The 144,179-nt window shown below is 38.9% G+C and overlaps 1 protein-coding gene across 3 annotated transcripts; it reads right to left on the bottom strand.

Annotated features, from left to right (window-relative positions):
• Window positions 1-46,672: 46,672 nt before the first annotated feature.
• Window positions 46,673-139,667, bottom strand: LOC114650841 (immunoglobulin superfamily member 3-like). 3 transcript variants are annotated; one of them, XM_051926057.1, is made up of 10 exons: window positions 139,647-139,667; window positions 104,272-104,455; window positions 96,512-96,886; window positions 92,717-93,124; window positions 71,034-71,423; window positions 59,688-60,077; window positions 58,000-58,371; window positions 57,257-57,655; window positions 49,894-50,283; window positions 46,673-47,233 (listed from the first exon to the last, which is right to left on the bottom strand). In XM_051926057.1, the coding sequence occupies exons 2-10, from the start codon at window positions 104,345-104,347 to the stop codon at window positions 47,007-47,009; spliced, it is 3,027 nt and encodes a 1,008-aa protein (XP_051782017.1). In that variant the 5' UTR covers window positions 104,348-104,455; window positions 139,647-139,667; the 3' UTR covers window positions 46,673-47,006. The 3 variants fall into 3 exon arrangements, with proteins under 3 accessions (XP_051782017.1, XP_028656564.2, XP_028656563.2); XM_028800731.2 differs by lacking the exon at window positions 139,647-139,667 and adding an exon at window positions 111,985-112,329; XM_028800730.2 differs by lacking the exon at window positions 139,647-139,667 and having other exon boundaries at window positions 104,272-104,743.
• Window positions 139,668-144,179: the final 4,512 nt, after the last annotated feature.

Here is a 144,179-nt window from a genome sequence, read left to right as displayed (position 1 = left end):
TGTCTGGGATTTATGGTGCTGTTACACTCCCTTGTGGTCACAGGATGTACGTGTATGTATATAATTTCAGTCTTTAGCACTGCAGCATTTATGGCACATTCTTTATATGAAAAGAATAATATCATTTGAAAAAAGGAAAAGATCACTTTCTTACAAAGCATGTATATATGGATGATTGCTTAAAGAGCTTAAGCTGTGGCAGAGAGATTATAATTTGAAAGTGTAATACAAAAGAATAAAGTGACCATTATTGAGTTGTGATATGTTGTTAAAATGCTAGCTGGCGGCTTATCCAGAGCTCTAAAATTGATTGTAAGATTAAAACTGAAAGGGCAAGTGACATTATGAGAAACAAGCTGAGTTACTGTTTTATGGCATTGTTAGTGTGTGCTGTCTGCTGATTAAAAGGGAAAATAAGTCTGTGTCTGTTGCTTCATATCTGAGAACTACAAATAAGCAGACTCTCAAAGTCAGACTCAGGGGCTAAAGGAGTGAAAGATTGTGTCCTCTTGAGAATCACACAACATCTGACTTAATTGTTTTACTTGAAAATGTTCACCAAGTAAGAAAGAGACATATGATTAAGCAAAGAGTGGTCAGATGTGTTTATGATTCAGGCTTTTCAACCTCATTTGAGGTAGTAATGTGAAGTGCAGCGCAACATTGACTGTAGATAATATTCTTAAAAACAAGAATATTTTATGCATTTTACTTTTTCATCTTGATCTGAGTCTTTTGTCACAAGTATCTTAATATAATGAATAAAAGGGAAGAGATCTGACTCGCAGTCCTTCTGAGCGGGTTCCTGTAAGCTTCTCGGCTCACACGGAGATAAAGACAGTTGCATTCATTTATCGTCTGCCATTGTGTCTTTTAAGGTGCAAATGAAGGCATAAAGCCCCTGTCAAAACTGTATACAGGTCTTATTTCAATTTTGAATCCTGTCCACCTAATTTGCTGAGTCTCAAATGCACACCGAGCAGGCATACCCACTGAAGCAGGTGTGTACAGTGCAGCCCCTTAATGGACACTTCCCATGCAGTAAAAGCTGAGCCTTATGGCTGGCACTGTGAACCCATGCTGAGTGGAATGAGTCAAAAGAATAAGAGGCAAGACATTTTGAAAAACTAAACAGCAGTTATTAAGTCTGTGACCAAAAGGGTTTTTAGTCGAAAGCAGGTAGATGTTCATATAAAAAAGGGGAGTAAAAGGTAACAAAAACAGAGAAAACCTAAAAAACAGGCAAACAGGTCAAAATCTAAGAAAGTTCAGAAATCTTCAGATCAGTGGAGAGTAAGGCAGACAAAGTCCCTCCACCAGACTCCTTGTACCTCACTTGCTCTTCCAGTTATGACACTGGGTCCTGCAATTTGCAAGCAGAATGAGTGCATCGAAGCACTTACATTTATTTATTTGACTGACTCCTTTACCCATGGCAACTTACATTTATGATAAAATTGGTTACATTTCCTTTTGGTTGTCCAATTGGAGCACAGACAGGTCAAGTGACTTAATCATGATCACACAGTGACAGCAGCAGGATTTGAATCCACAATCTCAGGGTTTGAAGTCCAAAGCTTTAGCCGCTACACCACACTGCAAAGGCCCATGCACATCCTGACATTCACCAGTTGAACCATTTACTCTGTGTATTTTTCTACACATACAGTAATCCCTCGCTATATCGCGCTTCGCCTTTCGTGGCTTCACTCCATCGCGGATTTTATATGTCAGCATATTTAAATATATATCGCAGATTTTTTGCTGGTTCGCAGATTTCTGTGGACAATGGGTCTTTTAATTTCTGGTACATGCTTCCTCAGTTGGTTTGCCCAGTTGATTTCATACAAGGGACGCTATTGGCAGATGGCTGAGAAGCTAGATTGCTTACTTTTCTCTTTCTCTTGCGCTGACTTTCTCTGATCCTGACGTATGGGGATTGAGCAGGGGGGCTGTTCGCACACCTAGACGATACGGACGCTCGTCTAAAAATGCTGAAAGATTATCTTCACGTTGCTATCTTTTGTGCAGCTGCTTCCTGAAACGACATGCTGCACAGAAGCTCGAAGGGCACGTATTGATTTTTGACTGAAAAACAAACTCTGTCTCTCTCTATCTCTCTCTCTATCTCTCTCTCTCTCTCTCCCCCTGCTCCTGACGGAGGGGGTGTGAGCTGCCGCCTTCAACAGCTTTGTGCCGCGGTGCTTCGCATACTTAAAAGCCAAACAGCCCTATTGATTTGTTTGCTAGAGATTGTTATCTCTATCTATGTGACATTCTGTGCTCCTGACACGCACTCCTTTGAAGAGGAAGATATGTTTGCATTCTTTTAATTGTGAGACAGAACTGTCATCTCTGTCTTGTCATGGAGCACAGTTTAAACTTTTGAAAAAGAGACAAATGTTTGTTTGCAGTGTTTGAATAACGTTCCTGTCTCTCTACAACCTCCTGTGTTTCTGCGCAAATCTGTGACCCAAGCATGACAATATAAAAATAACGATATAAACATATGGTTTCTACTTCGCGGATTTTCTTATTTCGCGGGTGGCTCTGGAATGCAACCCCCGCGATGGAGGAGGGATTACTGTACACTCAGTGCATTTTTACTGCTCAAACCAATAAGCGATTCCCAAGGTTCCCATATGCTGTAAGTGGAATTAAGGAGATGCTAGCCAGAGTACCACCAAGGGGGCAAAAGTAAGATGAAACTCTCAACAAAAACATCCCTAGTAGAGAGAACAAACCACCAGCATTTACGGTACACATCTTCACAACATCTTGAAAAGACAGGAGCCTCTAGGAGGAGACAGACCCTAATAACAGGAAGTGTACCCTCCAAGTAAAATCTTTGTAGACACCCCAAAGTTAGTCAAGTCATGGAGGGCTGGCAGGAGTATCTCCATGTCACTAGGACAGATCACTTGGTCCTCAGCCAAGGAAGGTGTGAATAGTTTGAAATGCCCCCTGAAATGGTGGAGAGTGAAGAACTGAAAAAAATGTGAAAAGAAGAGAAGATGAAGTCATTTTAAGGAGCAACAAAAATCAAGTTAGGAAGCAGGCATAGGAAATGAAGCCAATTGTCAAAACTCAAAAAAGAACAAAATTGGGTAAATATCAAACATACGTCAGAACTTATTCCATTAGTGAAGTAACATTTCTCGCCAAAAATGAATCAGTTGTTTGTATGACAAGGTGCAGGTAAATGTCTAATAGTAAGTGTTTTTACAGTTTAAAGCAAGATTTCATTTTCAATTCCGTGCTGCACACAACTAAAGCCATGTCAGCTGCCAATTTGGCATGGCACATATGCTCTGATGGTATTGATCGTGAAAATAATGCAGCAGTTGAATGTCTGCCACATGTCTGACACCGTCGAATAAAACCACAGTTCTTGGAGAAATGAGTTGTCCCGATGAACACGGATTTTCCAATGAATCTCAGCACAGCTGCTTCCAGTTTAGTTTAAATCCATAACTGATCCAAGGTAACAGGCTGAATACACAGAATTGTTTTTTCAGGACTGTAAAGTAGTACTAGGGTGTTGTACCGTGTTAGCCATTATGAATGTAGTGAGAAGTCAAGCAAAATGACACCTTTTATTGGCTAACTAAAAAGATTACAATATGCAAGCTTTCGAGGCAACTTGTTACTACAGGACTGTAAAGTAAATACTTTATTGTTAAATTTAAGGATATATTAAGGTTGTGGCAAGCAGCTGGGGGTGGTACCCAGCCGGGATGCCCAGAAGGACCGGAGGAGGGATTACACCTCCTCCAGACCACAAGGGGGCAATCGCCCTGGTGGCTTTGGGGACCACGGGAACAGAGCTTAGAAGCTCAACCCTATAGGGGCCCGTGGTCACCGCCAGGGGGCACCCCAATGCCTGAGGAGCCCTCGCCATCAGCACTTCCACTACACCCGGAAGTGCTGGGGGGAAGAAGACCAGGGACACCCGGAGTGCTTCCGGGTGCACAGCTGGCACTTCTGCCACACTGGGGAGTGCCAGCAGGTACTCACTGAGAGGCACCTGGAGCACATCTGGGTGGGTATAAAAGGGACCACCTCCCTCCATTCGATGGCTGGAGTCAGGAGGAGAGGAGTGGAGGTGGACCTGAGGAAAGGCATTGAGGAAGAAGGCCTGAACTTTGGGGGAGTATTGGGTTGTGTGCTGTCTTCACTTTGTAAATAATGAATAAACATGTGTTGGTGCTTGAACCATCGGTGTCCACCTGTCTGTGTCTGGGCTTTTCCCCACAAAGTGTTATTGAAAACACATTCCAATTATTTCACAAGCAAAACCAATCACATGATTAATTTATTGTCTTGGTATTATTTTGTGTGCCATCCTTTTATAGTAGTTCTACTTTTTGAATTAAAATACAATCTCTTTGCACTGTTTCAAACCTCCAGAGTTCTGGCCAAAGAGTTCTTTCTGTGGAGTTTGCACATTCTGTCTGTGACTTGCATTGCTTTGTCACCAGCTGCTTTTCCTTTGATAGTCCAAAGACTTGCAGGTTAGGTGAACTGGTTACCCTAAACTGGCCCTGCAGAACTTACTATACCCTGGGAGGCACCGGCACATCATCCAGGACTGGGTCCTCCTTAGCTCCCAGTGCTGTCGAATAGGATTTGCAGATGCTAACTGGATTAAAAGAGTTTGTTAAATAATGGATCAACAGCGCTTTACTAATATATCTTTTTAGGTTCTTATATCTGCAAAATGTTCAGTTTATCAGAGCAAAATACTTATAAAGTACTTACATTAAATTTGACTTTTGTTCATAAATGATCTTTGCTTTCTCTGCCTTGTAAATCAAAGGAAAAACATGTAAGAAGCTTTCCATAATTCACCAAATTATTTCAATGCAACATTCAAACTTATTCATGTGTTATTAAAAATATAGAGTATAGCACAAACATAAAAAACAACAATGCAGACTCACAGGACAGATAATACAGCTAATCAGTCAATTGATCAATAAATAAATAAATAAAAATACATTTAACAAGTACATGGATTGAAACAATTTAATTGAATTGCAACTTAGCATGCCATGGTGGAATGAGGCTAAAACAGCTCCAAGAGAGCTCGAAGGAATGGTTAGGATTTTTCATGATGGCGTCCAATTTTGCCATCATCCTCTTTTCCACAACAGCTGCCTGTGTGTCCAGGGCTTGCCCTGTGACGGAGACGGCTTTACTGTTTAGTTTATTCAGGCATTGTGCTTCTTCTGTGCTCAAGTTGCTTCCCCCAGGAGACCACAGTACAGAACATCACAATGGCTGCTATGGACTTGATGCCCCCTTTTCCCATCTCAAGGAGACTGGATTTAAATCCAAGCTCAGTTGTTATCTATGTTGAGTTCACACATTTTACCAGTGTTGACATTGCTCTTTTTTATTTCAAGGACGTGGACATGAAGTTATTAAACAACCTAGAACAGCCCGGTAAGATTGTGCATTGTTGCATGTGCTTTGCTATAAAGGAAGAGCAGAAACTGGGGGCACTGGCAGGGCATGCCATCCAATCTGGGCCCTGCTTTGTACCTGGTTGTGCTCTATTTATGAAGTAACAAGTTTCAAAACGCAACTTCCATGTACTGTATGTATGGTCCATCTGTCTGGATGTGCTTTGACTCTCCACAATCCTTTATTCATGGTATTGGTTTTGGATATGGACACATGCATCAAGAAAAATGTTTTTCTAAGAAGAACTAAACGTGTGCCTTAATGAGGTCTTTAGGGAGACAGAAACACTAACTCTTGCCTTCCAATTTTCTTCCAAAAAAACATCTTTTAATCAAGTAATCTGTCTGTATTTTGTATAGCCTCATTAACAGGATGTTTGATTACAATGAGTGGATTAATCAATATCCGTTGTCATACATGTGTGTTTCCGGAGTGTTTTATGAGCTCTGTCCATTTTTGAATATGAGGAAAGGTAGACAGAGACAGTAAGTACTGCACACGAGTGGGCCACCAATAATCACCACATCACCTCTGCCCGACACTTTGAAGTCCTGCTATTTCTGGTCTGACTGCTAATTAAACAAACAGTTGCCGTTCATTAATAGGCCTCCTTCAGAGGAGGATGGATCTCAGTAATTTTAAATTAGTCTTCATCAATGAGAAAACCTTACATATCTCAGACTTTACTGTCCTGTTGGCTTTTTCTTTTGTGCAGTTATCTGTTTTATATTAAATGGGGATCTCACCCTTGAGTCCAGCACTTCATTTCTTCTGTCTTCATTTTTTTAACGCCATACTATATAGCATCTTTGATTGCTAGCTCAATGAGAAACTGACATAAAAGCAATTCAAATCATTATTATGCATGGTTAATCAGACAATCTATTACATGCAAATTTCTGCAGCATAATGAAAAAGGGGAGGTCAGCAAAGCAGAAACATGAGTGTAAAGCACTTTAGAATGTACATTTTTAGTACCACAGATCAATGTAAGAGCAGGAAGGACAGTCTTTACCAAAGCAGTGAAATATAGCTTTTGGTTTCCATGACGTGGTGCCGAGGTCAGTGAGTTCAAAAATGGACAGAAGCACATTCAGTGTATTTCATCCTGTTTAGGTTGGTCTCTGCCTGTGAATGGTGTTGTCCTGATGAGATAAACTGTGCATCTGTGTCTCGCCCTTGTCTTGGCTGTGTTTTTAATTTTGCGTTTGACCCAGTCCCTTACTTACAAATATGTCCCTTAGATTCCAAACTAGAAGGAAGGATTCCTCTTAGTTCCCGGCTTTTTCCGTTTTTCCCTCTTTTTTCTGGAAAAAACAACTTTTGTCTCTATCTTTCATATTTTTGGTTGATTTGTCATTACATTAAGTTTAATTGCTTTGTCAATTGTTAATCTATGATTATAAATTCATTATGATTTACTTTGTAGTCATTCATATTGTTGGTTGATTTGTTGTTACATTAAGTTTAATTGCTTTATCAATTGTTAATCTATAATTGTAAATTCATTATTACTTTACTCTGTAATCATTCATATTGTTGGTTGATTTGTTGTTACATTAAGTTTAATTGCTTTATCGATTATAACCTATGATTGTAAATTTATTAGTTATCACATCTTTTCACTTGTGGCAATCACATTTTGTTACCTGTCCTGCTACTCTTGCTGAACCAACAGACCCTAGCCTAATGTTACTCGATTATGTTTACCTCTTTTGTAAGTCACTTTGGACAAAAGAGTCTGACAAGAAAATAAATGTAAATATGAATATAAAAACAAACGAAATTTTCATAAGTACAACATGTACATAATGGGTGAAACATTAGTTTTGGAGTTTAATACCCTATATATGTAGTATTCACATGCTGTTCCTTTTCCATTTTTGAGTGTTCCATACCTCTTAGGAGATTCACAGGCCACAAATGTGCACAGTGTAAGTCACATATGTCTAGTTAAATGCTCCCACTGTCAAGGAAGTCGCATTGATTCTAAAAACTGCATATCATCTAGCACGACAGCAGGGTGGGCTTTGGTTTTAACCACAGCCACTAGTTTGATACATGTTAAACTTACAGTATACAGTATAATACTGTAAGATGTGAAGTCAAAATGAATGACGTTTGATATAATGCCCCAAAGAATAGAGAGATCCGTTGAAATAAATCAGACATGCGGCTTTTTTTTTGTTGAAGTATAGAAAACAGAGCACCTACTTAAATTAAACTTTAACTGAAGGGAGATCTTTTGTTATAAGAGCACATTGTAACATTGCAGTGTTAGTTTTGATATTTCCACCAAAAGAACTTTGATTAGTTTAAGGTACCTGGACCCCCATATCCAGACCTTCCAGAATTCTACATAGCTAGGTACCAACATTGAAGTATTGAAGTTGAAGTACGCAAAAAGAACACATTTCACTTTGTAATACATGTTTAGGAATACAAATAATACAATAAAAAGGAGAGTGAAAGCTTGACAAGGTCAAATGAATCATACATCATGAGCAGAAAAATAAATGATTGTAGCCTTTCCCAGGAAATCGGCTCATCTTCTTTCATTACCCTGATGGAAAGCATCTGCACTCAGTCTTCTCTAGCTGTCAGTGGTGAGGATTAATAGGTCTATTAGCCATAACTTTGCTAAATGACAGTTTATGGTTCAGTTAATACAAGAATGAGTGCCCTGTGATCTACGTTGTCCAAAGCCTGAATCTTATATTTTTCCTCCCAAGAGCTCTTCCACCTGGTGTGTCCTGGCATGATTGGCCTATATAATTTCCAATTCATGTGTTCAATAACCATAGTGGTAAGTGATACAAGTTTAAGGGTGGTGGATATGAGAGGGTTGAGGGGCCTGTTCTTAGTTACTTTATACCTTTCACTTGTTGACATTTTGGCCTTTACTATTAATATTTATTTCTGCTAATGTGGATTTTTTCTTACTAAACTTCAATAATATTGTGGTTACTAAAAGAAAAACAGTAAAGAAAAGCCATGTAGGCCTAAGCAGCTAAATTAGTGCACTCAACACTGGAGCATTCTTTTGTTTCCATAATGTTGTGGTATGTCTTGGGTGCATTAATCTATTTCAAGTCTGTATTTAGTGAGAATTAACCCGATTCTCAAGGTTTCTGCATTTCTTTCCTTTCCTTGGAGGAGTATTATTCTGAAATGACCAAGGCCCTATCCGCAGTTAATAAGTAGTATGGTAACTAAAATGATTAAGTTATCTGTATACAGTGGTGGTCTCAGTCATGAGATCTAGTTTCATTCAAGCATTTATGGGAAACACTGAATTTATACATTTATACACCTTTATCAGGAATTCATGAGCAGACTAATTATAATGTGGTACATGGAGCCACATTCCTCACGCAGAACTTGACATGCTGTAGAATGCTGCATACAAGCTGTTCAGTTGCCTTGCAGTGTTTCCAAATTTTATGATACCATCATATAGAATAACTACAGGGCACTTGCTAAAGTCTGTACATACAGTACATTGTGATTAGACAGTTCAAAATTGATCATTTATCCATTAAATTGTCAGTGTAAATAGACAAAATATGAACACAAGGAGAGGAAGAGCAGTATTGAATCAATACAACATTCACTTACTTGCTGGTTATTGATAACTAACCATCTCATATTTTCATCTCATCTACAACTTTTTTGTAATGTGCAAAATAATGGTAAACTTTATTCTGGTGCAGAGAAAAGAGGGACAAGGCTAAAATGCAGTCACTTTAGCTGGAAGAATTAACACTGTCAAGATGAATATCCTTCCTAAGCTTCTTTTTCTATTTCAAAACATTCCAATATACATCAGTAAATATTTTTTAAGAAATTAGATTCCACCATAACCTAATTTATTTGAAATTCAAAACGTCCATGTATCCAAAAGGCAACCCTACAAAGATCTAAGGCAGAAGGTGGCATGGCTCAACCTAACTTTCAGTTTTATTACTGGGCGGCAAATATACAAGCTATAAAAACCTGGACATTGACACAAATGGATGAACATACTGTACACTTGCTGGGTCCGCAATAGATACAGTATTTTGGAGTGCAGCTGAGGAAACAAACAATGATTTTGGTGGTAGAAAAGACCCTCAGGGAGCAATATTCCTTGATTTTGTCTTAACACCGTAACAGAAAAAAAAACAAGAAACAAAAGTGATATTAGTTCAGAATGTGAAACTGCATGCACAATGAATTTTGCAAAAATGTATATGAAATGAAACTTTGCTGTTTACCTCATTGCTAGTTTTCAGGAACTAGCTGTTTGTCCCAATGGACCATGCTGTCTTACCACAAACTGTGAGACCAGGCTAGAAAGAGAAAGGAGTGTCATGACTGGCCCACAATGCGTTCTTAGTGCACCTCTCTGATATCATGATCCTAGTAACTCTTGGGTGTTACGCAGATAGCTGTGTCCTGTGAATTTGGTGCCCCTTTTGGTTTAGCCCAGGCACATCAATGCTTGTTTCCATTTTTTCTATCCCTAATTTCACACATGCTCCATACTAAACATTGTCATACTGGTCGGTAATGACTGTGGGCAGCCACTTGCTCTGCTTTGTGAGCTCACACAATGCCCTAAGCTAAAAGCTTCATTGAAGCAAAACAGATCAAAGCAGAAGACACAGATGAGAGGAAAGACAATGATCGCCATTTATGGGTCAGGATGTTCAAACAGGAGCCTCATTGTCTTTGTCTTGCCTCCTGTTAAAGCTGAAGCATCGTCAGCTTGGAGCATCGTCATCAACAACTGTGATACACTATTAAACCACAACCTGCACTATACAGCATACATAGATGACGTAGACATCCTTTGAAGATACCTAAAAGTGCTCAAAGAGAGCTTTGTCCAACAGAAGAAAGAGTTTCAATGAGAGTGCAAGACCAAATATACAGTCATGACATAAGGCGGAGGTACCCACAGTAAGCTACTGGCAGTGAAGCACTACAATTCTGGGAAGGTGGAGATGTTCAAGGACCTAAGGCTCTTTAATCACTGAGGACATTGAGGCATGCTTTGAGGTCATGGCAATGATAAGCTTGGGAAACCACTGCTATTTCAGCCTGCAGCATCTCATGAGATCTCGCTTACTGTTGAAGAAGACCAAGATGGTTATTCAACCTGTTTTCATGTATGGCTGTGAGACCTGAGTGCTGACAGCTATGGACAAAAAGATGCGGAACATGTGGGAGCACAAGATCCTTCTCCCATTTACAGACCCATTCAGCATGGGAGAGTGTGGAGAATTAGGATGACCACCAAGGTCTACGAGCTGTATGATGAGCCATCTGTCCTGGAGATGGTAGAAATGGCAAAGCTGCATTGAGTTGACTATCTCTAACCTGACTTCAGGTAAGCAGTGGAAAATGAACAGATGAATGAATAAAACCTAATTTTGTCCATGTGTTATATTCTCAAAATTTTTCTCACAAAATTCTCACAATACAGCATCAGCAAAGCGAAAGAGTGTAGTTGGTGAGAGAAAGAAGGACAATGAAACTGCAAGAATATCAGAGATTTGGAGGGCAGTGGAGTCTCTGCACAATCTGTGTTTTTATATCCTCCAGTGTACCCTGGTAGTTTACTTACAGGTCAATAAGGAATTGTAGGTGGATCTATTCTGAAATGAGCTGGCAGGGGAAAGGACAGCAGGTGTCCAGCCTTAATGAAAGTCCATGGCCTTTTTTTTGACCCCAGTCTATCACTGCTATAGTCTGATTATCCAAAATGTTTACTGTATAAATAAAAGAGTGCAGCCCCAAAATATTGTAAAATATCCTCATGTAATATAGGAAAGTTTTTTGGACATAAAGTGTCTAGTTAAACATACAGTAAAATCGCATCTCCTGCTTTTTGTCAGGCAAAGTAAATTTGAAATGGAAAAAAAGAAAACGATTGTCATCCCTTATTTGTGAATTCATACTCCAACAAATTAGTGCTGCCTGAGCCCAGCAGGAGAGATACTTTAATAAATTTGTTTCAATGACAGAAAGCAGATGTCTTTGGAATACTCAGCCACAGTCTTTTGCATATGAATGGCGTGGTCCTTTTTGCACCTTTTGATTATCCTTAAATGCTGTAATGTACATGAAAATGTAGTAGCAAATTGTCATTAAGGCAGCTGGATGTCGGCAAATCCTAGCGAGAATAACATTCATTACTGGATTACAAGGCCGCTTTGTTGTCTGGGTGACTTTAGATAAGACAACAATTAGATTTCAGAAGCGAGAAAACTAGCACTACATTCACATAGGAGGCATCTGTAAATATTCCAGCTACTTGTTTTCAATAAACCTTTTTAATTAAACCATTAAAACTGTTTTTTTAAATACAAGATGTGCAGAGTGGTGATTTTAGTCGATAGAATTACTCACGGGCTGAATTGGCATGGTTCAGCAAAACTAGGAATGCAATTTCAAAATTAAAACAAAATCTACAGATACAATGCTTCTGTTATTTAATTTCCATATGAACATTTAGATATGCTTGCTCTTCTCAAGTTATTGATAGCTCAGTTAGTAACTGTGCTGTACTGTTAGGGAAGACAATGGTATTCAAAGCAGTAAAGCAGAGGTCACTGGAGCAGTGGTTGAATTGGTGCCCTTTAGAGCACTACATGGGTTGGACGGATGTTTTCCCCTATTGTTCATAGTGGGTAGTTGGTATTATTATACATGGAAGACCTGTGTTGGTCCCCCTCAGTGTACAGAGCAAATACCCTTTCAGTAACAAAAATGGTGCCCCTTTGTGTATATACTGTAATGTAGACTTGGTGTACGAAGCACGCACACTTAATAAATGGCATCCAGTAGGTAACAATGCTCACTCAGTATCTTCAGAGTTCAACACCTGGGAGGTCCTCCTAGGTGTCCATAGCGTGCAGCTTAACTTTAATAAATTGCGCTCCTCAGATGACAACGACCTGGACAGCTGCCATTGTTGCCTAATAGATTGACAGGCTCTGCATTGGAGTGTGTGTGTGTGTGTGTGTTTAAAGTAGTGGGCAAAGCTAAATATATAAGTGACATGAGTATGTCAGGACTTTCATTCATTAAAGTGTTATGTGAATTGATCATCAACCAAAATAACATTCAGTCAGTGGTGATCTCATAGCTGGAAAGAAATTGTGAATGGGAACAATTGACACCAAAATTGTTTAAGCAGAATAATATTCAGGCTGCAGCTGAGTATAAATGTCATGCCAAAATAGGGAGAGCGTAACACACAATTTGTCATTCATCATTCTGGGTGAGCTGCTTCAACGAGTAACCCAACTAAGTTCTGCTCAGAAATAACCAAGATGGTTATGGAACATACTTTCTTGACACTGGAATATTGTAAGACTGCTATCTGATATAATGAAGGACAAATTCATGATAATGGCAAGACTGAAATAAAAGAAAAAAATATTTATTAATGAAACTATCTAGCCTGGATATCAACAACAAACTCAGGCATTTGTGGGATGAGGAGCTGCAAGACGTCTGGAGCAGTGATGCACCTCCACAGAACACACTGGGGATGACATTTAGCAGCCCTGTGTTTAATACCTACGACATGATCTCCTCTCATTTTGAACTAGATGGTCGTGTTTGGATTGTCATCCATCTCTTTATTTTAAAATTTAATTTTAGTTTTATTATTTTGGTCCAGTAAGTGCTTAAATTGGACAACATAACCTTTTTCTCCTTAGTTGTGAAACAGAATTTCTCTTATCATTATGGTAAACCCTTTAGTTAACAAAATAAATCTTTTTATTGTTATTTGTGATTATGTCTTTTATTTAATTTTTGAGTTAAATTTCTGGAAGAAAGACTCTCTGTGGTAGCTCTTCTCCAAATATCCTGCTGTGCTTTAAGAAACTGAGTAGTACATGCATTCACCACAAGGATCCATAAAGACCAATGTGACAATACATTAAATGTAATTATCAAACCCTACTCAAAAGAATATGAAACATAAACAAAAATAAAATAATTCAAGTTAGAAAATATATGTGTGGTGTATCATTCAGGTGCATTCAATGGCTAAATTAACTGATATGAAAGTTGGAGCATTTCACTTTTTTTTTTGTTTCATCAATTATCATGTTTTTATTTATTAAATATTTTTGTGAAAATGAGTCATATTCAAAAACGATGAAAATTGTGACAAATTACATGTGTTAGTAGACTACATTAAATCCATGTTTTAACAGTACATTACAATGTCAGGTAGTTAAAAATGTAGCCTAAATAGACTTGTGTTGGCTCAATAGTTTTCATACATAGCATTCAAGTAATATAAAAATGGCATTGATTGACGTGTGTTAGTAAAGAAGGGTCTGTGACTAACTTAAGTTCAATTTTTTTAAACATAACGTTTTTGCAAGTATACCCAAAAGATTATTACCAAGAGAAAAATAACCTAATACAAAATGACCAATGCTAGCATTAAATCATTATGTTACCCTATGAAAGGAAAGAACAAAAAATCTAACTGAAATAATTTTCCCATCTAGCTATTTATATTCATTAAAGCCCAGTATTTCATTAAATTTATATGAATTATTAAAACTTTGGGAGGTAACTGATTTCTTAAATAATGGGAACACTAAAGGTGATAATTATTTTAAAGATCTGATAATGTTGGTGGTTTACAATAATAATCTGCAAATAATATAGTTCAACCAATTCAGCCATATGCTTACAGAATTGTTTTCCTCTTCAATTAATTTACAGAGAAATGTATTTTTTTGGTAGCTTTATGGTTAACATACCTTAAGCAGAAGGACAAGGGTGCTGCTGGATGAGCTGCTTGCACATGTGCCCTCTCCTTGGCATTGCATTGAGGATCCAAATTGCTGCTGACAATTAAAAGAAGAAAATCTACAAAATGTGAAAGCTAGTGTATCCACTGTCAAGATAAAGTTAAAAAAAATAATTAATTTGCAGTTTTTGTAGTTGCACTTATACAGAATGTTTGTCTTTTATAAGGGAAATGAGTTTGTAGATTCACAAATGCTCTTGAATGGGAAATTCTGAAATTTCAGAACGTTGTACAGCTCATTCTGTTCAACATATCTCAATGAAAATTGAACTGTCAACAAATTTAGATGAAAAATAAGCACACCAAATTTCAACCAAAATTTGTCCACTAGGAGCCAAGTTGTTTCAAATGTACAGACATACAGACATAATATGACAGTAGGTGCTTCTCGTATTATATGCAAACACACTTGAAAAAACAGGCAAATAATAAATTCAATTGCACTTCAAACTACTACCAAATGAAGAGAAATCATGACAGTCTGACACAAAGTCCACAACATAAGAAATTTAGGGTATTCAGGAGGACAGCTTGATATCATAAGGACTGTGGACCCTTGTAGATGAGACTGTTTTTTCTGGGAATTCTGTTAGGTAGTGATTTTCTTTACCTTTGCTGCATTTTCAACTGACAAAGATTTTATTATGAATTGTTAATCCTCGACTCATTTCCTGCATTGTCTGATTATTTGTCCTGCTGGTACATGTTTTTAAGTGGAAGAAAGGGCATCAGACAGCTACAAGGCAAGACAAAGGATAACCTACAGGCTTTACTGATCTGAAACCAGCCTGCACAAGATGGTTCTGCAAAGGGCAGCAGGTTAAAGGAGGTGCCTTGACAGGTAAATCACTACTTCTGTTTCTGCTACCCCTGAGATGGCGTGAGAGAGCCCTCATGGAGAGATATTGGGACTCTACACCTTTATGATTCTATGAAGGTATACCCAGGGCAGTTATAAATAAAGGTCATTAGATTAGTACTGATAACTTTATAATGGCCAAAGTAATAGTGACTTCAGCTAAACACAAGGTGTGGCATAATTCTTCATAAACAGAGGAAGTGAGAAAGATGGAGTGTTCTACGTATGTATGCTTAGATATGCCACTTGAAGGAATTTCTCATGGAGCAAATCTGAGGGGACATGTTAGGCCAGTGAGGCCTTTTGGATATTTGATTGTAATGTGTTTTTGTACTGCATTTGTAAATTAATGTTTTTTTTTTAGATGTTTTGGCTTCTTTCCAATAAATGCAGGCAGTGGGATTGTTATTATGATAGTGTTTTAAGTACAGTACATAAAAAGAGCAAAAATAAAATCTTGCCCATTTCTCCTGACATGCCTCTAATTACAGTGTGCTTGCGGAAAAATAACTGTCATTATGGACAATTCGTGATGTGCAAAATCCCTGATGCTTAGGAGCTTTTTTTCTAATCAAATCATAAAGTGTCGACAAGGTAGGGATTCAATGGAAATTTTCATTTTCGGTTAGGTTCAATCTGTATATTCCAGAAGAAGGAAAAATGTCTATTGTATCATTTTTAAATTGCATTGGTTTTTGAAATATGCAATGAAGCAATATGTTGGGAATGCAGTTATTAAAAAGTCAAATATCTGAATAATATTGATATAGTCAAAAATAGAATATAAAATGCTATAAGCATAATTTATTGGAAACAGAATTCACGGTGAAAATGTTCAAATGGCTTTTTAAAATTCAAATGTGGAAATCTGTCAAAATTTCCACTCCGTTAGATTACATTTTCTGGATGTTCAATCCACCATTATAGATTTTTGCAAAGTGGGAGATGGATTGATTGTTCAAGCCATTATGCACCTCTGCCTTTTCTGATAAAAAAAAAAAGTAAAACATATAATTTAATTCGCAATTAATATCCTTATGCAAGGATGCAATTATCTCTAGAAGCCTGTTTTTACCATATTATTGTTCTTTGATGTCAATGAAAAATGGAGATTTTGCTTTCTTAACACTTTGAGGTGAATGTTGTAGATGGTTATAGTTATACAATTTCATTTGGGATACCTTTTTGTTTTCCTTTCATATTGTAGATATACTGCACATAAACAAGGAGAACAGTTACAACTGGAGCGTCTCTAGAAATCTAAAAATAGTGGTACTGCTACTAGATAGATAGATAGATAGATAGATAGATAGATAGATAGATAGATAGATAGATAGATAGATAGATAGATAGATAGATAGATAGATAGATACTTTATTAATCCCAAGGGGAAATTCACATATACCAGCAGCAGCATATTGATAAAAAACAATATTAAATTAAAGAGTGATAAAAATGCAGGTATAATAGACAATAACTTTGTATAATGTTAATGTTTACCCACCAACCCCATCCCCCGAGTGGAATTGAGGAGTCACATAGTGTGGGGGAGGAACGATCTCCTCAGTCTGTCAGTGGAGCAGGACAGTGACAGCAGTCTGTCGCTGAAGCTGCTCCTCTGTCTGGAGATGATACTGTTCAGTGGATGCAGTGGATTCTCCAGGATTGACAGGAGCCTGCTCAGGAATGCAGCTTAGATATGCCAAGTACTCTTTCATTTGTGAATGAGACAGCAGTGCTAAAGAGTCTCATTACAACAAAAAGAACTGACTGCACCAGAAGCATTTGGTTACATGGCATAATAATAATAATAATAATAATAATAATAATAATAATAATAATAATAGAGAAAGAGAAGTAGTAGAAGACACTTTATTTATATAGCAGTGGCACATAAACCACTTGTCAACAAAACAAGGATATTTTGCTTCATCTTTATACAAAACTTACGCTGATAAAATATTTCATAAAAGTCACAAACAAGGAAGCTGAAGAATTTTGATATTTCAGACAGATGTTTCCATTAGTTACTAATGCCAAGACTAAGGAAGGAATTTCTTTTTATTCAACAAATCAGACATTTCATTAATGACAAACAGTTTGAAGATTTGCTAATATGGCCAAAAGAAATTGCATGGATAGTGTTCAAGGATGTTGTTGAGATTTTTCTTGGCAACTGCAGAGTACCAAGCTACATGCAGCTGGTGGACAACAAGCTTTAAAACCTACAAAACCAAGAAGTCCAACACGTCATAAAGATTTGTTTCATCAGCCACTGATGATAAGCAGAAAGAAGTGGAGACCATTCTTCTTATCAACAAAAGAGTAACAATTGTGGAAATTCCTTCACAATTAAGTATGTGACATTATTCAGCAAACTCATTATTGCTTGATATTTCATTGCTTGACATGTCAAGGTTTCATAAAGAAGCAGTGTTTAGCTTCCCTCTCACTCATCAAAAAAATTAAAAGCAGTCAGAAATATATAGATTACTGGTAAAAGTGTAATGAGAAGTAGAGAGACTATTTTGAGAAGTAATACATTTAAAGTGTCTTTACTGTAAAAAAATATGAATTAGCATAAGCTTCCCTAATTCAAAGCTCTTATTAGAAATGTAACGATTTACTTCATGAGGTTGAAGCACATAATAAATAAGAACCAATGTGTCAGACACTTGAAATATTAAAATGTGTACTTCAAATTAAATGTTTAAAGTCTAAATATTCTTGATTGTATTAGAAAGATGTCATTTTCACTCTGTGATGGTTGCATAGAGTACTAGATTCCTAGTAAAGAATCAAAAATAATATATTTGGAGTCAGTGACCTTAAACATATTCTGAAGCAATACCTCACATGTTTATGTTTGAACCTTATCATTTTTAATCTTCTGGGAGTGGCTCTCAGAGGGCTAGGATTATTGGTAAAGAATCAAATGTCAAGAAACATTATCATATTTGTGATCAGCAACTTAAAAATAGCATAAAATGACACTCTACATGCCCATATTATAAATCCCCAAAGCTTTGTGAAAAGGAGTAACTTTGACACCTCGTGTCTCATTAGAGAGTGAACCCCTTGGGTTGATTGATGTGACATGCACATTTCCAAGCCCTTCTGACCATTTCCTCTGAAGACACTTATTGGTTTATTCTTCATCATAAGAGTGGCTTTGGGTTTAGTGGGCCGAAAATAGGGGGAACCTTAAAAAGCTTGACATCTTGCATAACTAGGCATCAAGACACATAAAACAGTATGTGGAAGTTTTCTTGTACTGGAGAGTCAGGAAGCACTGGAAAAAAAACTGAAATGATTTATAAGTGTTCATAAGTAATTTTTATGGACACAAAAACAAAATGTAAAAAAAATAATTTTAGCAGCATGGTGAGGTAGTGGTTGGTGGTGCTGACCCACAGCTCAAGTATCCTGGATTGGAGTCTTAAAATGTGTGCAAAGATGACATATAATAAATGTTCTTCAGTTTTCATCCACAGAGACATGCATGTCAGATTAACTGGCAATTCCAAATTGATCAAAGGAAGTGTAGATATCATGTGACAGATGAGCTCCATGTCCAGGACTGGCTCCCGCCTTGGACTTCATGTTGCCAGGATGTGCTCTGATTTCCCACCACTCTGAACAGGATAAGTTAAAAAAGTGTGGATAGATACTTCTTATACAGTATATATAAAACAAAGAGCATATTCTCAGGTATGTGTACCTGTCTATAACAAAAGAGAAGACAAATTAACTCCTTTGATGTAAGGTTCTCCTCACAGCACTATACGTCCAGAATGTGAATGGGCCTCAGGAGTATACTGCATCAGTCATCTGACAATTGATCAGAGAACAGCAACAGCACCGATTTAGTGATGACCTGACACTTTCTTTGTTCAATAAACTTGTTCTTTAAATTGCAATTGTGTTAGATCCCGTGACATTTCTTTGTTCTTTAGTTTGTTTCAAACTTTTTCTTACTTCTTGTATCTGAAGGAGTGAAATTAAAAATCAAGAAGATTTAATATGAAAGGCAGTTTCTTCAAGGGCGCCTTTGTTAACAGATTGAACGAGTCTGTGTGGGACAGGGAGCACATTAATATGTTCACACATTTGCATCCAATTCAACCAGAACTATTTTAAAATCACATGTGTGATAAGTTACATAGTATTGCAGATATTAAAGTATGAAATGATGTATTTGTGACTCCTTTATTGACATTTGTGAAAGAATAGATCACCTCACATATTGTTGCGATAAGTGACAATAGAGTTTCCCAATAAATGCATGTTGTGAATCTCTTTAACTTAATCACAGTATCTCAGAGCCTAATTTCTATGGGAATGGACTATGAATAATTATATGCTGTGTGTTTCCTATATCATATGCATGTATTGATTATATACATAATGGAATAGTGATAAAATACTAGAAAAACATAGGAAAGTTTAGAGTTAATTGTACTTGTCAAGCAAGAGCAACACAGAGAGTTGATGTGCTATTTTGCTTGCCACATGTCTGGCTAGAACCAGTAAGAAGGGTCATTTGAGGTCAGCATGAGCCTAAGGCCAGGTTTATACTTCACGTGATGTGACGCATGCTCCAGCGGACACTCGTGCTATGCAAGCATTTCACTGTTTATACTTGTGCGTATACTTTATGTAAATCTGGAAGAATCCACCAGGTGGCGGTACGAGATATTATGACAGTGAGAACATGTTCGGCTTCACTGTGTTGTGAATTGCCTGGAACATCCATTAAATTCCAAGGAAACCTTACCGCAGTATTTCTGAGAAGGATGTTTAATAATTAAATCCATCAATCCAGGGATGTGTCCATTCCAGCAAGCATTTGGCACGAGGCAGAAACAAACCCTAGACAGGGCATCAGCTCATCACAAGGTGAATACAAGCACTCACTCACGTACACTAGCGTCATTTTAGTGTCACCAAATCTGCATATCTTTGGAAGGAAACCGGAGCACACTGTGGAAACCCAGCAGGAAAACATGTAAACTCCAGGCAGGGAATACCAGCGACGTGACTCCCTGTGAGACAGCAGCGCTACCACTCCACTACCGTGTCACCCCCATGTGTGTAATTATTAATATTATTCATTATTTAAACGAAATTAACAATTTATCTGTAAAATGTAACATACACACTTTAATGCATTTCATCATGAAAGTGATATCAAGTATAAATCTAAGGACCTTAATTGTGCAGAGAGTTGGAATATCATACATTTAATATATTTTGTGTGGTGATCTATTGTTGTTTGCCGCTGCTGTCAGGTCCGTTCAGGAGAACTTTTTTCTTTTAAATTGTCTGTTTTCAAAGCCAGGAGTGCACCTGGATGACAGTAGCCTTTGATACCGTTGTACATGAACACTCCTGCTTGATTACTGCTCCATAACACATTGTCTTCATACATGAGGCTGTCATAATAGTACTCCATAATACTGAGTAGAAAGGGGCTAGAGAAAAATCAGAAGGAGGAAAAAGACAAGATTAGTAATGTTAAAGTGGGTAAAAGAAGGGCAAATAAAAGATGAAGAACTAGAAAAGGATAAAGGAAAAGCAGTAAAGGTATTGGAGAGTCATACAAGAAGATACAACAAAGAATTAACGAAAAAGGAGGGAAAAATCAAAGACAATTTAATAAGTAGTGAAGAAGGAAACAAGGAAGAGGACGACAGTGAAAGCAGTGCTGAGATGGAATCTGAAAAAGAGCTGAGAATCAAATTATTACGACAGAAGATTAAACAAATTAAAGGGATAGGGTATAGACCGATGTAAACCTTTAAATTATGCGGCTGACATTTGCAGAAGTGCAAATGTAATAAATCATGTGGAAAAAATTAATGAAAGGTTCAAGATGTAGTTTGAAAATGTATTTGAGTAAGGGATTCTTCACATAATTTCACTTTATATCGTTCAGAAAAACAGATTTGATTACTATTCTGGGTATAAAGGTTACTTTTTGTAATTACTAAATCTGGTGATCCAGCTATTCATTTGAATGAATATGACATGCAGGTGATAGATAGATAGATAGATAGATAGATAGATAGATAGATAGATAGATAGATAGATAGATAGATAGATAGATAGATAGATAGATAGATAGATAGATAGATAGAGTGCATCCGGAAAGTATTCACAGCGCATCACTTTTTCCACATTTTGTTATGTTACAGTCTTATTCCAAAATGGATTAAATTCATTTTTTTCCTCAGAATTCTACACACAACACCCCATAATGACAACGTGAAAAAAGTTTACTTGAGGTTTTTGCAAATTTATTAAAAATAAAAAAATTGAGAAAGCACATGTACATAAGTATTCATAACCTTTGCTGTGAAGCTCGAAATTGAGCTCAGGTGCATCCTGTTTCCCCTGATCATCCTTGAGATGTTTCTGCAGCTTAATTGGAGTCCACCTGTGGTAAATTCAGTTGATTGGACATGATTTGGAAAGGCACACACCTGTCTATATAAGGTCCCACAGTTGACAGTTCATGTCAGAGCACAAACCAAGCATGAAGTCAAAGGAATTGTCTGTAGACCTATGAGACAGGATTGTCTCGAGGCACATATCTGGGGAAGGTTACAGAAAAATTTCTGCTGCTTTGAAGGTCCCAATGAACACAGTGGCCTCCATCATCCGTAAGTGGAAGAAGTTCGAAACCACCAGGACTCTTCCTAGAGCTGGCCGGCCATCTAAACTGAGCGATCGGGGGAGAAGGGCCTTAGTCAGGGAGGTGACCAAGAACCGATGGTCACTCTGTCAGAGCTCCAGAGGTCCTCTGTGGAGAGAGGAGAACCTTTCAGAAGGACAGCCATCTCTGCAGCAATCCACCAATCAGGCCTGTATGGTAGAGTGGCCAGATGGAAGCCACTCCTTAGTAAAAGTCACATGGCAGCCCACCTGGAGTTTGCCAAAAAGCACCTGAAGGACTCTCAGACCATGTGAAAGAAAATTCTCTGGTCTGATGAGACAAAGATTGAACTCTTTAGTGTGAATGCCAGGCGTCACGTTTGGAGGAAACCTGGCACAATCCCTACAGTGAAGCATGGTGTTGGCAGCATCATGCTGTGGGGATGTTTTTCAGCGGCAGGAACTGGGAGACTAGTTAGGATAAAGGGAAAGATGACTGCAGCAATGTACAGAGACATCCTGGATGAAAACCTGCTCCAGAGCACTCTTGACCTCAGACCGGGGCGACAGTTCATCTTTCAGCAGGACAACGACCCTAAGCACACAGCCAAGATATCAAAGGAGTGGCTTCAGGACAACTCTGTGAATGTCCTTGAGTGGCCCAGCCAGAGCCCAGACGTCAATCCGATTGAACATCTCTGGAGAGATCTTAAAATGGCTGTGCACTGACGCTTCCCATCCAACCTGATGGAGCTTGAGAAGTGCTGCAAAGAGGAATGGGCAAAACTAGCCAAGGATAGGTGTGCCAAGCTTGTGGCATCATATTCAAAAAGACTTGAGGCTGTAATTGCTGCCAAAGGTGCATCGACAAAGTATTGAGCAAAGGCTGTGAATACTTACGTACATGTGATTTCTCTGTTTTTTTATTTTTAATAAATTTTCAAAAATCTCAAGTAAACTTTTTTCACGTTGTCATTATGGGGTGTTGTGTGCAGAATTTTGAGGAAACAAATGAATTTAATTCATTTTGGAATAAGGCTGTAACATAACAAAATGTGGAAAAAGTGATGCGCTGTGAATACTTTCTGAATGCACTGTAGATAGATAGATAGATAGATAGATAGATAGATAGATAGATAGATAGATAGATAGATAGATAGATAGATAGATAGATTGGTAGTACTATATCCTCACAATTAAACTGACTATGGAGTATAAAATAGTGAAAAAAAACACAAAAAACCCATAAACCATTACACGAATGGAAAGCCAATAACTCATAATATAACAACGATATGTCGATATATAGAAACATTGCTTCCCTAATCATAATGTGTGTTTTAAAACTGGCTAGGATGAAGACAGACGTAAAGCAAGCAGGCCTCTTAGCACATCGTTGTGGTGGAATGAGCCAATGGCTAAAGGTGCTCCAGTATCACATGTTATGGTGAGATATGGTAGCATTCTTCATAAATGCCTCCAATGAAACAGAAATAACTTTGGAATACCTGATTGATCAAAATGATGCAAATATTTTTAAACATGCACAATGGTTATGGGGGACTGCAGAATTGTGCTAGAACTGATGTGGAAATCTGGTGAAACAAACCTTTAAGTATAAAGTGAGGCACGTAGCGTCTTGCAAGCTCCAAAACAGAATTAAAAACTCTGTCACTCAACAGCCTCTTACCTTAACAATAAAAAAGTAGAGAAAGTTACCAGTTTGTTTTGAGATCATACAACCCAAGCATTGTTCATTATAACCAAGGAAAGGATTTTGAGTAATGTTTAAAGGGAGGCTAGTAAAAATGCTAACAAGAAAATGTCTACATTACCGAAAAGTTGACAGCAGAAATTAGAATATCTACAGTAAATGGAGCCTATTGATCCATATTCATATCCCATGAGCAACAATCTGATTGGGGAATTCAGGACGCCTGCCAATTATGCATTACATATAAACACGCTCCTGTGTGAGATTGAGCCCTGCTGAGAGCCATCTCCAGTCAGTTTTTCATTTATTTTTACTATATTAATTAATTCACTGGACTGCAAAGTATACAATAGTGTACATTTCTTGTGAAGTGATTTTTTTAGTTATTTCACACTCACTCGCCTCACTTGCCACTTGTGTTGAGGTTTGTAATAATAATACGCTGAGCATTTCACATCAGACTGACCTATTGCCAGCAACAGAATTGCCAAACCCCATATGGGCCATCCTGCTGGTGCCTAATTTACCACAAATTTTTAGGAATTCATTAAAACAGTTTTTGTTTTGTTGGGTTTAATGTGCAATGTGTACTGTAACTTCATTGCAGTCACAGAGAGGAAGCCACCCAGTATATCCCAGGACTTAAGGACATGTCCTACTCTGACAGACTCCAAGAATTAAACCTGTTTAGTCTCGAACAGAGAAAACTGGGTGGGGAACTAATCCAGGTATTTAAAATCCTCAAAGGCATTGATAAAGTAGATCTAGCAACATTCTTCCAGCTTAAGGGTGAATCACGTAAATCAGTACATCAGTGGAAATTAATGGGAAGTGCATTTAAAACTGGAGCCAGGAAGCACTTCTTTATGCAAAGATTTGTGGGGAACTGGAACAAACTACCAAGACATGTAGTTGATGGAGAAACCTTGACAAACTTTAAGAAGAATCTGAATGAGATTTTGAGACAGCTTAGCTATTAACCAAACAAACAGGCTTGATGGACTGAAAGGTCTCCTGTCATTTGTTAAATTTGTGTTCTTATGTTCATCCATCCATCCATCTAAACCTACTTATCCAGCTCGCTACCATCATTGAAACTATGATTTGTAAAATGGCCAATACTTTTAAGCAAATGGTAAAACGTTAAGAAGACTTAAACACACAATAAAAATCAATTTAGGAAGATATTTTTGTTTTGACTTATGATCTGCAGGGGGGGAACTTAGAGGGGTGGGGCCCCCTGTGGCTTGGACCATTGTTTGGGCCCCACCTAGCCATTCTATGGGAATGGCCGAACAACTAGCATGTAATTACAAAGCTTAGGACTCACCTAGACTGGGATAAGCACTACACAAGAATAGCAAGTAGTATGTGAGTATGTAAAAGGTGTGTAGATAACTACAAACACTGTAAAAGCAGCATCTGAGGTTATGAGTCGGAACCTTTGATTATTGATTTTGAGAATGAAAGGAAAGGAGAGAAAGAGGTAAAAATATTTGAACAACATTATTCTGGCACCAATTTATTTTCACAATGTCAATTTTAACATGTTATGCTCAAATTATTAAAAAATTAAAAAATTCAACTACAGTAATCCCTCGCTACTTCGCGGTTCACTTTTCGCGGATTCACGACTTCGCGGATTTTATATGTAAGCATATTTAAATACATAACGTGGATTTTTCGCTGCTTTGCGGGTTTCTGCGGACAATGGGTCTTTTTACTTGCTTCCTCAGTTGGTTTGCCCAGTTGATTTCATACAAGAGATACTATTGGCGGATGGCTGAGAAGCTACCCAATCAGAGCACGCAGTTAAGTTCCTGTGTGCTGCTGATTGGCTCAGCGACAGAGTGTTGCATTAACCAGGAAGTCTCATCTCACTCATTCATCATTAACGTGCTAATGCTTCAGGGGCCGTGTCCAAGCACCAACAGAAGATGCAAATGATTGCAGAAAAGGTAAAAGTTTTGGATATGTTGAAGGAAGGGAACAGCTACACCGCTGCAGGACATCGATTCTTTTTATTTAAAAAGGAGGAAAAGCATATAAGATCTACGGCCGCAGTGTCCTTTAACCAGGGTGCAAAACGAGTTGCAAGCGGACGTGATAAGGCAGTAGTCTGGATGGAATCTGCTTTAGGAATCTTTGCAACAAGGTCGACGACGTCATGACCGCCTACAAGCTGCTACGTGTACTTTGCTATACAGTAAGTGTAAACTTATCTACCGATTTCATATTGCTTAGCAGTTGTCCCTGTTTTTAATAGAGTAAATGGTGGGTTGTAAACAATACAGGGAGGGTTTAAAAACGTCCAAATACACATTAAATAATTAAATAAATATAGTGTCCCTACTTCGCGAAAATTCAGTTATCGCGGTCGGCCTTGGAACCTATCTCCCGCGATAAGTGAGGGATTACTGTACATTAAAAAAAGGAAACATAACACATCAGCAGGTTTAGTTTCATTCACAATATTACAGACTACAAGCCCACTCCACACAGCAGTAAAAATGATAGTTCCATTCCAGACAAACTAGACAAGTTCCTTGTTTGATGTGATGCACAGAACAGGGAGTCTGTGAGAAAAACCATACCTCTCTGAAATAAACAGGTCTTTTGTCTGACCACAGGTGATGTGAGGAGGACTCTATCCAGAGTCAAGCCACACAAGGCCACCAAACCAGGCAACGTATCCAGTTGTGTATTGAGGGAATGTGCCAAGGAACTGGCTGATGACCTCAAAGATATGTTTAATTCATCTTTAAGCTGGGGTGCCTCAAATCCACTACTATCATCCCAGTACCTTAGAAACCATCAGTGATGCACCTGATAACTCCCAGTAGAACTGACTTCTGTCATCAAGTGTTTTGAAAGGCTGGTTATGGCACACATAAACTCCAGTTTTCCTACCTCTATGGATCTTTTGCAATTTGCATATCGGACCAACAGGTCCACTTATTTTGCTATTTCTTCTGTTCTCCACCTCTCCTTAACACTATTGGATAAAAGAGATTCATATGTCAGAATGCTGTTCATAGATTTTAGCATTTAATACAATTGTTGCCCAGAAGCTGATTGTGAAACTGAGTGGGTTACGGCTGAACAGCTCCCTCTCTAATAGGATCTTGAATTTTCTGACCAAGAGGCCCCAGTCATTTTGAATTGGCCAAGCAGGGTGTGCAAGACACTCTTCCAAATACTCCCAGATTGCTGGAATGTGGATGACTATCAGTGTCCATACATCTCAAGTTTTTTTTTTCTAACCAAGACCCCCTTAGAATATCCAATACCTTCAGATTACTTACCTGGATGTCATCTTCCCCTACAGTCTTAGCAGATTGGCTATCTCAACCTACTGCAGTGATATCAGTCAAAGGGATAGACCCACTCCTATTCCAGCATTAACTTTAGGAGTTCCTCACAATGCTCTGTACACCTCAATCACATCATCTTTAGTTAAGATCAGCTTTTCATGATCCTTGCTGAGAACAGTTTGGGGAGTGTTTTGCATACCCTGCTTGAGTAATTTAGTACAAAACAAACTCTTTGAGATTGCATAAAAGTCACTATCAAACATCACACACACACACCTTTAATTTGCCTGCCAATGCTTCCTTCTTGTACAGATCTTAGAGACCTTGATATGTCTTGAAAGGCATTTTTCTTTCACATGACAGAACCTTTGACTACTTATATCGACAAATAGATCCCCCATTTTCCAGAATCATGTAACTCAAAAATAGAATACTATTTAGTAGTGGTCACCAGAATGAAAGGGCCACTAGGTTATCTACTTCCAGACTTGGTTCCTATTGCCAAGATCCAGCCCATTCAAATGCACCTTACAAGCAACTCACCACAGAGTTTCATGAAGGAGTCCATAAATCAGAGTTAAATTGATCAGCTGGCCACTTGGCACACACTAGTAAACATCACACCATCATCTAGCTCTGGGTTTGTACATGTTCTGTGTGAGATACTCTTCATCTTCTTTCCAACCATTGTGCGAGTCCACATTTATTTCACTCTCCATAGACCAACTTAACGAATGTAACTCTCTGAGAAAGACAGAGTCCATACAGCCTGCCTTATTAAAAAAGAAATTTGTGATTTCAAGCATTCCCACCTAAAACTTTGCATAGACTAAAATGTCTTGCCACTTTTTGTTTTTTTTAACTTACCTATGGTGGCTGGAGAAGCACTTATTTTTATAGGGCACTGTTGTTGAATCATGGAAGGGTGACTATTCTAACTTTGCTATGTAGATCTGCAGATATGCTGTCCATCCCAACTTTTGTTTGTACTCACCTAGCTAGGAAGGAGACAACTTACACCAGGACTCCAGTCAGAAATCACCCAGAGCTGATAGCTACTATAACTCCATGTACCCCTCTCTCCTAATCTCTTGACCTCAGGAGACAAGACAGAACAGGAGGGAGGAAAACAGGGAGTAATTATAGATACTTTATTCAGTCAGGACAACAGGGAGCAATTATAGATACTTTATTCAGTCATAATTTAACATTCTTGATGTGACTAAAGTAGAAGCAAAGCAAATGGATGTGACACCATACAATCTGGATATTGCAGCAGCTGCCAAAGACAATGCTGGCCAACACGCAATGGATGTCAGCATTCAATCTCTTTAGAGTAAGTTTCTGCATCTGCGATGTCTCTAGGCATGAATCTTCATGGTGACTGTGTTCTGCTTGAAGCTGTTGATTTTTTAAAACTGTTCTGGGCCAAGGTGATCATGCATAGTCCCTCACTATCATAGACCACATCAGTACATATTTTTTAATTAAAGGTATCCAATATTTCAAGGATGATGTCGTTAATGCATGTGGAATGTAAAGGAAATGACCACTTTACTGTAGTTTTTTATAGTTTTGACTGTTCTTAAAATATTAGCATGCTAGACTGCCCTTTTTTAGCAGATGTTTTTTCTTTGCAAGCAGGTCTTCTGTGGAAATTTCCCTGTCTACCAATATTCCTGTTTTGTGAGGTTTGAACCAGGGGCGTGTGGTCAGGGGAGGCAGGCGAGTTATCATGAAAAGTAAAAAAAAATGATAATGATATAAAATAAATTTGTCCACTGGTCTGTGCTATAAATTTGTTTTCTGTATGATTCCAATAATTTTGATCATTTTTATAGCCAAAATCACTGAATTGTTGCATTTCCTGTTCAAATACTGGGGAGAAACAAAAGGTGCGACAAGACAAGCCTCACCTCGGACTGCGCTCTCCCTCACACACTGGGTTGATGCATGCAATTGGTGCGTGCCTGCTGCTGTCTCACTGTATGTCATCAATATAATGTTTTCAGACACGTTTATTATACACCCTGACTTTCCATAGTCTGGCTAATATCTTTAATGAATGTGTGTGACATGTTTAGTCTTACTGATCGGACATAAAAGCACACTGAAAGGCACAAAATGAGGCAGACAATACCATGCCACACTGAAGGGGGTGCATGTGAGCCAAACAGGTGCTCATTGCTGCTGTTCTTCTATGCAGAGGCTCAGGGCACCAATAAGTTAGAGATATCAGAAAGTCAAGTGCACTGCAGTGGTCCATTTATTTTTTTATTTTTAGTTCCGACTGACTGCCAAAATGGTAGATTAAGACTTTTAAAACTAAAGGAAAATAAGGAGGACTTTTTGCAAGAAAGTGATGGAGATTTTCGTGGAGAAGGATAGGCGCTTGGACTTCATTTACAAATAAAGGTAAGACCATAAACAGTTTTCAATTTCATAAAAAAATGGGATCAGGCTAAGAAAAAAACAATGCAATATTTAAAAACTAAACTTTGACCTTAAATAAAATATTGTTTTGTTTTTCTTGTTATCCTTTTGTAGAACAGTCTGTACTGAAATTGATTAAAGCATCAGAATTAAAAACTTTTAAAAACAACTAAATATTTAAAGAAATGTCAAAATTGAAATCCACTGTTTTTGTACACCACTCTATACTTTCATTTGTATTGAATGAGTATGAAGTGTGGAATTGCAATGGCAAATTTAGAACACATGGAGGGTGCAGAGCAAATGCGCCCTCTCCGCTCTCTCTCGCTGCTATAAATGTAACATTCATTTTTAGCACAATATGTACCTTAGCTATGTGTGTATAAAGAATGCTGATGAGATATTAAACATAACCAGTAGTCAATGTGCATGCTGCCAATTGAATTGTGAATAAGCTACTCTTTTGGATTCATATATTTGTAAATCTGACTCTGAAGAAGTCAGTGCTTCACAAGCCATGAACCTCACCGCACGTCACTGGTTTGAACAGGCTGCTATTGCAGAGATAAAAGAAAAACATTCTTACCTTCTAATTGTTTTTAAATACTTTTTAACGACTTGAACCTATTACTTTAATAAATCATTATCTTTCATTCAACTTCATCATTGTCACCAATCATTAACTGCCAGCTTCTGTTTTCAGTCCTGCATACTGGCATTCATCTACTGCTTCAGCACAGAGACAACACTTGATTGTGCTTTACGGAGAGAAAAACATACAAGATTGAATTCAAATGTAAGTGGTACTACAGAAAGTATTTCCAATCAAAGACTGCAGACAAAATGCTGAGAAGTTGTGCCTGTCACAGGAGGCACAGATCAGACCAAAACCATATGTGACAAGACCCTGCTGCAAGCGTAATCAAATAAATAGACTGAATCAACAGCTGAACACAGGAACCTTTTAACTTCATTCTATCAAAAGCCAAGATTTTAGTTATTTTAGCATCCTAGCTGAGATCCAAACCTATTATCCTCCAGGCGATGCACAGAGACAATTAAAAAGAAATTATAGCATTCTGTCGTTACTGTAAAAACAGTCAAATATAAATCAAGAGACATTACGCTCAAACTGTGTAATGAACTAGTGAGAAGGCATCTGGACCTGTTCTGCACAGTTTTAGTCAGCCTAATACCAAAATAAAAAAAGCAGGACAAGAAATTGTGCAAAGAGCAAAGAAGGTACACTACATAGACAGAAATATGTGAACACCTGAACATCACATCAAAACCAGGAGCGTCTGAAGGACTTGTAAGGATCAGGGTGTTAGCCCCCTCTGTGATTGTCATGCACAGTTACTCACGGCTCATACATGTATGTAAAACTGAAGGAGGTGGAGTTTCCTCTGTACATCTCACACAGGTCATACGTGTATGTGAAATCAAAGAGTGGGGGGGGGGCCCTCTTTGAGGTTTTTAAGCGAGTCGCGTGCATATATTAAATATGAAATTGTTTACCACTGATCAAGGGCTATTTTGTATACAATGCGCAAGAAGATCAGGGTTTTGCTGCCAATGATTGTGTTTATCTGGGACTGGAAGATCAGGGGCTGGGGACCAGATATTAGGGGCGTAAGCCCCTGAAGCTCCGTCTCTCATTAAAACTGACCAAGGTGCTTGTTCAACATCTAATTCAAAAACTGTGTGCGGTAAAATGGAGTTGTCCATACCTTTGCTGACTATAGAAGATGGCTACAGTGATTTGCATTTATTCAGGAAAAAAAAAAGCATTGGCGAGGTTAGGCACAAATGTGGGACAATAAGGCCTGGCTTCCAATTAGCCCATAATCATGAGGTCAGAGCTTTGTGTATGTTAGTCAAGTTCATCTTCACCATCACACACAAACCATTTCTATACGGACTTACTGTACACTGTCGTGCTGAAACAGGAAAAGGCTTTGGAAGGAAGAAAATAATCCTCTAGAATGTAATTGTATGCTTCAAGATTAAGATTTCCCTTCCCTGGAATTAAGGAGGAAGTCCTTCCCAGTGGCGGCACGGTGGCGCAGTGGGTAGCAGTGCCGCCTCACAGTTAGGAGACCCGGGTTCGCTTCCCGGGTCCTCCCTGCATGGAGTTTGTATGTTCTCCCCGTGTCTGCGTGGGTTTCCTCCGGGCGCTCCGGTTTCCTTCCACAGTCCAAAGACATGCAGGTTAGGTGGATTGGCGATTCTAAATTGGCCCTAGTGTGTGCTTGGTGTGTGGGTGTGTTTGTGTGTGTCCTGCGGTGGGTTGGCACCCTGCCCAGGATTGGTTCCTGCCTTGTGCCCTATGTTGGCTGGGATTGGCTCTGGCAGACCCCCGTGACCCTGTGTTTGGATTCAGCGGGTTGGAAAATGGATGGATGGTCCTTCCCAGTGCTGATATCGGATTTGATCATCAGTTAATGCTGATGAATTTACGGCTGAAACTCAAGGCTCAAGGAAGAGAGAAGTCTGCCAGAAAATGGGATATTAATAAGCTTCAGCACTCACAAACAGCAACTGCCCATCGATTAACAATTGGAGGCCACTTTGCACCACTTCTGCTTGGCTTTGCTAACAGCAGTTCTTCAGATGCTGAGGAGATGTGGAATAGTGTCAAGCAAGTAGTTGCTGAGACCAAAGAAGAAATCCTAGGAGGAAACTAAGCAGTGCCAGCAAAGAAGTGACACTCATCAATATTAACCAAACTGGCAGAAGAATGAAAGCAGTTAAAGCCTCACAAGAAGGCCCCAGGGAACAGGAAACATTACATCTACTTGTGCCAAGAGATAAAGAGGCAGCATACATTTGAGAAAGAAAGTTAAATACTGGAGGTTTGCAAAAGAGTTGGAAGGTCACACAAGCAAAGCAAAACCAAAGAAGTCTACAAAGTCATTTGACAGCTGGCAGGAATAAGATCCAGTACCATCAGGAAGGTAAAGGACAAAGAAGGCAAGATTCTCACAGAACAAGACAAGGTGCTAAAGAGATGGAAATAATACTTTTAGGTACTGTACAATCTAGCCATGCATGCCAACAATTCCATACTGCAGGAATCATCTCCATCTGCCACTAATCCAGATATGCCTGGAATCTTAAGATCTGCGATTGAACATGCAATCAACAAAGCCAAAAGAAAAAATGCACCAGGCTATGATAATTTAACAACGGAGGAATTAGTGGCCACTGGAGACTCTGGCTTGGATGTTATGACAACTTTGTTAAATAAAATCTGGATGACAGAAAAGATTCCCAGCAGCTGGAAGAAAGTAGTTATTGTTCCAGTGTTCAAGAAAAAAGAACAGCTAGATTGTAACAATTACAGAGGCATGTGAAAAGATCTTTGAGTCTCTGAGAAGGATTCAGACGTGAACTGATAAGCTGGTTTTCGAGCTGGCAGAAGCACAACTGATCATAGTATGATCATATAGTATGAGAAGACTCAGATGTACCTGGAACATGACAAAGATGTTTGTTAAGTGGACTTCAAGAAGGTTTTTAACAGTATGTGGAGGAAAGGACTGAGGCAAGTTACAAGACACTTTGGATTTGAGGAAAAAATTGTAAGGCTATTAGAAGAACTACAGTATATAGAGACACTATTAGCACCGTTAGGTTCAACGGTGAATTGCCTGAATGGTTCAGCACACTAGTGGGAGATTTACAGGGAGGTGTTTTGCCGCCATTATTCTTCAATATACTCCTTGAAATGGTGATGCTAATGCCTCTGGATGAAAATTGGCATGGGGTACTTGTATCGGGCTTCTCTAACCAGCTTCAGAACAGAGGATGACATCGCTCTCCTTGCACAAAGCAACAACAACTGTATTTGACATATCTTTGAAGACATCAACTTTGTGCAGGGCAAAAGTCATTTTTCCAACAATATTCACAGTCAAGATTATTAAACATTTTATTGAGTATATCACAATTCCAGTGGGTCACAAGTTTACAAATACTGTTAATATTTGGTAGCATTGCCTTTAAATTGTTTTAACTGATATCCTGGCTGATATTACCCTCTCCCATGACAAAGTATTTATTGTTGGCAATTTTAACATACACGTTTGTTGTCAATCGAAAACTTTGGTTAATGACTTTTTATCACTATTGGACTCATTTGATTCTATCCAGCATATTAATACGCCAACTCACTCTCTCGGTCACATCCTTGATCTCGTTCTTACACGTGATATTTCAGTTAATAATATTGATTTATACAATGTTTCTTTTACTGATCACTTTTACATAATGATGGATTTGAATATAACTGTTGATGTTCCTATTTCTAGTTGTGCTCCATGCTGTTCTCGCTTTTTAAATTCTTCTATTATATCTGATTTTGAAACCATATTCTCTAGTCTTGATGTACATATTCAATATGATGGTATCGATGATTCTGTTTTAGAATTTAATTCTTCCTGTAAAACGGTTTTAGACTCAATTGCTCTGCTCAAGATACTCTGTAATAAGGGAAGACCTGGGGCCTCATGCATAACGCCGTGCGTAACATGATGTAAGCACAAAAGCGGAAATGTGCTTATGCACAAAAAAATCCAAATGCATAAATCTGTGCGAACGCCAACTTCCATGTTCTTCCGCTCCATAAATCCTGGTAAGCGTGAAAAGTAACGCACGTGCACGCGCCTTCTGTCCCGCCCCAACTCCTCCCAGAATTACGCCTCTGAATATGCAAATCAATATAAATAGCCCTTATGCTCAGCCTTCTGTGAAAAGGCAATGGCAAAAGGGAAAATAGAAGAATTTCAGTGAATACCAAGTGGAAGCAAGGAAAAACTATTTGTTGGTTTAAACAGTGGTATAAACAACAAAAGGAAGTTGATCAAGTGACATAGCGTGTCGGACAAACTCAAAAGCTCATGTTCACAAAGTTGCACAGTGCCCGAAATTAAAAAGAAGTTGTCACATATCAAAGTCGCCGTGAAAAGGCGAGGCGTAGCCCACCGTCTGAGTGTCATATGAAAGCTTATTAGGGTACAGACAAAAAAAAAAGGCACATACTGGGGAAAAAGCATGAAATGTCAACTTTAATCTCTAAATTTCCACTTTAATCATGTAGTTTATTTTGTCATTAAAGTAGGACATCATAAACTTCATCTTAAAATTGTTTAATTTATTAGTTTCTCAAATCCCATCGTAACTAAAGTAGCACATTAAATGCTCTGTTTTGTATTTGATCTTCTATGTGCTCTATGTGTGTGAATCACTACGTGCTTCTGGGCTTTCTCTTCCTCTGACAGGACACAGAATCCATTACATTCATGATATTACAGCTCTCTGAATAATTTAAATACTGAGATTTACATGTGATATCATTTTCATGATGATAGGAGTTAAAGCATGTTATTAAACATGGTGTCCTGCCCGGGATTGGTTCCTGCCTTGTGCCCTGTGTTGGCTGGGATTGGCTCCAGCAGACCCCCGTGACACTGTGTTCGGATTCAGCATGTTGGATAATGGATGGATATTAAACATGGGAACACGGTGGCGCAGTGATTGTTCATGTCTCACACAAGATGCTTGCTGCGCCATGCGTGACCTTCGATGAAATAATTTACTGCAGCAGTACTGTCTCTTTCAAACGTACTAACCTCCAATTCCTGTCCTTACTTTTCTTTCTCCAAATACCCAATCACCACACATTCAGCTCTGTAATAGACGTTAAGCCATCTGTAAGCTTAGAATGCCGGTTCTTCCAAACTTTTAAGGAACATTGAAATATCTTCGCAGTACGTGTTTAATTATTCTATCCATCTATCCTTCCAGTGTCGCGCCAGCACCATCAAGAATACAGCGCGAGACAGGAACAATTCATGAACTACCTAGTGCTGCGGCACCGTGTAGTTAAAGTTAAAGTTTTATCTGTATAATATAATAAACATATTTTGCTGCATTTCATCTTAAAAATGATATTGTCATCATATGTAAATACGCGCTTTATAAAGTGGCTCAGGTTGTGTAATATTATAACTGTATCGCAAGTTTACAGTGAGGTAATTGTACTTATAAGTACAAACAGTTCTACAAGGAGCACTTGATGGACTGATTGAGTACATTTATAGTTCTTGGGATGAAAATGTTTGTGAACCGCGAAGTCAGTACAGGAAAGGCTCTGAAGCGTTTGTCTTATGAGAGCAGTTCAACAGACAGCATGGCTGAGGCAGTGTGTGCTTGATGCTGTATACCGATAATTCTCTTTCTGATCAGCTGCTGTACAGCTGTGATTCACACTCAGATACAGTGATATAAATACTCCGAGTGGTGCAGTGAGAGTAATATGGAAAAAGATGATCCGATGTAGCAACACCTAACGGGAGCAGCTGAAAGAAGAAGAAGAAGAAGAAGGTGCAGTGAGAGTAACAACACTAAAGCAGTTATGGTATTTGGAATAGTTTGACCATTCTGTGGACCATTATATTGTTACAGGTTAATTACAATCAGATGCATTAAACTAATAAACAATATGCGGTTAATTTCAGTGTATTTATAAAGCCGCATCAGGGATGTGGATCTAAAAAAGAAAGGATAACCACACAGGAACAGTAACACTGCTTTGAGACTGGGTGACCAAAGTCTGCAAAACTGAGCAAAGAACTTGCGTACGACAGGGTATGAGCTACCGTGGAAATGTGCATGGCTTTACACCAAGTTTAGATTTTATACAATGCGATTTGAACGTGGAAACGTTCTTATGCAACATTTTTGTGTGTACGCACCGTTTATACATGTTATTCAAACACTGCAAACAAACATTTGTCTCTTTTTCAAAAGTTTAAACTGTGCTCCATGACAAGACAGAGATGACAGTTCTGTCTCACAATTAAAAGAATGCAAACATATCTTCCTTTTCAAAGGAGTGCGCGTCAGGAGAGAGAGAGAGAACAAAGCAAGCAGTCAAAAAAAAAAATCAATAGGGCTGTTTGGCTTTTAAGTATGCGAAGCACCGCTGGTACAAAGCTGTTGAAGGCGGCAGCTCACACCCCCTCCGTCAGGAGCAGGGAGAGAGAGAGAGCCAGAGAAAAACAAAGTCAAAAATCAATACGTGCCCTTTGAGCTTTTAAGTATGCGAAGCACCGTGCAGCATGTCCTTCAGGAAGCAGCTGCACACAGAAGGTAGCAACGTCCCTATCGTCTAGGTGTGCGAACAGCCCCCCTGCTCACACCCCCCTACGTCAGCGCAAGAGAGAGAGAGAGAGAAAGTAAGTTGGGTAGCTTCTCAGCCATCTGCCAATAGCGTCCCTTGTATGAAATCAACTGGGCAAACCAACTGAGGAAGCATGTCCCAGAAATTAAAAGACCCATTGTCCGCAGAAACCCGTGAAGCAGCGAAAAATCCGCGATATATATTTAAATATGCTTACATATAAAATCCGCGATGGAGTGAAGCCGCGAAAGGCGAAGCGCGATATAGCGAGGGATCACTGTATTTCATTCTTTGTCAGTAAAATGGATACAATCCGCTATGGTATTGTTCCAACTTGCTATGAACTTCCTACTGTTAATCATGGCATTGTCTTGGAATTTTTGACCTTGTCTCACTTTCACAGTTAAAAAGTACTTTTGACACCCTTAAACCTACTCTCAGTCCTTTTGATATTGTACCACCATGCCTCTTAGTGGAAGCCTTTGATGTTTTGGGTCCACCTTTACTAGCCATTATCAGTAGTTCTATTAATGAGGGGGTTGTGCCCTCATTTTTTAAACATGCTGCGGTGCGTCCCTGTCTAAAAAAGGCAGAATTAGATCCTAGAGTTTTAGCCCATTTTCCACCAATTTCCCAATTGCCATTTCTGGCTAAAATATTAGAAAGAATTATTTATAATCAATTGGTTGATCACCTTAACTCCAATAATTTATTTGAGATCTACCAATCTGGCTTTAGGCATTATCATGGTGTTGAGACAGCCCTCCTGGAAGTATTCAATGACATCTCTATTATTACTGACTCAGGTGGCACTGCAGTCCTTATCCTACTCGACCTGTCCGCTGCCTTTGACACTATTGACCATGAGATATTTCTGTTGTGGCTTGAACATCTTGTTGGGCTTAAAGGGGCTGCTCTTAACTGGTTCAGGTCATATCTAATTGGTAGACACTTTTCAGTGACTTTAAATTCGTCTTTTTCGTCTAACCCTCTTAAATGTGGTGTTCCTCAGGGATCCATTTTGGGTCCTATTTTATTCTCTATATACCTTCACCCTATTTAACATTTCTTTTTGCTGCTATGCTGATGATACTCAGGTTTATATTCCCATCTGCAACTCTGTAATGAATCAACTACACAACTGTCTTTTTGAACTAACATCCTGGATGGCTAATAATTTTCTTGATCTGAATCAAAATAAAATGGAGGTGCTTATAGTGGGTCCATCAGCTAAAGCCCAAATTGGTCTTGGACTTCTTGGCTCTTTCTTTGTCTTTTGCAAACCTCAAATCTGCAATCTTGGTGTTATCTTTGACAGTAACCTCACTTTTGAGAAGCAGATTAATTCTGTAGTCAAGAGTTGCTTTTTCCAGCTTTGTCTTTTAGGTAAGATCAAGCCTTTTTTATCTTCTAGGGATCTTGAGAAAGCTACTCATGCTTTTATCTTTTCTCACCTTGATTAATGCAGCTCACTGTATTCTGGGATTAGCAAATCCCTGAAACGTAGGTTACAGCTGGTCCAGAATGCTGCCGCTTGCTTTCTGGTTAGGGCGAGAAAGTCTGATTCTGATTCTCTAATATTAGCTTCTTTACACTGGCTGCCTGTCAGTTTTCGAATTGATTTTAAAATCTTGCTACTAATTTTTAAATCTTTACATGGGCTTGCTCCTCCCTATTTATCTGAATTGTGTGCTTTACACCAGCCATCTAGAGTGATTAGATCTTCTGGTCATTTATCTCTTGTTGTCCCTCATATCAAGTATAAAACTAAGGGAGACAGGGCTTTTGAAGCAACTGCTTCTTGCCTGTGGAACTCTTTACCTCATTACATAAAGGAGTCGTCTACAATTGAACTGTTCAAAACAAGATTAAAGACTCATTTCTATTCATCTTCCTTGCTGAGCTCTTGAGATGTTGCTGCAGTATACCTACAGTACGTATAATTTTCGTTCCTCATGATGCCATCTATTTTAGGATGTGCACCAATCCCTCCTACAGCAAAGCACCTCCACAATATGCTTGATGGTTGGGATGGTATTCTTTGGCTTGCAAGCCTCACCCTTTACCCTTAAAAACAAAACGATGGCCATTATGGCCTAACAGTTTGATCTTGGATTCATCAGACCAGCAAACATTTCTCCAGAAGGTAAGATCTTTATCCTCATATGCCATTGCAAACTTTTTTATGGGGTTCTGGAGCAGTGGATTCCTTGCTGAGGAGCCTTTCAGGCTATGTCGATACAGAACTTGTTTTATTGTGGATATAGATATTTGTCTACCTGTTTCCTCCAGTATCTTCACAAGGTAATTTTGCTGTTATTCTGGGATTGATTTGCACTTTTCGTGCCAAAGTACATTCTTCTCTTGGAGGCAGAATGCACCACCTTCCTGAGCAGTACGGTCCCCTGGTGTTTATACTTGTGTACTACTGTTTGTACAGATGAACATGAAACCTTTAGACATTGTTCCCAAGGATGATCCACATTTGTGGAGGATCGCAATTTTTTTTCTGAGGTCTTGGCTGATTTTGTTCTGATTTTCACATTAGGTCAAGCAAAGAGTCAGTGATGTTGATGGTAGGCCTTAGCATACATCCACGTGTTGACTGCATCAGGGCTAATTGGCTATCAGAAGCTAATTGTCGTAATTATCCAAAGGCTTGACATCATTTTCTGGAATTGTCCAAGCTGCTTAATGGCACAGTTAACCAAATGTATGTAAAGTTGTGACCCACTGGAATTGTGATATAGTCATTAAAAAGTAAAATAATCTGACTGTGAACACTTCTTGGATCGAGGCCTTGCCGTGGCAGAAGGGCTTGCGTGGTCTAGTGATCCTTGGTGCTATGTTGTCGGGAGCTACATGCTCCTGGTAGGGCTTCCTAAGGCAAACAGGTCTGAGGTGAAGATCCAGTCTAACTCGATCCTGAGACCCCATATGGCTTTAAACCAAGGATCGGCATTTCCCTTGCCCGGGAAAGGGTTACTGGGGCCCCATCCTGGAGCCAGGCCCGGGGGTGGGGCTCGCTGGCGAGCGCCTGGTGGCTGGACCATGGGACCCAGTCTGGCTCAGCCCGAAGGAGCAACATTGTTCCGCTCTCTTGTGAGCTCACCACCTGCAAGAGAGGCCATAGGGGTCGGATGCAATGCGATATGGGTGGTGGCCGAAGGCAGGAACTCTGGCATTCCTACCCTTGGTTGCCGAAACTGGCTCTTGGGACATGGAATGTTACCTCTCTGGTGGGGAAGGAGCCCGAACTGGTGCGTGAGGTTGAGAGGTACCGGCTAGACATAGTTGGGCTCACCTCTACTTACGGTCTGGGCTCTGGAACCATTCCTCTTGAGAGAGGCTGGACTTTGCTCCACTCTGGAGTTGCTATGTGTGAAAGGCGGTGGGCAGGGGTCGGCTTGCTTATGGCCCCCCAGCTCGAGGCCTGTCCGTTGGGATTCTCCCCGTTGGACGAGAGGGTTGCTTCCCTGAGCCTTTGAGTTGGGGGAAGGACTCTGACTGTTGTTTTCGCTTGTGTGCTGAACGACAGTTCGGAGTACCCAGCCTTCTTGGAGTCCCTGGAAGATGGTCAAATCTCAGATTCAAGAGGAACAATGCAGATTCCGTCCCGGCCATGGAACACTGGACCAGCTCTACACCCTGACCAGGATCCTGGAGGGGGCATGGGAGTTTGCCCAACCAGTCCACATGTGTTTTGTGGATTTGGAGAAGGCATTCGACCGTGTCCCTCGAAGCATCCTGTGTTGTCACAAGCCATTCAGTCCCTGTTCAGGAGGAGCAGGAACTTGGTCCACATTGCCGGTAATAAGTCGGACTCGTTTCCTGTTGAGGTTGGACTCCGCCCGGGGCTGCCCTTTGTCACCGATTCTGTTCATAAGTTTTATGGACAGAATTTCTAGGCACAGCCAAGGAGCAGAGGGGGTATGGTTCGGTGACCTCAGAATCTCGTCTCTGCTATTACGGATGATGTGGTTCTGTTAGCTTCATCGGACAGTGACCTCCAGCTCTCACTGGAGCAGTTCGCAGCCAAGTGTGAAGCAGCGGGGATGAGAGTCAGCACCTCTAAATCTGAGGCCATGGTTCTCAGCCGGAAAAGGGTGGAATGCTCTCTCCGGGTTGGGAACACATTACTGCCTCAAGTGGAGGAGTTCAAGTATCTCGGTATCTTGTTCACGAGTGAGGGAAGAATGGAGAGGTCGACAGATGGATCGGTGCGTCATCCGCAGTAATGCGTGCTCTGCAATGGTCTGTCGTGGTGAAGAGAGAGTTAAGCCAAAAGCAGAGGCTGTCGATTTACCAGTCGATCTACGTTCCTACCCTCACCTATGGCCACGAGCTTTGGGTAGTGACCGAAAGAGCAAGATCGCGGATACAAGCGTCCGAAACATGTTTTCTCCTCAGGGTGGCTGGACTTTCCCTTAGAGATAGGGTGAGGAGTTCAGTTATCTGGGGGAGACTCGGAGTAGAGTTGCTGCTCCTCCTCATTGAGAGGAGTCAGTTGAGGTGGTTGGGGAATCTGGTCAGGATGCCCCCTGGACGCCTCCCTGGGTGGGTGTTCCGGGGATGTTCCACTGGGAGAAGGCCACGGGGCAGACCCAGGACACGCTGGAGGGATTATACAGTTAGGTCCATAAATATTTGGACAGAGACAACTTTTTTCTAATTTTGGTTCTGTACATTACCACAATGAATTTTAAATGAAACAACTCAGATGCAGTTGAAGTGCAGACTTTCAGCTTTAATTCAGTGGGGTGAACAAAACGATTGCATACAAATGTGAGGCAACTAAAGCATTTTTTTAACACAATCCCTTCATTTCAGGGACTCAAAAGTAATTGGACAATTGACTCAAAGGCTATTTCATGGGCAGATGTGAGCAAGTCCATCGTTATGTCATTATCAATTAAGCGGATAAAAGGCCTGGAGTTGATTTGAGGTGTGGTGCTTGCATGTGGAAGATTTTGCTGTGAACAGACAACATGCGGTCAAAGGAGCTCTGAATGCAGGTGAAAGAAGCCATCCTTAAGCTGCGAAAACAGAAAAAACCCATCCGAGAAATTGCTACAATATTACGAGTGGCAAAATCTACAGTTTGGTACATCCTGAGAAAGAAAGCAAGCACTGGTGAACTCAGCAACGCAAAAAGACCTGAACGTCCACGGAAGACAACATTGGTGGATGATCGCAGAATCATTTCCATGATGAAGAGAAACCCCTTCACAACAGCCAACCAAGTGAACAACACTCTCCAGACAGTAGGCGTATCGATATCCAAGTCTGCCATAAAGAGAAGACTGCATGAAAGTAAATACAGAGGGTTCACTGCAAGGTGCAAGCCACTCATAAGCCTCAAGAATAGAAAGGCTAGATTGGACTTTGCTAAAGAACATCTAAAAAAGCCAGCACAGTTCTGGAAAAACATTCTTTGGACAGATGAAACCAAGATCAATCTCTACCAGAATGATGGCAAGAAAAAAGTATGGAGAAGGCGTGGAACAGCTCATTATCCAAAGCATACCACATCATCTGTAAAACACGGTGGAGGCAGTATGATGGCTTGAGCGTGCATGGCTGCCAGTGGCACTGGGACACTAGTGTTTATTGATGATGTGACACAGGACAGAAGCAGCCAAATGAATTCTGAGGTGTTCAGAGACATATTGTCTGCTCAAATCCAGCTAAATGCAGTCAAATTGATTGGGCAGCGTTTCATGATACAGATGGACAATGACCCAAAACATACAGCCAAAACAACACAGGAGTTTATTAAAGCAAAGTAGTGGAAAATTCTTGAATGGCCAAGTCAGTCACCTGATCGTAACCCAATTGAGCATGCATTTCACTTGTTGAAGACTAAAACTTCAGACAGAAAGGCCCACAAACAAACATCAACTGAAAGCCGCTGCAGTAAAGGCCTGGCAGAGCATTAAAAAGGAGGAAACCCAGCATCTGGTGATGTCCAGGAGTTCAAGACTTCAGACTGTCATTGCCAGCAAAGGGTTTTCAACCAAGTATTAGAAATGAACATTTTATTTCCAGTTATTTAATTTGTCCAATTACTTTTGAGCCCCTGTAATGAAGGGATTGTGTTAAAAAAATGCTTTAGTTGCCTCACATTTTTATGCAATCGTTTTGTTCACCCCACTGAATTAAAGCTGAAAGTCTGCACTTCAACTGCATCTGAGTTGTTTCATTTAAAATTCATTGTGGTAATGTACAGAACCAAAATTAGAAAAAAGTTGTCTCTGTCCAAATATTTATGGACCTAACTGTATCTCCCGGCTGGCCTGGGAACACCTCGGGGTCCTCCCAGAGGAGCTGGAGGAGGTGGCCAGGGAGAGGGAGGTCTGGGCTGAGGAGGTTACTGCTTAGGCTGCTGCCCCCGCAACCTGACTTCGGATAAGCAGTGGATAATGGATGGATGGACTGTGAACATTGTTGGAAAATAATCATTTTTGCCCTACATAAAGAAGATGTCCTTAAAGATATGTCAAATGTATAGTTTATTAGTATAAAATTTATGGAGGGGTTATAAAGTGACTTTAAAAGAATTCACCCTAACTGTATGGAAACTTCTGACTTCAACTGTATGTGCCTCTGCACTGCAGCATCCCAACATAAAATAGCAAACAGGTTTTTTAAAATAAATAGGTGACTACTTCCACCCACTTGTACGCGTCTGTTTTCATTTATTTAACATTTTACAAATTATATTAAAATTTCATATGACGGAAAGATGCAGACAGAAGAGTTGCAGGCTACCCAGGCACAGGTACCCACATTGGATATAAGAAATGTTTGATGTGAGAGACAGGGCATGTTGTATAATTTAAAAGAACAACTCTTTATTAAAGAATTTATAATTTACATATTGAATTTGTAACAGTTGAACCAAAAACATCTTAAATTTACAGAAAATATTAAAAATGCCATACACAACTCCAAATACTCAAACTTCAATATCATTCAATTACAACTGTTAACAATGGCAGGGAAGCAAAATTGATATTTTGTTTTGAATACAGTAAGTCAAAAAAGCTAATACTTTGATTGTATTCTCCCCAAAAAAATAAATAAATTGGCAGTGAATGCTACAAGTGATAAATGGTCATTGCCCTCCACTGCCTTCTTTATGAAACAAAAATATTCTCCAGGTTTTGCTTGCAATCCAATGCACAAGACAGTGAATATATTACATGTGAAATTATTTTAAACTAAATAAAAATAATTATTTACTTCTTCTGTTCTTCAATATTTACAGTCTGAGATATAATTTGAAACACTCTCTCTTTGCAAAAACATGGCAAAGCCACTTGGACTACAGTGAAAGTTTTATTTTATTAAGATAGTGGACATGAAGTGGTCCTTTGTAAACCCCCCTTGTATGGTTTAAAGTGCACTGCAGGGGGTTCAAGTATGCTATGCCTTATTAAGCAGTGTATTAATACGATAAACATGGTTATGTTATGATATCAAACCATAATGCGAACATGTCCACAATGTGGAGTGCACATACAACATCAAGTACTGCATTCATAATAAATGACAAATCTTGCTTACAGTAGGTAAAACAAGCCAAAAATAAGCATTTCTTTTTTATTAGACATTTTTTATATTTTTCTGATTTTGTTATTTCATAAAAATAATCTGCTAGAAATTCAAATGCAGAGCACTGAACATTTAAATGCTTTACAAAGCCGTAAGCAGCCACATCATGCTGGCAGTCTAGTCATGATCCTAACTGTATGGAGTGCGTAATGCCTGAGTGGACTTTGACATTCCTAGATGAGAAATCAATAATGGGTACTGACAGCAACAGAATATGACTGCTGAAGGTCAAAGTCAAATGCTGTTGTTGCAGGTGTTTTGTATTGTTTCAGAATCCTTGAAACAGTTTTTAGTAAATCATGTTTACATAATCCAGTTATAATAAAAGGCAGTCTGTCAAGTGTTAGCAGAAAGAAGTGGCCAAACATTATTTATTACTGTCAACAGCAGGGCTAATCTCAGCCATGTGATTTAGGAATTAAACCCTAAATTATGAAGTGGTGTTAATTACGTTGATGAACAATCTAGTTAAAGAGATTTTGAATGTTACATTACAACAAGCTGAAAACTAGCATGCATCGGCTAAGGTTTAAACAGGTGGAGTAAGCTTTCATTTTATCACAAACCCAATGAGAACATTTGCATTCAAAACTGGGGTTAACCAAAATGTACAGTAGCTGCTTCATTTAATAATACAAGAGACTGAAGGTACCATGCTTGGAACAAAGAGCCTCTGAGGAGCCCTTTTGTGTTTGTCACATTGGTTTTGCCTTTTGCTGTTTAAAGTGATACCAAATCAGCTTGAGGATCTGGACAGCTATAAATCGTCCATCCAGCTAGAAGTTCATTCTTACACAGTGCTTACAGAAAACTTCTTTTGGCCAAACAAGTTCTTCTATTGTATCTTCTGCTAACTACTGCATGGACTATCCAGTCACAGTGCTTCATTAGAAAGAGAAACTATGTATGTATATATATATATATATATATTATATATATATATAGATATATATATATATATATATATATATATATATATATATATATATATATATATTATATACAGTGGTGTGAAAAACTATTTGCCCCCTCCTGATTTCTTATTCTTTTGCATGTTTGTCACACAAAATGTTTCTGATCATCAAACACATTTAACCATTAGTCAAATATAACACAAGTAAACACAAAATGCAGTTTTTAAATGATGGTTTTTATTATTTAGGGAGAAAAAAAATCCAAACCTACATGGCCCTGTGTGAAAAAGTAATTGCCCCCTTGTTAAAAAATAACCTAACTGTGGTGTATCACACCTGAGTTCAATTTCCGTAGCCACCCCCAGGCCTGATTACTGCCATACCTGTTTCAATCAAGAAATCACTTAAATAGGAGCTGCCTGACACAGAGAAGTAGACCAAAAGCACCTCAAAAGCTAGACATCATGCCAAGATCAAAGAAATTCAGGAACAAATGAGAACAGAAGTAATTGAGATCTATCAGTCTGGTAAAGGTTATAAAGCCATTTCTAAAGCTTTGGGACTCCAGCGAACCACAGTGAGAGCCATTATCCACAAATGGCAAAAACATGGAACAGTGGTGAACCTTCCCAGGAGTGGCCGGCCGACCAAAATTACCCCAAGAGCGCAGAGACGACTCATCGAGAGGTCACAAAAGACCCCAGGACAACGTCTAAAGAACTGCAGGCCTCACTTGCCTCAATTAAGGTCAGTGTTCACGACTCCACCATAAGAAAGAGACTGGGCAAAAACGGCCTGCATGGCGGATTTCCAAGACGCAAACCACTGTTAAGCAAAAAGAACATTAGGGCTCGTCTCAATTTTGCTAAGAAACATCTCAATGATTGCCAAGACTTTTGGGAAAATACCTTGTGGACTGATGAGACAAAAGTTGAACTTTTTGGAAGGCAAATGTCCCGTTACATCTGGCGTAAAAGGAACACAGCATTTCAGAAAAAGAACATCATACCAACAGTAAAATATGGTGGTGGTAGTGTGATGGTCTGGGGTTGTTTTGTTGCTTCAGGACCTGGAAGGCTTGCTGTGATAGATGGAACCATGAATTCTACTGTCTACCAAAAAATCCTGAAGGAGAATGTCCGGCCATCTGTTCGTCAACTCAAGCTGAAGCGATCTTGGGTGCTGCAACAGGACAATGACCCAAAACACACCAGCAAATCCACCTCTGAATGGCTGAAGAAAAACAAAATGAAGACTTTGGAGTGGCCTAGTCAAAGTCCTGACCTGAATCCAATTGAGATGCTATGGCATGACCTTAAAAAGGCGGTTCATGCTAGAAAACCCTCAAATAAAGCTGAATTACAACAATTTTGCAAAGATGAGTGGGCCAAAATTCCTCCAGAGTGCTGGTAAAGACTCATTGCAAGTTATCGCAAACGCTTGATTGCAGTTATTGCTGCTAAGGGTGGCCCAACCAGTTATTAGGTTCAGGGGGCAATTACATTTTCACACAGGGCCATGTAGGTTTGGATTTTTTTTTCTCCCTAAATAATAAAAACCACCATTTACAAACTGCATTTTGTGTTTACTTGTGTTATATTTGACTAATGGTTAAATGTGTTTGATGATCAGAAACATTTTGTGTGACAAACATGCAAAAGAATAAGAAATCAGGAAGGGGGCAAATAGTTTTTCACACCACTGTATATACGTATAATATGCAGAAGGCAAACCTGAAGTCAATTCTTTTATATCAGTATGATCAATTAGAACCAACTCTATCAGGCGTACAGTACATTGATGCCAACAGGCTAGTGAGCTTTCTGTAGATCTTGCTGTTTATGGGCAATCATTACCAAAGGATTTTTGCTTAAAAAGCAGCACTGGACACACCAATTTATAATCATGCACAAAACCAAATATGCTCAAGGAAGACTGCCTGAAAAAAGTAAACAATCTATATTCATTCCCCTTGCTGCTGAGTTAAGTGTTCAGATTTTTGTTCTCCATTCATCAGTCGTTTTCCTCACCATTGACAGCAAAGAACTTGACAGGATCCATCTCCTTCCACAGAGGTGTCCCATTACTCTTTTTGGAGGATTCATTAGTCTTCTTTGTGCGTAATTTAAAAAGCAGATAGGTTACCAAAATAAGTAGCAATGTAATGACAATAAATGGATAGATGAACACAAATGTGAAGAGATACTTGGATGAGCAGACTACGGAAAAGGTGGTTTGTTCTGAAAAGGAACAGAAAGTAACATGCATCAGTCAGGGAATTCATTTTCTAAATGTACTCAGTTAGGTTCATTTCTAACAATAAAAAAGGTGTAAATATATGAATACAATACTACAAATATACAAGTGTGGGTTCAGGAAAAAAAGCCAAATACTGTTTTCCTGGATCTCAGTATCTTGTCAATGTCAATGATGGCTAAAAAGCAATCTGTTTTATGTGGAACCACAGAAAGTACATCAAAACCATGACAAAGCTCTTTATAAAGAAAAGAATCATTCAATGGAAATGAAATACCACAGAAATGAAACATCCTTCCTCTTTTGTTAGGTTTGTGACAATACAAAGATAATCATGATCTAAATGCTTTTGTCTGATGCACTATTAAACAGAACTACACTTGCTCCTCTATACAGCCTGGTGCTTCCTTTTTCATTTCTAACATCTGGAGTCTAATCAAAATGAAGATTCTCCATGGGTGAACATTAGCCACTTATTTACATTTGACCAAAAAAGAGAACTGTAACCACAGGATAAGCAGGAGTCAATCAATCAGCCCTACTTTTACATTTTGGGCAAAGACCGAAATTATAATCAGGAGAGCTGCCTTGTGACCTTGTAATTAACTGTTTCTTTTTACCATTTTATTTTTAGGTTTTATCTCAAGACTCGTCATCAATTTATGCATGTGGAATGGTGCTGTAGCAATTGAGCCTGCACTGCACTGGCCATGTTGGACAGGAAAGGCACTGTGACATGACCACACTGAACTCTGCTAAGCACATTGCACAGTTTGTACTGCAGCGCCATCTGTTGAACACCAGTGACACATGCATCAATTGAGACATGGGCATAACAAACACTGACAGCTTCCTATACAAATATACATTCCTACCACAAAAGAAAGTCTCACACACCGTTTGGTCACAAAACCAACATGATCCATGACTTCAGTACAGCAGCAGGCCTAAAGCTGTAGCCGTTTCAATAAAAAACATACAGTGAGACAGCAGGACACTGACGCACATACAAAAGCAACAGATCAGCCTCAACTTCCACAGGAAGTGCAAAAATAAAATACATAGCATCCACCACTCCTTGTCGTTTACATCCATGGGAGTCGCTATTCATAATTCTTCAGGACACATTGCCTACGTATTCAGTATTCATAATCAGGTTTATCATTATATCAATGCACTACATCTCTGCAAAGACCAACCTCCAGCCTACGCCAATCTTTACTTTATCGATCCTGATGAAGTGCTAAGACAAAGACTTTCAAGGTCTGAAAATGCAGACAACTCTCCTCATTTGCTTACAAAACTACAAGATTTAATTGATGCTAACAGTGCTTATGCTCAAGTGTTTGAAAACAAGAGACAAATAAGAGGAAAAACAAAAACCACAGTGGGAGGAGACAGGTTTAACAAGTACAAATGTACATCCTAACCAATTTTGCACAGGTCCAACAATGCTATAATATTCCATTACAAGTCCAACAAAGCTATGATATTCCAACATCAAATGATATTGCATGTGCACCAAAAACAACAGGAAACCGACATCCCGTTCCGTTTTATTTGAGGATGGAAGATCCATGTCTTCCACTAATTGAGTAAAACACACAGGTTTCTAAAGAGTAACCATTTTGTTTTTCAAATATGAACACCCATTAGAGCTTGGAGCCAGTCTTCCTTATCTGTAACTGCCTAAAAGGAACACTTCAAGGCTGACTTATACTTTGTGCAGAGGCAATATTTTAAGTGATCTGTATTAACAGCAGGCAAAAAATATGTCAAACTGTTAAACATGTTTCAATGGGTGATTTTACATTACGCTGGTTTTACAGTCTGTTTTGTTGAAATTATCTTTTGCCTCTTGATTGAGCAGATAGACAGCTCTAATGCCACTGAATTTTTGCTTTTAAAGATCAATCATCTAGTTTAAAATGTAACATACAGTCAGTGTACACCTTGTCTGTCTAGGTATCAGTTCAGCATTGGACTGAGTTTCATATCTTGGTGCTAAAATGTCCCTTCCTGTTCTTTTGATGTTACTGAGCTGCTTTATAATCAGTACTCTTGAAGTTCTGCAGCTGATATATATATATATATATATATATAATATATATAATATATATATATATATATATATACTATATATATATATATATACAGTATATATTAAATGAATAAGTGTGTTTGAGAATTTGTGCGCTATACATATATGTGGTACCCAAAGGAGAGCAGCAAAGAGCAGAACACCAAAGAAGAACAGTGAGCTGTTGAATTCTTTTTATGAGCTGAAGATATACCAGGGGACACAATGGGTGTGGATGGTCATCTAGCTCCTTCTTCATGGTTAACACTTTTGGAACTTATTAATTCATTTGTAAACACAAGTCCATAATAAAACTGTCTCCATGTTGTGCATTAAGCCTTATATGGATTTCAGCCCCTGGTACGCCTACAGCCCAAAAAAGCAGATTGCTGCTTGCTACTCTTCTTCTTTAGCAAACTGACAGTTTAGCAGACATGTTTACTCCTAGAAAATAACAAAAGACATTGACTGATCATGATCAATACTTTATACTATGACCACAAACACATTACGTTTCCACCTATACTAAATAGCATGAATAACAAAGAAATGTCAAATCTGTACCTTGCTCTGTAACATAAACTGCTGATATTCCAGATCTGCCCTCTGCAATTTTGTGCCATGCAGTTCTGTGTGTCAGTAGCCACTCTTCCACATGGCAGACATATCTCCCGCTGTCCTGCACCTCAGCATTTTGCATTGTTAGGCTATATAGCCCCTGTTCTGGATTTTCAAAGACCAATATCCTGTCTTTAACAACCGTGGAGAGAGAGGTTGAAAAACGTTGAGCTTTGAAGATATCTTGCTCCTGTCCTGCTTCACTCATTCTTGACCATGTGACATCAAACCGGGATTCATTGCTGGAATGTGAAGTAATGTGGCAGTTCAGCTGAAAGCTCTTCATGGCTTCTGTGGAGATGTTCTCATGAGTTATCATAACATGCACTTTGTTTCCTGTACATGAGAAAAAAAAAAAAAACGCAACTTGTTTTAGTTGACTGTACATTCAAATTAAATAACACAGTTCAAATTTGTATTTATTTAATGTGGCTCTGCAAACAATATTAAGATAATGAAAATATACTGCTATGCAAATGTTTTAATAATTACTTTTAATTTACAGATCATTGTAAGAGTATTATAATAAATAGTACACACAGAGTAAAATTCAAATAAATTATTTTGCCATTAACAGTTACTTTTCTTTCCAAATCAAGATACAAAACACAAAACAATTCCATTGAAAGTGGAGCAGTGACCCACTAACTATATGTCTCACATTCACACACTTAGTCTATTGGGGGGTATTGTGCTGACAGCCATCTGGATTACAAGTAACCAGGGTGCAGTTTGCACAGTTGATTTTTTCAAAGAATTATATTTAAAACATAATGCAAAATGCAATAAAATTTCACCATTCATTGACATGATTAAAACTGAAAGCATTTCTTGATAACAAGAAAAAGCAACATTTAGAAATACCGTATTTACGCGTGTACCACACACACATTTTTTCCCGAAAATTAGCATTAGAAAATCAGGTGAGTGTCATACACAAGGAAATTTTTTTCTGTAATGTTTACTTCTTCTGCTTGGGCTCGCTCGTGCGCTCTCTCGCTCTCTTTCGCTTATTCGCTCCCGTGCGTGCACGCTCTCTCTCTCTCTCTCGCTTGCTCTTTCGTCATGCAACAAAAACAGAAGTGCATATCGCGGAAAACATGCCCTAAACGCTTCCTATACAATCACAACACACGTCGTACACGGGGCAAATTTTTTTCACTATTTTCTTTGTAAAAATTAGGGTGCGCATCTTACACGAGGGCTCGTGGTACACAAGTAAATACGGTAGTTGCCTCAAAGAGCACAGAGTAGGTTCTATCTTGTGTTCCATTACATTTAAATACACAAGACCTGTTGTTAAATCTGATTACAACAGCAGCCTAGAATTTCCTTTAACAGCCATGAGTAAAAAATGAAAAAGAACCCAGTTATTAGATCAGAATCAGATCTGTTTCTTCTTGGCGTAACAGAGTGGTCAATCAGTGTGTTTAAACACATAACCGGATTAAGATGAATAACCCGTTTAAGGCAGAGACCTGGTTTCGTAAACATCCATATTTGAGACCGTGTTGCCAGGTTTAGCATTGTGCCAACGTACGTGCTCAGACTACAAAACCTTGGTTTACATGGTCACATAATCAGGTTATTCATAAAGAAATCTACTCCTGTTGACCAGGTTTCTCAGAGGCAAATAACACAAATTCTCTAACCAGAATAAGTGTTTACATGGCATTTTAGAAACCACGTTTCTTTGTATAACAGGATAATTCATATGCATGCAAACACACCTAATGTTTCCTTGGATGCTCTATGCCTTCTCTACAGGACAAACGTATACTACTTTCAAAGAGAGAAGGAGAACAAAGGGAAGCAAAGCAAAGAGGAGCAACATACACTTATTTTTCTGCTTCAAAAATAAACCTAAGAAAAAGAATTCCTTAAAAAAAGTCAGGGAACCCACAGAGGCAATGAAGTCTTCTGTTTTTTAAAATAAGCTTATGGTATTGCCATATGACTGTTCAATGCTGATTTAGCTCAAAACAAAAGACATTTCTCTGCAGAGGACAAGAGAGTTGTTGCAATGCAGCTGCAAAATCATTGAGAGGAAAACTCTTGGCTGTTGTTTGTGTGCATGGACCAAAGAGCTGTTTAGAGTATTCAGCCTTGTTAGATATGATGGGTGAGGGGCTTGAAAGTTGCCCGCCAGCTGACCCAGTAGGTCTACTGGGTGACTTCACTCTACTGGGTGACTTCAATGCTCATGTTGAAAATGATGGAGATACCTTGAAGGGTGTGATTGGGAGAAACAGCCTGCCAAATTTGAACCAGAATGGTGTGTTTTTTTTTTTTTTGATTTTTGTGCTAGTCATGAATTGTCCATCATAAACACCATAATCGAATACAATATTGCTTGTAAGTGCATGTGATACTAGAGCACCCACGATGATGATAGACTTTATATTTGTGTCATCCGGCCCAAGATCATATGTTTTGGACACTTGGTTGAAGAGAGGAGAGGCAGAGCTATCAACTGATCACCACTTGACAGTGAGCTGGATTGGAATGAACGGTTTAGGCCAGATAGAAACGTGAAGCCTAGAAAAGCAGTTAGGGTATCCTGGGAACAACTGGCTGAGGCATCCTTTCTTGAAAAAGTTTAACTTCTGCCATGGAAAGAACTTCTCCCATGTGCTAAGTGAGGTCAGGGATGTTGAGTCCAAATTAACCCCGTTCAAAAACCCAGTTGAGGAATCAGCTGCTAAAAGCTATGCTCATAATGAGGTCAGGGCATTTCAAAGATACAACCCTAGGACCCGATGATGGATAACAGTGGTGATGGAAGCAGTCAAACTAAAGAAGGTAGCCTTTAGAGAAGTGCTCTTAGTGGGATCTCCTGAGGTACTGACAGAGTAAAAGTACTGTTGCAGAAGTGGTTGTAGATGCAAAAGCTCAAGCATGGGAGGAGTCTGAAGAGGCCATGGAGAAAGACTATCAGATGGAGGAGTCTGAAGAGGCCATGGAGAAAGACTATCAGATGGAGGAGTCTGAAGAGGCCATGGAGAAAGACTATCAGATAGGTTCGAGGTAGTCCTGGCAAACTGTTTGATGCTTCAGGAGAGGAAGGCGTGACCTTGTTTAGATTGTGCAAAAAAGGGGTGGGGAAGTGCTGACTTCTTCAAAGGAAGTGGTTGAGTGGTGAAAGGAACTCTTTGGAACTCCTTAACCCTTCCTATCGTGATGCAGCATTGGATAAGTCCAGTGGGAAGGAATCCCATCACTGTTGGTGAAGTCAATATGGTGGTCCAAGATCTCTGTAGTTATAAGGCTGTTGGGTGGTTGAAATAGCATGGAAGGAGGGTAAAGCACCCTTGGAATGGCAGACTGGTATGGTGGTACCCATATTTAACAAAGGGTACCAGCGGTTATGTTCTAACTACAGATGGATCACACTCCTCAGCCTCCCAGATAAGGTGCAAGAGTACTGGAAGGAAGAATCCGCTGAGAATGGTTGAGCCAAAGATACAGGAAGCAAATGTGGATTTCGTCCTGGCCGTAGAAAAGTAGACCAGCTCTTCACCCTGGCACGGTTTGGAGGATGCATGGGAAAATTATAATTCAGTCTACATGTATGTGACCATGTCCTTTGACATATGTTGTGGGGAGGTGCTTTAGTAATATGGGGTGTCACTATGAGTGTCAAACTCTTGTTATGGCCGTGTCTTGTCACCACTCCTAATTGTGGTTTTCAGGATGTCAATACACATGCAAAAACATATGCACAATATTTTATGATTTTGAGAGTATAATCCATATTGATTACATTACTCAAAAAGGTCACATAACTAGTCAATATTATACTGATTTGCTTCAACATTTGCAGTAGTCAAGCGAGGAGAAATGCACAAGGAAAGCTGTCAGCTTTCCTCCTCCTGTTTCATTTCTGCTAAACCATGGATTCAAAGGTATGTCTGGCCCTTTGAGACACACACACTTGTTCCAAACTCTGAAGACCCATCTCCATGGGATGTGTTATGCCAATAATGAAAATATCAAGTCAGCTACAGAGGAGGATTATTATAAACCAGAAGGAAATGGTTTTATTTAAGTTACAGTGATTGATGTTTCTTTAAACTGGTCAGGCTAAATACATTTTTAGTCACTCCCTCATACTGTATGTAGCTGAAAAACTTGCAGGAACTCAAAAAAAACTATCAAGTGGGAATGGTCTAAAATCACAATGGAATATTTACAGGTGCTTATTTAATATTTTCTTTAAGGAACTCAAGCTGTACCAGAAGCCAAGTGTAGTCATACCTAGTACTAGATTGGTGCACCTAATAAATGTCTGCTTAGTCTGAAAACTGTTTCTAGGAGCTTGGTGGCATCTAATGTAACTTTTATATACACATATGGAGGTAAATTGTTAAACCAAATGAAATACTCCGAATTGCAACTATGTGTTCTGATTGCTTTTCCTGAAATGCAGCTATACCACATGCACTTCAGAATAAGTAATCCACCTGAAGCTAAGCATGTTTATGCCCGACCAGCATTGGGATGGGAGACCATCTAGGAAAAAGCTTGAGCTGATGCTGGAAAATGTGTTAGTGAGGCCATCTGGGCTCTTATCCGGTGGTCTGTGTGTGGATCCCAATGCAACAAGTATAGTGATAAGGAAATTGTGCCGCAGTGTCCTTCAAATAGGATGTGAAACTAAAGTCCTGACTCTCTGTGGTCATAAAAGATCCCAGGAAATCTATCAAAAAGAGTAGTATATCCTAACTACAGGGTCACTGGGGTCTGCTGGAGCCAATCCCAGGGCACAAGGCAGGAAACAAACCCCAGGCAAGGCGCCAGCCTACCGCAGGGTGTGTATACACACACACTAGAGACAATTTAGGATCGCCAATTCACCTAACCTGCATGTCTTTGGATGGAAACCGGAGCAAACCCACACAGACACAGGGAGAACATGCAAACTCCACGCAGGGAGGACCTAGGAAGCAAACCCGGGTCTCCTAACTGCAAGGCAACAGCACTACCACTGCGCCACCGTGCCACCCATAATGAACTTTTGCTTCACACAAATATTCCTTATCCTGATTCACACAAGTTTCAACATTATAGTCTATTTCCCAAAATACAGTGTGTGTGTTAGGAAGTTACCTCCAAAGGCTACTGAACTGATTGCTATTTTGTGTTTCTACCCTTGGTTCATTTTTGCTGACATGTGCCCTTGAAACTCAGAGGTCTGTTAAAAAAGTGCATTCTGCTGCAGATGGAATGAAAGTGAACCTGTTTTCTGGAGTTATTATTAAGTCTCCTATGAACCACAATATTTACTTATAAGAAATGTAAAAACAATCTGGTTGTACTGCTGAAATGCATTTCATTCTAATAAACAGTAAACATTTACAAAAAATGGATGAGTAATGAATCTTTAGTATTCCGTTTACTCAAAATGCAAGTGGAATATTCTTCCAGTTTATGATGCATTTAACAGGTAATGTATTTTTAATTTAAGAAAGCTAGACCAAAATGTATAGTCACATTCAACTGGTCTATGGTGTAGAGAGAATGCAGTTTTTACTGTTAAAGATATTTGTAAATACTTGAACTTTTACCTAGTCTTCATGAAATCATGGAGAAAAAAACATTTTCTTTTCAAAACAAACAAAATTCTACTTTGTCATTAATGTGAAAAAAGCACACCCAATGACTGAAGCTAACCATTGACTTTCTGAAACACATTTATCCAAGAAAGGGTCACAGAAGCCAAAGCTGACCAGAGTAGCCACAGATACAAGGCAGGGTCAGTCCGGAATGGGATGTCAGTGTTTCTTCCATGACAGGATACGTATGACACACATCTGGCCAAGTTAGAAATGACAAATAAACAAGCAAACACAAACATCTTTGGGAGATAAGAAGAAAATTGAAATATCTTGTAGAAATCCACATGAACATTACAAAAAAAGCCAATTTCTCTGGCTGGAAATTGAATCTAGTTGTGACACAGCAGTGCTAATCACTGCACACCTTATTATACATCCATCCATCCATCCATTTTCCAACCCGCTGAATCCGAACACAGGGTCACGGGGGTCTGCTGGAGCCAAGCCCAGCCAACACAGGGCACAAGTTTGTCTAATAATCAGCACCACTCTGTGAAAAAGTGTCTTTAGCATACTTTGATTTAAGTAACATGCAAAATATTCTAAAGTAAATGTTTAAGTTTTGTAAATTGTCCCGAGGAAAAAAACAAATTCAAATTCTGGATTTGTCAAACGTACCTTTTCGGCCTGAACAATATAAAAATGTTGGATTCAAGCCTGAATTTTAACTTTGGTATTTAATTCTTCAGGCAAATGGAAATGTTTTTTTTAACATGCAACTCCAACATGTTGCCAGCTGGAAGATCCCAGCATGTTACTTTGGGCACTTTCAAAATATTCAGGAGCCTCTCACTTCCAGGTTTTGGATTGAATCCAGCTTGAATCTTCTGAATTAATACAAAACAATATTGTCCTTTATTACTGTTGAATGGTTGTTTTCCTTAATGAGTAATAGAGAGATCTTTTAAACTGGGCATTAAGTGTTGCCACAAAGCCACTTGCTTAAGTGAGGACCCAGCTGACAACATCTGATTTTACACAAGGATCACTACTCTAATCATGTGCACGTTTTCTTGCACAGCATTTAACCACCTTCGTAAATCAGATGATGGAACTAACAGCAAGACAGCAGCATAGTGGCACAGACGTTAACTACTACTTTATTAACTCCAGCATTCAGGGTTTAAATCTCATTTGAGATACTGTATGAGTGATGTTTGCATATCGGCCGCGTGTTATTGTGGTTTCCCCCACTGGTACTCCAGTTTCGTCCTACATTCCAAAGACTTGCAGGTTGGCTCTATTAGTGTTGCTCAACTGGTATGGTTTAGTGGTTGATGGTATCTCTTACTGGAGCGTATCCTGTGATGGATTAAACCAAATCTTATACTGGGAGAGGCTCAGGAATTCTGTGATTCTGTATTGGAGTATGTGGGTTAGGAAACTGAAAGGATGCATAAATCAATGATAGAAGCATTTGCATAAAAGCATAATAATTGCCGTTTTACTTTCATTGCAAAATGCATAAAGACAAAGTAGAATTTTTGCTGTTTTTCAAAAGCTGTCTACAGTTTAGCCTTACAGGACCACATTAAAATCCTACAAATTAAAAATGTATAAAAACCTTTCACACCACACTCTATTTATAGTTAATTCTAATTCACTTGCTCAGCACTATTAGCTCAAATGTTAATGTGGATTTCTATTCATAGTCAAGTATGGTAAAACACAGAGAAAAGTAAGATTCTTACCAGCAGAAGAAACTGTAACATCTGTTTTTGTTGATTTTTGGTCCAATAAATACCATTCACGATTGCCATCTTGTAACCACTCTTCAACTACACAGTAGTGCATTCCAGTATCATTGACATCTGCCTGCATTATACTCAGAATGTATAAATCTTTGGAAGCTCTTTTGATTTGGTACTTGAATGGTGGTGAAGATAGCTCTACCGCATGTAACATGTTCTCCCGGTCTGTCTTTAAAATGGTTGCATTCATTAATCCATTTGTCACCTGGCTGAAATACCAGGATACTGCAAATTGTGAGCTGTCAAAAGTGCGCGTGTTGATCTTACATTTGATCTCAATATCAGCCCCTGGTGCAGCTTTAAGTGAAGGAGGCATACTGACGACAGAGAGCTTGCTGGCTGAAACATATAAAAGTGAGGCTCCTGCTTTAAAAATATTCATACAAACAATTAGCAAGTCGACCACATTTTTGAAGCTATAGTCTCTGCAAATGCCTTACGTAAGAAGTAATTTTTTTATTTAAAAAACTACATGCATTTTATATGCTTAGGTTCAGAAACAATTTAACTCTTTCATGATTTAGCTAGAAAAGCTGAAATAATCTTATAAAAAGATATGGGAACAACATTTGCACAATGCTTTACTTTCAAAATTCAAGCATGAACAGCAGTTTAAGAAAGATGCATGTCCATTCAAACAGAAAATGAATAAGAAAGAAAAAAACATGAGAAACGTCACATACCTGGCTTATTTACATCTACCTTCATCTGGTTGGAACTTTTTTGGGCCCTCTTGATTCCTGCTATCCAGGCTTCTATATGACACTGATATTTTCCACTTTCACTTGCGCTTACCATTGCAATACTTAGTTTAGAAATCCCCTCAGCGTTCTCTACTTTGGTCCGAGTTTGAAAGTGTTTTCCGATTTCACTCCATTTAACATTTCCATTATAGTTTATGCTCACTATAGTCTCTTCTGTTAATTCGTTGGGTTGGAACGTCCATGTAACTGACAATGGAACTCTCGGGCCTTTTGTTGTGCAAATAAAACTGATGTTTCCATTCTCCTGGACTGACACTATGCGACTTTTCAAAGACAGACTTAGGCTTGTTGCTAAAAAGCAAAGATAAATATGGAAACTGTTAGTAAATAGTGTAAATAAATAAAAGCACAATTTTTAATCAATGATTTCAATGTGCATATAATGATTAAAGAATAACTCTGGTTGAGATTTGAGTAAATGGTCCAATATAAACGTCTGCTGGAGGCGGGGGTGGTAGTGATATATACTTCAGGCAGGTAATGCGACACTGAAATTATAAACCATAGGGACCCATTTACACTTCAGCATTTTTCTAGTATTTTAGCACTAGACCAGAATTTTCCAAAAACCACCTAAAAAGTTATTTCCCATTACTTTCAATGGTAACTTTTCACACCTAAGCATTTTAGCAGGAACAGCGTATTGAAACTAAAAAAAGAAAAGAAAAAAAGAAAAATAAATGATGCTGTTATCCTGCATGTGTGTTCTCCGGTCATCTAGTGATAGCTATTGATGGAGAGATCAAGTACGCATGACCATGGAATCACAGACAAGAATTTAATAAAAGTTATAAATATTAAAGGTCAGTGGAGATGTTTTAATATAGGCAGAGTAGCATTCCTTCCTTACAGTGTCAGCTATATGGGGTTTACATGTTTATTTATGTATTGATTGCTATTAGTGAGCGTGTTTCATTGAATAGTATTGCCCATTTTAGCACTGAATACTGGAAATGTGTCTGTAATACTTTTCATTTAGGAAAATACATTTAGAAGAAAAAAATACTAAAATTTAAAAATAAATTGATGCAAGCAAGACATTAGGGATACATTGTATCAAGCAGATATAATTACTATAAATGCTGACAGTCACATTTGAAAAGTATTAATTCTAGCATAATACAGGATATTCAGAGTGAGTGCTGGGTAATGGATAATTTAAAATTTCAAAGAGTGATTAACATCCATGTTTCTGATTAAATGCTTAACACCCAGCATTAATGAATCTATATCCCTTTTAAAGATGAACACCAATTTTCTCTCTGTATATAGTCGCCTTTTCACACCCTTAGCTCACAGTTTCAACATTCAAGTTAGGGGCCAAATTTTGCATTTGACCTGAAATCTAGAGAGTAACTAACATATTAATGTTTAATTGTCTACGCCACGGTATGGTGCAAGATATGTCAAATGCCAGAATGTTCTACTCGGGTACATGATCAAGAGGCACAGAAATGATTATGAAGTGCATCTTTTGTAATACTGACACCATAGTCCCATTTTAGTAAAAGGCACATGGTTAGACAAACAGCAAAAGTACATAAATACCCCGGACTTTAGGGAATAATAATCATCATGATCCCCGATATCATTTAAAATCGACTTACCCAGTGACGTTATTGCAACCCTAACTTCTTTGGATTTCCGCTCTCCTTGCTTCCATTTCTCAGCAGCATCAGGGACCCACTGGGTTAAAGTGCACATGTACTTGCCCTCATCTGAAGGCAGTGAGTTAGAAACTTGAAGCATGAAGGATTCCTGGCTTGCTCTATAAGCTTTTATGTCACCACTCTGAAAGCGTTTCTTGTATTTTTCACCTAGTTCCACCATGCCACTCTGAGAAATACTGAGGATGTCTCTCACTTCATTGTTGTTTGTTTTCAAGATCCAGCTTACTGAGAGTTGGTCATCAGTACCAGTGACATTGCAAGAAATATAAACTGTGTCTCCTTCGGTGATAGTTAAATCAGATGAAATAGCAATGTTGAGCTGACTCTCTGTGAAGAAATAAATAAGGAAATGAATGACAAGTTGACTACCTTTAGAACTGAACACTGTGCTCAAGGTTCTCATTTACACATTTTCAACTTACAGTAGATCTACCACATTATTTTAAAAGTAAATAGACATTTCAGCAACACCATGCTTAATTCTACTGCCTTACAGATTAAGAGAGCGGGGTTCCAGGTCCCGTCAGTGTTGACTCTTTGTGTCTGTGTATAGTTTTCCTCACATGCTGTGGCTTTCCTTTCAAATCATATGGACTGCATTTTAGGTTAACTGATTTTAAATTGGTGACTTTAAATAGTCCTTCGTAAGGCTATTAACTGTAAATGTGCCCTGTAAGTGATTAATCCCATGTCCAGGGCTGTTTCTTGCCTGGCCACTAAAAAACTAGATAAACAGGGTTTGGAAATAGATGAAACATAAGTAGATGGGAATATGCTGGAATCTAAATTGAGCGGGTATGAGTGAGCCTTTTCTGTGTCCCAGTATGTTTTTTTTTAATATCTAGGTTTGGTTTCTGCTATGTGCCTGCACTGCTTGTTGGATACCCTGCTGGTTTCTTCAATTCTGCAATGGGTTATGAAAAGAGATGAAACAAAGGAAGCAGAAAAGCACTGCACAGGGGATTAAGTGAACAATTAGAGCTTGACATCAGACTACAATTCTATGGCTTAAAATATTTTATGCTGGGATGACAGTTACATTTACCTGAGTTTCTTCCAACTAACAGCCTAAAGACATACTGTCAAGGTGGACTAGAATTTATGAACCGTCCCAGTTTGAGTGTATATAGTGAACTATTAACTGTCATATAGTAATTTCTACTGAACTAGTCTCTAACTAACCATTTGGGCTTATGGATGGACAGCATAGAAAATCAAAATTACAGCTCAAGCAGTATAAATTGAGCTCAATTATCCATCCATCCATCCATCCATTGTCTCCCGCTTATCCGAGGTCGGGTCGCGGGGGCAGCAGCTTGAGCAGAGATGCCCAGACTTCCCTCTCCCCGGCCACTTCTTCTAGCTCTTCCGGGAGAATCCCAAGGCGTTCCCAGGCCAGTCGAGAGACATAGTCCCTCCAACGTGTCCTGGGTCTTCCCTGGGGCCTCCTCCCGGTTGGACGTGCCCGGAACACCTCACCAGGGAGGCGTCCAGGAGGCATCCTGATCAGATGCCCGAGCCACCTCATCTTACTCCTCTCGATGCGGAGGAGCAGCGGCTCTACTCTGAGCCCCTCCCGGATGACTGAGCTTCTCACCCTATCTTTAAGGGAAAGCCCAGACACCCTGCGGAGGAAACTCATTTCAGCCGCTTGTATTCGCGATCTCGTTCTTTCGGTCACTACCCATAGTTCATGACCATAGGTGAGGGTAGGAACATAGATCGACTGGTAAATTGAGAGCTTCGCCTTGCGGCTCAGCTCCTTTTTCACCACGACAGACCGATGCAGCGCCCGCATTACTGTGGATGCCGCACCGATCCGCCTGTCGATCTCACGCTCCATTCTTCCCTCACTCGTGAACAAGACCCCGAGATACTTGAACTCCTCCACTTGAGGCAGGATCTCGCTACCAACCCTGAGAGGGCACTCCACCCTTTTCCGGCTGAGGACCATGGTCTCGGATTTGGAGGTGCTGATTCTCATCCCATTCCGCTTCACACTCGGCTGCAAACCGATCCAGAGAGAGCTGAAGATCACGGCCTGATGAAGCAAACAGGACAACATCATCTGCAAAAAGCAGTGACCCAATCTGAGCCCACCAAACCGGACCCCCTCAATGCCCTGGCTGCGCCTAGAAATTCTGTCCATAAAAGTTATGAACAGAATCGGTGACAAAGGGCAGCCCTGGCGGAGTCCAACTCTCACTGGAAACGGGTTCGACTTACTGCCGGCAATGCGGACCAAGCTCTGGCACCGATCGTACAGGGACCGAACAGCCCTTATCAGGGGGGCCGGTACCCCCATACTCTCAGAGTACCCCCCCACAGGATTCCCCGAGGGACACGGTCGAATGCCTTTTCCAAGTCCACAAAACACATGTAGACTGGTTGGGCAAACTCCCATGCACCCTCCAGGACCCTGCTAAGGGTATAGAGCTGGTCCACTGTTCCGCGACCAGGACGAAAACCACACTGTTCCTCCTGAATCCGAGGCTCGACTATCCGACGGACCCTCCTCTCCAGGACCCCTGCACAGACTTTTCCAGGGAGGCTGAGGAGTGTGATCCCTCTGTAGTTGGAACACACCCCTCCGATCCCCCTTCTTAAAGAGGGGGATCACCACCCCCGGTCTGCCAATCCAGAGGCACTGTCCCTGATGTCCATGCGATGTTGCAGAGGCGTGTCAACCAAGACAGTCCTACAACATCCAGAGCCTTGAGGAACTCCGGGCGTATCTCATCCACCCCCCGGGGCCCTGCCACCAAGGAGTTTTTTTGACCACCTCGGTGACCTCAGTCCCAGAGATGGGGGAGCCCACCTCTGAGTCCCCAGGCTCTGCTTCCTCATTGGAAGGCATGTTAATGGGATTGAGGAGGTCTTCGAAGTACTCCCCCCCACCGACCCACAACGTCCCGAGTCGAGGTCAGCAGCGCACCATCCCCACCATATACAGTGTTGACACTGCACTGCTTCCCCTTCCTGAGACGCCGGATGGTGGACCAGAATCTCCTCGAAGCCGTCCGAAAGTCGTTCTCCATGGCCTCCCCAAACTCCTCCCACGCCCGAGTTTTTGCCTCAGCAACCACCAAAGCCGCATTCCGCTTGGCCTGCCGGTACCTATCAGCTGCCCTCCAGGGTCCCACAGGACAAAAGGGTCCTGTAGGGCTCCTTCTTCAGCTTGACGGCATCCTTCACCACCGGTGTCCACCAACGGGTTCGGGGATTGCCGCCACGACAGGCACCGACCACCTTACGGCCACAGCTCGGTCAGCCGCCTCAACAATAGAGCTCAATGAAAGAAACCTAATTAAACCTATCCTTCATTGGCCCTTGTCTGGGAAATGTTCACCTCTTCAGAAGCAGCAAATAAATGAGCAGCATATATTTCACCGAATGAGTACTGATCATATGGCAATTACACCCATCATTCAATTAAGTAATTCCTTCAGGTTAACAGCGGATGAAGTGGAGACAACTACTTTTAACTTAAAAAAGTCACAATTAAACATGATAATAGGGGAAATTCAACAAACGTCAATGTGATCTTGTTGAGTGCACGCTTGAAGGACTTCAATTTTAGTTTCGCTCTCTTGGTTTAATTTCTCCTAGGTGTGCATTGGCTTAACTGTCCACTTTAAACTGGCCTAGTTTAAGTGAGGGTGCTCAGTGATGGGCTGGACGCCCACCCAGGGTTGGAATCTACCTGGGATTCTGTGACTATATTCATGAGAATACTCATGAAGTTGTACTAAATAAGAAAGTAAAAAATAAATTATTTTTAATTTACTCACAGATGAGTCTGTTTTTATCTTGAGCTTTATTGCTTATATTGGTCTATTAATTAGTCCTCATATGATTTCATTAAGGCATGCTTTTTCTGCTTTAGTAAATTTGGAAAATAAAAATAATATCTCACTGAGGCTACCAAAAATTAGTTTTTCATTATCTCTAGCAAGTTTGGTTACTGCAATGTTTTACTCTCTGGCTTTTCAAATGTTTCTGTCTACATCCTGCAATTAATTCTAAACACTCATGTGACTATTATAATTTGAACTAGGGGGCTTCGCCCCCTGCTCACTTTGCTCGCCAACCCCCCTGCCTGTGCTACGAGACAGCAACTTCGCGTCTCTGCCGCTCACAAACAACAAAACTTTTAATTCTCGTGGATAGGCATCTTCATTGGAAAGAAACACTACTTTTCTCTGATGGCAACACGAATTAGACGATCTACAAGTCTCCGACTTAAAGTTTAAAGCCAAACAATATCTACATACTTCTGTCATATCACCTATGTCCATATATTCAATCTCTTATCGCTTTTACCTTTTCGGCAATATCGCATTGAATTTTGATTCCGTGTTTGGAATTACATCGTGACAACGCAACATATTAATGCCCGTGAGTGAATATCGTTTCTTTCTCTCTACACAAACTGTGTCTGACAATAGCATTCACACAAATGACAAATGATTGAACCGTTTGCATGGTTGTAAATGTTTTAGATGTGAGCAGGACTTTTCCAAATCTCTTTGCATAAAGTCTTGTCTCACGGGGCTTGAAATTTTCTCTTATGGGATTTCACTTTCACCAACAACCAATCTTTTAATTCTCACGGAAACGCCTCTTCATTGGGAAGAAACAATACATTTCCCTGATGGCAACACGAATTAAATGATCTACAAGTCTCCGACTTAAAGTTTAAATCCGAACAATTTATTCGATCTCTTTTCGCTCTTCCATTATTTCACCGAGTAATAATTTCCGTTTGAATTTTCGTACTTGCATTATCTCTAACCTGCTCTGCCTGTGTATTGCGCCAACATTTTTGAATTCTTTACGACGTTCTACCTTGTCATCTACTCTTTGTCTTTTATTTCTGGCCCCGGGCGTGGTTAAATCTCTTGGCACAAAGTCTCGTCTTGCGGGACGTGAAAGTGTCTCTCTGAAAAAGATCACGTCTCGTTGCAGGATGAAAAGTCTTGTCTCCCACGATTTTTTTATTATAACAGAGAAATTTTAAATTAAAAATATTTAGCCTCTTTTTTAAAATCTCTGTATTGGCTAATGTTTAGGTTTAGAGATAGTTTCTAGGTTTCTTATAAAAAGAAGTTGCGCACTCCCATTAGTATTCTGTTGTGGGTCAAACAATAAAATATCAGTAACAACAGTGAATACAGTTAAGGTCCAGCCATGGAGAATACGATCAGTTACAAATATGTATGTCTTGAGTTGACAATAAATTAATGTCTGAATACAAAATCTGCAAACAAAAACTACAACATCTTATATGAGTGGCCAGCATCACGCAGAAAAGACACTTTTCATAACACATGCACACTTAGATGCTATGTGTTAAAAACTAAGACAAGCTACTTAATTATACGGATTATAGTAATTGCATGCTGTAAGCCGTAATTGTGTGCTGTAACCCAATTTTCTACCCTACCCCAACCTGTGCTTCATCTCCAGAGTAGGTCATTTCAAGTATAAAGCACTGTTCCCCCTGCAACATGAATTCTGTCGGTATCACAGTATCAGCAATCTCCATCACTTTCTGTCACACTCTTCCGAGACAAAAGAAAGCACTATCAGTTGTGGGGACTCCTATTTTTAGTTTTTCCTCTGAAGGTTTTCTTCCCTCTTTATCAAATCTTCTCGAGGCTTGTCAGAGAACACCCTTCGTTTCCTTGATGGACTGGCTGCTGCAAGCATCTAACCCTGGCCAGATTATGAAGTACCCTCAAAGAGCTGCCTTCCCACCGTACCTGTAAAGGACTGTCAGTTGTCTGTAACAATGTTTTCTTGCAAACCTAGTAACAGGCACTGAACAATTTATCAGGTCTACTGATGTTATACATATTTTAATACATTTTAAAAAATCATTTCGAGAGGACCCCAGGCAATTTATATTTTCAGTCTTTCAGGAAATCCAAAAAGTAAATTAGGGGGTCTCAGTGCCCCATAATTCATACCTTAGCTTCACCCCTTATATTTTACAAATCTTATTAAAGTAAGTACTCCACGGCATGTTTGAGGATCTCAAGTCAAAGGCTTTCTTTAAGCTCTCCTGGGATACTTTAAAGTACTGTAAGGGCAGAAGCTTTAGGCACATGGCACCCAATATTTCAAGTGCTCTACATACCACTGTAAACGATGCTCCACTAGCATAGCAGATTCTTGTTTGAGCTGCTAGTGTGCTCTCCATAATGTATTAATGACTAGTTTTCTGTCTAGACCATCATCAAGACGGCCTTATTCACATGCTCCACTGACGCTGCTCCCTGGTAGTAAATTGCTGAAAATGGGCTGGTTTAAGCTACTTTGTTAACTTTAAATAGGCCCCTTGAAGGTGAGTGGGCCCTGTAATGGACTTGAGGACTGCCCCAGGAACGGTTTTCGTCTTGCACCAAATACCACTGTAGTAGTCTTAGCTCTGAATTGGACTGGGAACATAAATTGATTTTTTATACTTTAAACTATATGCAGAACACTACCCAGTTAGTTAGGGAACTAGAATATGGAAGGAGGAAGCAAGACTGCATCACATGAGAAAATCTTTCAGCTCTCTAAAGAGCAAGGAAGTGGAACTGTTACAATGTTTAGCCCAAGCTGATAAGAAATATGTTAACTCTCTTGTTATTGAAATGATGGCTAAAGTAGATACACAGTAACTTGGTCACAGAGTCATTGGGATTTAACACTTAAAACTAAACCTAGAATACAATGAAAAACATCAATATCCGAAAGACTGAAAAATCAGGATTAGTTTTAGATATTCTCAGACTAGTGCAGAAGAATACATAATGAGGAAGTATTTGTTAATTCTAATACAACACATGTATCTAACATTTCATTTTTGTGTTGATAAAACAGTATTTATCAACACCATGTTCAGTAACCTTTGTACAGGAACAGGCTGAAGGTAGAAGCAGAACTGGGCAGCCAGTAAGTAGCTCACACTTTATATTCACTTTTTTTGTTAAAGTAAAGGTTTTTTTTTTCTCCTGCTTTATCTGGATTCACAGTAACTGTATACTTTTAGGAAATATATTGAAAGACCTTTATCACTCCATATCAAAACACAACACTGTCTTTAAATTAAAATAAATAAATAAAAAGCATTGAGTATATATAGAAAAATTTAAAACACCGATCCACACAAAAAACTTTCAATGATCTCTTATTAAAATTCTCAAATGCAATATTAAATAAATAGTTGGTGTCTAGTAAGAGTTCAATACTAAATTTAAGATAAAGAAACGGTGGTCTTTCAACATATACCAATTCCTGGAGGTGGTATGCCAAGAAAAAAGGTTGATATTGTGTGGTATTTGATGACATATTGATTAACAGTCTGTTTTACTTAATCATTTACTTTGAATAATCAGTCTTCTATTGTCCACAATCATACTTTGGTGCTGCTGTTAGCAGAAACCATAATCCAGGGTCATGTCCTGCTTTGCAGCATTGGGTTCATATTAATTGTGGGGTCCTTGACTAGGTGGTAAATCATTTTGGGTGCCTTGACTTCAAAAAGTTTGGAAACTCTGCTCTAGTGTACAACATATTAGAATAATGTTGTAGGATCCTGGGACAGAATGAAGGAAATATCCCGAAACAACTGTGGACTATTCAATTGACAATGGGATTCTTGGATGCAATTTTCTCTTGACCGGATCTGCCAGAAGTAAGAGTTTGCATTTCTGAGAAATTACCTCCACAGAGTTTTATCAAATTTAGATAGACTTAAATGATGAGGACTGATATCTCTCTCACCTATGAGACACCCTTGTCAGTGCCATAAAAGACCCTTAACAGGTTTACTCTTTCTCATATCGGTATTAGACAGCATTCTGCTGCAGTAGTTAATGTGCACTACCTCAGAGACATTTGTGTGAATTTTGCTTTGTTTGCTTCAGACTACATTTTATATCCCAAATAAATGCTTGTTGATTAGCTGGTGATTCCAAGCTGTCCCTGTGTGAGTGTCAACATGACTGAGTGCATGAGTGGATCTTGTAATGCAATGCAACCCTGTCCTCAATTGGTTCCTGTGTTACATCTGATGCTAATATAAACTGTCAGAAACATGCCCAACATTAATCCCTTTCTTGAACTCACCGTTTCTGTATATGATCATAAAAAGTGGCAGCCTGCTCAGACATCATTGATCAATGATCTAGTCCTTGACAGAGGACATTCATTTCTATCCACATAACATCAAAGCCAGAAATCAACAATCAGTGAAAGGTAGGGGGAAAACTAGCATTCCCAGAGTAGACACACATAAACTCCACACAGGAGTAACACCAGCTAAGAGTCCATTTGAGATGTAAGGAGTTTCGAGATGGCAAAGTTGCTTGCTAATTTACTATGGTACTGAGAACCCATGGTTCTTGAGGCTGATACTCCAAAAAGTTTGTTTTTTCTTATTTGACTCTATTGCAACTTTTCTGTTTTTGATTCTCCACTACTGCTGCTGTAAATCCACATCCTAAAATGATGTTTAATGTTATCTCTATACACTATTCAGAGTGGGTGATTGGTGGAACAGTAGGGCTTGTGCAGCTGCCTCATGGTACTGGTTTTCTAGGTTCAAGCACGTGCCAGCTGTTATTATTTGTTTAGAGATTACATGTCCTTCCCTCTATTTATGTTGGTTATTGTCTCATATCTGTAAAGATGAACAGATTAGGGAATTCAACAGTCCCAAACTAGACCATTCGCATATGAGTTAGTACCAGTTGCAAACAGATCATGACATGGAGTAGGCAGGTTCCATAATATTGAGCTTTTAATTCCTTATAATTCCAAAAATATCAATTTCCAAGTTTATCTACTTTAAGCTGAGCATTTTAAAATACCATGTGATGTGCACTGAGAAGGGCACTTTTCAGTACTAAATAATTTACCTACAGCTAGAGTGACAGTCACCCGTGAGAATGAGGTAGACTAGGAGCAAAAACATAATCAAAAGCAATTCTAAGAAAAACAAAAACACAATAATAGCAACAAAAAATGAAATATCTCCTATTGACTTTAAGAGATGCAACACTATGAGACATTTAGATAGAGTACAAAAGGCACAGATCTATCCTCCAATATCTATCCCATTAAGTTCAGTATGGAATGGCTGGTTGGAGGCAAAGAGCACATGATATTTTCAGATGAGAAATCTGAAATCAAATTGGATAATACAGTAAGAAATGCTCTGCGGTGGGTTGGTGCCCTGCCTGGGATTTATTCCTGCCTTGTGCCCTGTGTTGACAGGGATTGGCTCCAGCACACCCCAGTGACCCTGTGTTGGGATATAGCAGGTTGGAAAATGACTGACTGACTGAGTAAGAGATACTGAAGGCATTGAGAACTTGCAGCACCTTATGGTATTAGGCCTTACCTTCTATAGCATAACAAGCCATATTGTAAACATTTGCACTATTTCATACAGTCAGTTTGTATGTAGTAGGTTGTTCTTTATCCATATTTTTTTTCTTTTTCTATTTCACTTCATTTTCATACCAGTTAACCTGATGCATGTCACTGTGGCAAAATGCAGAGTCAGATTGATAAGGTCACTCCATCCTCATCAACTTCTTGCTACCTCCCCAGGGGAACACCCAGACATTTCCAGGCCAGTTGAAAAGTATAATCAATTCTGTGTATCCTGGTTCTGTCCCTGGGTCTTTCCTAAGTGACACATCCCATAGGTATCACAGGTGGTGCAGTGGTAGTGCTGCTGCTTTGCAGTAAGGAGACTGTGGAAGATTGTGGGTTCGCATCCCGGTTCCTCCCTGTGTGGATAGCGCTTTGAGTACTGAGAAAAGTGCTATATAAATGTAATGAATTATTATTATTATCCCCAAACACCTTACCTAGTTTGTATTAATCCATAGTTTCAGTGGATCTATTTCTGGATCTTCTGCTATTGCAGAACTCCTCACCCCAACAAGGCAAGAGTGAACCCCACCACAATGAACAGCAATCATATATTATGACTTTGTATTTTCCAATATATATATACACACAGTGGCATGCAAATGTTTTGGCACCCTTGCTTAAAACATCTGTTACTGGGAATAGGTAAGCAAGCAGAAGATGAACTGATCACCAAAAGGCATAAAGTTAAAGATGACACATTTCTTTTCAGCATTTTATGCAAGATTAGTGTATTGTGTTTTTTTTCTTGTACAATTGTAGAGTAATAAAAGGAAAGAAGCATCATGCAAAAGTTTGAGATATTTGAGGTCTCAGATAACTTTTACCAAGGTCCGAGAACTTAATTAGCTTGTTAGGGTTATGGCTTGTTCACATTTTTCCATGCCATTGTACATAGCACTAAAATGCTAAAGGTTGTGTTTGTGTGTCATTCTATTATTTGTGAACCACTGGGGCTTGAGCCTTGTTGTTGGTCTTAATCAAAAACTTGTGACACAAAATGTATTGGTGGAAGTAAAAAATGTGGCTAGCAGCAAAGTTATCGGAATTTGTGACTTACTTACAGCAAACAGCTCGAGAAGGTCAAATGGAAATAGAAAAAGAAGAGCAGCAACATCTACTGAGCATGAAATAAATTGCAGATATTTGACAGGAAGAAGAATAACAGCAGCTCCTGCATCCAATGCATGTCAGGCATATGTGGCGTGTGAACCTGCTAGTTCTCATGAACTCCAGGGGCTGGAACCTTAGTCTTGGGAGGACTGAAGGTCCGCATGTTTCCTAGTTTAACTGAAAATGTCTTAAATGTCTATATTTCCTTGGCTACTCAGTTTATGTTTATGCACTGGTTATCCCTAAGAAAAAGTCAGTATGTTGTTTGAAATCCACCAAATATACTGTATATCTAACCATTCATTTCTTTCTCGTTAATCAATTACAGAGTTGTGAGGAACAAGGCAGGTACACATCCTAAAAGGAATGCCAGTTCGTTCTGGAAAAATCCATGTTCACACCCACACTCAGTCATGCATGACCAGTTTGGGGTCATCAGTTCACTAATGCACATGTGTCTGACATAAAAGTGAAAACTGGAACATCTGGAGAAAATCCAACATAAACATGGGAGGACATGCAAAATACACACATGTGGAGACCCAATTGTGAATAAAACTCGGGTCATCAGAGCGGTGCTGCTCCACCTAAAAACAGGTCAAATATTATAAAGCTTTACTTTAGGTCAGTCATAAAGGCAGAAAGAAAGCAGTGGAGTGAAGTGACATCTAGTAAAAATATCAGCATTTGTGGCATCTTATTTTATGAATAAATTAAACATAAAGGCACACTTACGTAAAGGAGTGATGACAATGGACTCCTCATTTGAAGATTTCTTTTCACCATCTTTAAATTCTGTGTCTTGCCCTGGTTTCATTTCTGTGACTTCGCACAAGTACTTTCCTTCATCCTCTTTTCCAACATGGAGCACTTTAAACCAATATTCATTGGTGCTTTTCTTGAAAACTTTTATCTCTCCACTCTTCTCCCTGGGTATATAAAGATCACTTATCTCTGGGACGCCTGTTGGACCAAAACCAGCCACCTTACTCGTGTCTTTTAACAACGATACCAAGAAATAGCGATGTGCAACTGCTTGGGCTTCTATGGTGCAGGACAGCTCTAGGCTTTCTCTTTCGATAAGATTTGTCTTTGTTGATGAAATCTTCGTGTTGAAAGTACTACCTGAAAGAAATTAAACATCGAGTTATGCTTTACTGCAGGACATTTCAGAGGCCATCTTTATTTGAATACTGCCAAGACAACAGTCACAAATACAACTTGAGAGAATCCAATTTGCTCCATTTACTCAAGAATGAATTACAAAAGATAATATATGATTACATCTTGCCTGAAGAAGGGGCCTGAGTTGCCTCGAAAGCTTGCATATTGTAATCTTTTTAGTTAGCCAATAAAAGGTTTCATTTTGCTTGACTTTTCACTACATTCATAATGGCTAAAACGGTACAACACCCTAGTACAAAAGAAAATATATAAAATAAAGAATCGAGATGGGATTCGAATTTTTGAAAGATATAACCTTGGCTTTTTAGGTTGCCTGACTAAGGGTCCAGATAAGAAACAACTTTTACGCCTGGAGGTTTACAATGAAGGGAATAAGGGCCTCAAGCAATAGCCCAGGGTATTTTATCAAAAACAAACTATTAAGTGACTTTATTACTCAAATCATTCAGCTTAGACACTTTGAAGGATTTATGCATAGAACTCTAAAACAAGCAAGAGATTAGATTACCAGGCAGGTTCTGACCTATGCCTATGCCTTCTGGCTAATGGTGTTTGATAACCAGCGGGGAGGTCAACATATGACTGCAAAGTGAAAAAGAAAGCAGAGCTACTGTTGTGTCTGTGACCTACACCCACTCTTGATCAAGAGTCCATTGTCAAGCTATGCTGTGGGGTAGAACACTTTCCCCAGAGCTTATCTGTCTGCATCCATCCATCTACAAACAATCCATTCATCCAATCTATCACACCAACAATGTGACAATCTATATATCTGTCACACATGTGTGACTAGGAGGCAGCTGAAGGGCTTAAAGACTAATGGTAACACATCTGCCCAGGGGGTGGCGGGGTGCACTAACACTCTAAGTCGCCTGCAGACCTTTCCTGGGAAATTCCACCAGGAACCACTGCCTCACTTCCGGTCCCGGCCTCGAGGATGACATCACTTCCAGTCCCGGCCATGAGGACGACATCACTTCCTCCGGACTTCCTATAAAGCCTCACTCTCTTCCTCTGGAATTCAGTTCTGTTTTGGACTCAGTCTTGTAAACTACTTTTGCTTACATTTCTCTAACTTTGCAACCAGGAACAGATTATCTGAAAGAAGTGTGTACATATATTTTGTTTCTGCATCATTAATGTTATATTTAAAATATAAATAGGTATCAAATTTTATCTGGATTTCTTCAAAGTTTCAAAAACTGTCTGCTTTAGGCCCCTTACCTGAGGGAACCTTACTGGCCACAATGGATGTTGAGGCACTTTACACTAACATCCCCCATGATGATGGCATATTGGCATGTGAAATGTACCTCAAACAACATGATTTACCCACAAAGTCAGTAATAGAAATGATAAAATTCACTCTGACACATAATCTATTCTCTTTTGGACAGGATTGCTACTTACAACAAATGGGGACTGCAATGGGATGTCGGTTTGCACCTCACTATGCAAATCTTTTTATGGCAAAATTGGAGGAAGATTTCATGTCAATGTGCATCGTAAAACCAATGTTGTATCTCCGTTACATAGATGACATCTTCATAATCTGGAATTCCAGTGAAAAGGACCTCCTCCATTTTCATAATGAATATAATTGTTTTCACCCCAACATAAAGCTGAAGCTGAATTACTCAAAAACAGAAGTCAGCTTCCTTGACACCACCGTTCAACTGAAAGACAACACCCTTGTAACTTCTATTTTTCACAAACCGACAGACAGACGGACCTACCTGAAAAATGATAGCTTCCACCCCAAGCATATAAGGCGCTCCATTATTTTCAGCCAAGCAATACGGTACAATCGTATTTGCTCAGACCCAACAGACCGGGATCAACAACTGCAGGAGCTCAGACAAGATTTCATCAAACAAGGTTACACCCCGAAAACAACAGACACTCAAATAAGAAGAGCTACTGCCATACCCAGAGACAACCTTCTGGAATATAAAAACAAAGACAACAAGGATCGCATCCCCCTTGTTGTCACCTACAACCCACATCTTGAAACACTTCGAAAAATTATAAAAGAACTTCAGCCAATACTAAACAATGACCAAACACTGAAAAATGTATTTCCTGAACCTCCCCTCCTGGCATACAGACAACCACCAAACCTTCAACAATTAATTGTCCGAGGCTCCCTAAGTGAACCAACAGAAAATGGCACATCTCCATGCCTACAGAAAAGATGCAAAACATGTGCCCACATCTATGATACAGACCGTATAGTTATACCACACTGCCGACTTGAACATCACATCAAGGGATCATTTTCCTGCAGATCATCTAATGTAGTCTACCTAATTTTCTGCATGAAATGTCCTGACACTGCACTCTATGTGGGAGAAACTGGACAAACACTCCGCCAGAGAATGAACTTACACAGGTTCCACATTAAACATGGCAACACAGATGTTCCTGTGGCGGCCCACTTCAACAGCCATGGACACTGTGGGAAGGACTTTAAAGTCACAGTGCTTATGGGCAACTTCAAAACACAGCAAGAGAGAAAAGAATGGGAAGTTAAACTCATGCTAAAATTTAATACTTTACAACATGGATTGAATAAAGACAAGAGTTTTATGGCCAGATATGAGGATTGTTTACATCTCTCAGAATGACAGACAACCTGTCTACAGACCCACATTGTTTTGAAAAAACTCATTACAAACTTCAAAAGACTTTGTTGGACAGTTATCTTATCCAGAGATCTTGACAATACATTGTTCTTTTCTCTCTTGCTAAATTAACCCTAGCCTGAATGAATCTATTAATTTTTTACATTCAAAATCTCTCATTTAAATTTTTACCAATGTTGTTTCTTGTCCTAGAGTGTGTATATAAACATAGGAAACTTCAGTTTCTGTATTACATCTTGCCTGAAGAAGGGGCCTGAGTTGCCTCGAAAGCTTGCATATTGTAATCTTTCTAGTTAGCCAATAAAAGGTGTCATTTTGCTTGGCTTTTCTCTACATTCATAATGGCTAACACGGTACAACACCCTAGTACTTCAAAGTTTCTAGATTCTAACTAAGTTACAAATACAAGCTTTTTTCTCAAAAATGTATGTTTTATCTAAAGTAAAATAAAATATGTTTACTTTAATCCTAAAGAGAGGTGACAGAATGGTCAATAATGCAGCCACATGGCTATGGTAACCAGGCGTTTCTTTCTGCTTAAGTCTTCATCTCCCTATTTCGGTGGATTCCTTACGAAATACTGTTAATTGTTGTTACTGTTAAATGTTAATTGTTGACTGTGAACTGGCCCTGCCTGTATGTGACTGAGTTTTAGTGTAAGTGTGTCCCACTAAACCCAGTTGGTTTAGTGCTGCTTGGATAGGCTTTGACTCCCCATAACAATGTCACAGAATGAAGAACTTCATAAAATGGATAAATGCAGAGTCCTAGAAAGGAAAACTATGTAAGACTGGCAACTTCCATAGATGCATAAATAACTGTCAACTGTGCCTTTTGATGCAAAACATTCAACACAAATCCAGGAGAAAAGCACAAGGCCACACAAGACCAGAGTTTTGGTCTCTCACAACTCCATACTAAATATATAAAAACATAACAGATTTGACAAGAGCATTCTATTTGGTCCAAAATAGCTTGTCACTTGATATTCATGCAACTTATGCAAAATATTAGTAGGTCAAAATTTCAAACTCCCTTAAGTATTACTATCTAACACATCTTACTATTTTTTATATGTATTTTTTGTTTCTCTGTGTGAAGAAAATTTTTCTAACATTGTGTGAAAATAACAATATTCCACCTTCCATCTGTACTCCTTGTTCTAGTTGTAGAACTCATTTTAGTAAGCAAAGACTAGCATTCACTGTACTAATTCTCTGCATAAATTAAAACACTTCAGATATGTTGGTCTTAAACTTCACTTTCATAAACTGAAAAGAATCCACTCCAGTTCTTTCTTACAGCTCATGTCCTACATTCCTGGAATCAGTCTAGTTGCTCTTCTTTGGACTTTCCATATCACAGGTTTGTATTTGTTTTATAATACAAAGACCTAAACTGCACATCATATTCCAGATGTAGCCTCACCAGTGTGCTGTATACTTTAAAAATAACCTTCCTAGGATTGTACATGACATAACGTTCTATATAACCGAACGTCCTGATGCCTTTTGTACGCTATTTGGATAGGGAATGATGAATCTACTGCGAATCCTAAGTCCATGTCATAAGATGTACTTTTTTTAGACTCCTGTCCCAAGTGTGTAATGATATCTAATACTGTTATTTCTTTTGTTTAACACTTTATATTTATTTCCAATAACTTTCTTCTTCCACATATCTGTCCATATCTGAATTCTGTCCAGGTTCATCTATAATAATTTCACTTCCAACAGGGCCTCTGCATCCCAGCTAGTTTAGTGTCCAACTCTTTAGATACAATCTTATCAAGATCATTAATCTAAATTAAAAAGAGCCACAGCCCCAACAATAAGTCTTGAGGGACTCCATATTTCATTATCATTTACATGTAGTTCTAGCAAAAGTACTGTACATAATCACAGTATCAGCCCTCCATATCTCCAGAAATGGCGCTTTCCTTCTGAACTTAGCATGCTTCACATTTCACACATCAATGGACTAAAGTGCTTGATTCAATTCTCCTGAGAAATGTTTTCCCTCCTCTAACATGTACACTCCCTTAAAACTCTTCGTGTTCATTCTTGTTTTGTGTATTCCCCTGGTAGCATTGGAGTGTATCAAAGGAACCAGTAAATCAGGTTTGTTCTGTTTTTCATTTTTCATATTGTGTATGGGTTCCTAACTATTAGCTGCAATGAATTATACAAAGGGGCAATATTCACTTGTTCTCACCCATTAGAGCGAGATAGCATACATTTTGCAAACAAAGTAATCAGCTTTCAAATCAGATTTCAGCAAAATTTAGATCAGAACATTGTCATTAGATCTTCTCAAGGATGTTCATGGCAGATACCAGTTCATGGGAGGGTGTTTGGAAATATCAGGGATTTGTCTGCAGATAAAATGTCTGACCCTCTGCCACTCCCAGTCTCCACTCCACCAACCAACAACCCATCAATTTCATAGAAGACCTGTGGAGAAGCTGCAGTGATCCTCTTAATGTCCCCAGCAGTCATCACTAAATAGGTGATAATTTTCATTCTTCACACAATCTGTTATGTATTACTGATTACTCTATACAGGAATTCAGTATTTAAACATAAGACCTTTTCAGCTACAGCAAATGTATGAGATGTCCTATAAGATAGATTGTCCTATCACACCATTTCCTTTATGCAACTGTTGTCTGTCTTTAAATAAATTGATCAGTAGACTCATTAGAAATTTTCATGCCCAGGCAGAGGGGCTATCCTATATTCTAACTTTTCTGGAAGAGTCAGTATAGCAGGTGGCATTTATTTTGGCACATCTAAATTAACATGTTGGGCTGAAGAATATGGTTGTTTTTAGAATAATCAAGAATAAGGAGAACAATTTACAAATGAGGGAGATCTTTGTCAACTACCAACTGAGCTGAGGCTGTTGATCTTTTTGTTTTGGGGTTAAGTGTTCAGCATATGTGGCACCATCACTGTAGTAGCCACCTGACCAGTCTCTTCATTGTCGCCATTGTTAACAAAGTAGACAATTTTAATAATTAAAACCGGAATCTAAAACTTTAATATCTGAATGATAGATTATATTTACAAATTACATGTGATTTATTGTATTTTCCAAACTTGATCATTTATTTGAACACTGAAACAGGAACGAACGGATTCCATTAATTTCAAAGTACACTCATTAGTAAGCATAACTTGCAAATCTTTGGGATGAAGGAGGAAAGCAGATTATTCACAGACATGGGGAGAATGGACATACATTTTGTGAATGGACATACACATATATTTTTTGAGAATAAACATGCACAATTTGAACTTTGGGCAATTCTCCTTATTTTGAACTATCCCCAGTATCCTCCTAAACTAGCATGAACGAACTTAATTCTAAGACAAATGTTCAAACAGGAATAATTTACAGGTTTACAAATATGTAAGGAACTTTCTGTGAACTGAAATAAATCTTACATCATTTGCTATTCCTGGCTTTCTGACAGTTAACAAGCGATGTTAAAAATGTGCACGTATCCTTTTAATTTCTTTTTGTAGGGTCCTTTTTTTAAATTAATTTAATCCAGCGATCACTGCTTCTTGGTTGCTTTTTGTTCTTCCATAATGGCCTAACACCAGAAGGACACTATCGTTCTTATTTCAGGATGAGCAATGTATAGGGTCACAGATTACTAAAGCAAATTGAGGACTAAATGACATATGTTAGAAGAGGGCAAACCATGAAAGGATTTAGAGGGGCTGAGTTACACAAAATCTGCTTAAGTTGGCAAATAAGTCACCTCAGACCCAGAATGCTTATAATTTAATTAGCAATAATGTTCAAAATATAACAGCTGTCAGATATACTATATTAATTTTTATGACTTCAGTTCATGTTAATTAATTCAGAAGAAGCAGATTTCACTGGGTGAAAAAAAAAATGCGAAAGGATAAAGCCTAATTTAAACAGCTCACATTTCTGCCTTATAAAAGGACACTTTGTTATTTAACAACATACATTGGGGTTTACCCCAGTGGACGAGAGGGTAGCCTCCCTCCGCCTACAGGTAGGGGGACAGGTCCTGAATGTTGTTTGTGCGTATGCGCCGAACAGCAGTTTGGAATACCCACCCTTGTTGAAGTCCCTGGAGGGGGTGCTAGAGGGCAAATCTACTGGGGACTCCCTCTTTCTGCTGGGAGACTTCAATGCTCACGTGGGCAATGACAGTGAGACCTGGAAGGGCATGATTGGGAGGAATGGCCCCCCTGATCTGAACCCGAGTTGTGTTTTGTTATTGGACTTCTGTGCTCGTCACGGATTGTCCATAATGAACACCATGTTCAAGCATAGGGGTGTTCATATGTGCACTTGGTACCAGGACACCCTAGACCTCAGCTGAATGATTGAGGTCGTGTCGTCGGACTTGCGGCCACATGTCTTGGACACTCGGGTGAAGAGAGGGGTGGAGCTGTCAACTGATCACCACCTGGTGGTGAGTTGTCTTTGATGGTGGGGGAGGATGCCTGGTAGGCCCAAACGTGTTGTGAGGGTCTGCTGGGAACGTCTGGCAGAGTTCCCTGTCAGAAGTAGTGTCAACTCCCACCTTCGACAGAACTTTGACCACATCCTGAGGGAGGTGGGGGACATTGAGTCCGAATGGGCCATGTTCCGTGCCTCTATTGTTGAGGCAGCTGACCGGAGCTGTGGCTGTAAGGTGGTCTGTGCCTGTCGTGGCAGCAATCCCCGAACCCGTTGGTGGACACCAGCGGTGAGGGATGCCGTCAAGCTGAAGAAGGAGTCCTACAGGACCCTTTTATCCTGTGGGACTCTGGAGGCAGCTAATAGGTACTGGCAGGCCAAGCGGAATGCAGCTTCGGTGGTTGCTGAGGCAAAAACTCGGGCGTGGGAGGAGTTTGGGGAGGCCATGGAGAACGACTTTTGGACGGTTTCGAGGAGATTCTGGTCCACCATCCGGCATCTCAGGAGGGGGAAGCAGTGCAGTGTCAACACTGTATATGGTGGGGACTGGGACTGAGGTCACCGAGGTGGTCAAAAAACTCCTTGGTGGCAGGGCCCCGGGGGTGGATGAGATACACTCGGAGTTCCTCAAGGCTCTGGATGTTGTAGGGCTGTCTTGGTTGACACGCCTCTGCAAAATCACATGGACATCAGGGACAGTGCCTCTGGATTGGCAGACCGGGGTGGTTGTCCCCCTCTTTAAGAAGGGGGACCGGAGAGTGTGTTCCAACTACAGAGGGATCACACTCCTCAGCCTCCCTGGAAAAGTCTATTCGGGGGTCCTGGAGAGGAGGGTCTGTCAGATAGTCGAAACTCAGATTCCGGAGGAACAGTGTGGTTTTCGTCCTGGTCATGGAACAGTGGACCAGCTATACACCCTTGGCAAGGTCCTGGAGGGTGCATGGGAGTTTGCCCAACCAATCTACATGTGTTTTGTGGACTTGGAAAAGGCATTCGACCATGTCCCTCAGGGAATCCTGTAGGGGGTACTCCGACAGTATGGGGTACTGGACCCCCAGATAAGAGCTGTTCAGTCCCGTACAGCCGGTGTCAGAGCTTGGTCCGCATTGCCTGCAGTAAGTCAAACCCTTTTCTGGTGAGAGTTGGACTCCGCCAGGGCTGCCCTTTGTCACCGATTCTGTTCATAACTTTTATGGACAAAATTTCTAGGCGCAGCCAGGGCGTTGAGGGGGTCAGGATTGGTGGACTCAGGATTGGGTCACTGCTTTTTGCAGATGATGTTGTCCTGTTTGCTTCATCAGGCCGTAATCTTCAGCTCTCTATGGATTGGTTTGCAGCCGAGTGTAAAGCGGCTGGGATGGGAATCAACACCTCAAAATCCGAGACCATGGTCCTCAGCCGGAAAAGGGTGGAGTGCCCTCTCAGGGTTGGGAGCGAGATCCTGCCCCAAGTGGAGGAGTTCAAGTATCTCGGGGTCTTGTTCATGAGTGAGGGAAGAATGGAGTGGGAGATCAACAGGCGGATCGGTGCGGCGTCCGCAGTGATGCGGGATCTGCATTGGTCTGTCGTGGTGAAAAAATAACTGAGCCGTAAGGCAAAGCTCTCAATTTACCAGTCGATCTACGCTCCTACCCTCACCTATGGTCATGAGCTATGGGTAGTGACCGAAAGAACGAGATCACGAATACAAGCGGCTGACATGAGTTTCCTCCGCAGGGTGTCTGGGCTTTTCCTTAAAGATAGCCACTGCTCCTCCGCATTGAGAGGAGTCAGATGAGGTGGCACGGGCATCTGATCAGGATGTTTCCCTGGTGAGGTGTTCCGGGCACGTCTAACAGGAAGGTGGCCCCGGGGAAGACCCAGGACACGCTGGAAGGACTATGTCTTTCGGCTGGCAAGGGAACGCCTCGTTGATTCCCCTGGAAGAGCTAGAAGATGTGGCCGGGGAGAGGGAAGTCTGGGCATCTCTGCTCAAGCTGCTGCCCCCGCGACCTGATCTCGGATAAGCGGAAGAGGATGGATGGATGGATGGACAACATACAAACTGGTAAATACAGTACTTTGACTAAGATGTGAAATATAAATTAGCAAGGACTTAAAAATTTCCTTGAACACGCAACACCTATATGCTAGACAATTCTCACATGTGCAGATATAATTAGTCCCCATCATTTTATATAAAATGTTGACAGCTGACAGCTTTTATATCTCACTTACTCTAAAAAAAGTTAACAACGTTTCTCTTTGCAAAGGAGATGACATCACAGAAAGGTCTTACTTCTTTGAAGTTTGGTTAATTATTAGATGAATTACTAATGGAAGATATACAGTGATGTATTATAATGAGCGAGTAGAAGAAAAACCTTCAGTTTATTTTCTTACATTCACAGAATAAAAATTTACAAAATTCTTTCATTGTCTTAGAATGTTGCTGCACCCTCCCTACTCGTTGTTAATGCCTGACCTACAGTTTGTAAAAGCAGCTTTATTCAGAAAAGCCTTGATCTCCACTTTGTTTTCACAGCTCCTTGCCCTGCTCATTATGATAAAAACACAACTTTCTGCATCAGATCTCCAAGTCTAAATATATTAATTTGAAAACTTCCAGTCCATAATATTTCTCTTTTTAAAAGTTTTGAATTTCAGCACCCCAACCAACTTGTTTAAATGTTAGCTATCATATTTCAACACTGGCGGCGATGGCAGGTACAATTATTATTTTTAATATGTCAAAAGGCACAGTGCATGCAAGGTGTGGATAACATGTTCCTAAAAGCACATGTAATGTGACTTTCAGTAGGCTACTATCAGTGAATAATTCACCATTGAGGTAAGGTTTAAATAAGCATTTGAACGCAAAGGTTTAAAACTGGAATGGGTGCAGTTCTTGAATTTAAATCACAACGCACAGCTACTAGTCATATCTTTCGAGATTATGTGTTGTTCACAGCTGCCCATGTTCAGTTTGTATGAAGTACAGTTTAATAATAATAATAATAATAAAAATAATGCATTTTATATATAGCACCTTTCCCAAGTTCAAGGTGCAAAGAAATAGCAGGATATATGTAACATTGGAAACAAATAATAACTGCTTAGAACACTAAAAATGGAGAAGTACATGATATGCAAAGCATTAAATAGAATAAAAGACAATAAACCAGAGTAAAATACCAAATTTAATACTAAAAGAAAAGACTAACAAATGACATCATTTGTGATATAACACACAGACAAAGTATATGGAGTATCTGGACAGAGAGAAAGACTGAAAGAGGAGGCAGAATGTCAGGTTAAGTTAAATGCCATCCTGAACAGGTGAGTTTTAAGTTGTTTATCTATTATATAAAAAAATCTTGGTTTGAGATGTGATCATCTCGGAGAGACACTTTGAAGTCCCGCGAGACTACTTGCATGTCACTCCCTACTTACAAACAATTTCTCGGAGACACTTTAACGTCCCGCGAGACAAGGAAATGAGACAAAAGAACAGCTGCTGTACAGGCTTTTAAATGATCGACGCACAGCGCGACATGCAGATCACGCAGCACGGCAGCAGCAGCAGAAAGACAGCAGCTGATCCGTCCGCTTCTCCTTAGCGTGTGTTCAGCCCCCCCCCCCCCTTCACAACGCGAGCGGCAGAGATGCAAAGTGGCGAGTGTGAGGAGCACACCGGAGGGGGGGTATGGGCGAGCGAAGCGAGTAGGGAGCAAAGCCCCCTAGTTTTTTTAAAAGAATGAAGATCAGTCAGCTGATCTAATTAAGTTCGGGAGGTCATTCCAAGGTCTGGGCGCTATACAGCTAAAGGCCCTGTCACCTACAGAGTGCAGGTTAGTGTGGGGCACAACAAGATTATAAAAATCAGAGGACCTTAGTAGGCGAAAAGGATCGTAGCGATGGAGAAGGTCACTGATCTAGTCTGGTGCGAGGCCATTAAAAGCTTTGTAGGTTAATAATAGAATTTTATATTCAGTCCTGTAAGACACAGGGAGCCAGTGGAGGCAAAGCAGGATGGGTGTTATGTGCTCGCTGTTGGTGGTCCATGCAAGGACTCTTGCAGTGGAGTTTTGAATCAATTGGAGCTGTGGTATAAGATTTGAAAGGGCACCTGCCAGTAGGGAGTTGCAATCGATGTGGGATGCGACAAAAGCACGGACAAGTTTCTCAGCATTAGAAAAGGAGAGAAATGAGCAAACACAGGATATGTTATGGAGGTGAAAGTAAGAAAGATTCTTAATGTGGTTTATGTGGGCAGAATAAGAAAGAGAGAAATCAAAAATGACAAGATTCCTTGCATCAGAAGAAGGTCTGATGAGATTGCTGTCAAGAGTAACTGAGAAGGAGCTCATTTTCTTAAGTTTGACATGAAACCTGTGATCACAGACACCGAGTTTATAGAAAAATACTCCATTAGTTTCTGACATTTGCTGGATTGGTCACTTTGTGAAATTTATTGTAGAGCTTAAACCAACATCCATATTATCTGATTCCCTGTTGGTGTTTCCCAGCTCCCCAGTCAGTTGACCATTAAAGAATTGACTTTACAACACATTTTCAAGACAAATGTGAGAGCGTCTATCTCTCCTCTCCTCTAAGTGAGAAAGTTATTTACATGGAGACTGTCCTCTTAGAATAATAACCAATCTGTCCAATCCATGTAAATAAATCTGCCACTTTAATCCCGCACATTTGTCATTTTCCCAGTTGTTAGGTTGAGACACTCAGATCGGCTGTGTGTGTGTTTTATGAGACTAATTCTGTTGTAATTTTTTGGCTATATTTTTTTGTACAGGCATTTATGCAGGGCAACTGAAAGGGTGAATGAAGGCTTTACAATTTTCTTTTTGACTACGGTTAAGTCTTTCAGAAAATCTAAATATAATTGTTAGGTGGTGGTGATAGACTTGATAGTTATGATGTTTTGAAGCTCAAAGTCAGACAGTCCTAGCTTACATGCAGGATGATGTGCCAAGAAGAAAATAAATAAAAGATCAGGATGTTAATCAAAGCTCCTCAGACTAAAAAAAATAGATTTTCTTAATAGTTTTTGCTTAGTCTTTGTGGATAAACTCTTGACAAAAAAGTACATACCTATAACAGCACAAAATGGTGGCTGTTGCTTAAAACTGTCATTGGTTTTGGTGACATGTACACAAGGAAAGCACTGAAAGATCATATGGGACTGAACCAAAATAATTATCATATGAACAGATGATGTTCACTATATACATTACTTAAACAATCAAGTAGTCCTGGAAACACTAACAGTTTCCCTCTAATACCCTGTGAATCTAACTTCAAAATGGCTTGAAAATCACATACAGTTCATATTTAGTAAACCTGCCAACAACCCAGGGAGGCTGTGCCAAATTACAAGACTCAAGAAATTATAGATGGCAACAGGAATACATTAAAGATGTGATGGCCTCAGCAAAGTTTACAGGGACTGAGCTCACCTGGGAGATTACACTATACAAGCCAAATAAATGACTCACTAGCCACTGCAATAGTAATTTAAACCCAAACATATCATTAACAGTCTCACCTTCTGATTTTTTATGAAAACTGTTTGCAATCTGCAAATTTTTCAGAGTTGTTCTTGGCCTTTTGCACTAACATGTATGTATTCCAGCCCAAATCATCTTCATATCACTCACTGAATGAGGAATGGGGCGATGGCCCTGTATCACCATAAAGACACTCGAAGCTCAACTCATATTCTTATAAGCTCTTATAGAACTAATGTCTCGATTCTTATAATGGGGACACATTTTTAGAACATAGAATGCCTGCTTGGGAAATTTCCACAGCAAGACTACTACTATAAATCGGTTGCATCCACATCGATGTTAAAAAGAAGAGATCAGAATGTCTGAAAACTGAAAAGTCATTTCCTTAATGAATGCCGTCACTAGTGGGATTACTGTCCAACTTTTTCTAGGAAATTTCCTATAATGGAGTTTGAAGTCCTCCAAACATTTGAACATGGTATACTCAATCTGGAGGTGGTCAGTTTTAGACCGTCTAAAACCAGGATGTCAAACTCAGATCCTGGAGGACTGTACTGGTTACAGGTTTTCATTTCAGCCACTTTCTTAATTGCTGACCAATTACTGATGCAAATGGTGCACACTTCTATTGCCTTATTTTAACTGATTAGCTTTTGAAGGTTTCAGGATCTTAACTGTTTCATTTCTCCTTAATCAGCCATCAAACAATACTGAAATGTAAACCATGTCAACAGACGATCAGCTAACTCAATAGTGTCAAATTCTATTTTTTCTTCAACTAATTTCTGAAATAGAAGCTAGGAAAAAGTACATCCATTTTCCTAACCCGCTTATCCAGAGCAGAGCACAGGGTAATTATTTGTCACAAGGCAATAGCACAACCTGGACAGGACACCAGTTTATCACTGGGAAAACAAACACATGCTCACTAAAGCTAACTTAGCAACATTAATTCACCAAACCTGCATGACTTTGGACTGTGGGAGCAAACCACATGCAGATATGAGGAGAACATGCAAATTCCACATAAGGAACTCCTGGGGCATAAACTTTGGTCTCCTTGTAGCGAGGTAGCAGCACTACCACTGCAGAACCCACTAGTGAAATGCACTCTTTAATTCTTAGTGCTCCGATTCTACCACACCAGAATTATGTAAAACTGTTTTTTTTTTTCTAAATGTAATATCAAAATATTTTGGGGAACAGACCAGATCAATATTTTTCTGACCTTTTTCAGTATTTTATTGTAAAAGATATTTTAGGACTGACACAAAGGTGCAAATTGGGAAAATCTGGTCATTTATAGGCTTGGTTTGCATCTCATTACTTTATTGATGCTGAATAATGAAAAGAAACAGTTAAGGATCTTGAATCTTTAAAAGCAAGTCAATTACAGTTAAGGCAAAGGCAGTTTGTTTCCTTAAGAGCAGTAAAAGGTATGAAAACCAGCAGCCATTGCAGCTTTCCAGGATCTCATTTCGACACACCTGATCTACAGTTGAATTTACTGAAATTTACATAATGCAAAATAATAACTCAGGTTTTTTTTTGTTATTTATATTTCTAAAACTTTACCTGGGTTTAATATCTTCAGCATTTAATGAATAAACATTTGATGACAATAATAAAAAAAATGCTTTGGCTATTTTTTAAGCTACAGCACAAGGCAAAATATCCCATAAGGAGTCTTGCTAACAAATGAAGGCTGTAGTTCAAAAGTTAATTTATACAATATGAACCACGCCAAATTAAATACATTTGATCAGGTCTGGCTATAAAACAATTGATTTTTTGAGTCATACTTATGGGAGAGATACATATTCATTTTATTTAAATTTTATTTATTAATTTTATTGTAATCATTCCATACAAATAGATCAATTTATAACAAAAAAAAAATTGAAGACAAATCAAACCCCACCCCTGAGAAGGAGAGCTTAGCCAAAGGAGAAATGCTTAAGGCTTTTTAATAAGGCAACAATAAACAAAAGAAAGGAAGAAATATATATAGGTAAATAAAAAATGGAGAAGGGAAGTAAATGCGGTAATAGTTATTTCTCTTATTCTAAAATAATATTGATTAGATCCTGCCAGGTTTTCAAAAAATTCTGTACAGATCCTCTAACTGAGAATTTGATTTTTTCCAATTTCAAATAATATAAAACATCGGTTTCTCACTGACTTATCAGAGGAGAGTTAGGATTCTTCCAATTTAACAAAGTAAGTCTGCGTCCCAAAAGTGTAGTGAATGCAATCACCGTTTGCTTGTCCTTCTCCACTTCAAGTCTGTCTGGAAGGACACCAAACACAGCTGTTAATGGGGTTAGGAGGGATTGTGACCCCAAGGCTGTCTGAAAGGCACTTAAAAATTTTGGTCCAAAATGATGTTAGTTTGGTGCAGGCCCAAAACATGTGACTCAGTGAGGCAGGAGCTTGGTTGCAGCATTCGCAGGTTGGATCTTGCCCTGGAAACATTTTGGACAGTTTTAAGCGAGACAGATGAGCTCGATATATAATTTTTAGTTGAATAATTCTATGCTTTGCACATATGGAGCTCGAGTGAATTCTCTGTATTTCTACCTTCCACTCCTTTTCTGATATATTGATTATTGAATGTCCTCTTGGGTCTTTGAAAGGTAAGGACTCTAATAAGATTTTATATAATGCGGAAATGGTGTTTAATTCCTCGAAATTGAGCAGTATTTTTTCCAGCATGGTGGAGGGTATGAGGTGAGGAAAATCGGGCAGTTTCTGTTTAACAAAATGTCTAATTTGAAGATAGTGAAAGAAATGTGTAGCTTAACATAAGTCCAAATGATACAACAAAACTATCAATATTCATATTTTTTTTCCAGATATTATTAGCTTAAACATTGAAAATGTATTTCAAAGAAGAAAGATGACATTAGTGGGCAAAACCAGACCCTAAAATATCATTGTCTACATGTCTAAGCCACAAATGAAAGCTATTTTAATTTCCTGTAACTTTGAGTGGTTAGTTAGACATGTCTACAACTACAATGAAATTCTATATTCTGATGCTGACACTTTCAAAATGCTCAAAACATATGAAGTTATTGGCTTGTATTGTAATAATTAAAATAGTCCTGGATAATGAATGTACTTGTACCAATGAGATGTTTCTTTTACGGCATTCAGAAGATATCAATTTATTTTGTTACTGGCTTCCATAAGGTTTCCCAGTGACTTGCCACCCATTCTGATTCAATTCACTTAATTCCTTTAAGGAACTGTCACTGAAATTTCCAGTGCACCATCCAACATTTACAAATTAAATTAGTTTTGCTTGTTACATAGTTGAAGTATAACCAGGAATGTGAATCACTTAAATATTTACAGTACATCAGTGTTGATATTCATCATTTATTTTAACATGAGCTACAAATATTCAGTATATGGATTAACAGCTGAGCTGGATTTACCACTCTTGTTTTGCCTTTCTGTTAATATATGGTATAAAGTAATTTGCTTCAGAGACAAATAGCATATAATTGTATAGATATTACCTAAACACCTTTTGGAGTATATATTGCAAAACTGAAAAAAGTACAGATATATAGAACATTATAAATTTATTGTATACATAACTCTACAAACTGTGGGCTATAGAGTTTCATTTCTAGTAAGCAATATACCGTGCTTCAGAAAGTACTTGGACTCCTATTTTTTCCACATTTTGTTACGTTGCAGTCTTAGGCTAAAATCATTTCAATTAATTTTTCCCTTTCTTCAATTAACACTCAGTATCCCAGAATGACAAAGAGAAAAAATGATTTTAGAAATTTTTACAAATGTACTAAAAATAAAAAACTGAAATATCCTAGTGGCACAAGTATTCAGACTCTTTAGTTGAATACTTAGTTGAAACTCCTTTGGCAATAATTACAGCCTGAAGTCTTCTAATGTATGATTCTTCTCTGCAGATCTCCTCAAGCTCAGTCAGGCTGGATGGAGACCTTCACTCCAGAGATGTTCAGTTAGGTTCAAGTATGGGCTTTGGCTGGGCAATCCAAGAACATTCACATACTTGAACCTAAGCCACTCCTGTGAATTAGGGTCATTGCCCCGTTGGAAGGTGAACCTTTGGCCCAGTCTGAGGTCCAGAGCACATACATTGCTCTGTTTATCTCTCTCTCAAGTCTGTCTAGTCACCCAGTATCTGCTGCTGAAAAACAAATGCCACAACCACACTTCACTGTTGGAAAGGTATTGCTCATGTGATGTGTGCTGCATGGATTCTTTCAGACATTCTGCTTAGAATCTTGGTTCAATCTTGGTTTCATCAGACCAGAGAATCTTGTTTCTCACATTCTGAGAGTCTTTAGGTGCCTTTTTTCATTTTCCATGTAGATTTCAGGTTATCTTTCACCAAGAAGAGATTTCTGTCTGGCCACTCTGCCATATGGCCCAGACCTCCAAACTGGTGGTTGTTCTGCTGCAAGTTTCTCACATCTTTTTTTTTTCACTTCACTTAATCACTTCTCCTACCAAAGCTCTTCCCACTGATTGCTCAGTTTGGCCAGACGGCTGTAGGGAGGCCATTATACTCTTGGGAATCTTCAATGCTGCAGAAATGTATTTGTAGCCTTCCCCAGATCTGCGACTCACCACAATCCAGTCTCTAAGCTCTGTAGGCACTTCCTTTGACATCACGGTTTGATTTTTGCTCAGATACACAATGTCAGTTGTGGAACCTTCAATAGATGGGTGTGTGCCTTTCCTAATCATATCCAATCAATTTAATTGACCACAGACAAATGGCAAACAAGATGTAGAAATATCTCAATAATGATTAACAGAATGGGGTGTATGTGAGCCAGATTTAAAGTGACATAGTAAAAAGTCTGAATATTTTTTTTATATGTCAATGTGAGATTTCAGTTTTTTTGTTTTTAATAAATTTGTAAAACATTTTATAATACTATTTTCATTTTGGTGTTTTAGGGTATTGAAATTTGCTTGATAAGGGAAGAAATCATTTTCAGTAATTTTAGTATGAGCCTACAACATACGAAAATAGTGAATAATTTCAAATGCATTGTATGCTTTTGTCATGCCATAGTATTATGTATTCCTATTCTCATGGCTTTTTACAAGTGCATTAAATTTATTACCTCAATCTTTTCTTGGAATGCTAGTATGCCATCTTGACTTTGTACTAAGAGATCCCTAAAACATTCAGAAAACCCCATACACTGAAGCAATAAAAAGAATAATTGGCTGGAAGGCCAGAACTCTGTGGTGTCTTTAATGGAGAGACAATAGAGCTGCGCCTTCATCAAGAACATGGTGACACAGTTGGAAATTTGTCAAAAGTAAATTTCACACAAATATTAGGACGTTTTTCTTTACACAGAGAACCTTAGACACAGGGAATTAAGCTATGAAGTAGTGTGGTAGACATTAGAACTTTAGAGACCTTCAAAACCAGACTTGATGTTATTTTGGAAGAATTAAGTGGATAGGACTGGCAAGCTATGCTGGGCTGAATGACCTTTTCTCATCTCGATTGTTCTAATGTTTTAATTGCAAGTTTGAGTGTAATATCTACCTATGAAGTTGCAGTGGTGAACAATATGGAACATTTAATCCTGATGGCAAACTGTATCCGCTGGCTTTCACAGCAACTAAATTTTTTTGGTTATTGGTAGTTTAAATCACCAAATCAAAAGTAGTGGGCTTATGAGCAAGACAGATAACTCAGGAAAGGCTACTTGAAAAGGTGATTTCTCTGTACTTGTGAACGCTGTAGTGTATCCACTTTCCAAAACAACTCAAAAAAAGATTCTTAAGTAACACCAGAAAACTGAACTGAAAAAGTAAACTGATTATTTTTCTGGTGGTGTTTAGAATGAAACTGGGCTCTTTTACTGTACAACTTAAAAAGACTGACTTGCAATGCTTGACACTGGAGGACAGAAAAATGGCATTGCTGTGAAATCAGCATTACCTTAGGGCTCCAGATATGCATAATGTAAAGTCCCATACAATAGCACATTTCCACATCGGAAATCTGAGCAAATATTGACACCTCACACTGCTACCATTAACTAGCAGTAATCTCTGCTTACACAATTCAAATGCTAAAGGCAGTTACCCTGCTTTGAACTTCCAAGAGCAGATGAAATTATACTTCAATGTACATGCTCTTGTACCCTTTTAGCTTGCTGAAGAAAATTCTGCAGCTTCCACTTGAAGCTCCACTCTCTCTCTCTCTCTCATTATGTCAATAATTAAGTAATTTTGCTACTTTCTTTTTGTGCATTTTTGATCATTTTAGGGATTCCTTCAATGACTAACACTGGTGCCACTTTGTGTGTTGATGAGGTACAGTGTGGTAAGTATGTCGACAGGTGTCATGTCATGCAGATGCAGATTGTTGAAGCATTTGCAGTCATTTCCGCATGAAGAGTCACTAATTTATCAGGTTTTTATTTGGTTGTTTGAATGTCTGCCTGCATATAGTATTAAGATTTCCTGCTTTGCCCTTTTGCCTTGGTTGTTTTCTCACTGACTCCGTCTCACCACTATTTTAGATTTGCCTGGAAAGCTTCAATAGTTTTTAAGTAGTTAAACAATTCTATGGTAGTTCTACACTTATAATTGTTTGCATAAGCATTAAAAACGTTTATTTGGACGACACACCATCATCAATCCATCCAACACTCCTTGAACCTCACTGTGTTCTATCTTTCTGTTGCGCCACCCTTTCCTCCTTGGTAAACCTTTATCACCTGGGCAGCTCATCACAATGTACATTAGGTACATTAAAACCAGCAAGCAAACATAATGATGCTTTGGATGACTGAAGAGTGTCAGGTGGCAGTTCAGGTGTGAAGTCACTACATTTGTGCTCACACTCCCTCAGTGTTCTTACAAGACCTTAATTATGCTTGGCTTATGGTTGATGTAAAGCAAAAAATATTATGTCTTTAGTGCAAATTTTATTCAATTTGCTCATTTACACCAGAAACATAAATATAACCTCTGGTATGGGAGACCATTACTTCTGGAGGTCAATTTTAGCAAAAATGATATATCAAATGCAACAAACAAAAAAGTTTTCAGTTACTTGGATGTAAATATAAATCAATTAATTTTGTAATCCAGTTCACGGAATGCAGGGAGCCAGTGCCAAGGCATTCTGCGTAAGGTACACAGGTGCTCACACCCACCCTCACTAATTCCAGTCCCAATCTGGAATCACTAAACACCTTTGCCAGCATGTCTTTGGGATATGGGAGGAAAATGAGAATACCTGGAGAAAAATCATATACATGTGACTCCACAGACATTGTTCAAACACAAGACTCTGGAAACAACAGCCAAAAGAGTCATTCATGACTCAGTATTCAGTATAAGTAAGTCACATGTGTGTGTCTGGTATAAGTCATGTGTGTGCATATTTGTAATAGAAATTACTCATAGTTTCCATTTCATTGCCTGGTCGGGAAGCCAGGAGAAGAAAAAAAGCAGGAAGAAAGAAAGGATGTTCTCTGCCAGAACAGATACACTAGATACACTAGATGGCAGCATCCCTGGGTTAGGATTCCCACATGGACACTCGCAGGGCTTACTGGAATGTGTAGTCCCATGGGGCAGCCTGGGAATTTGCAATTCCTACTTTCAGTGACTTTCGTTTGACTCACAAGTGCTTTCGGTGGACTATGCCCTAACACCGGACAAGCACCCAGGTCATAGATAAAAGAAGCCACTCAGCCTCATCCAGGTGAGTTAGAGTTGGGTGTGGAGGAGAGGCAAAGCTTGCCTAGGAGTGGATAAGAAAGAAAGAAAGAAAGAAAGAAAGAAAGAAAGAAAGAAAGAAAGAAAGGTGTTATGCTTTTGCCATCATAACAAGGAAACCTTTGTAAGGTATTACAATTGTAATAAACCTTGCATTTGGACATGTGCACCTGGGATCTGTGTCTGTGTGGTTGCCTCTGAAGTTTGGGGTGCTGCAATGCCCCTTATATATATATATATATATATATATATATATATATATATATATATATATTATATATATATATATATTGTGATGGACAACCGGCTACAGACTCCGGTCGCCACCCCCAGGCCGCTAGGAGGAGCCCTCCAGACCGCATGATGGTGCCCCGAGTTCCAGCAGGGCCTCATGGACTTTGTAGTTTCTATACACAGTCCTGCTGGATACCTTGGGGACCACCGGGAGTCACTGTAGGAGGGCTAGTGGGCTCTTGCGTGCCCTATAACCCGGGAGTGCGTCACAGTCACGTGGCCGGAAGAAACGACGTACTCCCGGGATGAAGAGGAGGACTGTTTGCCCTGACCCGGAAGGAAATGGACTTGTGGGTTGTGCCAGAAGTCTGCATTTGGAATTGAGGTCCAAGGCAAAGAGCCATTCTATGTTATATGACACGCATGTCTTAATGACTAGCAACAAGCACACAAAAAATAAATAACATTATCACAACCAAGAAAAATTGTCATAAAATGGTAGTGCCTGGAACTGTCATCAAACATTATTAAAAATTATTAAGTCTGAAAATAACAAATATATAAGCAAAATACAGTCTCTAACAAAATCAAGTCACATCAGAAAACTACCATTTGTCTCAAAACTTACCTAGACTACTGACTGAAACCTTCACAGGTTTGGTCTCCTTTGAACTGATCTGGTACCAGGACCTGTCTGGATCCTGAATCCACTCTCCAGCTGCACAGTATATATCGCCTGTATCGGAAACTTTCAGCTGACTGATAATCAGTGTGTAGATCGTGCTCCCTGTCTTATCCAGTCTTACTTGTCCAGCCTCGTATCTTTCCTTGTATTCAGTTCCAGGTTGCAAGGTAAATTCTTTCTGTAGCGAGATTATTTCTATTTTTGTATCACCTTTCTTAAGATACCACGCTATTTCCACATGTGTGTGTTGGAAGGTTTCTTTAGACACCTCGCAATCCAGAACCAGGCGCTCTCCTTCAACTTTGTTCAGTATTTTCTCCTCCATTTTGGCAGAAAGTGTATCTTCTATCACTGTCAAAAATGTAATCAAGAGCAAAAATCACTCATATTATCAAGTCAAACAGATAAATCATACAATAGAAAATGAAGGCAGCATTGTATACTAAATTAAGAAACTGACTAGGGCATACAAGGTTAAAGATTCAGATAAGCTAATGAATTCCATCACTCTTAAGTCTCTCTGTCTGTCAGGATATAGCAATTAAAGTACTGGTAGGGACAACAAGTGCAGCACAAATTAAGTAATGCCAGAGAAGAGATAAACTCTGGTGGGATTATGGGTCCAATGGGGGCTGTTATGCCTAAATGTAATACCAGAGCCCAGGAGATAATTACTTCTTGGCCACAAATAAATGTGGGAACAGTTGAGTGGAATTATTTGACAAGCTTTCTAAGCAAAATGTTACAACGGGGATGTCCATTATCTTATACATGGTTTTCTGCAACTTTGTGTGATGGACAGATGACCAAGATTTAGTTTGACCCTATAAGAGGGAGTTGGGTGTCAGAAGTGCTGGGACACTTGCTGTAGTTTTACTAGAATGTTCCCAGGTTTCTGATGTATTCCAGACCGTGAGGGTAATTCACAAACCTGTCCTGTTGGTTGGTGGTCACGTGGTGACCTTAACAACCCCTTCCAACCACAAGAGAGGTGAAATGGTGAGTCCGGCAGGAGCAAAACAGGCCAGAAAAAGGAGAAAGTCAAGATGTGGCTAGCTGAAAAAAATAAGTTGGTAGGTGAGTCAGCCATGCTACCTCAGGGATAGGGTAACCCATTGTTTCATTAGACTTGGGGAGGCACATTGGTTTATTGTTTGCTCTTTCTATTTTGTTTTCCTTTTAGAACCAACTACACTTTATGTAAAATAAACCCCTTTAATATAATTTCATCTAGTCTGGTTTTGCTCAAGAGTGTATACTCCAGTTTTATATATTTTATTTAACACAAGACATCAATTTGTAAAGAATACAAAAGAAAACAATGTGAATGATTGGAAAGCAAAAAAATACAAATTCAAAAATATTTTGCACTATTCATTTTATGAACATATTTCGTTCACCTTTACGGTCACTGACACCCAGATTATTTCACAGAAACAATTAAGTGCAAGGTAGGAACTAGCTTTTGTCAGGCCTCTAATATTATGCATGGCACCCACTCACACTAGGGTGAACCTAAGAGTCTTCCATTAACATGACATGTTTGTCTTTAGAACATGGGAGGAAAACTGGGCTACTGGGAGAGAATCATGAAACTTCAGGTTGGGATTCAAACCCAGCATCCAGGAGCAGTGAGGCAGCAGAACTAAACCATTGTCAGGTTAATCAACTGATAAATAAATAAGACATAGCTTGGCGTATTTCGTACTGCCTCACTCCTTCCTGCTATTTTTTGTAAATTATCAAACTCTCCCATTACATACTTAACAATGAAGTTAATGACAGAAGACACAAAAATGCACAAAACAGTGTCCAGTATTGACAACCTTAACTTTGCTGTTCAGACTTTCTTAGATGGTTCCCTTGTTTTCCCTTGGCCTTTCATTTCTCCTAATGGTACTTTGTTCCAGGTTCCTCCTCATCCATCACCCCACCCCAGCTTCAGGGCCGGATTTATATGAAAAGAGGCCATAGGCTATTCCACTTATGAGGCCCTTTCACCTTCCATTTTTAAGTTTGTAAATTAACATGAGAGATAATAAAATACATCATTACTGTGATATATATCAATATGTTAAATGAAACATGTTGTGATTGGTACTAACCTGTGTGGAAAATTAACGCGTTGATCTTAACCAATACATTTTTATGTTTGTTTATTAGTCATATGCGTAGAATTTCTCCTTATTTTCGGTTCAGTGTTTTAGTGTTCACTGTTTTTAGAATAGTGTAATTTTAATTTTGCTAACAATTTGAATGTAGGCCCCTCTTGATCTTGAGGCCCTAGGCTGAAGCCTAGTTAGCCTATAGGAAAATCTGGCCCTGCCCAGCTTACTTTAAGCTGTCTTCCTCTACCTACAAGCTTATGCATGCCTCACATTTTCAGTCATTTCTCCCCATGAATTACATTCAGTGTCAGATCTATCACCTCCCAATATCTTTCTGTCACATGAGGTGCATGCTTGGTCAATGTTGAGCATGAACTAGTTCAAAAGAGCACGTTCATTGAACAAGCTCATTTTTCTAAGAACGGTGAACTGAACGTAACGTATTTACAAGTGAAGAACTTGAACGTGAGCTAGATCAATTTTATGTGACATTTTGGATCTGGTTTATGTCCAGATTAAATGTTATGCCTTACCCTGTAATGTACGGGTGGAGCTGAATCTGAATACGATATTCGGATAAGCACAAGTAGTGGATTTTTATGAATATCTATTTCATACAAATTGTTTGCCATTTATTTGTATTTGGAAAAAATAACGTAAAATCAAATAGGCACGGTCTGTGTCCGCCTGCTTGTGTTTAAGCTGCACCCACGCTGACATGAGCACATGGGGAAGCTCTGCTTTCACTTTTAGGAAAACGTTGTACTTCGTGAGGCCACTTTATATTTTTCCCCGTTGGACATGCAATATGCGACGCGAATTTTGACCGGCAGTGTAATATGTTAGTTCACCTACATGCTGGTTCCACAGTCACAATTTGTGTCACACGGTTGGAAATAGAGCACTAATTTATATGTATACTTGCATCTATTTAATTTCTTTCTTGACCAGGAGGATATTAGCATATATGGTTATACATGTTTGTGCTAAGTATAACTCAATAAAGTGTATTTAAATAAAACAATCTTCATAATTATTGTATTTTATTCAAGAACACTGTAATAGCCTAATATAAGGCATGCAAAATTGAAAAAAGTAAACTCGTGGATCATTTATTCTCACTCCTTAAAAAATACAAAATTAACTGAACATCAACTAGTTCAAAATTGAAATGGTGAACTATGAACGTGAATTTATTCATTTTAATTTGTGTGAACTGAACTTTGAGCTATTTTTTGTGGAGTGTGAACTTGCACAACACTGTGCATGATAAGAGATGTTCATCTGTGAAAGTGAAAAGTGTACTTTGGGGGGCTAATGAGGGAACAGTTCCATTTGAAAGATTCAGGTCCAGTGAGGTGATGTATTCTGTTCTACAAAGAATTGTATCAATATGTGATAGAAATTGTAAAGAATTTGCTTATTGTGTCAAACAACATGATTACTTATAACACCAGAAAAGATCTACCTCTCAGGCTTTAATCAACTTTGAGAGCCTTTATAGAGGTGAGGTGGTTTCTTTTAACAACAACCAATAAAACTGAATTATTCCTGTCATCGTTCCACATGCTCTTTTTTGTATATACTGTATATTCATTTGTTCCATGTGGAAGCAGAATGGTGCACTTACCTGCAAGGTTCATTTTATCACTATACGTCCCAAAGTGTACTCCATCTGTGCTTGGTGTGTAGCACTCATACTCTCCTGCATCATCAGACTGTAGTTTGTTAATATGAAGCTGAACCGAATCACCAGCAAGTCTGCGAATGGAGATTTCTCCATTTGTTACTCTTTTCTTATAAATAGCATAGCAAATATTTGGGTCTCTTGTGCTGATAATTTTTATTTCAGTGTTTGGACGACTGGGCATGTAAATGGAGAACTCAAAGTCTTGATCTCCTCCTTTATATCCACTAACATTGCACATGATATCCGCTGGGTAGCCTGCCACTCTATAAAGCAGTCCCTTCTGAATTTCCACTTTTCTTTGAGCATCTGAGAAATCTGTAAAAAGGAAAAAAAAAATAATAAAAACACAAGCTGACTTTAAATACTTACTTTTACAGTCAGTTAGTCAACATACATATTTCATAGGAGCAAGTGTCTGTACCTGCCATAAAGCAAAATGATCACTTGCAACATTTAACAACAGGGGTCACATTTACTTTAATAATCTGCTCTTTTCCAAAAAGAAATGCCAAATGACCTATATCATTTTATTTATTTGTAATTGTCTAAGGCTGTAGAAGCTGAATAAAATGCAAGACATGAGCCAGTGCTCATGCAGAAAGGTGCCCACTCACACTAAACCAGTAGGGTTTTCATGCTGCTAAACTCCAACATGACTTAGGTTCAAATTTCACCTTCTCTTTGAGGCTAACATGTTGTTACTTGGAAAAATGGTGGTTCAAGTTCGAAAACAACTTGTGGATTCTATAATACAAATCTTGCAACTACAGCGTGAAAAAGAAAGGACTAACAGAAAAAAGGAAACTTAACAACCATTCAGCAAACAAATGAGCCTGATGGACTAACTGGTCTCCTGTATTTTGTGAAGCAGTGAGCAAAGTAAGTAAACAGTGAGGATTACAATTCGGGCCAAAAACCCAAATGAGATAAATGCAAAACATTGACATCCTTTGGAGATACGATAGTTATTAGATGGCTGTTCATACTTTAAATCTTCATACTTTAAGGCTCCATACTACATCCATAATGGAAGTAAACCAGTATAAAGGGATATTCTTAAAGGAATTGTCAAGCAAGCAAGGAAGGGTTGGTAAAGTTGGAAAACCAAATGCCAAAGCAAAAAGAGCGAAGTTTCAAATTTTAAATCCCTTTAAAACTGTAGAGTGTCTTTTGATGAAAGCATTTTCTTTATTAGATGAAATTACGACATTCTATTAAGCATGCTGCCTTCTTACATGTGATAACCTGCAGTATGATGTCACCATATGCATATGATCTATCCGTACCACATGACCATAAACAGGCACTGTTGCTATAAACACATGAGTGCCCACAAAAACTATTCATAATATGGAGCTGCCCATGGTAAACAAAATGGAGCTACTTGATAACTTATTTGATGTGTTTATGATCCTTGCATGAATAACATGAAAGTTATTTCACAATGAAAATAATAATTTTGCCTTGAACATACAGTAGACAAAAAGGTCCAAACAACCTCCCATTTTCATATGCATTGCAAAGCCATCACATTACATGATACTGTACTGAAGATATTTTCAAAAGAGATTAGTTGACATGATCACAGATCATATTACTCACAATCCTCAAAAATGCAGCTCTATAGGCCAGTGCACTTTGTTCTATTTTGCAAACATTATGAAAGAATGTTCTGTCTTAGCGTATATTTTATAAACACTTTATTACAAGATGAATCTGCAATTAGCTGTTGCTAAAAGAATATGCACACAATATCGGCAAACTATGACTGGAAAACAAGTGCTAGGCAAAGACACACAATAATGATGCTGATTTACATTCTGATGATGAATTTTATTCTGCAGTGTGAAAGCAGGTTTCTCAGAACATGCTGGTGTGTTCACATTCATCTAATAACTTTATGAGTTTCACTGTGCATTGCCATTGGCTAGCATTTGTTTGCATACATTTTAAGGTATGTTCGGCACAGTATATTTGAAAAAGTGCTTAAGAAAAAGGTTTTAATGACAACAGGCTATTAACCCAACATAACTTGAATCCTTATTCACTGAATTATTTCTAAAAACTGTTGATACTTGAAGAAGACCAATGTACTAGTATCGGCAACCCTTATACATGTATAGAATGTTTCTATCACAAATGCAAAATTTAACTTAAACCAACTTATCTGTGCCCATGTGTTCTTATTGAAAAAATGTTTAATTGGTCTAAAAGCCGAGGACTAAGTGATAGCAAAATAATGAGAAACTTAAAAAACACCTTAGGTAATTTCTAGTTAATTGTAGTAAGGAAACTGGTAAAAATGGGAGGTGTGGTCACCATGAAAGGGGTGTGGCCAATGCATAGTAGCAATGACAGTTACTGAAGGTGTGTCTGATATTAGAAGGTCTCTAGGAATATTGTGAGTGAAAGAAGAGAAGATAAATAATGGAGTCAGTGCTAGGTGAAAGATCAAAACTGGGAGATCAAAAAATATATCAGGTAAACGAGGTACTTGGGCAAACCAAAAATTAAAGTGAAGATCACAGCCAAAAATAAATCACAAAATCAAAATTAACCTAAATCAAGGTTCTAGGCCTACCTGAAAAGAGAAACAAACTAATGCTAAAGATTTGAGTTATATCCAGCTGTAAGATACTTTCTCTTTGTGCTCTGGCCATATTTACACCAGAACATCTGGTGACGTCATTGATGTGACAAATCGCATTCACATAACTTGCACTTGCAGTGCACAAATAAATAAGACAAAATGTAATAAATACACAAAAATAATGTGAATTTTTAATAGTGTCATGACAAGAGTCACCAATTAAATTGACAACTGACATGAGTTTGGTCTTCTACATAGAAGGCACCAGAGCCCAGGTAATACTGGTTATTCTGCCACCATGCTGCCCTATTTAAATACTAATTGTTAAAATGACTGATTTTTAGAGCTAAAATACTAATTGACTATCTGTGGTTTCTAAGATATGGGCCACACAGTCTTTAGGACAGTGAGATGGCACCAGTGATGTGATGCTTTCATTAAAAAAGCTTTGAAAGGAGAGAAGTACTAAATCTAATGCATGTTGAGATGGAAATTCTCATTTTCTTCCCCAGAACGTAACCTGCGTTAATTAATTAAATTCTGCATATTTCATTTTACAGGAAACCATGCTGTAGTAGTACTAGGGTAATGTACTGTATGTACCGTGTTAGTCATTACAGATGAAATGAGAAGTAAAGGAAAATGACACCTTTTACTGGCTAACTGAACAGATTACAATATGCATGCTTTTGAGGCAACTCTTGCCCCTTCTTCAGATTACAGACATTGTAATCTGTTCATTTAGCCAATGAAAGGTTTCATTTTGCTTCAGTTCTCAAGGAAACCATGTTGATATTAATAGAAAAATCAGTTTGCTTTGTGATGTGAATTAGTTGAAGCAATCTGTCTTAACCAGCTCTGGTCTTCTTTGAAGAAGGTGGTTTGGCTTGTTGTAGGCTTGTATCACCTCAGTTCAAGACCCGTCACTGACCTTTTCAGAAAGTCACTTAAACTATGTGTTTAACCAATAGAAACAGGGAAATAATTGAACATGACAGGCATCCCATCATGCTGTATTAAAGTTGTTTTGTTTGCAGAAAAGGTGTTTTTAATTATAACCGAGCTTTTTAGTTTTAAACACTCAAAATTTAAAAAATGGCATTTCCTTTGAGTGTACTTTTTGTAGCATGTCATTGCTGGTTAGGAAAATGGTGCACTCATGAAATTGTAATATCAGTGTTTACTGTTTGGGATTCAAACGTCTTAGATATAAACTTTTATGTCCCTTAATGACGTACAATATAAAAACATAGTTGAGCTTGTCAATGCAGAAGGACCCGACCGTAATACTATCTGAACATTTAATTTATAATTTATAAATGATGAAGTCCCTGCCACTTCATTAATCCATGTCCTTTATTAGTGCACCTTGCTGCTGATTTTTGAAAACGTTATCTCTACTAAGGTGTTTACAGTGGAAACATCCTCACATACATTTTCTTTTTTTTTTATTTATAATTTTATTGATATCATTGTAATCATTCCATACAAATAGATCAATTTTTACAAAAAATAGGATAGAAAACAAATCAACCCCACCCCTGAGAAAGAGAGCATGGCCAATGGAGTAAAACTTAAAGCTTTTAAAAATACATAAACTGATGAGATTAATAGACGGATAAAGATAAATGGAGAAGAAAAAGAAATGGGAAGAGAGTTACTTCCTCAGTGCTTTAAGAGCTTATTCTAAAATGTTATTGATTAGATCCTGCCAGGTTTTGAAAAAGTTCTGCACAGATCCTCTAAATGAGAATTAGATTTTTTCCAATTTCAAATAATATAAAACATCAGTTACCCACTGACTTAAAAGAGGAGAATTAGGATTCTTCCAGTTTAGCAAAATAAGTCTGCGTGCCAATAGTGTAGTAAAGGCAATCACAGTTTGTTTGTCCTTCTCTACTTTAAGCCCATCTGGAAGAACACCAAACACAGCTGTTAGTGGGTTAGGAGGGATTGTGACACCAAAGCTGTCTGAAAGGCACTTAAATATTTTTGTCCAAAATGATGTTTATTTGGTTCAGACCAAAAACATGTGACCCAATGAGGCTGGGACTTGATTGCAGCATTTGCAAGTTGGATCTTGCCCTGGAAACATTTTGGACAGTTTTAAGCGAGACAGATGTGCTCGATATATCATTTTGAGTTGAATAATTGTATGCTGGGCGGCACAGTTGCGGAGTGGGTATCGCTGCTGCCTTGCAGTTAGGAGACCCGGGTTTGCTTCCCGGGTCCTCCCTGTGTGGAGTTTGCATGTTCTCCCCGTGTCTGTGTGGGTTTCCTCCGGGTACTCTGGTTTCCTCCCACAGTCCAAAGACATGCAGGTTAGGTGCATTGGCGATTCTAAATTGTCCCTAGTGTGTGCTTAGTGTGGGTGTGTGTGTGCCCTGCGGTGGGCTGGCGCCCTGCCCAGGGTTTGTTTCCTGCCTTGGCTGGGATTGGCTCCAGCAGACCCCCATGACCCTGTAGTTAGGATATAGCGGGTTGGATAATGGATGGATAATTGTATGCTTTGTGCATATGGAGCTCAAGTGAATTCTCTGCATTGCTACCTTCCACTCCTTTTCTGATATGTTGAGTGAGAGATCTTTTTCCCATTGTCCTCTTGGATCTTTGAAAGGGAGGGAGTGTAAAATAATTTTATATATTGCAGAAATGCTGTCTGAGTTCTCGAGACTGAGCAATATTTTTTCCAGCGTAGAAGAGGGTGCGAGATGAGGAAAGTCGGGCAGGTTCTGTTTAACAAAGTTTCTAATTTGAAGGTAGTGAAAGAAATGTGTTGCTGGAAAGTTACATTTGGAATGTAATTGTTCATAGGATGCAAAGATGTTGTCTGTATAAAGATCTCTAAGTAATTTAATCCCAAATGTTTTCCAGATATTAAAAACTGCACATGTTTCTAGAGGTTTGAAAAAGGTGGTTCTCATGCAGAGGTGCCACAGATAAAAGATTCTTTATCTTAAAATGCTTTCCACATTGGTTCTATATTCTGAGTGAGTGAAGCACAATTGGGTTGTTAGTAGACTGGTGATAACTTGCATTTATTGGGGCACAAAGCAGGGAATATAAAGAAGTACTGCAGGATTTTATTTCTACTGCGCACAAAGCCTATGTATGTTCATCTATTTGTGTCCAGGTTTTTATAGCTTGTATGTTTGCTGCCCAGTAATAAAACTGAAAGTTGGGTAGAGCCATGCCACCTTCTGCCTTAGGTCTTTGTAGGGTCACTCTTTGAATACATGGATGTTTTGAGTTCCAAATAAATGAGGTTATGGTTGAATCTAATTGCTTAAAAATGATTTATTAATGTATATTGGAATATTTTGAAATAAAAAAGAAGCTTAGGAAGGATATTCATCTTAACAACGTTAATTCTTCCAGCTAGAGTAAGATGAAGGGGTTGACCATCTATGCAAGTCTTGCTTGTGAATTTCCCATTGGGATTAATAAAGTATCTATCTATCTATCTATCTATCTATCTATCTATCTATCTATCTATCTATCTATCTATCTATCTATCTATCTATCTATCTATCTATCTATCTATCTATCTATCTATCTATCTATCTATCTATCTATCTTAATTTTTTCCATACAGACAGCGAAATTTTGTTGATAAAGAGCTTTATGTTTACTTCTGATATTTACCCCTAGGTATTTAAACTGATCTGCAATGATAAAATGGAAGGTGTCCAATCTAATATTGTATGCTTGAGAATTCACTGGAAAGAGCACACTTTTATTTAAATTAATTCTGAGACCAGAGATCTTTTGAAATTCTGTAAGTGCTGTTAAGACTGCAGGCATACATTATCTAAACCTACTTAATTCAGGTTCAGATGCACTGACACACACCCCCACACTCACTCACAACAGGCCAATTTACACTCATCAGTTAATGTATGACCTACGGCTTTCAAACACAGGAGGAAAACATGAATAGAGGACAGCGGAGAAATAGGAACCAAAAATTGTTAGGTTTAAGCCATCCATCCATTTTCCCAATCTGCTTATAATATTTGGGGCAGGGTCACGGTGCAGCTGGAGCCTGTCCTAGGAAGCTATTGGTGCAGGCAGAAACAATTCATGGAAAGGGCACCAGCTCATCACAGGAAGAGCACATACACTCTCCCAATGTGCACATTACGGTCAAATTAGCATCGCTTATCCACCTACCTGCATGTCTCTGGACTGTGGAAGGAAACCAACATGTACACCGGAAGAACATGCAACCTCCACGTAGGGAAGAAGACCCAGTACACAAACCCCAGTGTCCCTATTATGAGGCAGCAGCACTACCACTGAGCCACTCCAATTTATTTAAAATAAATCATTTTACATATTATTTACATTCGCCAATACTTCCAATTATCTTAAATTTTGCTTGCAAGCATCTAATTTAAACTAATTTCTTAATCAGAAAACAAATCAGACATTTAAACTGAAAAATGATAGCTCTTTTTTTAATAAATGAAGCAAACATTTAGCAAAGTGCTTTTATTCTCAACAATTTGGTGCCACTTTAAAATTCAGCACAGCATCTGCAGTATCTCAGTATTAAATGAAATCCATCCATCCATCCATTTTCCAACCCACTGAATCTGAACACAGGGTCACGGGGGTCTGCTGGAGCCAATCCCAACCAACACAGGGCACAAGGCAGGAAGCAATCCCGGGCAGGGTGCCAACCCACCGCAGTATTAAATGAAATGTCAAATGATAATATGACACTTTTATGTAAACTTTTGAGAATTATCTAGCAAATCTCAAAAGAAGCTGAGTTACGCAAGGTGTTTAGAGTTAAATGGCAAAAATCGCCTCTATTTAGGAAATAAAAAGCTGTCTATCTATGTGAAAGATTTGTTGTTTAGGCTCAGGGTTCTAAACTGCTTAGTGGTTATGTGAGTGAGTAGTGCTCTAGGGTAAAGTATCCATTTTTTTTCCTTCCTTCTACAACATACTATAGAACAGGCTCAAAGTGAATGGATTAATTTATTAATTTACTTTAAAATCAAAGTATGTTGACATTAAAAAATCAATTACATAGACACTTATTAGCTGACTTAATAATAAAAAACTCACTAGGGAAAGATAAAAAAGTAAAGAGACTTACCCCAAAGTAAAAATGCAGATATTGAAAAAATTAAAAGGCTCCTCATATTGTTCCAGGCAGCTGCATGAAGCGCCATCACTGCATTTCAGTACTAACAGTCAAGAGTCTGCGGGCAGGTAGACATCAGATGTCTGTGAACAGCAAGAGGAAGTCATTTTCGTGGTTTTCCGCTGGGCTGGAAGAGCTGGTGCACATCAGACATAGAGGAGAAAAAAAGAACTGCATTATAAGCACTTATTCATTGCGAGAACTACCGAACAGGACACACAACCATCTGGACATAACTGTGTCACCATTCTGCTGTTTAATCCTCGTCTTGTTCATTGTGAAAGTATCTACTCCAGTTTAAGACAGCTCACTTATAACGTCACTTGGCAGGTTCTCACAGTTAACCACGCTGAGGATTGCTCAAGCAACAAACACTCTTGAGGCTGCTTTCGTAAGCCTGTGTCAGGTCTCGCGGTGCAGGTCTACTTCTTTTGCCTCAGGGGGTTTGCTGGGCCTGCCCTCTCCCAAGACTATACAGAAACAGAAGTAGCACAACTGAACTGTTTGAACTTCCTGATAAGCGTGCCAGGACAGATCAGCCTTCTCTAGGGAAAGCGCCCGCAGTTTATTTACGATGAATGAACACCTGAAAGGTGCAGCTTTGTTGTTGTGTGGTTTACAATTCAGTTATGGAAGTTTTTAGCCAACTAACAAGAACCTAACAGGCCCAACTTTGCACTGGAGCAGCAATCCTACAAATATACTTTGTCTAACAAAACTGAAATTTTAGCCAAAATGACCTTTTTCACTACATAAACAAACAAAAGAAAAATCTGGATTGATTCGTGTACTGTAATCCACACACTTCCCTGGGTTCAGGTGTCACTATTGAATGAGCTCATCTGCTGACAGCTTGTTTTCTTCATGCAAATCTCTCTGCACATTTAATATGTAAACTGCTGAACCAAAGTCTGACTATGTTGGACTGGCAACTCATGCAGGGTTAACTTCCATACTCAGACCACTGCCACAGACCTACCTTACCTGAATAACCAAGTTACAGACAGGGGGGATGAATGAGAGGTCTTATTTTTTGGAATAATGAATTATTCATTATAAGACTGTGAGGAAGAAGCAGCTATCCAACAGCATGAGCCAAAACTAAATGGAATGGCAATACTTTGTAGGACACACATGCACCTAGCTAGGAGGAAAACCCATGCAAATAAATACAGTGCCCTCGAAAAGTATTCATTTTTTTAATATTTTGTTATGTTGCAGCCTATATATACAGTAAATCTATTTTTTCCATCATTAAACAACACTTAGAATAACAAAGCGAATGACTTAGTGAAAACAGGATTGAAAAAATTTCTACAAATTTATTACAAATAAACTAAAATATCACCTTGACCCAGTTATTCAGACCCTTTACTACGACAATTGAAATGTGGCCTGGGAGCATTACATTCCATTGATCATTGTTGGGCTGTTTCTCCGCCTTTTTTGGAGTTTGCCTGTGGTCAATTCAATTGTTTGAAGATGATAAGAAAAGGGCACACACCCATCTACAAAAGGCCCCATAGTTGACAGTGTGGATCAGAGCAAAAGGAAACTGAATGAATTTCCTGCAGAGCTTAAAGATAGGGCTGTGTTGAGGAACAGATCTGGGAAAGCCTACAAAAAATGTCTGCAGCAATTGAAGGTTCTCGGGAGTATAGTGGCCTTTATAATTCTTAAATGGAAGAAGTTTGGACCAACAATAAATCTTCCTGGAGCTGGCTGCCTAGACAAAATAAGCAATCAGGAGAGAAAAGTCTTAGTAAGAAAGGTAACCAAAAACCCAACAGTTAATCTCTGTGCTCCAAAAAAAGTGAGGAGGTGGGAGAAAGATCCAGAAAGAGAACCAGCACTGCAACATTCCACAGATCAGAGCTTTATGGCAGACTAGACTTCTCCTCCACAAAAGACACATGTATGCCTGCTTGGAGTTTGCAAAAAAAGAGGCACCTAAAGGACTCTCAGATTGTAAGAAATAAATTCTCTAGTCTGATGAAACCAATATTGAACTGTTTGGCTTCAATGCTAAGTGCTGTGTCTGGAGGATACCAGGCACCAATCATCACCTGTGCAATACCACTTCAGCGGTGAAGCATGGTGCTGGTAGCATCATGCTACAGGGTTTGTTTTTAGAGGCAAGAACTGGGAGACTAGTCAGGGTTGAGGGAAATCTGAACAAAGCAAATTACAGAGATAAACATTTCATAAAAACCTTCTCCAGGATGCTCTGCACCTCAGACCGGGACAAAGGTTCACCTTGTCCAACAGGACAATTACCCTAAGCTCAAAACAAAGACAACACAGGCATGGCTTAGGGACAAATCTGTGAATGACTAACATCTCTGAAGAGATCTGAAAATAGCTGTCCACAAACAGCCTCCACCCAACATGAAAGACCTTGAGAGGATCTACAGAGAAAAACACAAGAAAATCTTGTTGTGTTAAATACCCAAGAACACTCTGGGCTGTTATCGCTGCCAAAGGTTTTTCAACTAAGTACTCAATAAAGAGGCAATATGATATTTCAGTTTTTTTATTTTTGAATAAATTTGCCAAACTTGTAAAGCACTAAAACATGAATTTAAATGATCTTAACATTAGGCTACAAAATAGCAAAATAAACAAAAGTGAACTGGCCTGACTACTTTCTGAATCCATTATATGAGGAGAACATGGAAAGTCCACAGAGACAATGACTGGGAATGGAATCTGAACCCTGGACATCGGATCCATGAGGTAGCACAGCTTACCACTGCACTACTGTGCTGCTTCATCACATTTTATGAAGTATACTAGACATTAAGCCCGTTACAATAACGGGCGGTAGAACAGTAGTCCATAAATATTAGTAGGAACAGTCTATATTAAATGGCAAGGGACCTTTTACCTCATTAATTTTTTCCCGTAAAATGCCTGTAATTTTCTCTGACAGTAATACTGGCTTTGCTGTCCGTAATATGCGTTTAATTGTCTGTCACAACGGTGGGCAATCAGCAGATTCTCCCCAGCAACTGATGTAATGTGCGCAAAAATAAATCTAGTTTTAAAAGTCATCGTATTGTAATATCATGAAAATTCGTATATTTAGGAAAACCCCTTCAACAACTGACACTTTACACTTTACCGGGTCAAGCTTCTTAATCGCAAATCTGACATCCTCAGAGTGAACACTTGCACAACAAACAAACACTAATCCCACCTCTTTGGGGAAGCTGGTCTCCACGTCTCAGTACCTCATTGGATTTTTCGTGTTTTATGTTTTAGGTCTTACCTCATTTACCGAAATCCGATTGGATCTGCCGCGCGATATTTTATAGGTCCCACCCTCTCTGTCTTGTGTGACGCATCAGGCGGCCTTTGAAGTATTGCACCGTGCCCCGCGCATGCGCACTTCACCAGAAGACACACACACACACGGACACTGGACGCACACAGGGGTTTTATTAAAGAGGATAATGACTATAATTGCACAAATAATTAATTTTTACAAAAATATCAAACTTAGACCAGACTAGGCTTCTTAAATTGTGCTTGTCCTTTTAATCCAACATCCATCTTATCTAATTTCTGTTCCACCTTTTCTAACTAGACATCTTGCTAATACCTTCATATGCTTTGATTTAGAGCACCCAGCCATTAGGCAAAACAGCAAAAAATGATAAATATTTATTTATACACAAAAAAAAACATGAAAAAATGCATCAGAATAACTGCTAGTCGGTTTATTGCACAATTCATTTCTGTCTGAACTCCTCACAAAGAGACAATGCTTGTGATGCCTTTTCTGATCCTCTTTAAATTTCTGAAGTCTAATCTTTAAAGTTTGCATGTGAAAACTTATTTTAATAAAATTTGCATATCCTAACAGAGTTCCAACCCTGACATTTCTGAAGTGAGACAGTGAATATCTTTGCCTGATTATATACTGCTCAAAAAATTAAGGGAACAGTTAAATCACACATCGAATTTTGATGAACAAAATAATCAAGTGGAATTTCATTACTGTTTAATACTGTGTAATTCGTTGAGAACAAAATTATGTAACAACAGTCAATGGAAACCAAAATCACCAACCCACTGAGGACTGGATTCAACATCACACTGAAAAAATTAGAATCAAAAATTGAAATCACAGGCTGATCCAACTTGCATGAATTTCATCACAGCAACTCAAAAGTGTGTGTATGGCCCCCTATGTGTCATACATAGCCAACATAGCTCCTAAATAATCTACCATGAAATTCTACTTATTTTTTTTCTAGACTTTTGTTACATTTAGCCATGATGTTTTGTGTTTTTCAGTTTTTTTCCAGTTTTCTGTGGGGTCTTAATGCACCATCACAACATGATTAAGGTACTGTGAAAGCCACCCATGAGGCTCAAATGAAGCCGGGTGTGCCCTAGCTGTCCAGAAATCTACTGTACCGTATCTTGTAGAACAAAGCCTAGAAACAGTGAGGTATGCTTTAAGAATGTTTATGCTAGGTAGATTGACCACTAGAAGCTGGGTGGAATTTTGGCCTTGGAACTCTTCATATTTAGTTTTTTCTGTCCTCCCAGCCATCCGGCTTTGTCATCGGACTCTTCTTTAGATATGTATAACATGATTTTATATGCAAGGACTCTACTTTTCTACAGATAATTACATATCTATGTTAAGTAAGCTCATATTAGTTTGTTTTATTATTTATTCACTATTATTATTACCTAATTTAATAAGATTTTGTTTTCTTTTTTTTGGCATCTTTCTTGTAAAGCACTTTGAGCTACAGCCTATGTATGAAAATATACTGCTCAAAAAAATAAAGGAACACTTTTTAATCAGAGTATAGCATCAAGTCAATGAAACTTCTTGGATATTGATCTGGTCAGTTACAGTAAGTAGCAGAGGGGGTTGTTGATCAGTTTCAGCTGCTTTGGAGTTAATGAAATTAACAACAGGTGCACTAGAGGGGCAACAATGAGATGACCCCCAAAGCAGGAATGGTTTAACAGGTGGAGGCCACTAACATTTTTCCCTCCTCATCTTTTCTGACTGTTTTTTCACTAGTTTTGCATTTGGCTATGGTCAGTGTCACTACTGGTAGCATGAGGCGATACCTGGACCCTACAGAGGTTGCACAGGTAGACCAACTTCTTCAGGATGGCACCTCAATATGTGCCATTGCCAGCAGTTTTTTTGTGTCTCCCCGCACAGTCTCAAGGGCACAGAGGAGATTCCATGAGACATGCTGTTACTCTAGGAGAGCAGGACAGGGCCGTAGAAGGTCCTTAACCCAACGACAGGACTGGTATCTGCTCCTTTGGGCAAGGAGGAACAGGATGAGCACTGCCAGAGCCCTACAAAATGACCTCCAGCAGGCCACTGGTGTGAATGTCTCTGACCAAACAATCAGAAACAAACTTCATGAAGGTGGCCTAAAGGCCCAACATCTTCTAGTGGGCCTTGTACTCACTGCCTGGCACCGTGGAGCTCGATTGGCATTTGCCATAGAATACCAGAATTGGCAGGTCTACCACAGGTGCCCTGTGCTTTTCACAGATGAGAGCAGGTTCACCCTGAGCACATGTGACAGACGTGAAAGGGTCTAGAGAAGCCATGGAGAATGTTATGCTGCCTGTAACATCGTTCAGCATGACCAGTTTGGTGGTGGGTAGTGATGGTCTGGGGAGGCATATCCATGGAGAGATACACAGACCTCTACAGGGTAGACAACGACACCTTGACTGCCATTAGATATCGGGATGAAATCATTGGACCCATTGTAAGACCCTATGCTGGTTTAGTGGGTCCTGGGTTCTTCCTGGTGCACAACAATGCCCGGCCTCATGTGGCGAGAGTATGCAGGCTGTTCCTGGAGGATGAAGGAATTTATCCCATTGACTGGCCCTCACGCTCGCCTGACCTAAATCCAATAGAACACCCTGGATGCGACATTATGTTTCGGTCCATCTGACGCCACCAGGTTGCACCTCAGACTGTCCAGGAGCTCAGGATGCCCTGGTCCAGATCTGGGAGGAGATCCCCCAGGACACCATCGGTCGTCTCATTAGGAGCATGCCCCCTGATATTGTCAGGCATGCATAAAAGCACGTGGGGGCCATACAAACTACTGAGTATGATCTGGAGTTGCTGCAATGAAATTTTAGTAAAATGGACTAACCGGCTGCATCATTTTTTCACTTTGATTTTCGTTGTGTCTGAATTCAGTTGATAATTTTCATTTCCATCAAACGATGTGGCATCCTTTCGTTCCTAACACATTACTCAGTCCATATCAATTTAGACATCAAGCAGGATTTTTATTCCCATTGAGATCTGATGTGTTTTCAAAGTGTTCCTTTAATTTTTTGAGCAATTTCTACTATAGAAATTAATGTTGTTGGTGTTGGGTCAGCTAGAAATGCCATCTTTAAAAGTGATACACATTTACCTGTAGTACATTTATTTTGTTCTTCATTTACATGAAAAATACAATTAATTCTTTAATTATTTTTAGTTTTTGTTTTGCAGACCAAATAAGAAATCAACAGCAACCCCACTTTTCCATGACTGGAAACACAGTATAAACACACTGAAATGGGAAGGTGAAACATCACAATTCAAACCTCTGAATAGACTGAGAAGAGGCAAATGCAGCATTTTTATTGGCTCAACTCAGCCTCATTACCCATTGTCAGGTCAGATACACAAAAACAACTCTTACTGTAATTTTGCCCTACTCTGCAGACAGATATATAAACTACAGGTAGACAGACAGTCAGATACTATATGCTGTTAATGCACCATTTTTAATAAGTTAAGACACACTATAGTGAGCCTGCACACTGCAGTACATAATGAGTTACTGCACTGTCTTGTGATTATCAGATGACTTCCATTAAAGTTCAAAAAACAAATGAATGGATCAAATGGCAGATATTTGGAGACTTCACTCAAACCAAGTTTACAGTCACTACTGAAGTCAAGTCAGATGTAGTAACAGCAACATCCAAAAAACTGAAAAGTTTAAGACGATCACTAAAATCAAAGTCATAGTTTCTTGCCAAGTTTTTATTTTATTTTATAACAGAGTTCAGATGCGATTCAATGTGTGCTACCATCCTTTATACAGTAACAACGCCCTCTGTGATGATGTAATTAGGCTTGGAAGCATAGTGACGAAACTCACACAAAATGGTGGCATCCATGAAAAAATAATCTTGATGTAATTAGGCTTGGAAGCATAGTGACGAAACTCACACAAAATGGTGGCATCCATGAAAAAATAATCTTACAGATCAACAAAATAATGAAAAACATAACGACATAAGTGGCACAATAGTAAAAATAAAATGTAAAACACAAAAGGGAATTTTGCTTGTGTAGTTCAGATTATAAACTACAAAATAAAAATGAAGCACTATTTCTGCAACTCCTAACAACCTTGAGCACATTCCTCTCTGCATAACAAGAACTCTTCCCTATTCTGTTGACTAACTATGTTACCTCCATGGCAGCCCTCTTGATATCAAAGTCTGCTGCCTCCTAGTGGCCCCTGCCTAACTATACCCACAAGCAGAAGTAGCCTCTCGCTCAGCAGTGAAACCCCCACACATGCTCCAGTTTTTACATATTCATTTTCAGAGATTTAGGTAAATGGTAAATTTGACAAAGTGACCCACCTAGTTGGATATACCATTGCTTTCTGCACCTCTTCACTTTAGTTAAGTTCAAAGAAGGATAATCACGTTTTTGTTTTCGGTGTACAGAACCCTTCTGGTGATGTGGCTTCCTCCAATGTTACCAAGAACCTGAAACGCCATGTCTTTCAATGTACTTGTTATTCTTTTGCCATTCTTGCTTTCCTCATGAGAAACACGACTAACAGAATATAGCAGCTCTAAGTTTTCAAGGTTTTCCATGAAACACTCCCACATGGATTACTAGCCAGGTGTAATCCGAGCCCTCCCTTATTCAGATAGTTGTTGTTACATGAGTTACGCTACATTTAATTGCTCTCACTTAGCCTAATGACTCCCGTACAAGCAAATCCCAATTCATTTCTTTCAAATTAAACTACTCTAAAGTATTGTGTCATTCAAAAAGACAATATCTTCACTGTCAGCTTTGTTTTGTGATCACTGTGGAAACCATGGAAACAAAAGTAGTGCAATGCACTGACTTGCTAACTGGGAGCGTTGATATGCCTGTTTATGTAAGTGTAAGCTGTGACTCACACACTCCATTTACATGCAAGGTTTGTTTTTTTTTTCATTCTGCTTCACCTTCTACCTGAAAAGAGCTGACTTCAAAATGTGTGCTTATATACAATGAAAGGGTCAACTTGAAAAAAAGTATTAATTTGATTCAATTTCAAAGAGGCATCTATTCTGAGAAAATTGTGGCAAATTCTTGAAGCTGACTGTTGAATCCTTAGTGTAAAATGAAGAAAAAAACATTACCACACAAAGAAGGTTAGTGAACCAATCCAGAAAGAGTGGCCTAATCATGTGGTCTCTGTGAATGATTATTGCATATAACGACTTTCTGTAGTAGCTGTCCATTTGTGTTCACAGGCACAGCCCATTTTATTTTCAAACTCCACTGGTAAATGTAATCAGTCACTCAGGGTCACAAAGTTTTGGAGTTTAAATTGACATCCATATGTTTTATAGCAAAGCGCCTTGGGCAGTAAGGCGCACTGTCTAAAAGGAGAAACAAAATGTGATAAGGAGTCAGCATTAAATATTAGCTTTTTAAACTAGTGAAACTAGATAAAAGGTTCCTTTTTTTGTTTTGCTCAAAAATAACATTTTTGTACTACAATAGCCTCTTTGAATATTAACAAAGTAATCTTAATATTGCAAAGATACAAAGTTGGTAAAGATTACCCAGGACCCAAATGTTTGCAAAAAGGCTAAAATGTATTGATTCATTCAAGTGTTTTAAGTCTCACAAATTCATGATAGAGAACTGGTCCTACCAAGCTGCCCCCAGCACAGACCCCATCTCTCTATTTTATACTGGGAATCCAAGGTTAGAAAATCAGTGGAAGGATACTAAAAATAAAAAGGTTTGATTAAATGTAGGAATTATCTTCAATACAGAGCATCTCAGGACCAATGAAAATTAAGTATAAAGAGAATGCAATTAAAAGAACTGCAAAAATGAAAATCAGTGGAAAAATGACAAGACTAAAACCCCAGCTTAACCATCCTTGGAATTTACTGGGAACTGCTCATTCACAAATTCCTGATCATCAATGTCAAACTTTTATCATTCAAAAGAAAACAGATACACTAGAAGATTCCATTTATATTGAAACATTAGACCTAGAAGGAAACCACTCAGAGGAGGTCCGTACAACAGTTGACAAGGAAGCACAGTCACGTAAAAGGTACAAGGGCAGCAGTTTGACTAAAATCCCTGGATGACTGACTGCCACTACTAGCAAGAATATTAAACTGTTTGGCAAATAGCTGCACCACAAGGCTGAGGAGTTTCGATATCCATATTAGCATGTACTGTGGTCGTAACTGTAAAAGCATCATGACTGTCAGGTGGTGTCTCCTGTAGCAGTAACAGTTAGGGAGCATTATGACATGGGACTGGCATCTTCTGAGGCCATTGTGCCCGTTTGCAGACATATCATATCGCTTTTAGGAGCTTCATGACTACAGATAGGCCTACACAAAACCAAATTTTAATAAACAGTCCTACATGTGTTTCTTTAACAATATCCTCTGTCCCTGTGTCAGTAGTTAGGTTGCTAAAGTGTGCTTATTTTTTGCATAATGTACTAAAAAACGCCTTTGCTCTATGAATCAGAATTTAAAAACAATAAAGCCAATATGCGACAACAACAGATCTGAAGACACCGCTGCTTCACAACATTCTCACAATGTCTAAAAACAATGTGAAGAGGATGAAACACAACCACGTCTAATAGTAACAGGACTCATCACCTTCTCTTTGTTTTGGAGAATAGATGGGGGCTTGTATTTTAATTCTCAAAGCTGCATCAATATTGATATTGACTTTCTTTGTAAAACTAAGAGAGCAGGAAAAGTGCTGAATAAACTGACTGAAAAAAGAAGCGTAGCATTCATTGTTGATAATTTTCAATGTTCACTATTTTGTTTGATCTCCTCTTACTGACACCACCTCTCGACACCTCTAAGACTTGGCACCAATCGCACTCTGACTGCACAAATGTTATTCTTTTCCTGAAGTTCCTGAAGTTCCAGAGTTCCAGACCACTGGTAGACAAAAGCTCATATCTCCAGATATTGTGATTGAGGTATTTCACATATGCTCTGTGGAGTTATGATCAGCAAAGAATGGACATCTAGGATGTTAGAGCAGAGGTCATCTTGCTTTTATTGCTAGCAACATGAAGCTTGTATCATACTGTCTGTGATGATGCAGGTTCGCTCCATGCTCCTATTTGCCTTTGGAGTCTCTTGAACCCACTACCATCAATACTGTAACTGAAATGAGCCAAGCAAATGAGGACACAAACATCCAGTCAAGGGAGAGGAGCAAAATTGACAGTGCTTTTATTAAAAACCATCTAACAACATTGTTAAATAGTGCAGTGCAACAATTCTTCAATAAATAAATAATCCTTAAAAGTCAAAGTGATCATGGTGATTAAAAATGTAATAAATAATATTGATAAAAATAAGATTAAAAACCGACCCTTTAAAATGGACGAGTCTCCTCTGCTTATCCACAAACAGGACCTTGCAGCTGAGGAAACATCTAACAGACAGTTACAGCCATCATTCTCTGCCAGGTTTGGTTCCCTGCAACCATCTGTGGCCCTGACTCCCACTGCTAGGCTCAGGTTCCTACAGTCCATGGCTTCCCTGCAGGATACTGCGCTGAACCTTCCTTCACCTGCAGCTCTTGCTAGCTTTCAACCGGACTTACACTGCAAGTCGCTTCATCGTGTGACACATCACTCCAGCTCCTTGAGCCTTCAGCTGAAGTAACCTTCATTCCCGAGTACTGGCTACATGCTCCCCCCAAGGGGTTCTCCCCTTGGCTGCCTGCCTCCTTTCTCTCTCACCAGCTTTCTCCCATTCATGTCTTTCTTCTCTTCATTCTTTAACCTCCACCTCTTATCTTTTTCTGCCGATCTTTTTATCTGTCCCTCTCTCATACCAGCTCTCCCTTGTATGCCTCCGTGGCACAGTGCCTCATTCTCAGACTGTGGAAAGCCAACTGAATAATCAAGACAAACCACACACTCAGGTGCAGGTGTGCTCAGTCCCAATCACCCCACCAACCTCCCACAGCCGCACATGGTCGTGGTCGCATACTCATGGAGATTGAGCTGGCTATTTATTTATTTAAAAATTGACCACTACTGTTTAGCTGCAGACCTGCTATTCCACACTGTCCTGCTATTGACGTGGGCATTTTGTCTGCTGGCAGCTTCAGCAGCAGTACAGGTAGGTGGTAAATCTAAATCTCTAAAAATCTGTCAAATAAACCTACCTGATGTGTTGGTCCTGCTCTGGTGCAGTCACTCAAAGCCAACCTAATCTTGGATGGCTAGCTGTGCTATTGTTCTGCTGAAACCTTACCTCAGGACACTATTGGGTGCCATGATCTTTTAGTGCCTGGCAATACTGGTAGTACATGAAACGTTTTATCTACACCATGCCAATGTTCCTCTCCATTACTTCTGGCGAAATAAGTGGCATTACATAATGCATAGAAAAATGACAAAGGTGTAGCCTTTGCCTTACTGTGATGTAAGCTTTGAATTGAGACCATTTTGAAGGTGACTTGACGAGGCCTTGTTCCACCTAGACTTGCTGGGTTGAAATGCACATGGGAGCTTTTGTGTCTTTGCAGGTTGCAAGGCCTTACTGCACATGCTGGATTGCTGGTCAAATTGACAACTGTTTGTGTAAGCATACAAGGCAGCACTGGAGTTCTCTCATTCCAGAAAATATTGTGTTACTTTTTTTTCCATCAGTGTATGAAGAAATGGGACACATTGCAGGGCCCTTTGTCAAATCCTTTGGAGAGGGCATCTGTAGGAGAGATATTTGGCAGTTTGAACCTTCAAGACATGTCAGAATTTTAATAATAATCACATTTAACGGAGGTAAGGGCATCACAAAGTAGCAGTAGCTGGCACTGCCATATCATCTATCTCCCTTTGTATGCATGGGTTTCCTACTGGATACTCCAGTTTTCCTCCCACACCCCAAAAAAATGTGCAGGTTGTGATTTCAACTTGGATGCTGTGAGAGTGTGACTGCAGTAGACTGGTGCCCTGTTGTGCACTGCATCCTGCTATCTGCCCTAGTCCTACCAGGATAGGGTCTGGCGCTCCAGGACCATGAATTGAATTAGGCTGTTTTGAAAATATTATTTTACTCTAAGCACACTAACAACTATTAGTGTGTTTCACACCATTGGGAAATTCTATTTTCATACCTGTCGTGTTCATGTGTGCTGGTCACTATGTAAAAGTAAAATCTTTTCTATTGCTGAGACCAATGGATAAGCATCTGGGAAACATTCTTGGAGAAATGATACTTTTCATAGGGATGCTCCACCATAGACAAACTGGGGCATGGCCAAGGCCTGAGCTTTGATTTTTTTCCCAATCCCTCATGGTGGTTATGAACGAGAACAAGAAAATTTGACCTTGAAATTGCAAATAATCAAAAGATTTCATACTTTTGTTACCTTACTTATTATTATAACCCAAAAAAAGTGGCATCCGCTGTTCTGGCCTAATTTTTAAGTAATTCTGGTTAGACTAGCTGTTATGGTTGGTGGGGTGGATGGCAAGCAATAAAGGCACTTTTTGATATCCTTATCACTTTCATCCTTTGCTCATGTTTGAACTGTAAAATATGTTCAGAATAATGTGATTATTTAAGGGTGTAAATTGGAGGCCATAACAAAATGGTGAAAATGCATTACAGTTAGGAGCAGCCAGCCATATCCCATTAAACCTTCCCTCCCCACTGAGAAAAAAGCAGCTTGATGGTCTTTGAGATTTACCACTGCTTCATTTTGAAGGGCAAACACAAATGAAGCTATAAGATGTACAGCGTTTTAAAACGTTTCTTGCAAAATAAAATCACTACACAGCACACTGCTAGTAATTAGTTTGTTCCTGAATTTAGCAGAGACATGATTGTCTACAAACTAATCAAAATATAGCAAAACCTGCAAAAACCTAATCAGAAATGGTTAGGAGGAGGTCATGAAGAAAAGCTAAAATGTGAAACATTTAGATACCAAAGATGCAGTAATATATATTTAAATAAACAAAACAGAGGATTAAATAAATTGTGAACAGTATAGCACAAAGCAGCAGCAATACATACATATATAAATGAGCAGAAAGAAAATGAAATGCTAACAATCATTGGAAGAAACTGAAAAGTCATTAAAATTAGAGTAATAGAATCATAGGAACATATGAAAATGAAAATATACACAAAAATTATACATAACACATATAATATAATCAGTAATGTTCAATGTAAGCAATACACAGAAAACATCCATCCATCCATCCATTTTCCAACCCGCTGAATCCGAACACAGGGTCACGGGGGTCTGCTGGAGCCAATCCCAGCCAACACAGGGCACAAGGCAGGAAACAATCCCGGGCAGGGTGCCAACCCACCGCAGGACACACACAAACACACCCACACACCAAGCACACACTAGGGCCAATTTAGAATCGCCAATCCACCTAACCTGCATGTCTTTGGAATGTGGGAGGAAACCGGAGCGCCCGGAGGAAACCCACGCAGACACGGGGAGAACATGCAAACTCCACGCAGGGAGGACCCGGGAATCGAACCCAGGTCCCCAGATCTCCCAACTGCGAGGCAGCAGCGCTACCCACTGCGCCACCGTGCCACCCCACAGAAAACATAAAACACCTAAAGTAATATTGTGTATTACATGTTAATCTTTCTTCATGCCCTCTTCCGAAGCTTGTTATTTTCAGAGTAAGCACCATCACAAACCTAATGTCAAGGAAATCAAGAACAGTTCTAAAAGAACTAACAATATTGTACTTTGATCCCGCTGCCACACAAATGAGGCGCTCCACAGGATTAGACTACCATGTCCTATCTGCTTATAATGGGCTAGATGTTGCTGTGCTGTCAGCATTCTTGTAGTAATCCTGATACGTGATACTTTCCCATACCCTAATTTCCCTTGCTTTGTCTTATTGAATCAGACTAAGCATGTCATCAGATAAACAATGCTCTTCTTCATAAAACACATGCCGTTTGTTTAGAGAGTTAGTCATGTCTAAGGTGTGTACACTTATGGAGGTGGATTGTGTGTGAAATCTGATTTGAGTCAGACTGAGCAGACGTGGGTGGACATTGTTGATGAGGTGTTTTACTACATGCCTGGTTCTTTGTTCACACTTGCACTATAATGCACCTGAATTTTATGTAAAAGTTATAAGGATGAATTAAACTTTGCCAAGCAAATGCATTCATAGATAAAATGAGCAATATACATAGGTACATTGCACATTATATAATATCCCTACAACACTTTAGAAGATGGAACAGCATCACATGATAATCTAATACACATGACAAAATAATAACATAAGTAGATTTACATAGTACATAATTAACACATAAACTGACATGACAATGTATAAAATTTGCTCTCAATCTCTCAAACTGTAGAAGTCAGGGCTTGAAGGCTATAGGAACCTTGAAGCTGAATCAGTTCCAGGTGCTACCTTTAGGTCTTTGTTAAATAAGCAATTCATTCTGCTCAAAAGAGTTCTCTTCGAATCATCATCTTCCTCCAAACTCAAAACGGACTTAGTAAGAACGTAGGAATAAAGTTGTAGGAGGCAGTGTGGTAAAACCTAACTGATGAGAGCTTGTGCTCAACAGCACTAGACAATAAGAGTCAGATAGATATATTTTTTTCCCTAACATTATTTAAATATATGTTGTATTTTTTGTAATCCTTGTAACACTGAGACCTATGGTCCTCAAAGACACACAGAACCCAGGGTCACTCCGCTGAGTTTGGTGCAATGTCTTTTCACTGCTATCAGTGTCACTGTAAATCTTTTCCTGACAGACATGCAGTGCACTTGATGTCCCATTTTTGTTGTGCTAACTTTCAGTAAGCTTGTGCAATTTTCACTGTCACAGAGGCATGTGCTCCTGTCAGCAGCGTGACGCTGTGCTGTTCCCATCATCCACAGCACATGTCTGAGTTTCAGCTTGATATGTGATGCCAGGCTGTGCTGCTGCCTGCTGTGAGAAGGACCCAAAGCCCCCGCTGTGCTTCAGCCATTGTAGTTTGTTATGAGGAGGACCCTAGCACATGTATTCAAGATTTTTGATCAGGCAAGGTGCACTAGTGTCACCACTTGCCATGGAAAAGGAGTGGAAGCTCAATTTCAGGGCTGCCAAAGTCCGAACATCCAATTCATAGGTTGTGTTACACATATCATGGCATAGGCTGTTAACTGAAACCAAGATCAAGCCTCAAAAGCCAAAGGTTTGTGAGTTTTTGTGTGACAGACAAACATCGGTCAGCATTATATATATACAGATTATTATCAAATTTATCAAATTATGGCAGTTTAATGGATGCAATTAGCCCACCTTCTATTGCTTGTTTTGTGCACCTCATTTTACAGCCATAAATTTTTTAAATAATATTTTGAATATTTATAATATTTTGAAACCTCTGTTCTTATGTTCAGGCATTATATGATACAGCCTGTCTTAAGATGCAATTTCATGTATGTACTTCTAATAACAATGCTTGTCAATATGTTAACATAAAAGCCATAATTTTAAGCAAATGAATTAAGCGCAAAGTACAATTTAATGCAGTTTTATGTAGCAGTAATATTAATATGGTTGTAGTTTATGATAATCGTATCCATCTGGAACACTCAAAATTCAATTTTTGAAGTACAACAAATATAAAATACACTGTTGATGGTTATGATGTTCAACTATCCATTAGTTTTATGAAAGTTATCTTAGCAGCAATGAGAGTGAGGAATAAACTAAGTGTAATGTGGGCACTAGTCCGTCACTGGACTTCTTCACACACACTATGAGAAGAAAAGTGATTTATCCAGAGAAACTCTTAACACTGTGAATGTGCAGAGAGATTCAAATCCTGTCTAATATATTAGTGGGATTTGAACCCATGTCTTCTCAGGAACAGGAGAACTACCCAGTGCACTACAAATATACTTCCCTATAATTGTATACACTGAAACTACAATGAATGCAATTTCATTTAATAGTAATTTTTTTATTACTTTTGACACAGCTTCTTTTAATTTTATAATCATACAATACTAAACTGTTTGCATTCTTAAGCATCTGTCACACTGAATAAGTCATTTCCTGTAATTAATTATACTGCATACACTTTCAGCAGAAGGAAAACTTCTATCATTTATATACACCTTGTTGATAGTAATCTAAATACCAAGGAATTGTGGAGAGAAAATAAATAACCAGCACAGCCTAAATGGCCTTAGAGAACAGCCACACCAGACATGGAAGATTTCAGCAGCAAGAGTTTGGCAGCCCTTTTATTGTATTAGGGTTGCACTGGAACTAAATTCTTTGAGGGCATCACAATTAAAAATAAATTGTGGAGGACTGGAAGGAATCAATAGAGAAGGAATTAATACATCTCCTCCAGAGTTAAAACAGCAGAAAGAGTTTCCTAGGGATGCATCAACCGTTTCTACAAATATGGAAGAGAGCCAAGAAGATACTTTAAAGAACAGACCCCAATTCTACTAAAAGATCAGCCCTGTGAACATACCAGTTAACAACCAGAGAGTACTGTGAATTGATGGGCCCATAGAATTAAAGGATAGTCAAAAGCCAGGCAAGATTTACACATTGTTAGTGGTTATCCAGCTGCCAAGGAGTTGCAGAGAGGGAATGAATGACTTGAGTGGATCAGGATGTGAGATGACTTAATAAAGGGATTTAGAGCAGTAATACCAGAGATCAAAAATTACAGAAACCGGAAGTGGTCAACCCCTTTTATTGTGTCATTACCCTTCATCCTAATTTGACAAAAACAAACCTCCAAATCTAGGAGACAAACTTGGGACCTTCTATCAGACACAATAAATCCAATTACCTCAGATATCCATCCATCCATTTTCCAACCCGCTGAATCCAAACACAGGGTCACGGGGGTCTGCTGGAGCCAATCCCAGCCAACACAGGGCACAAGGCAGGGAACCAATCCTGGGCAGGGTGCCAACCCACCGCAGTACCTCAGATATAAACATTTCAATTAATTCTTTTGCAGTGGGCAAACTTTTTAATGAGATTTAAGTGGGCGATTTAAAAATCCAATCCACTAGCACTAATGTTTTGCCATATCCACTTCAGGAGGACAAATCAGCAATGGAATCCACTGCAATAGTTTGCCAAGGTCTGCTGGAGAAGGAATGGGTTGTAATAGGCCAATAGGAAGTCCTAGTGCAGACTGGGCCCTACTACTGTACAAACATCGCATGATAACACAAAATTCCTTTTTGTCCAAATTCATTCTTTCCCACCAAAAATCTCTTTAAAAATTTAAGAAATATCTGGGTGTTCAAAAACTTCTTGAGGAGTGTGTTCATTCCAGAAATTTTACTCTAAGCTCCACAGGAACAAAAGACTAATCTGCTGGTAGCTGAGTCAGAATTTCAGAACTGGACTATTTGCTTTTCTGCTGGAATATCATTTTTTTGGTTCCCTGGTTAAACTATCTAATGCAAACATTCAAAAGAGATAATATCTTTTTGACATTTTTCTCATTAGCATGAACAAAAATTAGCAGAATTAAAGCAACTAAAAAAAAAAACACCCATCTAAGTTGTCTGACATTTAACTATTTTGGGGCTTTATTATACATGAAGCTTTTGTGATGTATCTCTCTATTATAATAAAAAAATCCTGGGACGAGATGAGACTTTTTAGCCTGGGACGAGACATGACTTTTTCAGAGAGATACTTTCATGTCCCGCGAGACGAGACTTTGTGCCAAGAAATTTAACTACGCCCGGGGCTGGAAATTAAAGACAAAGAGTAGATGACAAAGTAGAACGTCGTAAAGTGGTTTAAAATCGTTGCCGCGATGCGATACGCTTACAGAGGAGGTTAGAGATAATGAAAGTACTAAAATTCGAAAGTCTCAAAAAAATGATAGTAAAGATCGAATTAGCGCAAACAAATGGAAATTACTCGGTGAAATAACAGAACAGTGAAAAGAGATCGAATATATGGACATAGGTGATATGACAGAAGTATGTAGATATTGTTGATCGGCTAATTCGTATGTAAACTTGTTGATCGGCTAATTCGTGTTGCCACCAGGGAAAAGTAGTATTTCTTCCCAATGAAGAGGCGTATCCACGAGAATTAAAAGATTTGTTGTTTTATGAAAGTGAAATCCACATATGCAATCGGCAGAGACGCGAAGTGGCTGGCGCGTAGACCGGGCCCTGGTTGGCGAGTGAAGTAAGCAGGGGGCAAAGCCCTCCTAGTATCATTAATAAAAAGAATATTTAACCCATTCCAGCCAGTGTCTCTATTTTCTATTATTCCAAAAGTTACTTGATTGCTAGTTCCCTGACCAACATCATAATTGATTTCTGCCAAATATAGTTTTCTAGAATAAAAGGTTCAAGAATGGAGCTTGCCAGTATCTGTGAAATTGTGATAAAATTGGTTCCATTTCAATACTGGAAACCTCCACTTCAACTTCAAATTGCAAGGTAACATTTGGGTGATGGAGAAGAACAGCAGAAGTGTGCTGTTTCTTCAGTAATTCAAAAAGCCCTTTGACCCTTGGAGGTCCATACAAATTTTTTGTCCAAACACATTTTTATTGAGTCTTGTGAGTGAGATTGTTTGTAGGATGATATGACAAAACAAATTCAAAATAAATCAACTATAGTACGCAATGAATCTCCACACCACTGCCAAACTCTCAGGGGGTTTTCAATTTAAAATACCACAGACAAATGCAACATATCAAACCCAAGAGTCTTTCTGGAACTCTAATATTTAAAAATTTTGCAGAGTTTGAAAAAATTTAAATAATACCAAAATACACTAGCACAAATACAGTATAGCCAGAATATCTCATCTCATTTCTTTCATAAAATACTGAAATGACTGCAGGAGTATTGGCCAAGCCACATGGCATGACTTGACACTTGTAATAACCACTTATGGTGTTAAAATCAGTTTTACACTCATCTGCTTTGAGTACACAAATTTTAAGCATTCCACATGGTCAACTGAGATAAAAATCAGAATGTTATTTAGAAAAGAAATTAAAGGGATAGGATAATTATTTTTGACTGTTATTTTGTTTAATTCACCATAATCAATAGAAAGAGGTAACCCACTCTCTTATCTTTTTTGGCATAAAAATATGACTCTCACTGGACTAGAAGATCGTTTAAAGGACCCAGGCTTCACATTTAACTATGCAATAATCTATAGCTTGACTTTCTGGTCTAGAAACACAAATATTTTTCTTTAGGCAGTGGGACCCCAGGCAATAAATCAATGGCACAATCATAATATCCATGCCGGAGCAGCTCTGTGAATTTTGTTTGCTAAATAAAACTTGAACTTTTCATATTAGGAGGGCAACATTTCTACTGTGTTTCCTTGTATGGCCAGGGAGGATAGGAATAAGACAATGATGCTGACATTAAATATTCCATGGTGTAATTTCCAAGTTTTCCAATCTATTGGGGGTGTTTTGTGGTTTTAAACCAAGGCAATACAAGAACCAGGCATAGAATATCACTTGGAATTTAAAAAAATTTAATAGTTTACCAATGTAAAGTTTCCCTCCGAAATTTGACTGTTGTAGTCATCCTAACAGACCTGTTCCTAAGGCTTACGATCAATAGAAAGAATTTTGTGTTAACTTCTAAAGGAGTAGTTGGTAAATTAAAATCCAATCAGTGTCATTGAAGAGCTATTTTTCAAAAGTTTTAAACCCCCATCTAAACCCCGTCTTTCAGCTGTAGCTTTCAACAGATTGTTTTCAAAAGACTCAAACCACCACAACAAAAGCATAATAACCCTTCCCAAAAATGTTTGTCCAGTTCAAGTTCTTTAAATGGGACTTGTAAGTTTGAAGATTCTCTTAGCATTTAAATTTTTTTGGAAAGCATTTTTTATCTCTGTTGCTAAAGAAATCTTTTCATCAATCATGTTTAAAAAGACATCTGAGGTGACCAAACAACTTTGTTGACTTTGCGTCTCCTTCTCAGCTTTTACTTATTCTGTTATTCTAATCAAATGCTTCATCTGAGCACTTATTCCAATTTTATGGTCCAAAATGATATTCTGACTAATAGAACTTGGCAAAATAAATATGGAATTTTTTAAGAAAGGAGATGCTCTAAGCAGAATTATTGTCAAAAATTCAGGCAAACAGTTCACAACCAAAAGTCAGGATTTTCTAGTTAACTACCTCCAAAAAGAAATCCTTAAGAAAAAGTCAAAAGAAGGGTTAATGCTGAGGCCTAGAGCACTATGAACAAAACTAGAAATACCACAAAATCTTGGACTTCCAAAAGTGTGCAATATTGACCTTTATACCAGTTCCACTGTGAAGTCATACGCCAATGTAGTTAGCAACAATACACAAACTAACCCCAATCAACACAATTATGTCACAGTAATTATGGGACAGTAAGATGTTAAATATTTTTTGTGCCCATAAATCATCTTGGACTCACAAAATAGTAAATAATTGGATTTATCATACACCAAAATCCCAAAAAGAAATTTAATGAAACTAAAGCAATAACGAAAAAACTTCAAGTCATGACAGTTGTTCAGTATATCAGGAAGTGCAACCTGCTATACAAACCCAGAGTGGAATGTAGACAAGGAGATTAACTCAGAATCTTTGTATGATATTTTGGTAAATTTTCAGACTTTTAACCACAAAATATCAGGATCTTGGAACTGAAATGTTAAAACATGTGGAACAAAGAATTTAACTTCTTGCAATTTTATTCACCTGTGAACATGTAATATACAAAATACTTATTTGTTACTTGTAAAATGTAGATCTAAGAGTTTAAACAGAAGATGAGAACGCTAAAGAAAAAGAGAAGTTAGATGAAAAACCCAAATAACCTTTGAAAAATTCAGCATATTTCACTGAACTACAAAGGAGACCACAGTTGAAGTCTATGCAAAAAAACCTTTACTGTTCTTGTGTGGTTTTTAAAGCTTTTCTGATGCATAGCAGGACACTGCAAATAATTCTGAAATGGATCTCATAACAAATGCACTAACATTAGCCAAGGGGCTATGTGGTCGAGATTCATAGCAGCTACAGAGCTTCAAGAGTACTGATTATAAAGCAGCTCAGTAACATCAAAATAACAGGAAGGGACATTTTAGCACCAAGATATGAAACTCAGTCCAATGCTGAACTGATACCTAGACAGACAAGGTGTACACTGACTGTATGTTACATTTTGAACTAGATGATTGATCTTTAAAAGCAAAAATTCAGTGATATTAGAGCTATCTATCTGGTCAATCAAGAGGCAAAACATAACTTCAACAAAACAGACTATAAAACCAGCGTAATGTAAAATCACCCATTGAAACATGTTTAACAGTTTGACATATTTTTTGCCTGCTGTTAATACAGATCACTTAAAATATTGCCTCTGCACAAAATATAAGTCAGTCTTGAAGTGTTCCTTTTAGGCAGTTACAGATAAGGAAGACTGGCTCCAAACTCTAATGGGTGCTCACATTTGAAAAACAAAATGGTTACTCTTTAGAAACCTGTGTGTTTTACTCAATTAGTGGAAGACATGGATCTTCCATCCTCAAATAAAACGGAACGGGATGTCGGTTTCCTGTTGTTTTTGGTGCACATGCAATATCATTTGATGTTGGAATATCATAGCTTTGTTGGACTTGTAATGGAATATTATAGCATTGTTGGACCTGTGCAAAATTGGTTAGGATGTACATTTGTACTTGTTAAACCTGTCTCCTCCCACTGTGGTTTTTGTTTTTCCTCTTATTTGTCTCTTATTTTCAAACACTTGAGCATAAGCACTGTTAGCATCAATTAAATCTTGTAGTTTTGTAAGCAAATGAGGAGAGTTGTCTGCATTTTCAGACCTTGAAAGTCTTTGTCTAAGCACTTCATCAGGATCGATAAAGTAAAGATTGGCGTAGGCTGGAGGTTGGTCTTTACAGGGATGTAGAGCATTGATATAATGATAAACCTGATTATGAATACTGAATATGTAGGCAATGTGTCCTGAAGAATTATGAATAGCGACTCCAATGGATGTAAAAGACAAGGAGTGGTGGATGCTATGTATTTTATTTTTGCACTTCCTGTGGAAGTTGAGGCTGATCTGTTGCTTTTGTATGTGCGTCAGTGTCCTGCTGTCTCACTGTATGTTTTTTATTGAAACGACTACAGCTTTAGGCCTGCTGCTGTACTGAAGTCATGGATCATGTTGGTTTTGTGACCAAATGGTGTGTGAGACTTTGTTTTGTGGTAGGAATGTATATTTGTATAGGAAGCTGTCAGTGTTTGTTATGCCCATGTCTCAATTGATGCATGTGACACTGGTGTTCAACAGATGGCGCTGCAGTACAAACCGTGCAATGTGCTTAGCAGAGTTCAGTGTGGTCATGTCACAGTGCCTTTCCTGTCCAACATGGCCAGTGCAGTGCATGCTCCTACCACTGCTTGCCATGAGTAGGACCCAAAACGGCAATGTACTTCACAGAGTTGTCCATGGTCATGCTGCCGTGCCTTTCCCGTTGATGTTGCCAATGATTTTGTTCTTGTCAGCAATGTTGCCATGTCCACACCTCTGTGCTTTTTCAATGCCATGTATGAGTCACAATTGCACAGCTCATCAGCTTGTCGGCTGAGCTGTCTTTTCTCGCCATATGTAGGAGATGCAGCCCAATTTTGGGGCTGCCGTGTCTTGGATGTCCTATTCATGGGCCATGGTGCATGTGTTACAGCATAAATTATAAATTGAGATTATGATCAAGATGTGAAGGCCAGGGGTCTGCAACTTTTAAGTTTTTGCATGACAGATAGACAAATCTTAGAATTTTACATATAAACTGTATATATAGATGATAATGTAGCTGTAACAGCATGTCCTGCTCCTCACGCTAAGAAGGCTCTAATATTGGACAGGTGTATAGAACTTACAGTTTTAAGTGCAAAAGTAGATTGAGAAACTGGATAAATAATTTGTACTCAAACATGCTTCTATGTATATATCTTATTTGTATGCTTAGATACTTGTATATATACTTGTATACACCATATGGAATTAAATGACATATTTAAGCAGGTATTACTTTCTTGTACAAAATATTTTTAGTAAACACTCTGTCTTCATTAAAAATGCATTTTGCTTGCTTCTCTGTATCAAGAACCTTGACTTTTCTCTCGAGGTTACTCTAGACCAAGCAACATATGCTTGACCGTATGTATAAAGTGGTAACAAATACCAAAAATATCTCAAGTTTGCTCAACAATAGAGATATAGGAAATGGCATACGTGCTTGTACGCTGAAATGTATTAAAATATGCAAATGCATTAATATGGTTATAAACACACACACACATCTACATCAGCCTTAAAATCTGCATATTGGAGTTTCTGTTATGTGTTTATTACGATTTACGTGTTTATTGCATCAATTTCCCTCTGTTGCACAGAGCATTAATTTCTGGTCATTGAATTTATGTGTGAGATTCAAATTTGCGAAATCTAAAGTGTCATCCATGAGCTGTACATAGATAGGTGAAAAAAAACAGAAAAATAAACGGACTGTTTCAGAAAGCAATGTGCAAATATGAGATGGTGGTCTGAAATAGCAGCACCCAGGGTAATGCTACATTTAATGGAGACCTCTGAAAGATAAAGCAGAGCTGTGATATTTCACTGAACTTCAAATGGTCGATGTTTGCCAGTAACACCTCCTTACAGTAGGGTGATAGCATTAGCCATAAGTTCTGTTTATGCATATTGTATTCAGTTATACTTTTTAAACCCAATACAACACAGATTCTTTATAAAGCAGTTAAGTATTTTCAACCTAAACTACCACATTTCTTCAGTATCCCACTATCCTTCCATTAATTTTCTTAACCCGATATCAAGATCCTGGAGAGCAGGGATTACTCCAGCAACATTAAAGTGTGCAAGGCAGGGACAAACCCTACATGAGATATCACCACACTGAGCACAATCATTCACTCTGACTCAATTTAGAATTGTTAAGCAACTTAACCTTTCAGTCTTTGAGAGGTGAGAATAAACTGCATCAAGTCCAGTAAATAACAGATTCTAAAAGACAAAGGGATATACTGACCAGTCTGCAAACTGAACCCAGGCTTCTGGAGCTATGAGACAAAAACAGAACGAAATGCTGAAGCATAGTGCCCCTGTAAGAAACATAAAAGAAATAATTAAAAAAAAAATAAAAAACACTTCCATCATTTGACCCAGGTTTATCACCTAACAAGCGTGGGAAGTTGATATAAGTAAATAAAAAGGATAGCAACTAATACTTCATAGGTTACTTATTACACTTTGCATGAGGCTATAATTAGGGGGACAGTTAGGATCTCCTTGCACTTTGATTCATTGCGTAAAACTAAAGAGTGCTACAGCTTACCAATTAAAACGGAACATGAAAGATTTTTTTGTTTTGTGCTACTCTATGTGTTATACAAAGCACCTAAATACTAAAACCTCCAAGCATAGCTTCATGCACCCAACTGCCTGTGACGATGTAGTTTAGAGGAGCCAGAAAAGTTCAACAAGAGTAATCAGTGATAGGCAATGTGCAGTAGTTCATTTCTGTGTAGAAAAAAAACAAAATCCTTTAGAAGGAAACCAAACCCAATTCCTTTCATCTCTTGTGAAGTGAAGAGTTGTGCAGCACAGTTCCGACAAGTCGATTAAATCAATAAGATGTTTTCGACATCTCTCAGGGTCACCCATGCATTTAAAACATGGCTTTGCAACTGAAGGAAACCAGGGAGCATTTAGTTTAGGTGCCCACAGTAACTCTCACAAATTGATGAAAATATGGAGCATCAACAGCTGCATCTTGGAAGAATGAATCATGTTTGAGTCAAAGATAAGTTAGAAGGCAAAATATAAGTAGCCAGACCTGAAGAGGAAGCAAGTTGTCAGCTTTTTATCTTTTCTTTGCTTCTATCGACTCACTTTATAGTTCCATAAAGCTACCAATCCATCTAAGGGCGTTCATCACATTACAGTCTACAAGTGGTTTGTGTTTTGTTTCAGTCAGGGTTCCTCAAATTCTTTTTTTTGTGCCTTTTGTTTATGTTAATATTGTTGTTCATGTTTATTATTTGTATACTTATGTATTCATTTGTCAGTATCGTTGATCATTTACTTTGTATGTATCTTTTATGTATTTTCTACTATTTTTCTCTTCATGTATTTTGTGGGCAGTTCCCCAAGAGGAAGGGCCACCTCTTCATTTCCGTCAAGAGACGGCCATTAATCCTATAAAAAAAAAACAGTCCCTTGTAGTTCACTTTTGCACTTGTAATGTTGGGGAGTTTGAAAGATTTTGATTATTGATTGTGGATTTACCACTTGCTATGTAATTTGATCTCCTTTTGCATTTGTATTTTAGAACTTCTTTACTATTGTACTGCCGATTTCAGATGACTAGCTACAGATCGTTTTTTGGAAAATAAATATTTTCACTCACATGTGTTCTGTTCTGCTGTGTTGCACATGGTTGCACATGTTTGCACATTTGACTCACATGCACCTTGTTACATATTATGTGTCTTTATGTTATGTGTCGTGGATTCTTCGTTGTCCTGTGTGTTATGTAGCACCACGGTCCTGGAAGAACGTTGTTTCATTTCACTGTATGCTGTACTACTGTATATGGATGAAATGACAATAAATACTCTTGACTTGACTATTTGTTTCACCCTTAATGTCTTGTCATGATCTGATGGTTTTCTCTACTTGTAGTTGCCATTTTAAGTGACGCCACACAATTTCAGGAGCACAACATTTTGAAGATTCGGGAAAGCATATGACAATGTCCCTTGGCATGTACTGTGGGAGGTGCTGCAAGAATATGGAGTGATAGGGCTGGCTGCTCTTGCATGCTATTTGTCTCCTCTATGAATCCAGTGGGAGTTGTCTCTGAAAACTTGATGTCAAGTCAAATTCATTCACTGTGGGTATTGGGCTCCGTCAAGACTGTATCTTGTTCCTGTTTCTGGTTTTATTGAGAGAATATCAAGATGTAGCCATGGACATGAGGGTGTCCAGTTGGCGAGACTAAGGATAGTATTTCTGCTTTACGCAGACGACCTTGTCATCCTTGCCTACCTTGACTGTGATGTTAGGAACACGTTTAAGCAATTCACTGCTGTGCAGAGTGTGAAGCGGCTGGGATGAGGATCACCACCTTGAAGTTGGCGATGATGGATTTCTCCTGGAAAAGAGAGGAATGCTTACTCCAGGAAAGGGGGGTTGTGGGGTGGGGCAACTGCACTTAGCCAAGGAGTTCAAGTACCTTGGAATCTTATTCACGAGTGTTGGAAAAAATTAAATGTGAGCTGAACAAGAGGATTGGAGCAGCAGCTGTTCAGCAGGTGCTTTCCTGGTTTGTGATAGCTACTGTATATGACAAGTTGATCTACATCACTGTTCTCACCTATGGTCATGAGCTGAATAAATGAGGTCACGAGTAGAAGCGGCAGAAATGACGTTTCTTTGCAGGAAGACACAGGACTGACACTCTGTCATAGGGAGAAAATCTTGGTGATTTGGGAGAGCCTAGAGTCAAGTCACTGCACCTCCAGATTGAAAGGAGCTAGTTGAGGTGGTTTAGGCATGTTATATGCCCGCCTGGAAGAGCTGGAATCTGTAGCTGAGGACAGGGAAGTCTGGGAGGACCTTCTAATCCTTCTGCCACTGGGATCCTCAAATGATGCAAGAGAAAGAGTGGAAAGTGAAAATGAGGAAAGCAAAAATGAAGAAATAAAAAATATGCTAAATAAACACAATGAAAGGTATGCAGTTAAATATTGTTAAAATGGCTAGAAAGCTGAGAAGCAATACAAATGAAGTCAATTATTTCTTTACAGACAGAGAATTGTCCTACATTAAAAAATTATGTCCCGCTCCTCCTTAAGGAAATTCATCAACTCCCAGCAGGTGGAAATGGTACCAGATTCCAAAGACACAACCACATGGGATTCAATTTAGTGTTACTAGATTGCCTAACTTACATGTCTTCGAGTTACACAGAGGAAAATGCCTCAAGTCCATATGGACAATAACCATGTGGAAATCCAATCCGGGATGTTGGATCCCTGAAGCACTAGCACAAACCAAGGTGCCATCATGCCATCATGCCACTCTTAGGTGGTTACACTTTTTTTAATTTAAGTAGCACTACTTGTCTTTTTTCCCCACTGTAGTAATAAATTATCAGAATTCTTCTAGTTAAACACAATGAACCTGTGAGCTAGTAGAGTAGTAAAGGTTAGCACATTTAGTGCTCATAATGGTGCCCGATCCAGAACGACTTGAAAAAGGGCAACTAAAACATGGGGAACTTACTGTAGGTTAGCCTGATACTCCTCCACATGTAGTTACAAACTGTAGTTCAATATAAATTGAGGGCTAAACCAAAATATGCGGCCATGCAGAGGTATGTTCAAAGTTTATTTTTTGAAAGTTTATGTTTAGAGAAGTGTCCACCATATACAGTTTCGATCTAAATTAGTCTCTGTCTTGTACAAAATGATAAAGAATGTATTTTATTTCAAGCTCCCATCAATGTCGCAAATGCTCTAAGGGGCTTTTTAGTGACCGGTATATGAGACAATCAAGTGATCAGCCTATGTGGCAGTGGGGGAAGGAAATAATTTCCACATCACCATAATTCTCTGAAATTTGCAACTTTGCAATGCAAATGCTGCTCAGCACAAGACCACACAGAATTAGCAGTGTGCTCTCTTTATGCGCATCCTGCTTCATTTTCAGGTCTCTGCCACTGCTAGGCTTAGTTTAATGTGCAAAGCCTGTTCTTTACTGTAAAAAGAGGTGTTTTCCAGTTTTCTGTTCAAACTACAAATTTTAAATCCACCACAAATCTGTAACCAAATTTTATAAATGTAACTATAAATCATCAATAGTGACACAGTTGCCCAATGGTTAATTCAGATGCCTTGGACCTTTAAGGGCGGCCTTTTTGTTTTGCCTCAGTCAGCATTGTGCATTACATTATTTCATTACATGTACCCTGTTTGCTAGTTACTGAAATGTTCATTCAACAGGAAATAAATAATTAAAGAAAATAGTTACCATTTTTTTCAACAAATTAAGATGATGAAAGGCAGTATACTCTGTTTTGATGGGAGTTATTTTTTAGATTACCTGAAGCATTAATATATTGTAGTGACCTTCCATATGAGTAAAGGAAAAAAGGAGAACACCGTGGACTAATGAAATAAAAAAAAAGAAATATTTATTCTTCCTAAGAGCTACAAATAAAATAAAAATGGAACAGTGTCTTTGAGCTATATGACAGTAAAATAAAGAAATTAGAGATAATTAGATTTCTGACTGCAACTTTTCTATTCTTGCAGTCATGGAAAACACCCTGACTGCCAGCCCTGGTGTTTCATTTGGCCATACAGTCTACTGCCACTTACCTTAATTTTTCCATCCTGTTCATTTCTAATGACTTGACTCCACCTTTTCCAGTTTCCCTTTATAACCCTTTCCTCTCTTTACATAGAGAGCCACATGGTGCCCTTTCTCTGGTGAACCTCATTGGTTGCACAGAGCTTACTGCGCTCAGCTCACAGTTTAGGCTGCAGACCACTTGCCACTAACCTCCACACTGCCAAGAGCCCAGAGTGAACGATGCATCAGTCACTCACAATTGTAGATGTGTCGCCACAAGACCAAGATGCTACAATAGCTTAAAAATACAATAAGAAGTGAAATATATGAAAATTCATCCATTTGTGGGATCCTTTCATCCATTCATTTAGGCAATTTAATCTAGTTTTAGAGCTATGTGGAGCCAAATTTAAACCTGGGTGCAAGGAAGGAACCAAGCCTGGATGGGGCTCTAATCCATCAGAGGCCATGTTCACTCATACACCTATGCTCCTTGCTACAGATTCTTTAGTTAAAATAACTAGCCAATATTTGGGTTCTTTGGAAGAAACACTGATATTTTACAGTGTGGAAAAGTACATACAGTAATGAGCCAAGTGTAGTTAATGGGTTCAAATTCTAGCCTTGTCACTGTGGGCAGTTTTTGCAGGCGCTCCAACTCAGTATTCTGTTTTTATTCCAAACCTTTTTGAGTAATGGCAACTCTAAATTGACCCATTATGAATGGTAGGGTAGGCGTTGCCACTCAGCAATACCCCTTTCCATTATCAGGCAAATTCAAAAAGCTAATGAATGCATTTATTTATTATACTGTACATAAAGATACCACAAATTGCATAAATATACCACAACATATCCAAATAGAGTTAACTGATGAAAGAATTAACAAAAATGAAAGCAGGAATTTTAAAAAAAAATCCTCAGACCCTCTTTCTTCTGTTGTACTGATTTCTTAAACCAGGGGTGGGCAAAGTCCTTCCTGCAAGGCCGCAGTGGCTGCGGGTTTTTGTTCCAACCCAATGGCTTGATAAGAAGCATTTATTGCTCAAGTAACACTTCTGCTTTAGTTTAGTTGTCTTGCTCATTAAGGTTTTGAACCCTTATTGCTTATTTTAGTCTTAAACAGCTGTTCTCTCGGTTTTTAGTTGCTCCTTATTAGCAGTAAGGTGCAAATGGCAAAAGTTCTCCATTTAGCTTGTTACCATTTACACCTGTGTGCATTTATTGTGCACTATTTGGTTTAATTAAATACTTAATTAAAGGAAGGAAAGTGAAGAGAAAAAAATGAAGGACTAAGAATTACTTTTCCGTTTTAGACTTCAAGTCATTTGGAAGATAGATAGATAGATAGATAGATAGATAGATAGATAGATAGATAGATAGATAGAAAAAAAATCTATGCTATGAGAATGACCTGACATAAGCAGACTAGTCATGAAATTTAATTATTGGCTTGGATTGTTTTCTAATTAAGCAACTGGGTTGGAACAAAAACCTGCTGCCACTGCGGCCCTCCAGGAATGACTTTGCCCACCCCTGTCTTAAACCATAACAGATTTTCATTTTACATATCCTTTTTTGAACCAAGCACTGACACGAATACAACTAAAGCAACACTGCAAGCAGCTATGGTTGGGGTCTTGAGTCTGGAGAAAAGAGTGTAGCTCTGTACCCTCATTTGACCGGTTCTGCACTAATGCGAATATCTGATCTAATTTAGGAGCTCCTGGTGATGACTTTAACTAATCTGCATGTCTTTGACATATACTGTACTAGAAAACTGGATGTATTACAATGTAATAAAGTAAATGAGGTATGGGTGGTACAGTAGTTGCTACTACTACTTCTTAAGAAGTCCTGGGTTCATGTCTCAATCTCTCTACATTTGGTCTGTACATTCTCACTGTGTCTGATGAAACCATTCAGTCAATCAATCTCATTTAGTGAACTTCCATTCTCCATTTAGGGCAAAGTGTACTGCTCTATAAATAGCCAAACGTCTACATTTTTATAATGTCATTAAAGTACCTTTATATGCAAGGATAAGAATAAAAATACTGTTGGCTGAATGCTAAGCACATTGTGTGTGATGGAACATATATGTTCAAATGAAAGTAAAAATTACTGGCAGGAGTAACCTACAAGGTATTTGCATTTCGCCTTCTCTCCCAGAAGGCATTAGGTTATCCTCACAGTGATTTATCTAGCTGTCTTAAAGGAGAATGTTTAGAGTTATCTTCATTTTTCATGAATGCCAATCAAGTGATCATTTAATGGAATCCTAATAAGTGTCACCTCTCTTCAGAAAACAACTGCACTGAGCCACAGTCAAGCGTGTCGTCGTGTCTCCACTTTATATGGCAGATTTCTTACTTATTGTAAATGTCTTACTTCCAGTGTATATACTGTATATTGCAGATGTAGTAGTTATGTATCCTAAGGCATTCTTGTTTATCATGGCATGGGAGAGCTGATGTTGATTGTTGATTGAACACACAAATAAGAATTTCTTTCTACACACAACTATACTACTGAATTACTACTAAAGCACAAATTGACATAACTGGACAGAACACTTGTGTAAAATTTGACATTTGACATATAATTAAATAGGGGGCTTTGCTTGCCAACCCCCTGGCCTGCGCTACGCACCAGCCACTTCGCGTCTCTGCCGCTCGCATATGTGGATTTCACTTTCACCAAACAACAAATCTTTTAATTCTCGCGGATACACCTCTTCATTGGGAAGAAACACTTTTCCCAGATGGCAACACGAATTAGACAATCTACAGGTCTCCGACTTAATGTTTAAATCCAAACAATATATTTGATCTCTTTTCACTGTTCCTTTATTTCACCAAGTAATAATTTCCATTTGTTTGCGCTATAATGCGATCTTTACTATCTTTTTTTTGAGACTTTCAATTTCTGGCCTCGGGCTTGGTTAAATCTCTTGGCACAAAGTCTCGTCTCACGGGACATGAAAGAATCTCTCTGAAAAAGTCATGTCTCATTCCAAGATTTTTTTATTATAATTGAGAGACAAACATTATTCAGATGGACCTTAGGTCTTTACACCATGCCCTTCTCTTCTGCACTCAACATGTCAATTACAACTATCCAACGTTGTCTTGCTACCGTGAATAGATACATCCTCAAGGATGTGCTAGGATGCATCATTAGTGATGTTTTCTGAAATCATTGAGTGATTTTTGGGAATCACAACAGACACCCTCATCCAGATAACCCAGCTGGAGTTTATCAAGCTCTGACTTGCAACTCCAGAAGCATTCCTGTCGCTGATCTAATATGGTATATCTCTAATCTTGAAATGCAACACAGTTATGAAATATTCAACATCATTTACTTCATATGGGAGTGGGCATAATGTTTTGGTTTATCACTGTATATGTGGAAAAAAAGGTAAAAGCAGAGGGACCTGTACAATGTACACATGCACTCTTTATTAAAATATGAGGCCAATAAAGCATAAGTCAACATTAATCCTACAAAGAATTTCAGACTTAATCCATCACTAGGAATGATTTTAACAAGAATCAAACACACACTTGAAGTGTTCAGTTTAAGGATTAACTAGGGTGCTTGGCCAACCCCTTCCCCCCCGCCAGTGCTACATGCCATTGTGAAGAGGAGGGCTGAACGCACCCCAAGGAGACATGGCCGCTCCTCCGAAATCCGCTCCTCCGAAACCCCTCTTAAATGGTGATACATTGGGATACAAGTAACAGTTGTTTTGTTTACCTCCTCTTTACTCGATCAGCTGCTGGCTTGCTGCTGCTACCGTGCTGTGTGATCTGCATTTCATGCGGCGCTTCAAATGTTTAAAAGCCTGTACAGCACCTGAATATTTGATCTCTTTTCGTTGTTACGTTATTTCACCGAGTAATATTTTCAGTTTGTTTGTGCTAATGCGATCTTTACTCTCATGTTTTGAGACTTTCGAATTTTCCTGCTTCCATTATCTCTAATCTTCTCTGCATGTGTATCATGGAAGTTGTAAGTATGATGTGACTTGTCCGTCTCGCGGGAAGTGAAAGTGTCTCTCTGTCTCTTTTCAAAATCATTACCCCTGTATCTAAGGTTTCTAGGCCAAGCTGTTTAAATGATTACAGACCAGTGGCGCTTACATCTATTCCAATGAAATGCTTTGAACACTTGGTGAAAAACATTTTAATGACAGAGACAAAGTCTTTTCAAGACAACAATCAATTTGCTTATTGTGCAAACAGAAGTGTGGAAGATGTTCTGCTTGTTATCTTACATCAAATCTATACCTTTCTTGATCAGCCTGGTTCATATGTCAGAGCGCTATTTTTGGATTTTTCTTCAGCGTTCAATACTATACAGCCTCATATACTGATTGGGAAATTAAACAGTATGAATGTAAACCCATTTATCACACTATGGATTCAGAACTTTCTTTTAAATCGTTCACAGACAGTTAAAGTTCAGGACACTTTTTCAATAGCCATTCATTTAAACACAGGAAGTCCACAGGGGTGTGTCTTATCACCATTACTCAGGGCCGGATTAACCAATAGGCACATGTAGCATATGCTACGGGCCCCACAATTTTGGGGGCCCCCAAATGGTGGACCCAATATTTAATGAAAAAGTGTAGCATTGAAACACTGGTCTTTAAAAATAGATAGATAGATAGATAGATAGATAGATAGATAGATAGATAGATAGATAGATAGATAGATAGATACTTTATTAATCCCAAAGGGAAATTCACATATTATTATTACGTTTTATATATCAAAATATTATCTTTACATTTTTAAACTGTAAATTTTTTACACAACAAAACTTTAGGGGCCCAACACATAAAATTCACATAAATATTATAAGATTCTTATTATAATCGAGAGTAAAATAATTATTTAGTCCGGTTTGAACTGTTCAGAATCTAAACTTCAGATGATGCAGACCAAAAGGGCCCTCAAATTTGAAATGTGCTACGGGCCCCCAAAGCTCTTAATCCAGCCCTGCCATTACTGTTTACTCTGTACACAAGTGACCTGAGACAGAACAATGACCACTGCTCCATTATTAAGTATGCAGATGACACCATGATCATAGGATGCATATCTGGGGAGGATGAAAGCCACTATCTAAATCAAGTGGACTGTATGGTAAACTGGTGCAATAAAAACTCTCTCACTCTGAATGTAAAAAAGACCAAAGAAATGATATTTGATTTTAAGAGACAGAACTCTGTATGTTCACCTATTGTAGTTCTGGGAGAGGAGGTAGAAATAGTGAATGAATATAAATACTTAGGAACTTACCTAGATAACAATCTTAACTGGAATACAAACACAAAAAAATTATTTTCTAAATGCAACCAGCGCTTATTTCTCCTCCATAAACTCAAACTATTTAAAGTAGACAAGGACCTCATGTTGTCCTTCTATCGCAGTATGATCCAGTCCGTGATCACTTTCAGTTTCATTGCCTGGTTTAATAGTCTGACAAACCAAAACTCAAAAAAGCTCCAGCAGATTACGAAGTATGCAGCTAAAGTTATTGGGGCTGATGTCGATGATTTGACTAGTGTGTGTCAGAGGGCAATGCTGAAGAAACTGGAAATCATCTCAACTGATGACAGACATCCATTACATGTAGAATTAAACTTCAGTAAATCAGGAAGGATAGTTGCTTTGAAAACCCACACAAATCGCTCCAGAAACTCCTTTCTTCCTAGTGCCATACGACTTTTCAATAAGAAATATCGGAGATAATGTTTAAGGTTTTGATATATATCCTGTTACCTTTTTTTTTTTTTTGGTATAAATATGTTTTATCTAACTGCCTTACCTTAACCTTTCTTATTTCTATTTGTCTGTTTTATTTCATTCTGTCTGTTACCTGTTATTAGATGCAACTGAGAAGGCAAATTTCATGTTTTCCTGTGTAAACATGACTAAATAAAGAAACCTAAACCTAAACCTAAACCTATCTCTTCAAAAAATCATGTCTCGTCGCAAGATTTTTTTTTTATAATAGAGAGATATTTCCTCTTAGAAATAGCTCTCATATGCTAGGCATGAATATGTTAATATAGCTGGAAGCAGACTTGTGGTTGAAAAAACAATATGCCCATGACTGAGTCTGAGTGAGTCCTCCATACCGCAAATACAGCACGGCAGAATAAACCTAATTTCATCACTTAAAAAAGCACAAAGTGCAAAAAGACATGTCCAAAAGGCAAACACTGCACACTTTTTCTAGAAGAGTTTCAGTTATTATATGCCTTATATTTGTTTTGTTTCTTATGATCCAAGAAAAGGGTGAATATTCAAGTTTGCATTTCCTACATCAGCATCCCACACTCCACACCCTTCTGAAACCCTTAAGAACAAAGCTGATCACTTTAAATATACTCTGAAAAATGAGTGCGTGAAGAATCACACTAAACTGGTATGTCTATTGCTTGAAACATTGTAATATACAAAAGGTAACACCAAAATATACTGATGGGATTTAAAATGTACTTTAACTTTATACATGTAACCTTGTAGAAAAATGCAGATCTGAAATTCATACCTTAATATTCAGTCTACAGACATACAGGAGGCGTACATTTGTCCATAAGTTGTGCAGCATACCATTCAATTTCTGGTCCCCCTGGACAACACAGAACACAAAAAAATAAGACACATATTACTTGGCAGGTCATTTGTGAGAGAGACTTGATAGGCACAAGGTAAACTGCATTAGGTATGTCTATGGGATGTCTTGTTTGTCCTTAATACATTACCAATTAACAACTGATGAGTCAAGATTGACTTTCTTTGAATTTTCATTTGTCAATGCACAAGGCACTACATAGTAAAAGTAGTCAGTGCCTATTAATGCAGTTATAGCCCATATTCCCTGTGCAAGAGCCAGTGCCCAGCTGTGCACCATCAGACCTTGGGACATTCACACCAGTGCCTGCTTAATTTTTCCCATTATTGCAAGGTTTTGACATCCATGTCCAATGTAAAAAAACAAACCTTCCTCCAGCGAACAAGAGCTTCTTCCTTATAAAGATTTTATTACATTTTTGGCCTCTGAATAAGCAGTACAACCAGTCATCTATTTTTGAACCAACAGTATATGCCCCACTTTTTCATTTATGTATGTAACATTTTTATCTTTTGTAAGCCACTGCATACTACTGAAGCACTGTGCACACACCATTGCAGGCCACTCAAAGTGACTTACTTTCATTTCAGTCTTACATTGTATCAGTGGTTGGAAATGAAGGCAACACTTTATGAATTATACTACTAGGCCACACTGGACATTTTCCACGGCGACGGCTTGTCCCTTCTTTGTTGACTTTACATGTCCTTAGAGGTGTCTTCTCCTAGCATGCCCCCATGTTGATATCAATCCCCGGCCACTCACACTCACGTACTGGTGATTTCTTAGCCAATTTCCCTCACCAGTTTGTTCTATGAGAGAAAGTGAAATGCTGTGTCACTTAGGCCAATACATATAATGGCTTTAGTACTTTCAAACCTGCACTGATAAAAAAACAATTGAAACACAATGGCAACCCAAAGCAAATTAGAATTGACTATTCTGATACCCAGTTGTCAAGTTTTTTAAACTGTTTATACAACTAGGAGGTTGTGAGGATGAAGTGCTTTAGCATCCATGGAAGAATCAGTCTAGTAGTCCATTGCATAGTACATTTAAATGGTACATAAACAAGTAACACAGTGGTTAGCATTGCTGCTTCACTGCTCCATACACCTGGATTCAAATTCTTGTTTCTGTGATTTTCCTCTCTCAACTGTTTTCATCTCACATGTCAGGGACTTGTGGCTCTTAATTACTGGAGAGTTTTGTGAGTGGAAGGACATGGGGTCCCTTGCAGGTCAGTTTCTGCTTTGTACCCACTGCTGCCAAGATATGCTTCAGTAGCACTGCTGTACTTGAAAAAGATGCTAGATTACAAAAATAATTTACTGTATTTAAAACATATTTTCTAAAATAAAATACAGATCAGAAAAACACCAAACAATAAATTAATACACACTAAACATTTAAGTATTATAAGTACATCAGCACTTCAAATGTTAAAATGAAGCCAATGTCACTCATTGAACATTATGTTTAAAGTTTTTTTTTTTTTACTTTACCAACCTGTTTTCTGTATTTTCAAGCCCCACAAAGACGCATTCCCCTTCTTCTCAGGTGGAGGGACAGTAAGAAGACCGCAAAAGAAAAGTAAAATGAAGAAAAGCAGAACAAGAACATGCAAGGCACAGTGGAGCATGGTGAGCCCAGCCTTTAGCACTAAGAGACGCAGGGAAGGCAGCCAGGATTGGGAATTAGCTGAGAATCTCAATGGTGACCCCTGGGGGGCTCTAGTAGTTACTGTATGTGCCAAGTAAACCTGCTGCAACTTACCTTTAGCTATCGTGTGACAACTGGGGAGGCTATGAGCCAGCTGAACAGTTTTAAACTCCTTTTGGGGTTACAAAATTGTTATTGAAAGGGAGGACTTTTATTAGCATAAATATTAAACTGTTCGATTTCTTTAAAAATGTTTGTAATTAAACTAAATTACCCCCATCAATTTATATTATTTTACTATATACATTTTACCAGCTGCTAATTTTTTAAAGAACATTTTTCAACACCCCTAAATTCCACCAGGCAGCATCTCCAAATGGTACGGTCCCAGATGTTAAGCACTATTGCCCACTGTGCATTTCTCACAGAGTTGGTAACCAATAACTTCAAATGGCCAATAAATGTATAACAAGGAGTTACTAGAATCTGAATGATGATGCTTTAAGTGTGTGAGCCATAAAGGCCAGAAGTGACTCTACTTCATACGGCCCTCAAGCAAGACCCTTAATCTGCAATTTCTTCACACTGGGTATGACGTTTATCAGCATCCAGCCCTGTAAGCAGGTCCTCCAATTTGGATGAAAAAACCTGGGGGCTGGTGGCAAGAAAAAAAACTCACACTATTCCTGTGTGGTGCTGAGGTGTCTATGGCTGCACTTGGCTCCCAACGCAGGTGGTTCGTCGTGTGGTGGGTGCAGCAACGTGCTATCAGCGCATGTGCCCAGCCTTTATGGTGGCTAAAGTGTCAATTGGAGGGCCTACATGCAGGTCTGGATGCAGATTAATATGATACCCAGGATGGAGCAATTGCAGGTTAAGGGCCCAACGAAGTAGAGTCACTTTTGGCGTTTACGGGATTCAAACTGTCAAACTTCCGATTGCCAGTTAAAATCCCTAGCCTTAGAGCCACGACTCCGGCCTATAGAGAGAGATAGATGGATAGATAGAAATACATATACAGTAGACCCCCGCGAAAACAAGGTTCAGGGTTCGCGGCCTCAGTCGTTTGCTGATTTTTCCTTAGAATCTAACTGATAATTGTTAGCGGAAACTGCAAATATCCTCCGCAATTTTTTATGGCTTTTTTCGTGGCAATACTGCACTGTAGAGAGAACAGGAAGCAACAGTAGAGGAAAATGCAGCTTGGGATGGTGAAAGTAGCCAATCCGAGAGCGTACTCTACTAGTATTTGAAACTGTAACTCCCAGCAGTCCCTGAAGTGGCTCCGATTGGTCTTCTGCTGAGGGTGCAGGGGCTGTTGGGGTCAAAGGATGTCAGCGCGGCTTTTAAAAAGGGGGTTGGTGATCAAAAGAAAAAAAAAGTTTTTGTAATTTGTGTTTCATGTTCCTGTCTCTCTGCCTGCCTTCTGTTGGGTTACTTGTACTTATTTGTTTTGTCCTGGATCGTTTCGTGGGTGGGGTCTGGATTGTCTGCCATCTGCCTGTGTACATGAGGACTGTAAGTGGATTCATTGCTATCCTGAAAAGAAAGGAGCGCGCCTGAACCTGTCCACCCGTCTTCACCATTTCAGGAACTACCAGTAGGACTATCTTTACATTCCCATTCAACATGCGGATCTCTGGACCATTAATCTTCATCATTATATTTCATCCGTTGCCGTTTTTCATGGACTTTACTGTGTGTGTTTTGTTGGTGCTTTGTTGTATTTAATGTATAATCGCCTTAAGAAGGTCAGGTCAAGACTGGGGCATCCCTGGAATGTCCACCATAAAAATAAATAAATCACCGTCTTCTCGACGGTGTGAATCTTAGCGGTACCGGACCACTACAGCGTTATTCAGTTCTTCTTGCTGCTGACTGACTGTGATACATCTCCAGCTGAGTGTTCCTGTGTTTTCCGTTTACTTAAAAGCCTGAACAGCACCTGTCCTTTTTGGCTGATTGCTTTGTTTCTCTCTTCTCCCCCAGACATTCTCTGCTCCTTTTGGGGTTTGTGCTCCCCTATGATGTTTATCTATTCTTTAATCGATAACTAACTGCCAGTATCAGCATTTACCTCTGTGTGTTTGCGTGCAGCCAGTTCAAGCGCAGTTGGCTTGGTGATTTACTGAATTTCATCAAAGGCGTCAGTTGCACCTTGTACATATTGTTCCAGTAGTTTTTAAAATAGTTTTTACAATTCATTCGCAGTGTGTGAAATGATCAGGATTGCAGTAATTTTGATGCTCTTTGCATGAAAAAAAAAGCATCAACCGCCAAGGATGTGGCAGTTTAAGGGTTAAAGCCCCAAGATGCCATCAAAACACCCTGCACCTTCTAAGGCTTCTGGCAATGAAATGCACTTGCATGAATTACAGTACATATAGCGGTAACATTGGTATTTTACATTCTAGCACTGTGGGAGACATAGCAGTACAGTACTGTAGCGTATACGGGTTTACCTTTACATTCTTTTTTTTTTGGTAATGTATTAAGCTGAGTTTGAAATTAAATTAAAGTGTTTAAGGGGGCATATTTAGGGTTTAAACTATAAAAATAGGCATTTTTTTAACCACATCCATAATTTGCGGTTTTTCACAATTCGCGGGTGCTCTAGGAACGTAACCCCCGCAAATTTTCGAAGGTGTACTGTATAGATATATGAAACAGGCACAGACAACAAACACTCATAATAACTACTGACTTAGATAACTTAGATAACAGAGAGCTGCTACTAACAACTGGTAACATTAAAAACATTTTTAATTGTATTAATAAAAAATTAAA

The sequence above is a fragment of the Erpetoichthys calabaricus genome, chromosome 4 (genome assembly GCF_900747795.2).
Source record: "Erpetoichthys calabaricus chromosome 4, fErpCal1.3, whole genome shotgun sequence".
Lineage (NCBI taxonomy): Eukaryota > Metazoa > Chordata > Cladistia > Polypteriformes > Polypteridae > Erpetoichthys > Erpetoichthys calabaricus.
Note: the sequence above shows the minus strand (reverse complement) of the source record. Positions and strands in the feature narration are given on the sequence as shown.

Excerpts from the sequence above, each read along its gene's own strand:
- LOC114650841 (XM_051926057.1), bottom strand. The coding sequence starts at position 104,347 with ATGGCGCTTCATGCAGCTGCCTGGAACAATATGAGGAGCCTTTTAATT. Across the intron at positions 60,078-71,033 it reads CATTGTCATCACTCCTTTAC|AGAGTCAGCTCAACATTGCT; the intron begins GTAAGTGTGCCT and ends ATTTCTTCACAG. Across the intron at positions 47,234-49,893 it reads AGTTTATGTTACAGAGCAAG|AACAAACCACCTTTTCCGTA; the intron begins GTACAGATTTGA and ends GTTCCTTTTCAG.